The 128,795-nt window shown below is 40.1% G+C and overlaps 2 protein-coding genes across 2 annotated transcripts in view; both read right to left on the bottom strand.

Annotated features, from left to right (window-relative positions):
• Positions 1-20,135: 20,135 nt before the first annotated feature.
• spon1a (spondin 1a) lies at positions 20,136-82,308 on the bottom strand. Its single transcript, XM_062386864.1, has 16 exons — positions 81,806-82,308; positions 80,798-80,904; positions 76,295-76,428; positions 68,657-68,730; positions 68,060-68,182; positions 63,633-63,781; positions 37,885-37,949; positions 31,862-32,063; positions 29,246-29,386; positions 27,455-27,530; positions 27,019-27,201; positions 22,869-23,039; positions 22,613-22,780; positions 22,175-22,339; positions 21,164-21,430; positions 20,136-21,037 (listed from the first exon to the last, which is right to left on the bottom strand). Exons 1-16 carry the CDS (start codon positions 82,035-82,037, stop codon positions 20,874-20,876), a joined length of 2,421 nt encoding a protein of 806 aa, XP_062242848.1. The 5' UTR covers positions 82,038-82,308; the 3' UTR covers positions 20,136-20,873.
• A 35,088-nt stretch (positions 82,309-117,396) lies between these two features.
• Positions 117,397-128,795, bottom strand: part of kiaa1549lb (KIAA1549-like b) — a 58,139-nt gene continuing 46,740 nt past the window's right edge. Inside the window, exons 14-22 of the mRNA XM_062386865.1 lie at positions 128,473-128,603; positions 127,490-127,614; positions 126,321-126,550; positions 125,247-125,379; positions 122,265-122,648; positions 122,079-122,173; positions 121,609-121,757; positions 121,279-121,430; positions 117,397-119,863 (exon numbers count right to left, since the gene is read on the bottom strand). Of these exons, the coding sequence (XP_062242849.1) occupies positions 119,600-119,863; positions 121,279-121,430; positions 121,609-121,757; positions 122,079-122,173; positions 122,265-122,648; positions 125,247-125,379; positions 126,321-126,550; positions 127,490-127,614; positions 128,473-128,603 (1,663 nt within the window). The 3' untranslated portion in view covers positions 117,397-119,599. The remainder of the gene's footprint in view (positions 119,864-121,278; positions 121,431-121,608; positions 121,758-122,078; positions 122,174-122,264; positions 122,649-125,246; positions 125,380-126,320; positions 126,551-127,489; positions 127,615-128,472; positions 128,604-128,795) is intronic.

The following is a 128,795-nucleotide window of genomic DNA, read 5'->3' on the forward strand; positions in this document are numbered from 1 at the left end:
GCACAAAGCAAAGCCAATTCAAGATATTTATGTGTGTCTACGTGTGTGTGTGTGTGTGTGTGTGTGTGTGTGTGTGTGTGTGTGTGTGAAAGGAGATAGACTGCGGGAGATGCTGTGAATATAAAGAACAGAATAACGTAGGGTGTTAGGGGGGGAAGGGAAAAGAAGGAAAACTGTAAGTAAGAGAAAAAAAAACACTTGCAATAGACATCCTAACCATAAGACCACTAGAGGTTTTTCACGCTGGGATTTGTGTGCCATACATTTATCATCCATTGACGACATGGAGTTAAGTGGCAGAGTTTCCTTCATGAAATCACCCCTTAAACCTCAAAGACTGAAAGAATTTTTGTTTTTAGTACATCACAAACTTTGCAATACCTGATAATAATGTTTACCAGGTGTACTGAATGGGACATGGGAAGTTTCTAAGGGCCTGGAACTAGCAGGCAGGGATTGACTGATCATAATTATCAACTATAACCTATCATCATTAATAGAATTTTCAATTTGCTAATAAGACTTTCACTTGTTGTTTTAAGCAAAAGTTAAATGTCCAGAGAGTCTGTGTAGGCCTGACAGATGCAGCTTCAGACGCAGCAGGCTCCCTGTCTCACTCCATACACCTGTGAACCAGTTGCATAATCTCATGGGCACAATGGGAATACATTTTTTCTATTATGTAAACAGAAATAATGATACATTTATTCACAGTGATAATAATTCAAGCCAGTCATTATTTTCAACATATTGCTCACTATATTAACATAGTCTGTATTGGATGTTGGAGATGGAGACCACTTGATCTTGCACGTCTAGCATCAGGACGTTTTATTTCCATTTAAATTTCTAATATTGCTTACATTTTAAATGTTTCTATTATTATAATGTTGTCCCTCATAACATTCCATAGATTATAATGTTAATTTATTTTTAATTAAAGGGATGATATGTTTTTCCATGATACCAGATCGTTTGAGCTTATTTATATATGTTGAGAGAATTTGTCATCGTCTTTAAACTGTAAAAGATTGGCATTAGCATGTTTCTTTTAGAGGGTTTTAGTTCAGGATTGGAATAGCTTTGTTATCGGGAGACGGGACCCAATGTGATTGATAGCTCACACAATTTATATGAGGAAATCTGATTTATAAGACCATATGTAATGAAGGAAGACCATCATTAAAGGAGAACCATTGTTGTCTTATTAAAAAACGTAGGGCTGTATAGTAACAGTTATAAAAGCTGCCGTCTCTCTATATCTAGATGCAGTCTCACAGAAGAGGTTTGTTAACTTTAAGTTATGTTAGAGCTTCTAAAGTGCTAGGGTCAGAACACAGGAATGTCTATCCACACAGGAAGGAAGCAATTGCATCATCCAAAATCAGATTTACGAGACATGACAGATATAGAGCACTTTGCTTGACTGATAGTCACGCTCGTAGTTGGAAGGTTTCCAATCGATGGGGGGGGCGGCATGAGACAAACAAATCTCATGAAAGCTGGACATGGACAACATGCAATCACATTCAGTGATTACACATGAGGTGATGACAATGGCTCAGCAACATCTTAGATGATGCGACACGTCCCTGCAGACGGCGATGCCTATATATGGGCACAGGTGACATAATGAGCAGGAAGGGAGCGGGTCACATGGGGAATCAGTGAAGGGAAAGCAGGTGGGCAGGTGGCGGAAAAAACGGTCCAGAGGGACCCAGCGGTCAGATGAGACGTAGCCCCGATAACACGAAACAACACACATCATCACAGACCTCAGCAAAGCCAGTGTGTGCACAGGTGTTGTCAGGACAGGGTGCTATTTTGAACCTCAGCTAAATGGCAAGTGTCATTTTTCCTTTGTAACACAAGGAGTTCACAAATCAAGAGAAGCTGCGTAGTATTTGTCAACCTACAGTAAATGTGATCATCCCCAACCTAACTTTATTCCTATAGAGTTGTTTCCAGAAGTAAAAATCCCATTCATTTACTCACTAGAGATGTTGATAATTGACTAGGATATTTTAACCATCCGAGGTAGATTTACCATAAGCTACAAGATTGTGAAACAGTGTTATATGCTACTGTTGAAGCCAAAAGTCGGTATGACATCAACTGCGTTTTTAAAAAATATATATTTTATTTGTGATGGGATGGAGAAGTACCTCACACCATCATCTGTCGTCAATCAGATGTCTTGATTCATCTCCTAGCTGGTTGTCTGAATTTTCTCTGCAACGTCAATTGAGTATTGGGAAATTTACTTCTGGCTGTTCTGAAAGTGAGCGACACTTCTACCCTGTATAGCATTTCAATACTTTAGATACATTTTGCACGGACAATATTCCCATCACTGATCTGCTTGGGTTAGTTCATATGCTACAGTTATTTTTTCTCTATCATTCGTTCTTTTTAATAGTTTGCGAGAATAAAAAAGTCACAGCAAGAGAAGTCCGATCTTACCTCTGCAACTGTAGTGAGGACAGGACAGGGACATGTGTTCATTAGTGAGCTTTAGTAGCAGGCACAGTTTTTTACCTTGAGTCATAGCCATGCTAGCTGTGCTAAGTCAACTAACCTGCTGGTTAGCTGGTGGCCTCATATTCACCATACAGTCATGACTGATGGACAGAGTTTTTAACATCCTTTGTGTCTTCCCTTTTTAGTGTGACTGAGACCAGCCGATTTAAGCATTTTGGCTTGAACATATATTTTCTGTGCAGTTCAGACAAACAAGTTCTGCAAATGCTATTAAATTCAGTCACACTTCAGCAGGAGCATGTAGAAAAGCCCTGAACCATTTGTCTTTGTTAGAGAACAATTCACTCCATATCACTGGTTTATCTTCCTTTAACTCCAATTGTAACTCTAGGCTTTGGAAAGAGAGGGGAAGAAGAAAGCTTGAGGATATTGTCAGTCAGCATTCAGTATTGATTATTAACTGGTTTTATTTAGCATTCTTTAAGTTCTGTGTTTAGCATGTGACATGCACACGTTTCATTGCTTTTGACCCCGTGTAAAATATAAACCAGGCAAAGGAACATGTTAAAAAAGGTAATACAAGAATTGAATTGTTCACCCTGATTATCTTGTTTGTAAGAAACTGATCGACATGTAATAGTGTGATATCTCTCAATGGTATGTCGTGGCTGTTTTGCTATTTGCTTTGCAAATATACAGTATAACCCAACTTAAACTGTATTCTTAACAAGCCATCCATGCTGCTGTTAAATGATATGATCCCCCTGCACTCAGCCGCCAGGTATGACTTACTATCCCGTGGCTTTGTTGCTGAGGTAAGTCTAAAAGTCTGTGTTTCGCTCGGTATGTTTAGTGCTTCTCTCCTCCTGCAGCGAAAAAGAAAGAAATATAATGCTGAGCTCAGCCTCTTCCAGATACTAACCCACTGTTAGTTGGTAATTATGCAGCTTACTTGTAAAGGTCAGAACACAAAGCCATACAGTTCTCTTTGAGGATTAAGTGTTAAAGCAGAGCACACTGTGCTGTGCCATATTAAAGTGACTCCTGTCAGGCAGGAGATCATTATGCTGCAGTGTTTGCCAAGTAAAATGAAGTGAGTTTCAACCCATTTCCTATCACTTATTCAGAGTCAGGTCACGGTGGCAGCAGGTTAAGCAGTGGGGTCCAGATGTCTTCTCTCTACAGCATCAAACACACCCTCCAGTTCCCCTTTTTTTAATATGGGAACCACAGCCCTGTTGTGCCGCTCCACAGGCACTGATCCCTACCCACATGAGGCACTGAAAAAGCATGTCAGCAAAGAGAGAGAGAGAGAGAGAGAGAGAGAGAGAGAGAGAGAGAGAGAGAGCGAGACAGAGAGAGATCCTGAGCCTTCAGCATCTCAGGGCAAATCCTAAACATGGCCCACTCTGAATCCATGTCCTCCACATTCTAGGACAAAGGAGATCCTCCGCCTCATGCACCCAATACAGCTCCCTTGCCCAAAAAGGTTCTTGAAGATGTGTCAATACCAGAAAATGCCAGACACAAGTCCCTCTCCTTGCCTTTTCATGTTGTCAGGGTTGTATATGAACCGCTGTTGGTCCAGTCCCCCCCCTTGACCAGTTTGCCTAGGGAGACCCTACTGAGCACACAGCTCCATGCAGGTTCATGAGGACACACTAAGCTCTCCACCAAGTTAAGATGGCAACTCTCAAAGGGAAAGTACAATGATTTAAATTTGGATAATTATGAGCAATAAATACAAATTTCAGCTGTGAGTTGTAGACAACTTCTGTTTATTCTCATGAGCCAGGTAGATTTTTTCAAGTGATTTGTCTCTAGTTTATGAAAAGGATCAAAATAAATCGGAAAAAATAAGAATGGAAAAGAAGAAGACCTTCTAGGAATTTGAATAAGCGAATACAACAGCAGTACAACTGATAGTTGAAAACGCAGAGTAATCAAAATGGCACCTACCACACCATCGATTCACGTCCCACCATTTCCACAGCTCTGAGCCATTATGTGAACAGCTATCAGACCTGTGTATTCCCAAGCGTGCAGCAAATTGCCCTTTAAAAATTTTAAAAGAACAATCCAATTATCTGATCTGAGGATAAGTGGGGTCGGAGGGTGGAAGAATGTACAAAACAACTGCTTATTAAAAATATAGGCAATTAATATTGGCTATAAAGGCATTGAATATGAAACGTTAAATGTCACGAAACCTCTCTGCTGGGAATGAATATAAAATGATGTGTGACTGAAAAAAGCAACACATGCTAGACTCAGTAACTACATTGGATTTAATGGAATTAGATATTATTCTCACTCCATCTATATCAGTTCTTCTTCTGCAGCTGCTAGTAGTCATTTAAACTGTTGGTTCCACATCCGAGCAGTGAAGCTGTTTTAATGCACAATAAACAAAGCTTATCAATTGCTTCAAATGTATAGTCCCACCCACTGAAACACATTCGAACTGTGTATTCCTCATAAGCCCCAGCTTCTCAAACCTAAAGTGCTGTTGTGTGACACACATGCCAAATTCTGTTTGATCAATTTGATCAATTAAAGACACATACAGTGTTGTTTGCTTCCCGGTTTGGCCAGGCTCTTTCTTATTGTCTGTTCTCCCTGTGTTTGAGTTGATTTTCTCTGGGTATGTCAGCTTTCCAGCACAGTCCAAAGCCATGCAGTCTTCAATTGTCTGTAGATCTTAATGTGAATAGTTGTGTGTCTCTGTATCGACTGGCGACCTGCTCAGGGTGCACCCCACCTCTCCTCTTATGTCAGCTGGGATCGGCTCCACCTCCCCTGGGACCCTAAAAAGAATAAAGCGGTTTAGATAATGGATGGATATATGAAAGATTTCCTTCTAAACACATTTGGTTTTTAATAACTTAACATCTGGGGCACAGACAAGGATTTAAACACACCTTTCTCCCTACCTAATACAAGTCAGTGTGTCATTAAATGACTGTAACTTAAAGGTATAGTAGTCGTATAATGCTTTAACTGCTTGTGATCCATTCTATCCATGAACACTAAGATTTTTTCTTGTTCTTTACTTACAGTTGGTTAATAATGTGACATTCACTAAGTTCAACAATATGTTGGCCCATGGTTTATGTCATCCACGTCAACAATATAGCGGATAATGAACACACATTTATATGGCTCATGATATAAATATCAACCACTGTAAATGTCTCACTGCATCGAGACCGAAGACATTCAGAAAGACGAATTGTATCTCAGGGACAGGCTGACTTCCCCTGGCTCTAGAATCTGAACTTCTTCCTCTAGTTCACATCTACTGCAGCCATTTTGATTCGTTCTTTATTACACTAAGGTATCACAGCAGCATGTATAGTACGTGGGATGGGACATGCCTTGGGGCTACAAATTCTGCTCTCCAGCTCCCAAAGCAAATATTCAGCACATGCATGTTATCTGTACACAATGCCCTAAACATATTTTTCCCTGTATGATGAAATGATATCAGCTCATACACTGAGAGAAAATGATTTTTTGGCTCTCCAGCGATGCTTCACAACAGAAAACAACATAGCACAATGTCCCTTTAGTAAACTCATCAAACCCTAAGAGACAAACAATTAAACATTCCATCAACACAGTAAATTATGGCCTTAAATATGAATCTTGTCTTATAAATATTTGGCCGAGAAGTTACAGCTTGTTTGAATAAAAAGCATCTCAAATAAAATGTTCCTCAATGGACCACACAGTTGCCTCTTTAGTACAGCTGCAGAAATATGCATGTACTGATTATAAGGCAATCTTCATGGGTCCGAAATTTGGAAACAAAATTAAACTGGCAATTAAATGTTTCAATGATTACAAAAACCTTTTTATATGTTAATCAAGCTTTTCAAGTTCTGAATGTGTGAGAGAAGAGAAAAGAATCAAAAGCACGTCTGCAAATGAATTATCTTCTGAAAAAGTCAAGCTGTCGAGTAAAGTGAATGTGCTTTTGCTTCCTGATTGGGAGCAGGAAGTGATATTACTTAGGGACTGAGGGACCCTCATCTGCCTGTCCATCATCTCCACCTGTGAGATTGGCAGACTGCAAACTGCTGCGCCACAAGACAGTGTTGCCTCAGGAGGGAGCCTCCCAGAGAGAGGTTAACACCTGGTAAACCCGCTGTGACTCGTGGGAAGATGCTCCTATAAAAAAGATCCAGTTGCCAGAGAGAAAGATCAACACAGTAACACTCAGCTCCAGTTGGTGTGTCGTCCGTGTGGGAATGAAAATCTGGACAAAGTTGTGTTTTGTGCCATAAGGTGTCTTTATTATTAATGGTATTTGAGTTACTAAGCCGATCACAGGGGTAAATAGTAAAAGATAAGTCTGGAAACCAGAACGCATTGTTGTTTTAGTGGATCTCTTGGCCTTAGTCTACAACATGTCTCTGTGTCACAGACTGTATATAAAGATGGACAACGGGATGGCTCCCCAAAAGTGAAGCCAAAGTATCTTGTTCACCACCTGGTGGCTGGCTGCAGTATAGGTCATATATCCCACCCACTCTGTATTAGAAGCAAAGTCAAAAGTCAAAATACACATCAAAGACATTTTTTTCTCAAAGATAGATTCTTTAATTTTAGGTAGTTGTTAATTACCTATGGTCAAGCACATCTTTCAGTGGAAGTGCACTTCTGAGGTTCAACCCCCGGACCACCACTGCGCAGACTCTTGCTCCAAATGCAGAAGATGGCGGCGTTGGTGTAATCATTGTTTTGGTTTCCTTTCTGGATAGTGTGAAGAAGCGGAGCTGCATCATTCATAAACAGTCTCTCAGTCTTTCACCTTGTTTTTCTGTGTGACAGCTGTTGATTATAGAACAGAAAAAATGTCATTGCTCTGTCATCACCACAGTGTATGATGCACACTCTGGCAAACAGTGTGTGCTGCTGATGCTTCCACAGCTGCGCAGTAAAACAACTTGTAGACAACCCTTTGAATTAACATTTGAAAGGGGCCGTTTTGCAGAGTTCAGCTGCTCTCGGTTTCATTCAGCCACGAGGCGCTGGGGAACGTCGGTGCTCTGCTTATAATTATTGCAATTTGAATCACTTGAAAAACACTAGTCACAACAGTCTGTGGACGACTCCCCGATGTCCCATATTTGGTCATGGCACATTATAGCAAAAAATTATTACTATTATTAACACAAGAAACAATGGAGCTGTCATGACCATGGTTGGATGAAACAACCGCGGGATGAATAAAAGCTTCTCTCAATATTTGAGAGAGAAGATGCTTGACAGCTGTCATTTTGTCTTGTTAATACCTAATAAAACACACGATAATAATATACAAGATATTACAAATGCTGTAAAATGCAATAAAGGTGTAACACTCTGTAGAAGGATGGCTGCACATCTCACTAGTGAGTAAGGGCACTTGTTAACCACACATAATCATTTTGAAATGTTGTGTTTGTAGCAGCCTTCCACTGATTGTCCCTGAGTGATATCGTTACCCTGAGGGCAGTTACCGGCCTGAACGATGTAACAACAATCTTTTCTGTTAGTCCGACAGATTCCCAGAGTGTCGGCAGGTTAACTAAATCCTAGTGAGACAGTACTGCAAGTAGTCTTAGGGGAGCAGAGACCAGTTAAGGTCCACTGTTGTGTGTCTGTGTCTGTGTGTGTGTTTGTGTGTATAATGCATGTTTTTCTGGAATCAAATTATACAGAACATACAGTGCCCCCCTTGGGGACATTAAGACATCTCATTTTTGTGACTGTGTTACCGTGTCAGTAATAATTTATCAGATGGAATCTGTGAGGCAGGAGGAGTGTAATTGCACATGTGTCCCCGGGATCCAGTGCGATGAGGGATACACGACAAACTGCCTGAATGCTCCAGACACGACACTGGTGCAAATAAGGGACACACAATTCTCTGGAAGATGTGATAGTAATAAATATTTGATGTGTTCATCATCAAAAAAGATGAACTCAATCAGCTTTTCATGGGAACTTTACGCCAGAATGTGTTATTGTGTACTAAATGAACAAGATGCTTCTTTAATAGTATATTTTGACACGGCTGTTGTGTAATGTTTTTATCTTTTCAGGCTCAGTGTGATTATCCCAGGATTTCAGTTGTCAGATCGACGTACTCCTCCATCTTCCTTCCATCAATCTGCTGCGGCTTCCACCAGATCAAGGTAGGGCTGAACTGCACCAAACCACCAACTACCAATCTCAGGGAGTCAGTGATGATGCCCCCACCCCCAACTCTCTGCCTCCCCTCCACCCCACCCTCCCCCCTAAGATGGTTTGTTGCCTTGGTAACAGTGCAAGTACCTCCACAGCTCTTGTGTCTCCCGTTATGGCTGTCGGCTTCCATTCTTGGGTGGAGGGATTGATCACGATTCTGCTCACCAAGTGTCGAATCAGAGTGGCACTGGTGCAGAACAGCCGGTGATGGCCTGAACTGAGAGCGACTACCTGCTTCTGCCCTCGACACGACCGCATGTGAGGCAAAGCCTGAGGAATCCACGGACTCACAGGGTGGAAAATGTGTTCCATCCACATGGAAATGGGTCGAGTGGACACGAGGGATACAGCTGACTGGTCTCTTTTAATGTTAAGTTAAAAATTCATGTTTTATTTTCTGTTTTAACATTAAGATACAAATTTTCCAGACGGAGACAAACAGCATATCAAATGAGCATGCTCCAGTGAGTTGATCTTTTGGAAAGGCTGCTGTCTTCTGGCGCCAAAAACTGTGCATGACTGAGGATCTACTGATTAACAGTGATTATTTTTTGGCTCCTGTAACTGCTGGATTGCTTAGCAACACAGTAGTAAGCTAATTAAGAAAGGCTGTGTTTGGGGGATGTCAATGAAACACAATGTTCTCATATGATAACAGTGCCAGTAAAAGCTTAAAGATGCAAATAACCATAGCAAACAGCAGATCTGTGTTCACCAACAGGAAAATAAAAGCATAAAAAAAAGCATCTCATCACTGTGCTACTTGGATAACATGATGTAAATTAATCATGTCTCTCATCTTTCTCTGTTCCTTAAAGGGATAGTTCACCCAAAAATGAATATTCACTCATTATACTCACCACTATGGAGGGGTGGGTGACACTTTTGTAATTTTCAGGGGTAACAGCATTGCAGCCAAATCCTATACAATTAGTGTAAATGGCACAAAACAACAGAAAACAACCACCATGAAATGCCTCCATACTGCTCCTGTGGTGTCATCCAAGTTTCTGTAAGCACCGACATTCAACTTCAACTTGAAACTGCGTCATTTACACCGTCTTTCTTGCCTAAATGTCTGCTGTGATCCTCCTTGGAGCGTTTGGATCACAGCAGACATTTAGGCTAGAAAAACCGGGGGTTTTGTGGACTCTTCACCCCAGACCCTTCCACGGCATAGTGGTGAGTAGATAATGAGTGAATTTTCATTTTTGGGTGAACTATCCCTTTAAGGTGGGCATATACTCACACCTCACGCTGTTGAGAAAATCGTCTGAGATGGAAGACGAAAGTTAACAACATGTGTGCTCACAGACACACGTTGCCGCTGGCTCCTCTGGACCAGCTCTTTACTGTTCTTGTCTAAGAAGAAGTCAACATTTGTTTGCTAACAAGGGAGAAATATGCTGCCTTGATCATTGGTGTCATTCTGTGTTGAAACCCCTAAAATGCTTCGGTGGTTTCGAAGATGAGGACATTTTGGTTTTCACAGAAAAAAGCAAACTACTGTCTGATTGCAGCACTGTAAGAACCCCAATTCTCTTCCTCTTCCTCTTTCCTTCAGGCCAATTGCTTCCAGCCATAAAGTACATTGACTACCTTTGTGTTTTGCCATTTCATGCATTTCGGAAAATCTGCTCTCCAGCTTTACAGCTTTATTTCGCTCAATACTCCTGCTTAACTGACTGCACACCAGCAACGAGGTGTTATACATGCCTCATCATGGAAGCCTCACTGTGGTGGTGATGATATTCAGGGGCCACTCGCTGCTTCTGGTGATTACACTTGTAAAAGCAGCTTTCAACACTATTTGTCATAAAGACAGAACGCTCAGTTGTTGGGATTGAGCCGCACGTTTCCAGCGCGCTCAGAAGATGCTACGAGTCTGAATAATTCATTCCATCAATTCTATGGAAACCTCCGGATCTGACACTGTGGTCTGTGCCTACATTAAGTTTCCCTCACGCCTCATTTACATCTGCACACTCTAATTATCATCACAAAATACTTCCACGAGACAGACAATTCAAAGCTTCCCTTTGCGTGTGTGATATTTAACATAAAATGAACTTGCATCCTTCTGTTTTTTTCTGCCACTGCATCGCCAAAGATTCGTCTGCACATCATCGTACTGTTCATTGAAAACGGTGCGGCCATCAATAATGCACTAACATTTTGTGACATTTCTCAAATTGTTCCTCTTTAATGAATAGTGTGAATTTGTGGTAATGTATTCAATGCATCTAGATTTACAGTTTTTTCTTCACCCAGTTGCTGTATCTTTGAAGCTGCTTATTCTGAATATGAAAAACATAACAAACACTTGCTGCATAAACATGCATTTGTTATGCAAGTCGACAATATCAAATAAAAATAGCCTGGATCTATTTGGTGAAAGGGAATACAACTAGAGACAAATAAATAAGGAATAAACAGGATTTAAAGAAGTGAGAGTGGTGCTGCCTGCAATAATGAAATCCTTTGGGGCGAGAGAGAGAGCGAGAGAGAGCGAGAGAGAGAGAGAGAGACAGAGAGAGAGAGAGAGAGAGAGAGAGAGCGACAGCGAGAGAGAGAGATTGAATGGTGTGATAAAACATTAGCAGGAACCATTACAGGCTCTACCGTTGCTCAGGGAGCCGTTAGCTTGTATAAACAGGTCATTCCTCCACTGAGCTTTGCTCATTGATTCACAGATATTCTTTCTCTGCTCCCACTGTTCCCACTAACTGAGCACACAGTCCTGCCGGCTCTAAAGTGCACATCGACACTGCCAAAAATATTGTGGCTGACCCTCTGTCGAATGATTTCAATCTTTGCATTGAATTCTTTGTGCTCAAGCATTGAGTGTGTTTTTATTAGCGCATGTTATAGCTATTGAAGACGATCAGTTCGTAAAATAAGTATCCCCTGGTGAGGATGATGTAAGTTGTTAAGAGCTTCCTTACTGCTGCAACCATAAAACCATCACAACACACTTCTATATCTGAGGCCATTTCCTGAATGTTTCTTTAAACCTCCAGCGCAGTAAAGCAAACAGGAAGGTTAGATGATTTAAACATATTGCAAGATACAGGTTATTGCAGGTGCTGGTTTAAAAACCATGAATTGAGGTGATCCCATCCCCCCCCATACACACACATATGTTAGTGTGTTATGTTCCTTTTACCGAGTGTAACCACAGATGGGAGCTTGAATTGTTGAATGCCTGCGAGAAAGGAAGTGGGTTAGTGAGACAGCGAAAATTCACTTTGCCGCTATTTACAATACAATACAATAATGCATGAAAGGAGTACAGCGTCTTAAGATGCAGTTTCTGTACTAAGTACACCTGTGTAAGTATGTACTTTATTTATATTGCACTTTTACAAAACAATAATGTCACAAGGAGTATAAAAAATGTAAGAAATAAAAATAATTAAATTGAAATATTCAATAACAAGCCTAAATAAGCAGTTTCAACACAAAAGCTCAGTCTCATATTGTTTTAAATCTAAGTCACCGTAAAACCAAGAAGACTCTAGAGACTTGAAGGTAAGTGGGTCTGGGCTAGAGCTCTAATGTCGGCAGGACCCTGACCATATAGGGCTCTATGGGTAAACACAATGGCTTTGAACTGGATTCTGATGAGCAATTACAAACTGTAGCTGTGTCCTAATTCAGAGGCCGCCACCTTCACAGGCTGCATTTGAAGACTGATTGAATCACAGAAGCACAATTAGACCGTCTCATTTCTGGGGCACCTTCAGATGCCTCCGACAAACGCATCCTTTTATGTTTGAGCAACAAAGGCTCCAACAGGTGGATCCTTCTGACACCGCTCCCATCCCAGCAACCATTGCGCTTCAGTTGAGAATTTTTATTTCAAGCAGATAAAAGCCAAGCGATGAGACCAAAAACGTTAAAATGCTAACACTTTTAAATGTATCAGACTTCAACTCAATCGAACACTTTACTGTTCACATGTACAAAGTGTGCTCATCAAGTCCAACTGCAGCCCTGTTGCTAGGCGACAGTGGTAAGGGCGTGACAAGCTAGTGATGCCAATCACAGAAATCCTCCGTAGACCTGACCTTCTTATTTCAATTCGTACTTCACAGGATATCTTAGTTAGGGTTAGCATGCTAGCTTTTTTTTAATTTTCAAGATAATTTCGTATTTTCACATTTCGCATCACCTCGCCACCTCTCAGAAGAATTAGATTGAACCCGGGTATAGCAGCGATGCTACTGAACTTTATTGCTCCTCTAACAACAAAGCATCCTGGCAGGGTTTCCTACGGACCCTGCTAGCAAACTGAAGCTGTGTGCTTTTGATTCATACGTGAAATAACGCAGAGCCGCCAACCTTTTAGATTTCAAATGTCATTGATTCACCTGCATTAGCATAGATGCTATTCGGATATTATGGGTTATTCACTTTGGTAACTGCAACAATAGCATTGGTCTGTATAAGATCTCAATAATGTTATTATAATAACTACCCCGGGGAAACGTTTTGTCTCGTCTGTTTTCATCGACGACTACTGATGACGTGTCAGGTTTTTGCGACGACTACTGCTGATGTAACAGGTTCTTGAAGGGCTGTTCCAATTCGTAGGGGGAGATTTCAACCACCACCTCTTGTGTCTCCGTTTCAAGGGGCAAGATAATCCTCGAAAACAAGGGGCCAAGGGGTGAAATGGGATTGGGCCTTCGAACCTTCAAACAGACAACATGGAATAAATCCATTTGGTCTATGCCAGTTTTTGCATTGTCCTTTATAACTATCATTTCAGGGGTGTTCAAAGTGAACACAATCTTGACTAGATACATATTGTCCAAATACAGTATTTAAATAAAATAACATTAGCATTGACAGATTATATTTGGTAGTGGCTAGATGTTGTTGTATTCGAGAGCAGGTGTTTCTACATTATTTGTAATATGTGTGCATGTCAGCACCATTTTGACTAAAATGTGATGCAATTCTGTGTTTTTCTGTTTTTAGCAGTTTGGAAGTACAGAAGTGACAGCAGCCTCACAGACATGCCAGAGTGATACATCCTGAAGTGGTGCACACAGGGAGTGTGAACTGGATTTTTGGAGCATGTCGGTCTGGCATGTGCCAACATCTTTAGAAGAGGGAAGCAGAGCAGCTCTGACATCACCTTCGGGTCTCAGCTCTTGGCAACACTGAATCGAATACCAGAGGATTACCGGCAGAATAAATTAGCTCACAATCAACCTTATATCTTCAGATATCCTTTTGTATCGCACTCACCCACGGAAATAATTAACTCTGCCGAGGAGGTCATGCTTTGTGTCTGATAGTCCGCGGAGTATCTCGAAAGTTGTGTACAGACTTCCATGAAATTCAGTAGACAGACAGTCCTTGGGCAAAAGAATAATTGATTCCATTTTGGTGTCGATCTGGATCTGGGATTTCTGTCTTAAGACAATAACCCTCTTTTAGCCATGACTATCAAATCTGTTGTTTTCAGCCCCAAATCGAACAGATAAACGGACATTAATCCAAATCCTGAGGGCACGTGTCCAGGTTTAGCAAACTTTTAAGGCCAATATTAAAAAAATCTGAATGCAGTCTTAAAGGGATAGTTCAAAGAAAATGCCCTCATTATCTACTCACCACTATGCTGATGGAGGACTGGGTGAAGTGTTTGGGTCAACAAACCACTTCTGGAGTCTCAGGGGTAAAAAGTGTTGCAGCCAAATCCAATAGAACAACAGAAAAAAACACAACCTGCCTCCATACTGCTTGTTTGGTGTCATCCAAGTGTCCGTAAGCCCTGACATTCATATAAGACAAGAAACGGCCTCATTTACATGTTTTTAGCTTAAATGTCCGCTGATATCTTCCTACAAGGTGCATTCACAGACCCTCAGACGCACCATCGTGTGGCTACGGCCGCTAGCTTAGGAATTTCCAATGTACTTTTACGCTTAAAAAACTGTATTAATTACCTAACTTTGAGTATTATTTGAACGTCGGGGATTACAGACACTTGGATGACACCACAAAGCAGTATGGAGGCAGGTTATGTTTTTCTGTTATTTTAGTAAGTCTGAAGAAGAGGTCGCCGGGTTCTTCAATTGTATCGAATTTGGCAGCAACCCCTGAAACTCCAGAAGTGTTTTGTAGACTCAAACACTTCACCCAACCTTCCATCAGCAAAGTGGTGACTATCCCTTTGAGTTAGACAATTTTCCAGTGTTGGCGGAGCTCTTTTACTCTTGTTGTGTCTCGTAATTACCCAATTTTATGTTTTTAATACTTTGGCTAACAGCGATGAGAAAAGAGACGAGAACAAATGGGAGTGTGATGCTGGGTTTCTCTGTGATTCACTGCGAGACAGAGCAATCTGGATGGAGAAATTGAAGGAATCAAACTATCCTGTGGGAGCAGAGGGTTCACATTCTCTCAGAGTGTAGCCATACAAATACTGTGTACGCACAGACATATGGATATATATATATATATATATATATATAATATAATATATAACAGTGAGCTGCAGTGAGGATAAAGTCAAAACAAATATGGTCTGTTTAATTAGAAACCACAGTGGATCACAGAGAGTCATCTCTAAAGAAAACAGCAGAGCTTTAATTACTGTAATGTAACACACAGCAGCAGTATATTTTAATGAACATTATACTGCACCATGATCTGCTGCTCAATATATTCAGGGCTGATATTGCACATTTTTTTATAACCATAATAGAAATCCTGGTATCTTTTAGAGTCAATATATACAAGACTTTCAACATTCTTAATGTGGCTTGAGGCTACAGGTCCAAATGCTTGGGAGCTTAATTTGAATTTGGAGTTGAAACTACACGGTTTGTTGTCAACCCCTCTACATCCTCTAGAAGATGACGAACAGCAACACTAGACCCGACATTAAGCCCCCCCGCAGAGAACACTGATCTTATTTTGAGGATGATTATCGACACTCAGCAGAGAAAATCCAGTGTTTGGCTCGAGGTGGACTCCGACTCTGTACATGAGAGGATTGTCTGAACGGCAGAGGAGTCATTGAGAAATGTGCGAGCTATGCCTTTAAAGATCATATGGTAATTTACAAGTTTGAACTATTGGGATGGCTGTGTTGTCATGGTAACAATGAGATCCTAAAGCAGGATTGTAACACTGCAACGCGCTCACAGTTGCTATCTTGTGTGGCACGGGAGTACAAGCCCCATGTAGCCCCTTAAACATGTTATGAATATTCAATATATTGATTAATTTGTTTTAAACAGATATAAAAGTAATTGGATGAGTGTGCATTTGCTAACTTCTATTTATTCTGGCAGTGAACTTAAATATAATGTTCTACATAGTTTTATAGGGTGTGTTTCTGTGTCAGTGCAGAAGAAATCTCAACATCTCACCACACTGAACCCGTAAGCTAATAAAGATTCTCACACGCAAAGTGTGAAAAACCATCTGCTTACATGTGTTTTCAACCTGGATGAATTTAGGATCTCACAAAGGCAAAGGTATTAGAGTAAATCCAGAGGAGCTGCAGGGATAAGTAATGTGGGATTAAAAGCCTCAACTATTTAGCATACTGTATATGACGGCAATTTTACATAATTCAATGCTGTGTCTAGTCATTTGTTCTGTCACCAACTGCAGCTTTAATTCACAATGATAATTAGGCTCTGCAGAAGCCACATAGTGAGACATAGCCTTACCGTACAATACCAGGCAATTTCAGATTACTGCTCGGCAAATCCCTGCAAAATGTGTTTCCCCAGCAACAGCAAGATAACATGACAGGACAATCGTCGAGTGCCATCACTGTGAAGAGGTTTTACCACTGTTTTACCGTCACTTGACAGAGAGGGTTAAATTAGATAAAGAGAGAGAAATATGAGCAGGACAATGCAGAATGGCCATTTCAGTTTGAAAATTAAACATACACATAATGTAGGAGCCGGATAATGAGCTATACCCTCAGGGAGGCTGCCTCCACACAGAAAAACCCAGGGGCTGCTGTACACACTATAATTGTTTAGTCAACGAAATATTCAGAATTTGCTTTAAAGCTAACTGTCGCTTCATAAATTCCTCCTATTCCAAAGCGGAACAGGTAAAAATGCAAGGACATTGATTGCTGCAGTGGTGTATAAATTTGTGGAAAAGAGCCTTTGCTGGTCTGACCACTGTATTGATTTCCCCTCTGAGGTTTATTAGTTTATGAAATCCTATATTTCCTCTGTTTCTCTGTCCAGGCTGCAGAAGTGCCTGTGAGGCCAATAAAAAAGGAAGCTATTCTGTATTGTATATGTATGTTAAGAAAATAAACAATAAAAACCTGGATGGCTGTCCAAATGGTTTTTATTTGTCCCTTCTTTTTGTACGTTTGGTCAATTATACAGACTGACCCTCTCCCATTCAGACAGCCCCCAGAGGAAAATCAAACCAGAGCAGCAAGGATTTTCCACCTCTATTACCCACCATCCTACTTTTATTGTGCGTTTCCCTCTCACGCCTCACCGCCTTCACAAAGCTAAACAAAAAGTCAGCTGTCAAAATAACAGGTAGCACCAATTGTCCACCTCTACATAACCAAAACCCCCACGTTCTTATCCACAATCATCAAATGTGACAGACGATTGTTTAAACCAAGAATTACAGCTCGTCACATCATGAGACAGATGTCAAAGCAGTGTGGGACCTGTCATCAACAATAGAGACACTTTGTTTTAATAGACAAGGATTCAGCAGAAAAGTTGAGTGTCATTTACATGTATATTATCATGTAGATTACCAAGGCGGGAAAGGGGCAATTATGTTAAACCAAATTCCTGAATTGCTTCGTGATGATATTAGGTAATAGTTGTATAATCGTGCTGATCATTGGACTTCATGTAACAGTGCTTGCGTTAAACGAAGAAATGGTGGACAGGTTAATACACTGATATAAATTTGCAGAGGATAAGGTCATCTGAAAAAACTAAAAGTTAAATATATCAAATATCACCTCTGCCCATTAAGTTAAAAATCCCACAAATATTCTTGTATGCGATATAAACACATTAATATTAAATTTTGTTATTTTTCAGATTTAGATTCAAAACTATCACAGAGTTCCTTCCCCCTCCATTTTGTCACGTGAAGTGAAAACCCAACAGCAAATTCTATGTAAGGGATTGCTGTTAAATACCATCTCAACATCTGATCAATGTATTTCCCTTATGTAACCTTCACATTAGATAATGAACACTTCACATATTTTGAAATAAAATGAAGGTTTGTAGCTCCTGTAAAGGGTTAACACATTCAGAAATTAGGAACAGTGTATTGGGGTGGGGGTGTTACAACGTGAGGTGGGGTACACCCTGTACAGGTCGCTAGTCTGTCACAAGCTAAAACCCCAGTATGTTTCAGTGACAACATACAATGTGTTTCCTTGTGGGTTCACCTCAAGCATCTCTGAGGACACAATGAAGCTTGAATCACCGCCTTGTGGTTTTAAACCTCTCAAATCTCTCCTTCTGGTCCTGAGTTATGGCGTCAAATGGCAGTCGCAGGAATATTTCTGCTGAACATTATGATGCCATAGTGAAGTTGATCTGAAACAGTTTGGATATAATGTGTAATCACGTCACTATTTGTATCTATCTGAGTTAGAGTAATGAATTAAATGTAAATAAAGATGGTTGGCGAGGCTCCACTTACTCTCACTGTACAAAATGAAGGCATATTGAAAGACTATCAACGTGACAAGGGCCAGAAAACAAAAACGTGGGAGAAATTGTCTCAGTGTGATCCTTAATTATAATGTGTTAAAGAAGTCAGTGAGAGACACGACAGCCGGACGGTACACAGACGCCAAACAGCCCAAAACATAATGGCGCCAGCCAAGGCTTTCACCAGCATGGAGTTCTTATCATGGTCTTCAAAATGGAGTCGTCTTTCCTCCTCCTGGTATAGTTGGTTTTGCACTCGCTACTACGCCGATGGAGGGATGGGTGAAGTGTTTGAGTCCACAACACACCTTTGGAGTTTCAGGGGTAAACAGCGTTGCTGCCAAACCCACAACACTTGAAGTAAATGGCGACTGATTCTTCGAACATAAAAGAAAAAGTGTGGTGTCATCCAAGTGTCCGTTATCCCCGACATTCAATTCAACTCAAAATGGCTTCATTTACACATCCTCTGGAACCACATTCCTGAGTGGATCACAGTGGACATTTAGGCCAAAAATATTTAAGGTGTGTATATCATTTATGTATTTTATATATTATTGGAGGGTTGTAGTTGCCTAATAGCCTGTATTCGATTTATTACTCTGAGTAACCGAAACCTTGATGAGAAACAGGTTCAATGAGGAATCTTAGGGTTCGGCACAGTGCCCCCCCCAAAAAAAATATAAATATTCATCACCGTGGCCACAGACAGAGGAAGCTCATTATAATATCAGAGAGACGTGGAGGGTCTACTTGCATAACTGCATCTCTGAGATGTTTTTTCCAGTCTGATCTTTAGAGCTGCAGCTGGTCTACACAACTGCTCTGCACTCGACTGGATGAGGTCCAGAGGGGTTTCCAGTGAGATTACACCAGCAGATAAACAAACACACGTCCTTCGTCCATTCCTTTTTTATTTTAAACCCAGGCAGCTCGCATCACGGTCTCCACAGGTACTTTGAGTTTGAACTGCCCAGTCGAGTCTGTAATAACCGCCCTCTCGTCATGTTTCCATATCCTGTGAGCGTGTTGTCAGCTTCCCCCATGTGTACTTGTGTTGGCATGGAAACAAAAATGGCATTGTGACAAAAGTATTGGATTTTTCACCCTTGTCCCCTGAGCTCCACGGTGAGGAGAGAGTGACACTGACCCCTCCCCCACGTTTTACACCAGAGAGGAGGGTGGGTGGGGGTCAGTTAGATCCTTTCATGCTTTCAGTCAGCGCATTAATAAAACCCTCAATGATCTGTAGACTGTGTGAATTCGAAGTGTGTTAATCACCTCTGGCAGTTTTCCAGTATCATTAAAATCCCAGATCATCACGAATCAATCTCATATTTCGGGAATGTCTCTTCCATTGGGCACACTGCCCCCTTGTGGCTGTTGTCTATCAATGCAGAGAGATACAGGAGCAAGTGGAACGAGAAGGCAAAGGTTTGAAGGCCGTTACTGCCATCTAGTGGCAGTGAGAGTGAAAACCATCAAATTTTACTTTATTCATTCTTTCATTTTTTCTCATCTTAACACTTTTTTATTCCTGCATCTCCATAGCTGTGTGATCTTTTCAAATGTTTCCTATACGGTCAACTTTTCATTTTTAACTTATAAAGCACCTTGTAACTGTGTTATGAAGGGAGCTATTTAAATAAATGGTTGTATTTGATTATCATTTTTACCCCCCCCCCCCCCCCCCGGAATAAGAACGACATATCCAGGTAACAAGTTGTCACATTTACTTTTATTGTAAAGGTGATATTATTCCAAAATATTAATATGTTAGAGGAACAGAGATAAAGAAAAGGAAGAAAAGACATCTATAAAACATCGACACGAGACTTTGGTAAGAATCTTGGGGCACATTCTTATCAAAAGATTCCACGTGAAAAAAATCAAAAAAGAACTAATAGTGCTCGAAATCATATATCGTACAATTTGATCACGGTGAGTGTACTTGTACAACAGTATAGCTGGGTATAAAGTCAACTGGGCGTTTTGTGTCCTAGAAACAACTGAACGATTGAAGGCATAGAAAACACTGGAATGGTCGGGCATCTGTGCTTTAAAGTCTGGAAAATACTGTACTACTGAGGGATACAACACGCTTTATATTATCATTAAATCAATTTATAGTTCTTTATCATATTGTTCAAGATATATTCATTTTACCACAACAAGTTTACAGTAATCTTGCAAAAGAGTTGTATGTGTATCAGAGCTCCTTTGAAAGCACAGAACAATCAGCAGAGTGAAAACCCAGAGGGATCTTTAAACTCATTTCTCTTGACGAGGACTTATCTCAGCTCTGGATTTAACCGATACAGATTGGAGTACGTGAGTTTCAGCCCTAAACAAAGTGCATTGGATCATTGTATAATGGTGTGCCATGCCTCGCCCTGTAGCCAGCCCCCCCCCACATCAGGCCCACCGTCCACACCAACCCTGATCCCCTACTCCTTCCTAGCAGGGGTGCACGTTACAAGCCCTGATCTCCTTCCTGTCCTTGCAGCTGGTCAGCTGGGCCGTCTTAAACCTCTGCTTCACTGTCATGAGCCGTTCCTGAATACCGCCGCCGCACAGCTTGGTGCATTCTGTCCAACTCGACCACGGCCTCATTTTACAACCTACACATGAATATCAGCAAAAAGGAAAGAAGAAAATGTCAGATTAATGTGTGCTTCTCTCTGATTTAAAATGAAAATAATGTCTGTGGTGTTTAAGTTCTGACTGAAATGAGAGTGGATACGGACCTGGATGATCAGAGGTGGTCTCGACTCGGCCCTGTTTGCTCCTCCTCTTCTCACGCTGTTCCTTGCGTTGCTTCTTCTCGTCGCTGTTAGCTTGTCCTCGGCTGCACTTCCTGATCTTACACTTCTTCCTCTGGATAGTTTCCTGACACGAGTCTCCTCCAAACTGTGGCTCCAGCTTCAAGATGCGTGTGCGGATGGTATGACCCTTCCCACAGGACTTGTTGCACTCGGACCAGTCGGTCCACTCCGACATGACGCAGTCTATGGCTGGGGAGGCAGACACGGACAGGAAGAGATTGTGGCAGAGTAGAAACTGACATAGGGGCTGTAATTGATGATATGGTTGGAGACGAAGTGAAGACAAAGTAATTTGTAAAATATTATGTATTATTATGATATATTAGAATTGTTATATAACATTATATATGAATCCATGTGTAGGGAATATGTGTATTATCTTGTAGTGTATTGTAGCACCACAGAGAAAACTCCTTTTGTCAGCTCCACATAGTGCGACTTATTTACACATAACCACGAGCTTCACCAACTCAAACACTGACATGAAGAAAACCTTATATTCAGATTCTACGGATTGACACAGTTTATCATATAATATCCATTCTAGAGATGATAACAGTCTATCCAAACCAAAACTGGACTGATTCTGAGATGCAGGTAAAAAAATCAAAACAATTTTATTTTAACAAAAGCATACAGAATGAGTTTTTTTTATTTAGATTTGATAAAAAGTAGTTGAATGCTACAGGAATTTTTAATTCGATCCAAAGACGTTAATTCTGCACATGGACTCACTGGTCATCTTCACCAGCCATATCTGCATCACTGTCATTTAGCTACACAGCACAGTGGCCGTGTCTCCCTTTCCCTTACCTATATGTGTGTGTGCATCAAGACACCACTTTGCATAATAACGCTGAGATTACCATTCATTTACATGCATTTACATACATTCAGCATGAGGTCGTGTTGATTGGGCCGTTTACTACTTACGACACTCTGGCAGCATGCACTTCTCCACCTGTTCTAGATCCTCCGTGCACTCGCCCAGTTCCACGGGGGACTTGAGCACGCGCAGTCTCGTCCTCAGCCCCTTGCCACACGTCACACTGCAGTCGCTCCAGTCAGACCATGGAGTCAGCATGCAGGGGATTGTGTCTGTAGAGCAGGAGTCGCTCAGTGAAACACACATACAGCCAATTACAGGTAACATGATGGGGTCATATCAGTGTAACACATCTAGATTAACAGGAAATGGATCAGGTCAAGTGTGTGCCTAAATTTACCGGCGGTAAGAAGAATATGCATGTTCTCCTTGACTTCGGAGAGTTTACAATAACACAACTTTGTCTCGACTTTACTACTTTGCTTTACAGGACTGTTGTCAGTAGTGTCAGGAGAGTTGTGCTCCTGAAAAATGCTCCTACTCACGACATTCTGGCATCATGCAGTTCTCCACCTCGAGCACCTCTGCCCCACAGATGGAACCATCTTGAGGAGGCATCTTCACCCTGCGCTCTCTCCTCTTCTTGCCGAGACCACAAGTGGCACTGCAGACGTCCCACTCGCCCCACTCTGTGACCAGGCAACTGCTGGGAGCTGAGGTCAAAAGAGGGAGGCATGGGTCAATGCCGTCTACATTAGATCTATAGCATTAAACTGTGTCCCTGCAGAGGAGACAACCTACAGCATTCCTCATTGACCACGCAGTTGTCAGTTTCGTCTGTGGGCAGCGTGCAGAGTGAGCCGTCATCGGGAAACTGTTTGACGTAACGCTCCCTGGAATGTGTGCCCATTCCGCAGGACAAGCTGCACGGGGACCAGCTGAGCCACTCGGACATCATGCAGGTGGACGAATCTAAAGAGGCAAAGGTCAAAGGGAACGATGTCAGCAAACAAGAAACATTCGGTTGACTGACGAAGGGATTTAAAGGCACAGGAAACTCCTCATTGATCTGAATTTGTGTGAATTACCTCCAACAAGGAAGTCATGTTTATGTCTGCGTTAGTTGTAGAGTAGGATTACGTCCAAACGACTCGACTGATTTCTACGATGTTTTTTTGCAGATGAGGGGGCAGGTCAACGTGATTATTGTCACTTTCTTTAGTTTTGCAAGATGTGGACTGATATTTATTTGGAGTAGATCTCCCAAATATAGTACATTTGGTTAGTTATTACGATGAGGTCAATCCAGCTGCATTGGACTGATTTCAGTTCAGTTTGTTCAGAACTAACCCGAGTGTAATTTTAAGTCAATGACTGTGAGACTTCTCTGTTACCTTTATAAAATGTGCCCATGTTGTGTTTTACCATAGCAGCTTACAAAATGAAATGTTGCTCATAACTATTTATGTTTTTAGTCGTTTTTTGATGGTTTTCTGAAACGTGACATGATTGCCACAGTAAACCACATGAATATGAATCAAGAAACTATAAAATTTAAGATCCATATGATAATGAATTACCTTTTGATTTATCGTTTTACACCTACGACATTCTTTTCTCTTCCAGAACTATAAAGGATGCTCCGCTTAATGTTATAGATGTAGGTTTAGGCTTAAACACACACCTCAGTGACTAAGGTTTCTTGTGTCATTATATGGACCTCTGCGTTTTATTTGACTGTATAATAAAATGTAGAGGCTCATTTGAAAAAGAACAAAAGGTCAAGTAGGGACGCAGGTTCTGCTCAATAAATTAAACTGAAAACAGTGGCTGTAGTGTTTGATCTGAGGGCACAAGGAACCAAACGTTATAATTAACAGTAAAATGAATTGTCTCAGCGAATTTTCTGGAAAGAAATCTGGTTTCTGTTATGCTGTTGATGCTGAGAAAGCTTTTCTAGCTGCGCGTTAGCCATGTACATAAAAAAACACAGTGTCAGTTTGAAAAATACAATGGATTTGTCGAATGACTGCATCAGATCTTTCCTTGCACAGATCAGTATAGTAAACAACATTGTCATTCCAATCCACTGCTTTAATTATTCCACTACATTCAAAGTGAATTAGCACTTCCTTTATGCTCGTATGAGCATAAAGGAAGTGTATATATATATATATATATATATATACTATGGACTGTTTAAGTTGTCTGTGATGCCTTATTGCAAATCTTTATTTGTTACTATTAACATGTTTCTTATCACCATATGTTTGATCTTGATCAAAACCACTCTCACAGCTACAAGACGGCAGGAATGCAGTTAATGTAGGCTCATTAAAAATGCCCAGGTTCCGGGGCACAAACACAAACAGATTTTCTTTCTTGTCAGCATAAATGTAGGGAACAGACGGGGAAGGGGGAAAAAAGAAAAAGTCTTAGATGTTGGGGGATTATCTGATTTCATTTACGCCTGTTATCTTAGATAAGGGAACACATGCAACTGATGAATCGCTGCCAGCTCTTCTCCACATTCCTCTCTAGCTCAACCTGCACGAATGATGATAGTGTAGTCATACATTTTTATCCAAGCTTAGACAACGAAACAGATTAAGTGATTTCTCTTTGAAAAGAAAGTTTTATTGGTAATGCAGGAAGTTGCTGCTGCTTTATCGAACCAATAATCAGTAGTTGATTGAGGCTCAACATTTACAGTTTAACAATAAATTTAATCATAAATAATCCCAAACAAAACACAGATATATGGAAAGTGAATTTAACAAATAAACATGAAGGCTGAAATTGATATGAATGTAAAAGGCTCATATTGAGTGACTTTATGAGCCGACTGATTTACGGTCAGGCACTAATATTATCATTAAAATGGTATGGCTTTGGTTCAGGAGCTACAGTGGTTGCTTACCTAAGTGTAAGGTCGTACCTCAAAGTGCCTCTGATGGTTTGACAATCATTGAGTGAGTGATCGTGACTTTGAGCACAAAGCCCTTTGAGTGGTCGATTAGAGTGAAGTGCTGCATAATTGCAGTCCATTTATCATTTTGAGACAAAATGGGATCCAACAGCACATCCAAAACTATGTCATGATTTTACCATTATTGAAACGGTCTAACAACATTCTGCAGACAGCAGTCGAACAAATCAAATCAAACTTTCAAATGATTGTTGTAACCATCAACAGCAAACAACAACAAATTGTGATAATGTGAGTATATAAACATCATTGTGTTCAAATGATGTTCCTAATCCACTGACAGTGCTTACTGGTTTCTGAGTTATAAAGATCCATAAGCACAATTTTTTGAGAATGTTTTTTTAATGGTCTTGTCTGATTTGAGCCTGAGATGTAGCTCATAAATACGAAGACAATGGCATTTATTTTTTGTTGGCTCTTCACTCCAGCTCACTGAACTCAAAATGAAACCGTTAGAGACTGTTATGGTGAAGTTCAAATGCAAACTATCCTCTTTATTCTGACCCTTTTTCTGAGCATTTTTGAATTAATTGACAGGACAGTTAAAGCGTAAAATGGGGAGAGAGACTCGAGGAAGACCTGCAACAAAGAGCCGGGTCAGAACGGAACCCGTGCTCGCTGCAGGAGGACTCCAGCCTCTGATCATCATCTTTAATTTGAGGACATTAAGAGATCAGATCAAATGTGTGCTGGGTTTCGGGCGGTTTCCTTTTTTAGAAATGATTTTGCCTGCTTTAGAAACGATCCGTTCACAGGGCACAGATGAAGCTGGGGTACAAGAAAAGATACCGCAAGTTTGTACAAGTTAAGAAATAAATTACCCCCCCCCCCCCCCAATATCCATTGCGTTTCGCGGCCCCTTATATCTTGAATCGCATACCAAAACCGCGAACCATTTCCTGAATCAGTGACGTGCTCAGCCGGCTCACGAGGCTTAGAACGTCATCACATACGTCATCAACACAAGTCTCGATACGCGCTTCACAAAAATCATCCTCGATTACTCGACACACACTTCGAAGCCTCGACACGGGAGGACACATCACCAGCTTTTAGTGCTGTTGATATGTGAGGGCAGTCTGCCAAACTACAAAGACACCAGTGTGCATGTGTTCTGCTCAGTTACTTTCTCAGCTGGTGTAATTGGAATCAATGAGCATTAGACTTTGCAAATAGACAAATACATTGATCAATGAGACTGAATCTTAGGCCACTGAAGAAATGTTTTCCCCTGATTTTAAAGATGCTGTATGGGCAAAAAAGTGATCATATGACTATATAAAGTTTATATGATTGTATTAATATTCCCGCATGATCAGCATTCAAAGTATAAACATGACACCATAATAATAACATAATTAACCTCCAGGAAAAACAATCTGTGAGCCATTAAAGGCGATACAATTATTCTTTCACTGACAGGATCATTTAATTTAATCATCTATTTTAAACGATTCCTATAAAACATTTATATTTGAGTCACAGGCTGACTAGCCCACATGAACGCCCAACATGCTGCCTCTGGCAAATATGTACGAGGCAAAACATAAAAGAAATTAAAAAAAAATCTTGAACAAGTAATAGACAGCATTTCCTGAGTGGGTAACTCTCAGCATTTCCAAAAATATAATTAACACACTCAGGTTATTATACTTGACCTGCTGTAATATTCCAAATGCTTCCATACACTCAGACCATCTTCTTTACCTCTATTCTGCTCCAGTTAAATTTGTGAAGGTGAACAGCACATTTAACGTTATCGATGCAAATAAGGCTGTCATATTATGGACCTTATAACCCTAAAACTTTAAATAAAATATGAAAGAGATTTGAAATTCTGATACAGGGCCTTCAGTTGATGCTGAGTCTTTAGGAAACTAAACTTATTGAGATCGTTTTTTATAGAAGTTTACTGTTTTCATGGTGAACCCGGCGACCATCAGTCTTTGGAGAGATACTCACCCTCATCACTGCATCCAGGACCCATGCAAGGCTCAAAATCCTGAGTGTGTGGACAGGAAACACTGAGGTCCAATTGGGCCTTCAGCATCCTCTGCCTCATCCGCTTGCCCTTTTCACAAGTAGCCGAGCTGCAGGCAGACCATGGAGACCAGTTGGAGTAGATGCATGTCTCAGGGGTATCATCTGCAGGATGGTAAAGGGTAAAACAAGGTTATTAATACTCAGACTGGAGGCTATTTTGATGCGCTGAGTAAGTATGGAAATACATAAACAATCAGACTTAGAAAGACATCAAAATATAATTTAAGTCAATAAAAACACTAAAATAATAGATGGAATGATAAATGATATAAATACAATTTGGCTCTGTTAAATATGTCTAAATGTTGTGAAAAGGGAGCGAGAGAGAGAAAGAGAAGTAAAACAAAATCCTGACCTTCCTCTTTCTCCTCCTGGGCAATATCTGCTACAATGTCGTCCACATTGTCCGGCACAATGTTGCACTGTTCACCCTGTGACACACATACACACACAGACAGTGATATTGCTGCAAAACTCCACCACTCTGCAGTTGTTTCAGTTTGCTCTGTCTGAATCCCTCTTCTGTGAAACAGACACAATGTGCAGGTAAACGGGAGTTCAGCACAGAATTGAACTGAAAGTGTAAACTGAGTGTGTTAGTGCGTGTATATAAGGTAGGTGTGTACGCATATGTGGGTTATGTATAGTCCTAGAACATGTTATAAATTAATAAAAAAAAAGAAAGCACCTAGCCCCCACATCTGCCTCTAGATGTCACTGAAGTACTGCTGACCTTTCATCCTTCTCAGCCAGATTCCCCAGACAACATGTCTAACTTCCCATTAAGATGGATAAGGAGAAAGAAATGAAAAAAAAGATAATTTTTTCAACTAACATATTCAGTTTTTTCTTATTGCTTAGGAGTGAAATCGCATGACTTTTGAGGTTTTAAAACACGATTTCCGTGATATTTGATCAAAATATTGCCTTTAAATAGTGCTATAACATGAATATATCTATCTGTCTGTCTGTCTGTCTATCTGCCTGTCTGTCTCTCTGTCTGTCTGTCTGCCTGTCTGTCGCTCTGTCTGTCTGTCTGCGTGTCTGTCGCTCTGTCTGTCTGCCTGTCTGTTGCTCTGTCTGTCTGTCTGCGTGTCTGTCGCTCTGTCTGTCTGCCTGTCTGTCGCTCTGTCTGTCTGCCTCTCTGTCTCTCTGTCTGTCTGCCTGTCTGTCTGTCGCGCTGTCTGTCTGCCTGTCTGCGTGTCTGTCGCTCTGTCTGTCTGCCTGTCTGTCGCTCTGTCTGTCTGTCTGCGTGTCTGTCGCTCTGTCTGTCTGCCTGTCTGTCGCTCTGTCTGTCTGCCTCTCTGTCTCTCTGTCTGTCTGCCTGTCTGTCTGTCGCGCTGTCTGTCTGCCTGTCTGTCGCTCTGTCTGTCTGCCTGTCTGTCTCTCTGTCTGTCTGTCTGTCTGCCTGTCTGTCTCTCTGTCGGTCTGTCTGCCTGTCCGTCTTTCTGTCCTCAAAACTGGACATAATATTTTAATAGTTTGGAAATCGTCATAATTGTTTAGAGTTCCCAAAGGGTGAGATCAGCAGTTTCTCTGTTGATGGAAAGGATTGAACTGATCGTGGTATCTGCTGAGCTTTAACAAAGTGATGAAGATGTAGAGAATGTCTCACTCTCTCTGTTTCTACTTCTGAAAACATGTAAAGGCATCTATACTTCACAGTAACACTGTGTGAAATACTAAAAGATCTAGTACCTCTAAATGTATTCCGATTTTTTATGTCAGTCAAACTTGGCTTGTTCATCAGTGCAGCAGAGAATCAATAAAGAATGAGAGTGAATGCATACACAGGAGGCTCAGAGCTGAGATGAAAGTAGACGGAGATAATTTCAAAATACAAATAAAGCCAGGGAATCTGTGACTGGTGCTAGACAGAAAGAAAAAAAATACAGTAATTGAAAAAAAAAAAATGAAATAGAAAGTCCTATCTCGTTTTAAGGAATAGTTACAGGTCTGTGCTGTAATGTGCACATTACATGCAAAATCACATACAAGGGTTATACATTGTAAATACTGTACAGTCTGAAGATCGACCTCATCTGATGTAATTTGCTGCCATAACATCATTGCCTGCTTTTCAATCCTTATCCAATCAAATCTACCAAGTATTTTTATTTTCGGCAAAAGCTGACAACAGTCTGACCTTTCTTGCAATGCGTTCGATCACCACCCTGGCCACAGGAGTGATAGCGCCCCCCTCAGGATCATAAAACGGGCTCTGTGGATGATCCAGACTGGTCAGCGGACGGATCTTATTCGGAGGCACAGTGAGCTTGTTGGGAGACTGAAAGAAGAACACAAAAACACAAAACAAGAGATTAAAGCATGTGGGCCACAAAGCCGCGGATCTTTGGGCTCTGGATTTATTTGAAAAAGTACAATGAGCACAAAGTCGCTCAAAGTTACGCAAGTCACACAGAGGACAAGACTCAAAGTCGGAAAGTAGCTGTGGAGAAGTACTATTGTTTATATGGGAGACGCTCTTATTAGTCAACAGTAAAGGTCTGCCAGCATGTGGTTGATAGAGGCTGAACCGCCAGAGGCTGTCTGGAGGCAGAAGAACAGATCATCCTTCACCCCCCCACTGCGGCCACCCAGGAAACACAGAGAGAGAGGGACAGCAGTGCTGCTTGTTTTTGTGAGAGCCAGAGGGAAATGGGGAGAGGAGTAATGAGTGGCCACTAATTAAAAGATACAGTAAAAGTAATGATACAAAGGATGGATCTCATTACTCTGTCACAGGCCTGTGCCTTTAACAACTTTGTAACAGGGAGCCAAAGTCCCACTCCACCACCAGAATAGCCACGGCTTCACCATCCTCTGCTGCACCATGTTTTTTTTTCTTTCACTGATCTTTCTCCAAAGCTTTAACGTGCAACTTGTGTTCTCAGCTGGTTTGTGTCATTTGAGGGACTCCTTCCAACATCTATACCGCCTATCATTTGAGGCTAATTGGGCTCCACGTAAACTGCACAGCAACTGATCGTGCACAGAAAAAATCGTGCATTTGGGAAAACTGAGCAATTAAGGAAAAATACTTGCTATGAAAGAGATCATTCTCAGACCGTTATAAGTTTATAAGTGTGTTCAGATTTGACTCTTTCTTGAATCAAATAAGAGGTACAATTATTAATGTGCGTTTCAAAGTGCTTCAATTGCTAGCTGCGTCATGGCGACGGCTCCAACTGCTCACTGTGTTGATGAATGAGACAGATTAATGTGTCAAAGTACAATAATGAACTTCCCGTGGATCACTTTCACCTCACGCAGTGTCTTTGCTTTACGTGACTTCTAGCGACTTGCCTCACAAACAACAGCTGTATACTGAACTTTCAATTACTTAGACTACCTGTAGTACATTATTTCGGTTGTTAAAGATTAGGGAGTTATCCAAAAGTAAATGCATCAGACTGAACAATTGATGGGTTGAGAATGATACACAAAATTGGAGTTGGCTCTAATTGGCTGGCAGAAGTAAGAGCAGACACCAAGTAGTTCTTAACAGTTTCATTTAGGCTTCTATCAGAAGACATAGTCACTCTATACTTAATAGTCAGAGTTAAGGAGAACCAAATACATATTCTAAATAACCCTGCTGCCCTTACAGCACAGCTTGATTTAATCCATGTAGGCCTCAAAGTGTCTGTAAGCAAAGACAGGTGTGCTGTGTGAAAGAGATCCCAAAAAAAAGAGGGAGAGAGGAAGAAGAAGAAGGAGAGTGAAATTATTCCTGGAGCCAGCCAAACCAAGCAAGAGAGCACAGTTCATTGGGTTCATCTGGGAGCTCTGAGGGATCAGGGAGAGGTTCCACACATGAAGTCGACAGAGTTTGGTCAAAAGCACGCACACACACACACACAAACACACGCGCCCACACACAGGCACAGCCTAATCTATTTGAGGCGACTGGAGACTCTTAGCACGCAGCAGACACCACCTCAGGGTGAGGGCGGGAGGGGACGAAGTTCGAGGCCTTTAAGGGAGAATTGGATGGGTGATGACACTTGAATTGCTGCAGACCGCCAGTGTGTGAAGAGGTGAGACAGGGAGCAATGGAGAATGTAAGCAGACAGGCAGATGAAGATGTAGAGGTCGGTAAAATGACAAGATGAAAATGTGAGCGTGAAGAGTACACTCAGTTGAAGATGGGAGTGAAAAGAAAGGTTCTCCAGGGGTAAGAAGGAGAAGAGAATAACAATTTGCAAAAGTCTGTGATTGCTACGGGACTGTGGGGTTGGGCACTGAGTCATGTTTCATGTTCCTAACATGAGGGACACTGACGTGGTTTCTGCAGGATAAAGACAGAGTTCCTTTAACCCACCAAAATAATGATTTATGAAAATTGTTGACTTAATAGTTTTAAGTCGGTTGATAATTGTCAAGTCATGTGTACAATCTACACTTCAGTTATTGAAGAACGAGTTTATAGTTTACAGTTTCCTGTTTACATTAAATGGTAAAGGGATATTTCAGTGTTTGGTTTGTTGGATTATTATACCTTATTCACTAAGATGCATATTTAAGTCATTCCTTGTTTACTTGCAAAGCCACAAATTATTTAATATATTCGTGAAAATAGTTTATTGTGCCCATTGTGTTGTCTATTGTTTGTATAGGTAAAAGATAATGTAAATGCATTACAATGCATGTTCATTTGTATTGTCAGTATTCATGCTAAGGAGCAAAAAAAACTAAAAAGAGGTGACATGAAGCTTTCATTTAGTAATATCGTTAAAATGTGTGATGTCCTTATACTGACCTCATATGTCACACCACTGTCAGTGCCTGCATCCCAGGGGATCAGGTCCTGGACCACCTTCTGGGACCAACCACACTCCTTGGTGCAAAGGTCCTCAGCAGACAGACCCACATTCCAGTCCGGACTGGGCCCCAGCATGGTCAGGAAGGACATGAGGTGACGGGTCCGGTCCACTGAGAATTCAGCTGAAGGAGCGGCCCGTCTGGGGGGGGGGGGAGCAAGCAGTTCATAAGTGTGAGTGAAGAGGAGAAAACGGTGATCGATGAGTAGAAAGCATCTCAAGCATGTGACCCAAAAAATGCAACACAGCGGCCGCTAATCCTTAAATGAGACATCCAGCCTGAATCTAACTCATATTGATGCATCTGGTCATTAGTCACATTAGTTATCACAGATCGATTTTTTTTCATTTATGAATGCCAACACCAAGTCCAGCCCAGGAGTTGTGGTAAGTACTGTCCCCTCAGGTTCCTGGTTTGAATCCCTGTATGGCTGGGGTCTTTTTGTGTGTAAATGTTCTCTCTGTGTTTGTGTGGGTTTTCTCTGGGCACTCTGGCCTCCTCCCACAGTTCAAACACATGCAGACTGGGTTTAGATTAATTAGAGACTCTCAAATGATCACTGTTAGTCTCTGTATGTTGGCCCTGCGATGCCCTCGTGACCTGTCTGCAGTGCACCTGCCTCGTTCCCAATGTCAGCTGGGACTGGCTCCCGCCTCCCCTGCGACTGTTAAGTTGCATAGAAAATGAATGGATGGGCGGATGGAAAGCCAGTCAAGTAATAACTCTATAAGTACTGTTAAAAATACATTAAAAAAAAATCTGCTTTTTAGCCAATTTCATCCATTAAAACAGTCACGGTCCAGCCCAGGTATTGATCCTTGTTATTTTTAACAAAGATATAAGTGGTACTCAAGTTAACGTCCAGCAACTATATTATAGGCTTAGACAGAGCAGCTGTGTCCCAGACTCAAGGGACCTGCAGTTGTTTAGTTGACGTTCAGTACTGAAGACCACTTCATACTTGCTCAGTTCCAGCACATGAGACAAACACACCTCTGACCACCATCTGTCTCGACCAGTGACTGACAGCTTAACCAATTACTCGAGTTTTCCCAGCCAGTACGAGATTAATTGGGGGAGGAAAGATTGTTGTCGATGCGCCGACAATTAGCCAGTGATTCCTTTTCAGCTGTCATCATGCTCTTATGAATCCATTTGACTCCAGTCAACTCGGCCCCTCCACTAATGAAAGACTCTGAGGATGTCAAAATGGCCCTTATCCACTGGGAACACACAACTGGACTCTCACACACAACTCTCCTGGGCCTCTGCAGGTCTTGGGTTTATCTCAAACAGCCACCTGGACACTACACACAAGGAAAGCATAACTGACAGAAAAGGAGACACAAGCTAGACTGGTTAAAAAAAAAGAAAATTGGAAATTAAAAACTTTTAATACATTAACCCCATTTAATATGTTTGTTATTCCAAAATGTCTCTGATTTAGAAACGCGTGCAGGTCTTTTTTTTAAGGCAATGAAATGAATATGAGCAGGTGTCAGGATATTTGTCATTTATCATTCCTTCATTACATTTGACTGTTCCAAAAATAATTTGTGTGGGTGAAAAGATGACAGTGCTTGATTAACGTAAGTGCAAGGTCATCTTAAATATACATATATTCAAGAATAACATAATAACAATAATATAATTCAAGAAAAAATTCAAATGAAGTGTCTGTGGAGTGTCCATCCATTACCTAGACCATGTTTTAATTTAAAATGATTTGTTTTAATTAATTGCCCAGAGGCAGAATTGCTAAGCAGTGCTTGGGATTGTTTGAGTGTATCATTATTGCAGAACTCAACAGTTACACACTTTGTTTCTAGTATGCACAATACCTGGCTGCACAGTTGCTACTAGAACACAGGTTAGTCAAGATGAAGCAAGCCTGGTTGCCACAATGTTAACTAATGTAAATCACTGCTATCGACCTTAAAACTAGTCGTGGGGAATAATAAAGATGGCAGCTTATTAACAGTATTGTTGTCTTCACACCACTTGTTTTATTTTATCTCATCATATTTCTCTGGAAATGGGAAGACAACAAGGAGTGCGCTGAGCGTTGTTGAAGCAACCATTTTAATCTGGTGTAAAGTGGGATGCAGAGGGGGGGAACTAATGAAGAGACATTTAGTGAGAGAGCTAAACAAGGAAGACACAGCAGTGTGGTATACATAGGGGGATCTGGTTGAGAGAGAAACAGAGTCAGAGGTAGAATCTGTGTGAATGCTAATGTATGAAAGAGATTGAGTTTTGTTTGTTTTTTTGCACTGTTGTTTGATGGAGAGAGGATGTTATATGTATGTTAGAATAATGAGCAGCAGAGCAGAGTCTCTCTATTCGAGACAATGTAAAAAAAAAAAATGATTGCAGTATGCAGCTGCATTATTAGTCCGTACCTGCTGCCTCAGTGGCTTCCTGCTAAAACTCTCATTCAGTCACAACTGTCGGGTTCTGAATAAAAAATTCCGTCCCACTGTTATTCCCTGCACGTCCTCTGTGTTCAGAGGATGAAGGAATGAATCCATGCCAGCCTCTCTTCTTCTCCACAGATTCTAATTTAGACGGACTTCATAACACACGTGTGTTGTGTCCAATTAAGTGCAGGTTGTGTTGAGCTAAAGCTGAGTAACTGCACCGCCCTGACTTTCAATGAGGCTCCGACTGAGTCTGGTCAAAAAAAGGATGTATAATGTAATTCATCTGTGGTTCATTCATCCGCAGTTTTCCAGTATTAATTACTTCTTAGTTGACATTTGTTTTCAGACACTTGTCTGTGGCATGATAAGTCAGTCCTTGTGCCTTAAAGGCTGAAATGCCCCGGGAATAGTTACTTTCAGTGATAGATTCTATGAAAAGATGGACAACACCTCCACTTCCTCCCTCTATCCAGAATTAAGGACAAAATATCTCAGATACAAACACCGGCATCTCACGCAGTCTGCACAGTTATCAGGGGATAGAGTCGTGGTAGAAAGGTCCAATCAGGAATCAGTCTCAGCTGTCAACCATGACATTTCACCCATGTTTTTAGGGATCAAATAACTTATTAGAATGAAACTTACTCGAATAATTAACATTCAAACAACAGTTTGATAAGAGTTATATCTAAAATGACAGAAACCATCTTTGAGAAAAATAACTACTTGACATGTCCTTGCCCCTTACTCTAACATGGAGGAGGCAGGATTTAATGCAGCCAGTCACGAGATGGTGTTCGAGACGCTTTGCCTTTACTTTTCATGTTGTCCATCTTTATAATATCAATAGAAATATTTTTTGAGTTTGCATTATTTTCAGCCCATGAGGAGATGTAAAGGAGCATGGAGCTTCATAAGACCAAAGGTTGAGCATTTGCGTGGGACCGATATCAAACAGACTATTGCATCGTTTAAAAAATATTCTGGGCATCTTTGCTGCCAATGTAGTAAAAAAAGAGTTCAAAAGATAGTGAGAGGTCTATTAAGTCATGAACATGAAATTGATTTAGGTTTGTTGACAACTGGTCCGGTACAACTACACACTGTGCAACGGGATTGCCTGAGAATAATAATAACAACAATAGTTTTGTCAATACGCAGCCTCATGCAAAAGTGGTATTTTGGTAAATAGTTTTAATGCACTATATGAATCGTGACAGTTTGGGATGAAATAAGTGAAATGTTAATTAAAATGTACACAAAACCTCTTAAATGTAGCATTTTGTCATTCAGTTGTTAAGATTGACTACAGACCATATATTCAGATCTATTTATATTTGCAGGAAAAAAAAACGAATCTGAGGACTCAAGCCTTCATATGTGGGGCGCCCCATAGGTGAGCAAGCAGATGCTAAAGTATAATATTTCCGTTATTTTCTGGAAAATACATTCTTCCTCTTTCCTTGATCACAGCATGTAAGGGGCCGTGATAATGAACATCAGCCCTTCAGCTTCATTCTTCTCTCTATCAAGCACAAGCTGCAGTTCATATACCTGCTCAATGCCCTATAGTCGACCTAGAAATAGGCATCACAGATGTAATTGCACCCCAGTCCTTTGACTATTAAAGTGAGGGGTATGGAAACACACAAACATGCACATTTACATTGCATCTGTGACAAACAAACACACATCTAGCTATGAAACATGCTGAAACTGCATTTATCATGATGCTCTTATGTAAAGCTAATGAGCTCTCTGCAGACTCTTAGAGCTTAACAAGGTGCATCTTTCATTTGGTTGACTAAAACCTATTTGATTCTAGATTTCCACAGTGAGGACACTTCTATGTTGCTACTTGCTATAAACACAAAACCTCCCCTTCCGTTTCTGCTGCAAAACGGTGTTGTTGCTGTGACACACCCGTGCATGTGCTGTACACAATCGGCATGTGAAACAATTAACTGGTTGGATCTACAGCACAGAAAAAGCTAATTGGCCCTGGTAGATATCACAACCTTTTTCCCTGGCCGTGTTCTCCCTCTTGATCGAGGCCTGTGGTAGAGAAAACAACACAGAACAGGACTTTACGACTGAATTTCTGCTGTACAAACTTGTTGTTGTCATGAATAAGAGATGAGGTGGCCCTCGTGAGTTTAGCGGCAACTGAGCGTTCACACTGTAAGCACGGTGTAGCTGGCAGTTTCAGGGCACCTTTGAGCTGAGTTTTCACTAATCAGCAGATTCTGAAACCCAACTTTAGATATTAACATCCTGCTGCAGGTTCTGACATCGTAAGCTTTAAACTTAAAGCTTTAAAGCTTTAGAGCCTGTGGTATCATATATATATATATGTGAGTTAATTCCTTTTACGTGGTCCTACTGGTGGCTGAAGATGTTTCAACACCTTCACTACAATTTGTGGAGGCTTTACATGAACCACTTTTAAAGGCCATAGTATTGATTTCCCGCCTGGCAGGGAAAGGTTCCTTCACCATTATTTTAATTCGTTATAAAAATCAGCTTGCAGAGAAAATTTCTCGGAAGAGGTAATCCATCACAGTAGACATGTGGTATAGTGTGTTGCAATTAGAAGAGCACATCATCTTGATGATAAGTGACAGTGGAGACATGTATATACCAGTGATCCATTACAGACCCTACAGTGATCTTTAGAATTATCAAAGTTATCCTCATACAAAATCTGCTGCAGGGGTTATTAAATTGCGGCTAGTACATTTTCTGGTACAGCCAGGTGATGGAGGAGAAGAGGTTGTAATCAACTCATGTACTTATACTTTATTATTCACATTATGCTTCTACAAATATGATTTTTTTACCTTTAAGAAGCTATTAATGCATTTGGAGCTATAGAGTCTGCAAAGTATTGATAGTTAGATGACACCATGGTATCAAAGTCCCACTGATTGGTTCTTTCCATACTCAATTGCGATGCAAAATCAGAAAATGAAAAAAATGATATGTTAATTTGTTAATTGTTGATTAATCCAACACCAAAAAACAAATACCCGTTTGTGACTTTGTGACTCCTGGGTCACACAAGTCAAACAAATTCAATCAAATTAATTAAAATTGTGTTCTGCCTGTGGCTCTTTTTAAAATGTTTTGTTTCGAGAATAAAACATATGAAAGAATTAACAGTTATTTGTTTTTTGCCTTTAGATTCATAAACAAATAACAAACCAATGGAGTCAGCCTCTGCATCATATAACTATTGTCCACTATAGGGAAATCTTCATTTAGAACTTCAGTGATATTTAACATGTAATATTTTGGTTTGGTCGATGTCGAATCAACTATATAGATGAGGCCGGCAGCCGGCTCTCAGGGGGAGAACAAGATGATTTGCTCTAAGTTATGGGGGGAGCTGACATGTTGTCCATCATCACAGTCTTCACAGTGGTGTACACACTATACAAAGCTGGAACATTCTCATTATATCTCAAAATCCTTGAACAGATGGTGAGATGAACTATTTCTTAGACATTTATTCAGATTTCTGTTTTATATTACTTACATATTTAAGGGTTGCCAGGCCGGCCACTGTGCTTTCATTTTAATGACTGTCAGGACATCATCACCCTACAGGACAGAGAGAGACAAAAAGACAAACACTCAATCTCAGTCCCAAGTAATAATCAACACTTCACTACTGTTCCATCATGCATCACAGGTCAGTGATGAAAAAAAAGATTAAACAGTTTTTCTTCCATTTCCACACATATTTAATGCATTAAATCGTTTTTGTCAGTGAAGAGGCTGTGTTTCGTCAACGGAGAGGGAAAAAAAACATCTCCAACAGGAGCTGTAGGAAAAAGAAAACACATAAATTGAAATATGGCCGAGAGGATTACAGTGAACTTGATAATTAATGTTCTCAAAAGAAGATGAGTGAAGACTTTACAAAAGAATCCAAACATAAATGTCAGAGTTATGTCATGGAACTAGAGAAAGGCATTTGGTTTCTGCCACACCTCAAGATACAAATTCTAATTAACAAACTTTTTTTACTACAAGACCACAAATATACTTCACTTAAGATGCATAACACTGATCTAAAAACAGGAAAAATTACTCCGGATGCTGTAAAGTTAACAAATCAATGACTGCCCTGATGTAGATGGGGATCATGGCCCCTAAACAAAGAATTCCAAATGTATGTATTCTAGTCTTAAGAACTCATCAATTCATACTTTCGTGGGACAGGCATCCGGGGCAGATATGAGGTCAGTGTCTTGCCCAAGGACACATTTGGTGTAGTCTGGGGTCGAACCACCGACCTCAGCTTCCAGCAAAGCGGAATAATCCTGTGTCTATTTCAATGATGTTACTGATGGGCTGTGCCTGCAGGGGCGGTGCATGAATTAAAATGTTATAAACTTATCCGCTTTGTGGGTGTTTCCACAACCTGAGTCAGAACTGAATGCATCTGTAAGCTTTACATCTTCACGCGAAGACTTCGGTAAAAAGTATGCGGACCAGTGAGAAAATAAAGTCAAGGTGATATGTTTGGTTCAGGGTCTCACGTGAATTAAAGTATTAAAAAAATAAATATGTTTGTTCTCATATCCTTTTATTTTTATGATAGACTATAAAAGTATAGTTTGTATTAAAAAAGCTTACTCAAGGTTAATATATATTTACTTGTATTGATTTTTTGTTAAACCATCTTCCTTAAATGTGATGAATGCTCCAGAGGTTTTCAATCTCCGAGCTTCCCGACAGCAGGTGAGGACAGAGGAGAGAGGATGAACAGGTCTGACGAGGAATAGAGCCAGCAAATATTACTGCAAGACCTTTAAAAACAGATATATCACAACCAGCAATGTCCAAGACGGTGAACAGGATCGCTTTAGCAAGTGAGCCAAAAAAAGACCATCTCGCACAAGTTAGTCTTTTGGCAGGACTCTGCAGAACAAATTGAACTGTCAAATTGCGACTCATAACTACTGAAAAGGGCACATTTCATGTTCTACACCTGCAAACCCAGAAAATAAGTGTCTTCTCAGTCTTTCTCTCCTTTTTGATACCTATTTTTCTCTTGAACATATAAAAGTAAATATACCAGAATACATACAACGGACATATTTCCTGGGAAAAGGCTTCCTATAAATCAACCTAGCCTTCTGAAACTTTGCATGATTCTGCTTTGAAGGTGAGGATAATGTGTTACTCCACCATAACGTGATTATAACATATCAAAGTAGGGAGCAGTATGTGGATGTTAAAGTGGTGCAACTCTGTCCCTCTCTGATAAGAAGGTGTGTTTCTTCTCAGGTCTGGACTTTGCACTCCTTTTCCCAGTGTCAGTAAGTCATGCCGCTGAGGGCACCGCTTTTAACAGGATCATAGGAGCTGATATGATTGGATGTAATTGAAGCCAGTTTTTTTTCATACGCTGTCAGTTTGCACACAGTGTGCATCTTCTCATGAAAATATCAAGAGAGCCCTGCAAAATATACAGCCCAAAAACTTTCTAAAGTTACATTTCAAATCACTAGGAATTGTAAAAGGATTATTTTAGCAATATCAGTAAAATAATAGGAAATAGAGTTCTGTTCGAGTCTTCAGAAAGTCTCTGCAGTATTATTTCTCATTATCACTTTATAATTACCACAGACTCAACACTTAGTAACTCCCCAGACATTTTTTAATGAAGTGAAAAGGTTTAATAATTAAATGCTAACTTCTCAAAATGGTGTCCGCAAGCCATGGAGTAGCCGGAGGCACAACCGCCCCCCGGTAGAATACTCTTTATTTTTAATTTCCTTATAATAGACATAATCTATGACTTCCTCCTCTGTCGAAGATGAATTTAAAGAATTAAAGGTCCATGTTCAGGCACAGTTGTATATTTGTTCACATAGACACAAGCTAACTTCTGATAAATGAAGTTCAGTTACACAACGTTTATGTTTCAAGGGCAATTTGCATTTATTCACTTCAAATGTTTCATACCTCTCTTGCTTTAGCACAGAGTTTTCATCTTAGTCACTGCAAATTCATGCAAATGGAGAGCATTACACAAGCAAATAGCCTCATTCCTCACCAAAAGCACAACTTGCAAGCTTCAGCTGGAATATTCATCTGCCAAGTGGGGGACCCTCACACCCTAATGGACTCCCTCTGACACACATATGAATTGCTTGGTGTGTCGTAAAAATCATTCAACATTCCCCCAGCTTTCGTTCCACTGTCCTGATAGAAAACTTTTCATGTTATTGTCATATTGGTCCCATTTGAAACAAATTATTCGCATGAGCTAAAACAAAATGGAAACAAATTTCCTGGGATTAATTTAGCATCCCTGATATCCATCGATAATATATTCCTACAAATAAAAACACAGTTCAGGTATGGTTATTCCTCCTGCCCTCCTTGAAGGCCTGAAGATGTGCACAAAGCCAGGCTAAAGCTGAGCTGAAATGATATCATTAATAACAACACAAGTAGCAAATAATAATAACAGAGATGGGAAAAGACGATGCCCTCTGCCCCTCGTGCTACACCAGCATCCAAATATTGTTGATTTTGTGTAAGGAATCTGAGTCTTCTGTAATTGTAGAAATAATTACCAACGCAAGGTGCAACTTTTAACATTAAGAAGCGAAACATGTGACTGGTTAAGTCCAAGTGAGAGAGAGTTACAGTATAAAAGAACAATGACAGTAACAGTGTTATAAAGAGAGAAAGATGCAGTGGACAATGATCCACCATTCTTAAAGCTATATTGAACTCAGGTATATAGTAGGAAATTAATAAAACAAAACATAAATATATTTCAAACTATTTACGCTATTCAGCTACTTTCTGAATCAGGAGAGAAAGCAGCCTACTTTGGTTTTGTCCTTCCATTAGAGACCATTGTTGAAGTATGGAGCCAAAATTAACTCTCCTTTCTCGCTTCGCACAACTTTGCCCTCAGGTTTGATGACGTAAAGCACAACGATTAATTGGCCTAATGAAAAAATGTGCAACACATCATTACCATGGCACAGAATCCCCAAACTCTGACTTTTCTCAATTAACAAATATAACTGTGTCTGCATCCATTTATCCACTACACACCGTCAGTATGCTGACCTGAAATGTCAAATTAATGTCAACTAATGTCACTCACAACTGAAACTTTATTGCAATTTTTTAAGGGTTTTGTAGAGGTGAACACTATAGCAGCAGATGAGTGTCTTTCTGTTATCTTAACACTAACTGGAGGATATACCTCTTAGCTGTTACCTGAACAACTCACACCACTTATTAAAGTCATTACAGTGGCAGAATGCACTCCTACCTCTCTACATGTGAATGTGAAAGGCAGGCAGGAGAGGGACAGTATTTCAAAGCTGATGTCTAAGCACAAGTTCTGCTGCTCCACCGGTGACAAGGATGTCTAAAGCCGAACCCTATTAGCGATGTAACGTGTCCCCTGCTTATCCGCTGAACACATACAGTCGTTAGCTTCTCAGAGAGCCTGTTATCCTCCTCTGCTAATTTAATATTGAGGAGAAGCAAATCTATGATTCGGTTGAATCCTGTACGATGGCAGCTCAGGGACAGCCTTGCAGGAACTCATTAGAAAGGGCTCAAGAAGTGTCTTTTCAATTTATACGCTTTAGTAAAGAAAGGCATTAGTTACCCATAAACCCACCCTGTTCGTACATTTCCAGTTTTATTGTTTTTTCGTTTTAATTGAATTATCCATTTATATTATTGTTTCCGAGTTTCATGACCCATCACGCTCCATCAGAACCCCCTCTGCTTCAAAATAATATTGCAATCAGTCGAAGAATAATGCTGATTTATTGCATTGATGAATAGATGCATTATGGAAATGCTGTGTTTTTCTTTCACTTGTGCAGCACCATTAGGACTGCATACATGGAAACTGGCGCATTACATTTTAGTCTCGTGATTTGTTGTTTTTCTCGGTGCACTTTGAAGTTACTGTTGACAAAAGCTCATTAACTTGGCATTTCCACAGCAACTTTGAAAAGATCATACAAATAGGTTTTGCTCATTGTATCTAAAAGGTTTTTGACTCTTTTGTCATTTCACAGAGATTCCCCATCACTCTTACAGTTTCCCTGAGCGTATCCAACAGGAATGCAAATCTGTTTGTGTTATCAATCATATTGTGTTGGATTATGATGTTGTACATCTCATTCCTCTTGTCATCGATCACTGTCGGACCACGGCAGACAGGCACATCTGCCCAGCTGGACAAACACTGTGGTATACATCAAAGTGTGGCTTATTAAAGAAAATTATCTAATTGATTAAATATTTACAATAATTAAACATCTGTTTCAAGACAATTATCTCACCATAGGCCAGTGAAGGAGGGCGAATTAATCATCATAACGTGCATCATGCCAGATGGTTTCAATCCAAATATGAATGGAGAAAGCTGCCTATTGTAGATAAAGATGGACGAGGTATCACCACTTCGTCCCACTGTCCAGAAATGAAGCCAAAATATACTGGAAATTAACGCTGCCATCCTGAACATTTGGAGTGAGAGTTAGGGAAGCAGTTGCAGTCTCCAGGTCCTAATACAAGAGCTCACAATGATGAGTCAGTCTCAGCTGTAAAATCAAATGTACCTGAAAAGTTGGCATTTGAGGAAAGATCAATGTGATAAGAACCACTGATGACAGAAACAATCTTAGAGATGAGATTATTGAATGTGTCATTACTGTCCACTAACATGGAGGAGGCTTGGTTTACGATCTATGTTGCAGCCAGCCACCAAGGGGGAATCGAGAAGCTTTGGCTTCACTTTTTATCATAATACGCATTTTATGAGTTATACATGTAATACCTTGTTTAGCAGCCATATTAAAAGAAATACTTTTTTTGCACATTTTCTAAATTCATGACCCACAGGTGACAAAAATGGTAAATGTCACAGCCGTCTTTGACTTTGAATTAGAATCGACTCAAACTTTAACAAGCCCAACCTGTCTGCTGTCTTCTAGGATAAAAACACATTTTCAATGTTTCACTGTCATTTCTATTCAGTCACAAGTGAAGTTGGAAATCCAGTTGAATGGCTAGAGACAACATTACATTACATTACATGTCATTAAGCTGACGCTTTTGTCCAAAGCGACTTACATTTTTAGAACACTCAGCATTTATAAGGGGCCATTTTAGGGGTTCAGTATCTTGCCAAGCTACTTAGGCATGCAGATGGGAAAGAGTGGGATTCAAACCGGCAACCTTCTTGTTGCAGAACACCCGCTCTATACCCTAGGGCCTAGGCCACGCTCTCCCCAGCGTGGCCACATCAAAGACAAGACATTGATGTGAAATATTTATGATAATAATGGCATTTTAAAGGGTTCATTTTCAATTTGTTTGTTTCCTTATTAATTTGTCTTACACATTTTTATTTTGTGTTGTATGAAAAGGGATGGACACTCACTGAGCATTTGAATACATTAATAATATCAGCCAAAGCCTCTACTTTATTTGTGGAATTCTACAAAATGGCTCTGGTCCATGTTGACATGACCGTATGAAATCATTTCTGCAGATTTATCAGCTGCACATTAACGCTGCAGATTATTTGTTCCATCCAAACTCGGATAGGATGTAGCGTCCAGACAAAGATTGATTGGTATTAACGTCCAAGAATGTGTCAAGAAAACACTTCCCACAAAACCACTCCACCACCAGCAGCAGCAGGCTGGACTGTTTACACAAGAAATGCTGGATCGCTGGATTCACACTGTTGACGCCAAATTCTGACACCACCATCTGCATGTCTTCACTGAAATTTGGAAAATCAGACCAGGCTACATTTCTTCAGTCCTCTGTCATCCAGTGTCGATGAGTGTTTGCCCACTGCAGCCTCAGATTCCTGTTGAAGGCTGACAGGAGTCGAACCTGATATGGTTTTCTGATGTTGTATCTCATTTGCCTCAAGGTGCTCTGACCACTTTAACATGTTCACCGAGCTGCCACTCACCATGTTTTGTTTTCGTGGTTTGAGACAGAAAAAGCTGACTGACATCAGAAACTGACTTATGTCTTCAGTGGGAGGAGTCAGATGAAGAAGATACAGGTGAGGTAAACGTAGATGCTCTTAAGGGATTTAGATTTACCCTGAGTCATTTTCATAGACACTATATTAAATTAATTTCATCTGAACACCAAACACAAATTGGATACCTGCTTATTTACATTTCAGAATATTTAAAAGCAGCATCCTGATGGTTCGTTGTGGTCGACTGCCATTTGCTTTAGAATTTGATCAATTGATGAAATCATTATCAAACCACAAAGTCAGTTGTTTTGCAGTTTCTTGGAAATATAAGATATTATGAAAGTATGGTGAGTTATGATTCCAAACCTTGAAAGTAATGGTTTAATCTAAACTTCAAGTGGTTTTCATATTCAAGGTTTAATTATACTTAATATTTAGGATTTTCTTTTTCTTATTCAATCTTTAAGACTGCAGTTCTGGAATTAATATATGGCTCTCAATTATGCAGACAACTCACCAGGAAACTAATTAATATTTAAATGGATGTAAACAGTGTATTAATGCATAATTAGCTTTTTACTTAAATTGTATATGATTTTGCTCTTGCCCCGTTAAATAGCAACACATTTAGGTGGAAGTGAGATCATTGTCAGAGGGCGCAGATCCTCACCGGCCGAGTCTATCGTGTTGCGGTGGAATTGACCTGTCAGAGTTCCTCACACAAAGGAGATCAGCCATAAAATTGGCTCAAGGCAGGCTGAGGGTACATGCTTCAAAAACAGCATAAGCAAGGTAATACGAAGCAAGCAACGTGAGCGGTTCTCACATTGGCATAAAAAATCTTAGCAAAACCGATTGTCTTTTCCTTCTTTTCCATTAACAGGACAACTGGCCGTTCTTCATGCCCACAGGGGTTTTTTTGTGCTTGTCAAGCAATTCATTGCTTCAGTGATGAGGTGGAACATCTTAATGTAGGGTTTAATACAGGGTTTAATACCGGGTCATCTATGGTGTTATCTCTTAATTCACTTCTGAGTGCTGGAATACACGTTTAATTGAATTTACACAGATAGCCTACCCAAAAATATTTCTTTATACTATTTAATTATTCGAGTTTGTCCTTTCCCCAAACTTTGCAATAATGTCCTCAGGTGACATATTTCACAGCTTCAACCTTTGAGGGCACGCTGTTACACATGTTGTGTCTGGGAAGAGCAGAAGGCTTTGTGGCTTCTTGTCTGTTTCTGTAATCCGGGTGCAGGCAGACACAAGGACCCAAAGGGCAGATGTCCAGACAGATTCAGTTTTTAGTTATGTAATAAAACATTAAGGATGAGGCTTATGGAGGGCTGGGGCAAGCGAGAATAGAAAACTAGGCAGAAAAGTCCAAACAAGTAAAAATAATCCACAAGGGGTGCACACGGAAATCTGAAATCCAGAGAATACACTTTGAAAGTCCAAATGCAGGTAAGAAGGGAAGGCACAGTTAACTCAGACATGATGCACTGGATTAGCAAACAAACAAATTATAACTAAGAACTGAAAGAGGAAAAACAAGAAGTATAAATAGACTAAGGTCTGATATGCCTGAAACAGAAAATAGATCAAAATACAACCGGAAGTCCACGCAAAAAGTTCAGAAGGGCAGCAGATCATGACCATGTAAGGCAAAGTGAGTTTATGATTTATATATGATATGTTTATTAACAGGCCGGAGTCATTACACGCCTGCTTAATCGTTGATTGGCATATTGCCAGGCTGGCTGTACACTGTAAGTGATTCTGAACATCTGTGCATGTCTATGTTTGCATGTGCTGCGTGTGTGTGTCAAGAGAAACACTAAGGCAAGCTCTCTGTGCCGTGTCAATTACTGTCGTGGATCACAGAAGACTGGCAGCTGTTGTCAGGCTAATAGTCTCATCATAATCTCACTTTCAGGATGAAGAGTAGCCACTGAAGTCTTAACCTCATTGTCTGGCACCACATTAACTCACGAGCAAAAGCTGATCATCTAAATTCAAGAGCAAAATACTTTTAGTTGTTCTAAAATCTTTGGTTTATCTATTAAACTTGTTTAGCCTTGTCGGCAACAGCCCTGTATTCAATCTTATCTTTGAGAAGTTTATGAGGTTCAAATGTAGCTAAATGGCTTGTTCACCTGTTGACGCCACCACTTTTCTAGGGTAATGAATCAGCAGTTGTTAATGCATGTTTTAAGTTATTTTATTCCTTTAACTTTTCACTACAAAATTCAACAATATATGTGATTTGCCCACAAGGTCCCGAACTTTTGCATAAAACTACATAAGAGGGACAAAACAATTGTCATAGCTCTTGTGCAGTTTTTTGTAACTTCTGCATTGGAGGTGCAGCATCCTGTAAAGGCTGCTCATCCAGGCCTCTAGCTCGAAGTGAAAAGGATTCAGTCTTCTTGTAAAGAATATAAAGTGAAAGGTTCATAAAGCTCATACGTGTACATAAAGCTGTTATTTTACACATTCTATCAATCATCTATGAAAGTAGATCAGCATTAAGAACGATCAGTTATTGGTTGTTCATGTCTTTCTGCTTCTCTGTAAACCTTTGTTACTGTATCGATTTGAAAATACTGCACACTCGCTTTTCACAGATCTTCAGCACATTCCTGAGAAGGGTTAGGGTTTGATGTCATGTTCCAGTCACCATAAAGGTTGATGTGAATTCAAACTTTCTGGGGTTTGGCATCTTTCCATTGGATGATTATCTTATATAAACAACAGAGGTCCAATCATGGGTGAACATGCTTTTGCTATAATACAATAAATATTGAAATATGCATCATTAAAAGTAGACATGAAGAAGTGACAATTGCTTTCAACAGTTTTTTTGTTGACACTCAGAATGGCTTTAGCAGATCTATGAGGGGAAATCATTACTGACTGTCAAGACAGGTCCCCTTTGTGGATTAATTTTCTATGTGTGAATTTACAGGGACTTCAAATAGAGTGAATATGCCATTAATGAAAGAGAACATTATGTAAAAGTACACGCTGCCATGATATCACAGCTCCATGTTAAAAGAAGCATTATTCTCAGTCTCTTCATGAGGTGGAGGGTGTCACAGGCTCGTGTTTAATTACATGTTGGCTTTAGAAGAAGAAGAAGAAAGGTTATTGTTAACGCACATTTATTATCACTTATCTGCGTTCGGTTTAATATTAATCCTTAGCACGGTTTTCACTTTTCTTTACTCAGGTAATCAACTGTTAAAAAAGCAAATGAGATAAAATAACTATTTGTGATGAGCACTATAGAATATGAAAAGCCAAACTAAAGAATTTATTTGAAAGCTTAGAATTTCTTAAACAAACTCCTCTCATACATCAACACTTGCCCGAGCTTTGGACCAGACAGACCAATAGAAAGATGAATATTTATGGCAGATAAACCTAAGAAACTCAAAATATAATTAAAAATTATTCTCTTTCTTCCTTCAGGTTGACTTCAAATTAAATGCACTTGTAAAAATGCAATATGAAAATGCAATTAAAGTGAGGATTCATTACCCATCTAAAGTCAATGTCACATTTTATATATAATGTGACAATAGTAAACTTTTCTACTCTTCAAAAACCCTCTTCAAAACCTCTCTCCTTCAATAACTAACCCTACGGACTGTCAGTCAAATTCTCAGCAAATAGATTTCTCAGTGTCTCTGAATGTGATGGTGAATGACAATGAGGTGAAGGGTGGACTATTAAAGAAGAGAGTGACCCGGCAAAAGGCAATAGTATCACCAGTGTGGACGATCACTGGAATTAATGATATTACATTTCACCCTCCTGAAAAATAGAATCTGTAGAGTCATATTGAGTTCCACTCTGACGCCTCGCTTTTCTATTCCCAAAAAAATACATTTTCAGTTCAGTGCATTGGATGAGTTGAGCACAGACCAGTGGAGCAGAGGAAAATGAAGATTGTAAGTTTTATTTACCAATACTAATTACTGGTGAGAGAAAACACAGACCTGCCGAGAGACCGATGGCTGTAGGCAGAAATCGATTAGATAAAGTCAGACATAGATCATAGGGATTATCAACAATACAGCCGCCTACACTACATGCATATTTAACAAGGCCATGCTTCAGTTGACAGGTCTCAGATTAATTGTACGTCATAGTCATGTGCATTTTTACAGACAATAGTATAAACAGAGCACCTCCATCAGAACCTATATTGATTGTAGATCTATTAGGAGTCATAATGTCAATGCTGTATAAAAATGTTGTACATACTTAATACGAATATAAATATGAATTCAGTTTTACTAGGAAACAGTTTCTGTTTTCTAGGAAACACCCGTCTTTGACATAAATTACTGTTACAAGTTGCACCACAACATTACCACACTGTTTCTTTTCAAGTTCAACGGAGAGACTCCACTCCGTCCCTAAGCAGCCCTTTACATGGTTTTATACGGCTAATAAGACTTGTTAAGTGCGTTACAAATGAGCAGACATTAGAACAGGAGATAAAGCGTGAACATTAAAGCAGAAATGAAGGCGTAAGGTTGAAAACTGAACAATAAAAGTTATATTCAAGAGCAATACCCTGCATTTCAGACACTGAACATCGAATGAAAAAGTGGACTCTTCAAGGCTATTTTTAAAAATGGAAAAAAGAAAGGAAAAAAAGTGCAGCCACAGCAAAAGCTTAATCATACATCTTAAACTCTGCCGTTTCAGTATCTCAGGGAGCTTATGGTAAATTACTGAGGGGGATTTGGAGTTCAGAAATGTACCTGGAAACACTCTGCATACACTTCATCTGTAAAAATTAAGGCTTTACAAGAAGAGACTGCAGAGAAAGTGATCTCTGTGTGCAACCAAATTATTCCCTACTTATAAAATCACTTCATACACTATGTGGAGGAAAAACTGATTCGTGAGTCACTTATTCATACAGCTTCACATCTCACAAATCAGATTTTTACGACGGGTAATACTTTAGTTTTATAGATGTAAAAAATATTTGTACATTGCTTTGTATAACCGCAAGTATGTAAAGTTTTGGGGCATTTTCTTTCCTAAATAATCAAACATTTTCTAAAGGGAAGTCCAGACGTTGGACAAATGTATTTGCAGGCATGTAAACATTTAGAAATGTGTTGCTCGCTGTTATTGTGCATTAGCTATGATCCTCTCTCCGCCCTTTACACAAAGCACAGACTAAAATCACAACACATCAGTTCCAGTGATGAAGGATCTAACAGGTGTGCACTGATGACAAACGTGCATGAATTTACAATCTGTTAATGAATGTTAAAGTCAATCACTAAGTGTAACGGAACAATACGTTAGTATTTCAGCATACAGTGCACAAATACAGACATTTTCGAATCTAAACATAACATACTGTCATGTCTCACATGACATCTTAAATTTATTTAATTGTATATGAATGTTGGAAAAATATACACATTTAAATCTAAGCTCCATGGAGATATTCATGGAGCTTACCTAAAACCATAGTTAAATTAAGTCTAAGGCCTAAAATCTCTTTGTAGGAAAATGTGAACATGATATTCATACTTGAAACCTATTCAAGTATGAATAGGTTTCTTTCCCAAGTGTTAATCTTGGAAGCCGGCAAATTCAGGCGTCTCAGCATCAATACATAAACATTTGTATTTACGGCTCATGTGGAGTCCAGCTTCCTTTTTAAAGATGTGTGCTCACTCTGATAAACCTGCTCATGGTGTAAAAAGCTCAGTGGAGTAGTTTTCCGGAACAGAAGACCGTTTCTATCCATTAGAGAAGACACATCACGCAGTGTAGATGACACAGTCTCTTGTCTTGGAGGGAAAATATTCATACTGCTTGAATAATTTCCATCTAGTTCTGACAAGCGCACTGAACCTTCATTTGCAATGCTTGATTTAGCATTTGTAATTCCCTGTTAGGCAATAAACGACATTTAAACTGGCATCATTGCAAATGCGATGGTTAGAGAAAGAGTCACAGTGTTAATATGGTTTAATATTGCCTGCTTGCTACAGTGACTTTGGGGACGGTGAATATGAATACGGGTCGGGAGGCAGTCATATAGATGTCTCTGTGCCCTCTCACTGCAGAATGAACAAAATCTGTCAAAAGCCAGCCTCAGACATATCAGCATCGTTTTAGAGGTCCCATTCCGGAGTAAAGGGACTGTCATGTTCTTTTTGATTATAAAGTAGGTCTCTGTGCTATATTAATACTATTAACGTCTTGAAACTCTAAATCCAAATGTATTGAAACACAAAACCCAGTTGACCTTTTTGTGAGATATTAAGCTACAAAACAAGGCAATATACAATTTTACTGTCTTCCAATGGATTGTCATTTTAGTGACAAGTGGCTACAATTCATTCTTTGTGAAATATTGGAGCATTTCAGTCTGAGTTTAACCATGAGCATGGCTCATCATCAGTGCTGGCGGACCATCGCCATTTACATTCACCAGTGAGCTTTACCAGTTCAAAGAAGGTTATAATCTGTACTGTGTATGTTAGAGAACTGTCAGCCAATCATAACAGCAAAAAAATGCTCTGTTCTTACATCCAGCTACACAGAGACAATGAGAGGGATTTAATGAGATCCCCATGAGTATTATGTCCACTACAAGGTCTGTTTACATACAGTATGTCCTTTTAAGGGCACTTGGTGAGACAACAGATTCTGTTTTTCTAGGGATCATGGTTATCACAGCACTCCAGATAGGTGTTTGTTCATTACAAAGCAAAATAAAACCAGCAAATAGCTTCCCGACACGCCAACGTCCAGCATAGACTGTTTTATGAGAATCCTAAAGAACTTTGATGTGGATATAACATCATAATGATGCTTGTAAGACCTTCTTATTTAGAAAATCCCGTGCTGGAGACCACCTCAAAGGAAAGAACAAACGGGAAAACTGCCAAAAGCCAATATCACACAGTCTCCAGTCTCCATCTCTAGTTGAGGAAAAAATTGCTGATCCATCTGTGAACCCTCGAAGACTAAATGCAGCATGTTACTGTCAGGACACAGATGAAAGCAGGAAGAAGTGTCACATCATTTGACATTTACAAGTACTGCACTTCGGATAATTACTCGTGGAAGGGATTGTTGTGAGTTCTGCTTTTTGCATGATTATATGTTTGATGTTTTACTGTTTCACACCGTGTCTTTTGTTTGCATTTTAAATATTTACTGTTTGATGCAACTGGTATACTGTGTACAGCCAATTGTATAAAATCAGGATGCATAACAGCCATAACTAAAGACAATCTGACAGCCCATCATGTGTAAAGTATCCCCCAGCTGTGTACCAAAAGCAAAACTGAGCTACTATCAATTTCTGTGTGCACGTGTGGGCCTGTGTGGGGATTTAGAAATTTTGCATCTAAATTTTGATCAGTGTTAACAAGGTTCCTGGAATGCATCTGCTAGCTATGAAATATTTATTTTACACAGAGACTCTTTGGGGTTGAGCTTTTATTAAACAGTGATGATGATAAAATCCCTTTGCTTTGCTTCAGAAAACAGACGAGGTAGCGCAGACAACCGTGTTCCCAGTACAAATAAAACTGTTTAAGCATCCTTCATGCCAAGAAAGCTGCAGCCTGGCACAGACACAAAACCAGAGGGGAGACTGCTATGGAAACGACCTATATCATTCAGTTCCTGGTGAAAAATTATAGTAATGGCTATTACGAGCCTCTGGTGGCTCTGCTTACAACATGAGGGAGATAACATCCCCCCTCACTCAATGCAACCGCAAGAAGACCTGCTAGTGACGCAGAGCTTCTGTCTCTTCAGAGCCCTTTGTAATAACTGCCACGGCACATCCTCGTATAATCATCCTGCTAAAAAGATCATTAGAGCTAATTATCATGCAAATACCTGTTTTTTTCTCATTATTATCATCAGGAAAGGCCCTCCGAGCACAGAGCTATGCAGATAACTCATTCAAATGTTCCATCGAAGCCACAAGATATCAAAACAAGCCGACACTGAAGGTTGTGGCACGGGAACATGCAAAATGCAGAAGAAGGACAATAAGAATTCCTGCTTTATGTATCTGGTAACTTTAAGGTAGGGTTGATAAGTACTTTCTAAAACACTCTTTATCTTGTTTCTTGAAATCCTCATCCTGATACCCATCAATAAATAAGTCCTAAGGAAATAATAAAGCTAAAAAACCGTGTGTGTAGTGAACAAACCCAGAATGAAATGATTAGTTGGTGCACCCATTCTGTCACTAACCGGCCTGCCTGAAGCTGAGATGAGCAAGAGGTTAGCGAGTAAGTTACGGAAAAGTTGGCTTCTAGCAGTTGCTTCCTGCTAGCTTTTCCCAGGATTAGCAGGGTATATTGTTAAAAACAGAATGTGAGATGCTTGCAAAACTTTTTATACCAAATAGTCCCTTGCTTATGTTATAATTCCATAAATTTGTTAGTGTTTAGTTATGTGCTAGAGAGAATCTACTCTACCCTAATGAAGCTGGTATACTCAAAAGGATCAAGTTATTCCCCAGCACATGAGCATTATGTGAAAATATGAGCTGTTTTCTACCCTGCAAGCCAGAGCCCCGCTTGTCTGAAGGACCCTGTACCCCGGAGTGAGATAGGAGCTCCTCTGATGTTGTAATCAAAGGTACGCTCAGGAATCTCTGATCTTTCTGTCCCAGCACAAACTACAATCTATTAATAGACACAAAAAAATTGCTTCAAAATTCCAATGGGATGCAAGCTGGCTGTTATCAGCACATAGCGTAAAAGCTTACACAGCCTTCAGGTATTAATTAAATCTCCACTGACATTCCCATATCCTGCCCTGCAGAATAAGCCACAGTTTAGATACTGCATAGGTTGAAGTCGCCCAAGTCAAACCAATCTTGCTCGGAAACGGGACAGGAGAACATCTCGTCAGCGAGCGGAGGAAACATGGTGACAAGAGAACCTTCCGCGCTTATGGCAGACGGGTTTGTAAGCGTCGACTGATCCTCCAGAGAGTTGTGAATTGATTTGCTGACCGTGGCTCTCCGCGGTGGCAATCTCTGCGCCTTGCAGTGCAGCCTGACAGTGTGCATAGCGCGGGCCCGGCACACTCATTCATCAAGCAGCCCGAGCCATCATCATACAGGCAACTCCGGCAGACCTGGGCCCAGGGTGAGGGGATATTATTAGAGATGAATTGAGGTAAGTGCTTTTGATGACCCAGTTCAGGCGGCCTGTCGCTTTCTAGGCTCTTACACTTGACCAACTTGCATTCTTACTTCCAGAATACATGCACTGTAAGAAGGTCAGTGGTGATTGAGGCTACGACGTACCGCATTGCGGAGCGTGTCATAATCCTGAATCTGACACGACCACTACGAAAACTCAACTCTACCGACCCGGGTTGAGGCTTGCTGTTTCAAATTAAATCCAGATATAGTGCACATATATATGACAGCATCCTTGAAGCACTGCATCACACGGTTAGGCACAAGAATACATAATTCAGTCCAAAACTCACAGGAGACGTTAACTCAGTGTTACCTCCAGGGGGGAAAAGAAACAAAAAACAAAAACATGATTAGGGCAAAATATCAATTTGCATAGATAAACAGTATGGCAATAATAAAGAAACCCGCAGAGCTATATCTGTATGCAGAATGTGTATTCAGTTGCCCTAACAGACATTACATAAGGGATTAATCATGATTAATAATCATATGATCCTCTACCACAGATATCCTAAAAGTTAAATAAGGAACACCACAATGAGCAGTGTATAGAAGCATTACATATTTACCACTGCAACACCATGGTTGCAGCTGAATTTGAAATACGCTGCTACAGGGGCCAGACAGTTTCACTGCACTGTGAGTCCACCATCCAATTTGAAGGCAGCCTAAGCTGATAAGAAATGTTAAGTCTTTGTTAGTTCTCTCTTCAGGCAGAGAAGAATCATACCCACAGAGTATCTATGATTACTGTTTGTGTACAGAACAACCCCCCCCCCCCCAACACACACACACACACACACGCACACACAAAGTAATTCGATTCTTAATAAGTTTGAGTGAAAATAATGCAACATTAGAAATGAAAGACGCTGCACTAAAAGTAATGGAATAAGCAACAACCTTAGCAAGCAGTACAAAAACTTATTCTGGATAATAAATCACTGCATCCTCCCCAACACTTATGAAAAGCTATTGTGGACTAATAATGATGATGGGAACAGATGATTATAGTGTTTACCATGGACAAGCGTAATGTGGGTGAGAATATGCTTACACACTGCATCAGGCTACAATATTGAGGAAAAAAATCTCATAAGGTATTGAACCTTGCTGCTCTTGTGTTTGATTTGTGTGTCAGGCTCTGAGTCTGGGAAGACGGACATTAGGTCCCCAACCCACCAAATGATATGGAGATTGCAGTGAATGAGGAACCCTCAGAGCCATGGTCTCATTAACATAGGCCAGCACAACAGGTAAGTGTCAATGCTGGAAACTGCTTTGCCAAAGCAACCTCATGAATAAAAGATCCCACAGATAACGAGGGGTTATTATATTTAGCTGGCCTTGGTTGTATGATGATCTATAAAAGAATAAGTCTCTATTTCATATCAGCGAAGTTCATACAGAAGAATCTGCTCTAAAAAATTGGACGACTCTATGCTGGTTCTGTTAAGGGGAGTAAATCCTCCTGTAATTTGCAATGACCCCACCAAATGTTAATGTTAATGTGCAGTAAACCATACATGCTGCAGATGCTTACAGATGAGATGTAAAATAAATACTTGGCTTCAGCTTACACTGATTTACAGCCGAGTCTGCATTTTAGAGGCATGTATGCTCTCAGCCAAATTACTCTTTAACCATGGCTGCACAATTATGCTACTCAGTTATAACCTCCACCAAGTAGGGTATGTTTTTACACCTATCCATTGTATGGGATTGTGAGCACGGAAACACAAAAACTGCGGGATGGATGACCATGAAACTTGGTGGAAAGATGCGGCATGGGTCAGGAAAGAACCCATTAAATAATGATGCCGATCTGGGTAGGTTGGCAAATTCAAAGGCGGAGAAAGTCTGCAGATAATCCGGAGGCTCTTGTGTCAACACATGCCCCTCAAATGTGCAGCTTCAGAGAAAGAAAAAAACAATCGGACATGTTTAGGGGACAGATATTGATTGTTTGCAATTTGGTAGAGACCAAAACTTAAAATCTGGATCTGTTTAATTTAAATGTTGTTTTATATGGAGACTGGTGGAGTGCCATTCTAGATGTTATAAGTGTTCAGCAAAAACTGGTTCTCTCATTGTATTTAACCAATCTCTCTCTCCACATATTCACTTCTGACTTCAAGCAGTAGCAATTTTTGGCAACAAACATATTCGCAAACCAGCAACACACACAAACCAACCGATAGAAACACATAGATTTGAACTCTGATGTTAACTAAAAAGCACATGCAGCTTAACACATCAAACACAGCATGAAAGGTATTAATAGCCTTGATTCATAACTGATCCAAAACGATAAAGAATTTTCTAAGAGACCACAGATACGACACCAATAAATTAAATTTTCAATTTCCATAAACCGTGTCATCTCGCACTTCGGGAACACTCAAATAGTATAAGTAAAGTTATGGCATATTCAAACAAGACAAATAAAGGAAATATTTAATCTCTGATTGCTATGAAACAAGATGGACTGTAGCAGTAGTTTCTGTGCCCCTCTGCTTTGCACACTACCACTCTCTTATTCCAGTCAGCTCTCTGGACACTATGATGGCTTTATCAAAGCCGCCTCCGGCCAAGATGTCTGAGATTCCAGAATAATCCGGCTTTTATCCCTGTGATTGTGTTTGTAGCTCTAAATTGGCTGCACCAAGGTCTGGTTGAGTCAACATTAAGGCATGAACGCACACACGCAAACACACACACGCACACACACAAGACACATGTAATATATGTGCATGAAAATGCACGTAATCATATAGCAGCCAGAGACACATGACATATACATGAAAACACCTGAATGGGAGGCATTTGTGCTTTGTGTCGTCTTTATGATAAAGTCACACATTCCTCTGACTTGCTCATTACGAGGCGGAAAAAAAGGACCCCCTCATATGCCCACGGTGCTTGCAAATGCACACTCAGAAAAACACACAGACACACAAAGCACATATTGGCTAACCCCCACTGCATTTCAAAATGTGCTTGCCTCTGGCTGTACTGCTCGATTTTGGCAATCATAATAACAGTCCTGGGAACCAAGGCAGACATTAAGGTTTTTAAGAGCTTTGTTTTCCCAAACAGGAATATCTCTGCTATAGCCTCACAAAGCTGACTTGACAGGCCATGAGTGGACTGCCAGCCAAAATTTGAGAATTATCCCCTCCTAAACACTGGTGTTTGCTTTTTGTTAAACAGGGAACAGAGAAGACACATAGAAAACAAAACAGGAAAGCGGTCCAACAAGGGAGAAGTGGCCATGGGGGGTTGGTGGCGAGCGCGGAGAATGTCTGCATGCTCTTACATTCACTGGGGTTTGGCATGGTCCACCGTGGCTTGGCAAGGTTGGATGCAAACACATCGGTCAAGACTTCTTCCCTCTGGGAGGTCTCTTTATAGCTAATTACTATACCACTGTGGCAAATTTGAACTCATGCTCCAGCACGCACAAAGAACAATACACAAGGAATAAGAGGAACATGATAAATGGTGTGCTGAGGGAAATGAGAATGAAGACAATACAACTCCGAAGTGTCCTGAGGGCTAAAGTTGCCTGCATGAGTTGTGTAGAAAGAGTTCCCTTGTGGAATTCGTCATTGAATGCTGACAAATGACACACATAGTTTTACCTCTGCGATGTATCATTTATAACAACAGTAGCTTTAGGCATTTTGTTGGCGAGTGGACTCCAGTTTGAGGTAGGTACAAGCTAACCGTGGGCTAACGTTGCATACTGCCAGAGCCATGTGTCTGTCAGAGTTTTAATGTAATGTTAACTAAACATGTGTGGTAATGTTTATGTTGTGAAGAAAGGTAACTATCTCAGCAAAAAGCCTGCAACAAAATCTGCCTCGTGATTTGGTCCACTGGTTACTAGCTGAGTAGGAACCAGTGTCTGGGTTTCGTTAGCAATCCTAATCATGTGCACGCCCGAAAGAAAAATCTAAAAGGAAATATCAACATATATATGTTTTTTTTAACTTAAAAAACGCTTTCAGGGTTTGTGAAGTAAAGATAATACATCACAGCTTCAGCATGTTTAAAATTTCTTTATCTACATTCAATTTTAAAATTGGCCACTCCTCTGGCAAATACTAAGTACATGGCTTCCTTCAGGACTGCATGATGAATTTCCTCTCTGCGTGCTTCATTATACTGTAACATGGCTGAAACAGGATTTGAGGCACTCAAGCGGAAAAGCCTGAATCATTGTGAATCCAATCAGCCTTTAACCCCCCCAGCTCAGAAACAACTGGACCCCCACTTCTCCTACAGTGCCAGTGACGTCACACGGAGCAGAAAATTACAGTGCATTATCACATAATCAAATTTCCACAATCAGGATCATGTCAGTTACAGATGCCATTAAAACAGAGGGCTGTATTTTCAGTAAGCATGAATGAGATCCTCTCATGGAACATAGAACATAAAAGTTTCATTCATTCAATTGATGTAGCATATGCACGTGCACGCTGCTGAGACCACCTGATAGTCTTGTATAAACCCAGGCTGGAGATAATTAGCTGACCGAGGAATTAATCAAATGAGGGGGTTGAAGCACCAATTGTGAATGACGTCGAGGTGAAGAACAGTGTGATCTCTCGCTGTTTGATGAAAGATGGGTTCTTAAAAAGACATTACGAAACTTAATGGTGCAAGAAAAATAACTTAGCCGGTTGTGCAGTCCTCTGATCTGCAGGCCCTTACACAGGTCTGATAGGAGGCATGTGCAGTGGGATGAAAAGGAAGATTTACACTGCCTCATTATGAAAATGTCAACTATTACTTAGTCAGGAGACTGTGTACTTTTGAAAAGTTGAAAGAAGAGTTGTTCTCAGGAAAATGTTTTCTCATTTGAGCACAGATTGGAGCAAAGGAGGTAAATGTGTGCATGCATCACATGAGCACACTTCTGAGGAATAGCCACTTCTCTCCAAGACTTGTGTTAAGTGTGTCATTGTGATTTTATGAAAAACAACTACGACAAATAGATGGTTGCAAAGCCATCACAAAAACAAAAAATGATCTGGTGTAACTAAATAATATTGATTTATTTGAAAATCTCGTCCACTCTAAATCAAATTAGATCAATGCAACACACAGAGACTCTTGTCCCCGATGCCACAAACTCTGGTGAGGATTTTGACTAGTCAATGTTGCCTCAGGAATACGGATTTTCGGCGCCATGAATGTAAATGTGAATTCATTCTCTCAGTACAAAGAGAAACACACATAAGCACCTGCTCATTCAGAGAGTCAAGGATCCAAAGGAATCTGCATAACCATTATTCTCAAGCCATGCTCCGGACTGCAGGCCTCCCACTTACGGATGGCAGACTTTGCTGTTCTCATGACAACTGAACTACCTACTAAATAACTGTTTGAATTTCTGCAAGGTGCACAGAAAGAACAGCAGCGGGAGGAACACCAACAACAAACTGAAACCTTTATTCCATCACACCTGTTGTTCATGCGCTCATCTCGCAAACTAAATGTGCAAGTCAGCCCTGAAGCTCCTTGTAAAGGCTTTCATCAACGTGCCAGTCTGACTGTGACAAAATATCTACCACACAGCTTCAGAAAATGTGAATCCTGCACAGGAAAATCCTGTATTGATTTTTGGCAATCAAAACGGAATCTAGAGGCATCCCATGAGGCACTGAGATGCTCCATGAAAGTATCACCTGCACTTGTATCCCTGTATAAACGATACAAGGACCGCAGCTGTATCAATTGACACGGGTCGGTATTTCCTGTCACTAATCTGTGATGTCTCTTTTTGACTCCATCCTTGGAGGTGTTGTCTCTGCTCGGTGGCACAGCTGTGGAGCTGAGTTTAATAAAGGAGTCGGAAAGCGTCCGTACTGTGCAATAATGAAAAACGCCCCGTGCTGCTAAAGGAAATGGCAGATTTCATAATCCGTCTGAGGCCTTGGCCCCGGTCGCTGGTCCACAGAGACAGTCTCATTAAACTTCTCATTAGTGACACGCTGAGCTTCTGTAATGACTGAATGCATATACAAATCACCTCAGACATGAAAAGAGGGACAGCAACGGACTGCGGATGAATCCCTGTGCTGAGAAGTCCTCTGATAGGAGCATTTGTTCTCGGCAAATGAGACAGTATTGTACATCTGTTTACTGTCTGTCGGGACAATTTGTAAAAAAAAAAAAAAGACTCCTTATTTACTTTCTTTCACTTACCTTCTCACACTGTATCCACTGAAATGCACACTTCCAACCATGAGGTAAACAAACACAAATTTGATATGCATCTTTGGTGGCAAGCAATCATAAATCATATCAAAGCACCCTCTCCTGTGAGCGAGAATTGCAAACTGATGCCGTTCATTTCCATACATGAATTCTTAAAAGGGTAGTAATGGTCACACTTATAATCTCGGGCCATTTCACTGTGATGATTGCTTGAGTGCGGTGCACAGGTCCTGACTCTGTGTGGGTTGAAGCAGTTTTTGAGGCGGCTCTGACATGCAATCATGTTTTTTTATTCCCAGTCAGATAAGTAGGCAGGCAGAGCAGCATTTTTACATGGGATAGACAATTTGTGCATGGTCATATACATACTCCTCATTTTAATCTACGTTAATTGTCTTTTAAGAGGCCTAAGAAAGATACAAAGTACTACTAATGTTGTTTTTAAGTTCTGCGGTGTCATATATGGTTTCTTCAGGTTTTAACATGATAAATGTTTGACTTTTTAAGACCAAAATGAACAAAATGTAAGATCTATGTCAAGTACGAAAACTATGAAAGAATATTGGAGTCCCACAATTAGGATACCTACATTTCCCCATGAATTAAGATGAGATAGAGTGGCCTAATAGAGAATACCCCTCAAATGCTTTGTCTGTGCTGTGCTGTTTTGTTGAGACTTTACAAAGCATATGTGCTGCTAAAACACAGCAGAAAAAAATCAAATATCAAAGCTAACATATTGTGGAGATTTTAAGAATTTGGAATATTGAAGAAATCCCTTTTCACTCATGCCAATGCCTTTATTCCCAGAGGAAAAGTAGTTTTTTTTAACCTTTACACCTGAAAAGCAATCGCAGCAAGACAAAGGGTACATACACCCATGTCCCAACTCTTAAAGGTTGACAAATTCTGAAATAAAACAAAGCCATCACACTGTGACTTGACAGCAAGATAAAGAGGGGCTCTGGGTGTCGGTGTGCGCCCACATGCCTGTGCGGCCTGCATACCTGCTTGGCTCTGCAAATTGAACCTTGTATGAACACTCTGATCGGCGAGCCTCTTGGCCGGAGTGGAGCCTGGCTATGAATATCAATTTTTGCATTCATCGGTAGTTGCTCCCCTCGATGCCCCACCTGACATAAAAGCGAATCAGCTTTCTGTTTGTGTCAGCGTTTACCGAGAAGCCCTGCATGGCTGAAAAGAGGGGGCCTCCTCACCCCAAGGGCGTCGACAGACTCTCGGTGCTGCTCGAGTTGTAGAAAAGTGGATACAAAGAGAATGTGCCAAAGTTGTCGAAGGCCATAAAACATTGTTTAGCTTCTAGTTATCAAAGCAGCTGTGAATGTCAACACACAAATAACCCATGAAAGGAGAAATTACATTATGAAAGCACAGTGCGATCACCTCATTAGTGCACCATCACACACAAGCAACAAACACGCTAAGGGCCGCTGTAATCTTATGAATGCAACACTGGACAATTTGGCCAGAACGTCAGACCATGCACTTGCTGGTTGTAGGAAAAGATTTAACATTGGGGATTGCAGAGTCTTGAAATCTCACAATCTTCTTCGATATCGTCTTCTTCAGTTGTTTATGGCTAAACAACTTTGAGGTACATTACCGCCACCTTCTGACCTGGAGTGTGGGTCATTGCTGAGAAGGCTTACAGAATTGGGTATGTATTGTAAATCCAGTTGGTGATGCTTCTCGGTCAGCCCCGACTAAATTGGTAGCATTAAGAATATTTTGTAAACGCCTCACACGGTCAGGATTGTTTGGGCACATAGTCTGCACTGAGTGACCCCCAGTCGGGAACGCCCCTACGATTGTCCGAAGGGGAAAATCAGATCTCAAATTGGCCTGATTATCCTCTAGTGTGCAGCCGCCTTAAAACAAACATAAATGGCACCGCTTTGGCCATGTACTGCGTATTGAAAAATGCTGATTATCCATTGGCTTTTTCCAGGCAGTGAATAATTCCATGCAGATCTGTATCGGACCAATCAAGGTTTATATTGATCACTTGTGTAATCACCACCCTGTATTACTCTGTCAGCCGATCTCACCTCACGATTGAGCAATTATTCTCGACACCCACAGCTTGAGCCACACCACACCGCAGAAGAAATCTCTCATTTATTCCTGCTCAGCGATTTCACACTGATTCTGCTGATTTGAGGGGGAACTTATATGGTTCAATCCAACTATTTTCTTTCCTGATAATCATGTACAGTTCTCAACCTTCCTAGGTTTATATCTCTATGTTCATGATCTCCAGGAAGGCATTTTCACCAATCAGCAACTGATAGGTTTATGATTGTGTCAGTAAATGTATTATTGTATCATGTGCTCTGGGAATAATCGCAACCAAAATGAAAACTCCATTAACTGGCAAAATTGGTACAGACTTTTTTCAGTGGGCAATCAAACCTCCTACCCTTTCACTGTCTCTTCAAAGCTTAAGAGCAACTCATCTAGTGATTCAAGCAGAGAGATGTATGAAAAGAAAAATAAAAAGCGTGTGCTGTAATAGCAGTGAGAAAGCAGCAATGACACAGAGACCCCATTGTTCACGCCATGCTCTCATTATCTGCTGCGACTCCAGGTCCTATATTAACCAACAATAAGCAACACTCTGCAAGAACATCTGCTCTGCCAGCATGGGTTATTTTGAGGCTGAGAGAGACAGCAAAGACAAAAGATACACCAAGTTATTTGTGGAATAAATGAAGAGAGGACGGGCATAGGAGAGAGAAAGATCATGAGAAATCGAGGACAACAATTTCTCCAAAACTACAATTTAATTTGTGAGAGAAAGTTTGAAACTAAGAAATTGTCCCTAAGGCACAACAGGTAAGACAACTCATCCAAGGTGGAGTCAATTACAATTTAAACAAGTTACTGAGGAAAATAACGGCTGCCTCCTGTATGCAACTAGAGCTGCACGATTAATCGTAATGAAATCATGATCACGATTCACACGTTTATTCGAGCCGCAATTAATTAGGGACATCAGCTGAATCAAAACAAGCGCTCCTACTTTCTCCCAAAGAATTGACTGTGCCCCATGGCGCTGCATTAACTTGGTTTACTCCCTCAATCAATGACAGCGTGACGTTCCCCCCACATGATGCAAAGTCACAGAAAATAAACAGTGAATAGGAGCGATTGAGAGACGGCGCAAATGAGTGAAAAGAGATGACAAAATGAGAAAAAAAAATTGTAATGTTGAAGAAACCCCTGTTTATAATGGGAGAGAATAAAGATATAAATTCTCAGCAAGAAAATCTCATCTTCTCCCGAGCACTAAGTCGATCGTTTCAAGACCCACATAAAGATGATCAAAGATGATCGAAGATGAACTGATTTGTGCGAATTTAATGCTGAATTTTTTACTGATACAAGGCCCAGCAAAAGCTCCTTCTTTCCACTTCTTTCAACATCTAAACCAGGTCCTAGAGACGTACGTCTCACAGATCTTTTATTTTGCTGAAGTGCACACAGCAAGTGAAGAAAAGGCTAAGAATAGCATTGATGCTTGAAAGCACTAATCAAGCCGGACAACAATGTCAAAGCAATTCATCCCTTGCTGAACTTAGGTGTGCAAACCCTGGAACACCCTCAGAGGCCCCTGTGGTGTTATACAACTCACCTCTTACCACTTTTATTCAAGGCAATGAAGGAAGCTGAACGTTTGTGAATTTTGCAAATATCATGACCACGTTTCTTGCTAAATCAGACGCATCACTGACTCTGTGGCCCTCTACTTCATACAAAGCGTGAGTCAGTCGGCGGGGGACAATCTTACCTTCTGTCGGATCTCCTCCTCCATTTTGACGGGGGAGCCCAGCTCAGCTATCTGCTTAACTCCACCACTGGCGAGGCCACCGTACTCCCACAGCACATAATTCTTAGAGTGGGACGAACCGATTATGGCTGACCAGTGATTGGCACGACCTGATGAAGTCAGACAACAAAACAATCAATTATTTCCACACTCTCAGCCTGTACCTTGAGGTTACAGTTTCTTAACATCATTCAACTTTCAAATGTTTTCCCCCTCTGGCAGCTCTAGAGAGCGAAATGATTATACATCAGTTGACTGGTCCATCAGTCATAATAACTAATGGAGTACAGCTGTCCTTCTAGCACGAATGGACTCCCTGTTGGTGTTTGCAGGTGAGAGAGAGAGTTTAGACGTCTTTATTACCCTCCTTCACTTTCATATTATCCCCCTGCCCAGTGTGTTATAAATGTACATGGGCTGGAATCACTTCCAGCTTCACCACCCTAAAAGCACCATGATGATTTTATAGCTACAATCAACGACAAATTTATGGTTGCCCTTCGAGTCTACCATGCCTGGTTTCCGAAGACATAAAGTGTACGCACCAAGTGGAAAGATTATTGCTGTTGTACGTAATTAATCCTTTACATAAACAACTTCTCCATTATACACTGCTACACCACCTATTTAGTCAATGTGAGGCTCAATCAAATAGGCCATAGGGCTGAGAGGTCAGAGGGGGTTGATTAATTACACTCGCTGCTGTGTGCTACTTTTGCAATAGGCTTGACTGTAAACTCGTATAATAGGGCCAGCAAAGAGACATACAGGGCCAATAAAATCTTCGACACTAAATTGGCCCACTGATTGTCCCAGCAAGCCCAGAGCTGGTCGTGCCATCCTCCACAGAGTTCTGACCCTCGAGCCTTGAAACCATTTCCAGTGCATACACTCCCACCTGATACCACAGAGCTCCTACTACAGTCTTCTCTCCTTTTGATGGCTCTCTCTCTCTCTGTCGGTCTGAGATATAAGCAGACCTTTACAGGACAGTGTTAAAATCAAGTTTATCCTTGAGTGTGGATTGTTGTGTATAATAATAATTTTATTATTAAATTGTATTATTAGCTGCATCAGGCCCATTTACTAAATACTCTTTATACTGTGGCTTGGCTGAATTCTTGGCTGTTATCTGGGCATATTGTCCAGAAGCAATATTTTAAATTCAATATCTACTCAATAGCTAATATCAGTCTATTTCTAACTGTTGCTCAACAACTATATATCATCCCATATATTTTCTGAACTAGTGTACACAGAGGCTGCCGCTCATTCGGTAACCGGGTATGCAAGACACTGGTGCTTTTCCAAGTTTAAGTTTCTAAACTTTGTTTCCTGTTCACAGTTTAGTTGTACTCGAGCTGTTCAGATGATCTTTAAAGAAAGTGAAACAGCAGGGCTGAGAGGAGAACCTTGGAAACACCCTCTCCAGCTTGGTGGGTTGGGATAAATGGCCCTTTATCTTTATTCATCCTGTGGGGGATGTGTGTATTGATCTAATGAATTGTGCTGATTTCTCATTGAAACCTAATTGCTTTACTCCAACTGAATCAAATGGCTTTCCTACCACCATACTGGTATTTTTCTCACTCACATAGTCAACCACATGGAGTGATCGCCTATATACGCCTATTATTTGCCAATATTTGCCTATTATTATATTATTTACATATATTACGTGCTGGTTTTTCATGTACTGGGTCTACTAATTCAGAGACAATGTTAAATTGTTATATGATAATCAAAAAAATATTGATAGTCTGTATTTAAAATAGATATTGTCAGTCTCTATTGTTTTTGTCCTCTTTATGGTTTGTTGATATTACTGTTTATTTATTTATTTATTTCATGACTGAGGCCTCTGTCCCTACTCTAGGGTGTAGTTAAAGCTTCACTTTAGGCTTGAAGGTTTTGTATCATTCAGTGATGACACCATCTGATCCAAGTGCTTTGTTTGCTTTCAGTCAGGAGATAGCATTGTCTGGTTCTGTGATGGCTACCCCCCTTCAGTAAGAGCCTGTTTCTTGTTGTCTAGTCCTGAGGGAAGATTCAGAGATTTCCAGAATTTATCAATTATTGAGATATCAGCTGTATCAAGGTTGGTCATTATAGTTATCGTCGGCCTGGAGGATTGCTGAATTTCTTATAATCTGGGACACATTACTTTCTTGGATGTCTTATTTTGTAAATATTCCTCTTTGTTTTTTGTCAGTCTCCATTACAGAAGCTTCATGGTCTGAGGACCAGTTTCATGGTGTTTTTATTTAGTGAAATGTAGTTACATTTCTTTTTGTTTATCATTGAATGCATTTGTTCCTACTAGATGAATTTTATTTAGATTAAGTTTTAATTGGTGAGTTTCTTGGTTCCTCCTTCTGGTCTGCAGGTTATTGAGTGCAGTTGGACCTTGAGTCATTGTTTTTCTTTTTAATATAAACAGGGAAAGCTATGAGTCTGGTAAACTGGTATTGAGTTGCCATAGAATATCCTTTTGTTACACAAAAACAAAAAACATGCATGTTTCCTATTTCCTTATCCAACTTTGTGGTTGGATAATGCAATCCATTCACACTGAGTGTAATTACCCCAGATTCCTGCTCGCACATTTACTTTACTCTTCTCTGATGACCCATTGAAACATTAAACACATCATGTATATATAGTTTGGAAAAGTATGGCTCTCCAAGGATTTCAAGAATTTAAATTGTCCTTGATAGGAAAAGGATTCCCCCCGCATCTCTTAGGGCCTGGTCTGATTGTGTTTTAGCATCAAATGTGATCTTTTCTTATTGCTGTCAATGGTAAATGGTTAAATTATTCTGTGCCATAGGTGAACTTATTTGCTAATTTGGATCTGCCTCTCTCTCTCTCTCTTTCAATCTCTCCCTCTCTCTCTCTCTCTCTCTCTCTCTCTCTCTCTCTCTCTCTCTCTCTCTCTCTCTCTCTCTCTCTCTCCCTGTCTCTCACTAATCTCATTAAATAGAAGTTCAGGTTGAATAGCCATGCACTGCATGAAATACAATAGGGACAAAAGAGAGAAAGAAAAAAAACTGTCAAGGTTATCATATCAGCAGTGTAAAAAAAAAGTTCCTGTTGGCTTGTTTCACAGTGACATTTTGGTCTGTGAATGTGTGTCACCTAATTGGTCTATGGCTCCTGCTCATGAAGGGCACATGTTAAAAATAGAATGATGAGCTAAAAACCCTAAAAACTACCAACGCAAAGTCAGGCTAAAGGTAAGAACAGACTTAATATTGTCCAGTTCAATATGTGCAGTGTCATAACAACTAGTTACCTAGGATATGACTGCAAGGAGACTGTGGTCTCCTAAGAGTCGGGATGAACGAGATAGCACATGGCTTGCCCTTCTCTTTTAAGTTGATCCACTGTGTGTGTTTGTGTGTGTGTGTGTGTGTGTGTGTGTGTGTGTGTGTGTGTGTGTGTGTGTGTTTGTGTGTGTGTGTGTGTGTGTGTGTGTGTGTGTGTATGTGTGTCAGTTTATAGGAGTGTGTGAGTGTGTCACAAACCAACTGCTCCCTACATAACACACTATTTCAGGGCTCTGTTCGATTTCAGGGTTTATCTTACTCCACTCTAATCAGTATATTGATCTGACCGCGAGAGCCTGATTTAGACAAGAGAGCTTGTGTAATCCTTGAGTCTATTCAGATCTTGATAGTGCATCTCAAGGTTATATGCACATCACACCCAAGTGTAGTATCGTAGCTCACCACCCACATGATCACCAAGAGCCACATAACAGGTCTACACCGCCCACATGTGGGAAACATATCCAGGAGTTTCTTTGGGTACAAGATTAATGCAAAAGAGTGTTAATATCAAGATGGCATTATTTATATCTTGAATATTTTGGCCTTCTTTCTGGATAGTTAGAGGAAGTGGACACGACTCACAGCCAACTTGTTCATTCTCACCTATATATATTTAAATGCTTCAAAAATATGTCATTAAATGTATTTATGGGCATAAGTTAATAATAAAGATGATGCATCCTGTAGTTTCTGGCAAAGGTTACTCAAACTAGTAGGCTGCTAATTGCAACTGCTGTTGTGGCCAGTTAGTTTTTAAAGCAGCAATGTGCATGTTCATTATTATATAAATTTAACGACAACATGTTTAAAAACCATTGTCATGTGTGTGATTTATTGGTATTTGGAAATTAGTGGTGGCCAATGGGATGATTCACTTTGGAATTAACTACAACAGCTTTGCTTTGCTTAGGCAAGACTTGTTAGTGAGACCAATTCACTGATGGTGATTGGATTGGATTTTATGACAAAAAAGAAAACAGATTTTTCCAGACTCATCCCCAACATGTGTGATAAATCTAAGGTGACGTGAAGGACAGCAGAGGAGTTTGTGCTCACGGGGATAGTCTTTGGGATGAATCTTCTCCGACCAGTTCCCAAAGAAGGTGACTCTGTACTTTGCTGTTCCGCAGGCACAGCAGTCGAGCAGAGGTCTATCTGTGGAATCTCCGTACTGGGATTCTGTTCGGAAATGAGGGAGGGGAGAGGGGTGAAAAACATAAGAGGCCGGGGAGAGAAATACAGAACACAATGAGATAGGCATTGAGAGATTGCTCGTTAGTTTAAGGAGTAGATGAAAGTGGTATCCATTATACAGGAGATGGGAGGTTGAAAAAAGTTGGGAGCCGAAAAGAGGGAGGGCATCAGGAAAAGCGAGGATGCGCAGCCCGCTTCTTTTGATCTGTTTCTCAGCGTGGCATCCAATGTCATGCACAGCCAGGGGGTCACACTCATTTACAATCATTCACATGATGTCAGAGTCAAATAGCAGAGGGGAATGTCCCTGCATCAAAATCAAGAATGAGAGAATATAGAAAAAATATGTGGACAAACAAAAAGAGACAGTGGGGAGAGGAATAGATTACCAGCAAGGAGATTTAAGGAGCAGGAAATTTATTGTAAATTATTTATTCAAAGTCAATTATGGACACCTACCTTTCACACACATCCGCTTGGTTAGTGGGCCTTCATCCTGGAAGTTGATTATCCTCTTCTGCACAATGCTGGCCCTGCACAGAGTGAACAAGAGGAGAGGGAGGCAGTGAGAAGGGATAAGTGAGGGTTCAGATGTAGGCATAATGGGGAAATGTGAAAGTGAACGTCACAAATGGAAAATACTTTAAAATATGGATCTGGAGAAGCTAATTGGTTTTAAAAGGAAGAAAACAACAGAACGGACAGGAGGAAATACTTTGCTTTTAAGATCTGATGGACATCTGAGGAGTACGTGTCTTGTGGCAGATGGAACAGGTACAGATCTTTTCAAAATCATCCTCCTGCTTTTTTTCCTCACGAGACCCCTAAAAGTAGGTAACAGAGCCCACAGGGAATCTGCTAAATCAGGCTGTCATTCAATCAGACTGTGGCATTCAATGTCTCATACCATCCCCACCAAAGGTGTGCATTGGTATTACCATGCACACCTGCATAAAGATGTTGGAATGCTGAGGGGGAACTGAACGAGAGAAAGACTAAAAGAGTAATTTATTATTGAAGAAATCCCCTCGAGCACTCTGAAAGCATACACAGAAATCAACAGACCCACCATAGACTAAGCTATATGTACTGAATCGATATCAACTGATTAGGGTTAGGGTTAGGGTTAGCTCCAAAGTTTTTGGAGCTAACCCTTAAAACTCCAGAGTTTGGGCTTATGCTGTATTTTCAGATGCGATGGAATAATTAGAGATTATTTATGGTAAAATGTTCATGTAGACAGAAATCATTTTCACTACCCAACAAAAACACAACATGCTTCTGGGTGGTGGGACCGCAGGGGCCTTGACATGTAAATCACTTACACATAAACCTTTTCAGAGGCCAGCAGACTCAAGAAAACAACAACAGAAAAAAAGCCCCCAGGCTCCAAACACACATACACCAGCTTTTTTACACCAGCTATGGTTGTAGGAGGGTTTCCATGAGAATAAAACCAACAAAGAGGGGCTGGATGGAGGATTGGACTGTCTGGATACCATTTATTCTGGAATATCAAATTTAGCTAAGCCGATTTTTCGTCACACAGTAAGACCGTGGTTTGATCACACGCCATCAAAACACGAGGTTCTGCATCTGGGACATACATGGAATTGTGTGAAAAACTCAAGATGTTTTGGTCTAAGTTTTTCGGTGAATGTCGTAGAGACTTTGGAGTAGGCTCTACCCTAGGAGATATTTCTCTGGCGAGTATTCAAGTCAGATTCACTCAGTGTGTCATACTGTTCATTTCAGCTTATGAAAGCCACCTGTTCATGAGCTGCCACCTGAAAGTCAAACATTAAAACTCCCAGTCTCCGCAGTCGACTGGGAGTTTTCAAGTTGAGCAGTAATTCATCTTTTGTCAGTCACACTGCTCTCTGGGGCAAAATCATTACAGTGAGTTGTCCTATCAGCTTGTTAAGGATGTCTGTGACAGGGACAGGCAGCTGTGGAGTCTGACCCTGGGTGAGACTGAGGTGGCTGCCCAGAAAAGGTAGTGCTACTTGTACGTGGCACAATGAATGTGCTTGTATGAATGGTACTCGCATGAGGCCAATTATGAATGATGATTAATTGGTTTGGTTAAAGTTATTTTTGCACCATGGTAACAGTGAATGACACACCACACCACTCTTCTCTTTGTACCTCTCGGCATCATTTGGCCTTTAAAGGAAAGAGGTGTGTGAGAGATGGACAGACAGGGAAATAACAAAAGATCAGAGGAAACAAACAGGAGGTTATCATCGCAAATGTCCTGTTTCTCAAAGAGCTGCTTAGGGCAGGTAATATCCTGTACAATGAGCCAAAGAACAGGATGGACTTAAATCCCAGTCCACAGAGGTGATTCTCTCTCAATAATGAGGCCATTTAGGTCATAAATCATGTTGACAGTTTGCAATCTTGTAAAATCACCACCAACATCACTACATTGCCCTCTACCAAAACACAAATCCCTAACCTAATATAAAGTAAATACATTATCCCATTGTAGCATACCACATGTGCGATAAAACAACATGAAATTATAAAATACAGAATAAAAGTACAAAATATCGGCATGATTTACAGATACATGATTTTAAGTTCAACGCACTATCTTGCGATAAATGCTCCTCCATTTAACTTTTCAACATATTATCATCACTGTCATAGAGCAAACTTTAATTCCAAGAGGCCAAAATTGCCTTCTTTTTAAGTTGAACACTCTGACTTAAAGTTCAACCCTCATACGTGTCACTATTCTCCAGCACATGAAAATTATTCTCACGGTGGAACACACATTATACTTTATACTCTCCATCATACATCATCTATCTTAATTGGACACACCATAATTTCAATTCCACTCAAAATACCTTTTTTTTTCTATTTCACTCACAAATGACTCACAAATTCTCATGCATATCACTATTGTGTGTCACATTTGTTCATGTAACATTATGATGGTGGCGTGGGAGCAAGTCTGATTTATGTCCTAAAGGGCCTCTCGTAACATGGATGAAATGATTCAAGGTAAGCGGTACCACCCGCACATCTCTAATTGTTCACGCTTTAATTCAATCTCACCCCAATTTCACATATCTCTCTGCAAGAGCGGAGCACACTGCCTCGCTGCTTGCCCACTTTCCTGGGCTGGCCAGACAATCAAGTAGAGTAATGCTTATTTAACATCCAATTTAAATTCTATCTCACTTCGCCGGATCCACGCCACCGTCGATCCCAATCAGCCCAAGAGTGCACTGATTTGAGAGTGTGTGTGTGTGTGTGCGTGCGTGTTTGTGTGGTGTGAAAGTAAAACATTTTTTTATAAAAGAGTGAGATAGATTTTCTCCAACACTTTTTGTTTCTATGTTACAGATGTGTTAACGAAGACGATCAATCTCATTTGGTTCTACCTGCTCTTAATACAACCAAAGATTCAATCATTTCCATTTCCTTCTATCAGCTCCTGCGAAAACCAGAGATTAAATTAATTCATTTTGTTACATCTGCTCCTGCTGCAGACAGAATTGACAAAGGGACAGCACATAAAACAAATCACTGCACAAAAGCAAATGTGTTTACATTTAATATCTATGGACCGGCTTGTCTATAGTCTCCTGAAGTCCTCCTTGATCTGTCCTATCATTATTCTGACAGAAATAAACAGGTTCTGACAGCGACGCAAGGTTGTGACATTCATCTGATCACTGATACACTGTGTCACTCAGACAGCCTATCAAAACACATTGCACTACCCTCCGTATCGCAAGCCAGAGGGAGACAACAAATAAATTGCTTCCCACCTACAAATGGAAAGATAAAAGATAGAGGCAGCGATGGTGACCGCAATATATGGATTACATTCTGATATGACTTACTCTGTGGGGAACAACCGGGATGTGGCCGGCCTCAATGATTCATTCTGTGACAATAGCCCCTGACTTTCCTCATTTTCGTCATTGCACAGCTGCAAATCTAGCAAGATTTTATCATTAAGTGGCCCCTGGTGAGCAGAAAGGAAGCCAATTGTTTGAGTTTATTTTCAAATAAAGCTCAACATCTGATTAAGAATGGAAGCCAGTGAAAACATCTAAGAAAAGTCCATCATTGTTAACCTGGAACCTTGGAAGTTCTGCTTTGACTGTGAAACAAATTTGTGAAACAAAGACAGGGAGAACAAATTAGCAAGGTCGTAATTTTAAAGACATTTTTGTGGTAGGTCATTTACTATTTTGAATCGAATAACAAAAGCATTGTTACATGCCACAGCAACAAGTTGTATAACAAGTAAAAAGGCTGGGGACTGTATTGACCAGGGTACTCATACCATTATAAGTGCCATCATAAGTGCAGAGCAATAATGCTTAGGCCACAGTTTTACAGCTTATGTGTCTAAACCGACCAGAAAAGTATTGGCCTGAACATAAGAGCTCATACACACCCGGTGTTAACATGTGATTTGTGTGTTCCAATCTCAAGTGGACAGCTCTAAGTACAGATGTGATCTTTCCTTAGATTGGTAAAATCTAAAAACGGGATTCATTCAGACATTGAACACTATGCAGCTGCAGCCACATATCAACATGGGAGGGGGAGAGGGGAGGAGGAGAATATGACAGACGAGCCAGAAAGGTAGATTTAACCAGGTTACTTTCACTAAACTTTAGCTTAGTTGTTGCATATGAGAAAGCTGAAAATAACTGGATTGGACTTTCACAGTCAGTGCTCCGAGTTCAGGAGTTTATACAAGCATCCTTGACTGACCCTGTCATCACAGACCAACCTTTCATGGAACCAAACCACAGAGCTCAGTCTTTCCATCTAAAAGACAGCAACTGCCCATCAATTATACTGTAGCTAACCACTTGGGAAGAGCACGATTCCTGGGACAAAATGTGAGTCACAAGAGCTTTCTAACAGGAGCACACGTCCGTCTGATTTCAAGGACAGATGTAGTGTTATATTAAATTACCATGATCGTTCAGAGGAGGGCAGACTAAAGGGTAGCGATCGAGCGTTTCTAAAACATGAAATGAAAATATAAAAACAACATATACCTGTGTTAGTGTGTGTGTGTGTGTGTTTACTGCCACCATGGACTATATAACAGAGAAGTAGTGCACAAGTCTGTTTCTGCCTCTGAACAATTTTCATATAACAGGAGTCACATTCCCCACGGCACCAACAAAACTTGAAAGAGCAGATCATTCGGTGCTATCACAGTTACCTGAAGACGGAATATTTCCCTCTGTCATACAGAACAGAAAACACACATACACACACAAGAAGAAAGGTACACATTGAAGGCGCATAACATTTTGACATCATTTTAAATGAGAATAAATCATTAATACAAGAAGGCATGGCTAATAAAAAACTCAGAGCTGCCCACAAGATTTTATGGTCAGTCCAATACACTTCACGGCTGCCACAGTGATTTGGGTCAAGAGGTAAATTGCTGTACACATGATCTATAACTGGTTTACTCAGGAAGGAGAGACAAAGGACTCTTCTGTTTAAGGATAATTATGAGTTAATATCAGCAATAACAAGGGCATATGAAGTGTTGATAGAGTTCAACACCCTATTCAACTGTTCTGACATTGTTAGTTCACAGGTGTCAAGTACTGACTCATCCTGTAATTCAGTGCCAGAGATAACAAGTTAATCCCTTCATACCCCTTTAAACAGAACTCCGCTGGGTGGTATCTTCAAGGCAGCATTTCACTGCATCATTAATATAAATGTAAAGTTTGCTTCAATATTATTTTTTTTAAACCCAAAATATCAAATAGAATGCAGTTCTGCTTGGGAAACTAAATGATTAGAGATGGACGGCCACACAGATGAACAGACATATTGATCAGTGTATCTCCACATTATAAGCCGGGGGGGGAAAAGAGCCCTGAACCTATCAAGTAGTTACAAGAGTTCCATCTCTTTAATCAATAAGACTTTATTAAAAGTGTTGTGTCGCAGCTCTGAGGCATATAAAAACCATGTCATCTTTATGACTGCCGGGTACAGGGAAGAGTGGAACCCACTCCCTGTCTGTTATCCTGATTTTCAGAGGCATCGCTTCTGAACTTCAGGCTCCTTGTTCTCTCCCTCCACCATTCATTGTCTGTGCACCATTGTCATTACAGCCACATCTCTGCTCTTTCAAGTATCTCTTTCTAGACCGTGCACTCTGTCGTGCTTTCAACTTTCTCCTCTACCCATGCGTTTGTAGCTGAATACGTTCCTGCCGCCATACCACTGGTCTCTATGGAGGAGAGCAGATGTGAAGTAAGACATTATCTGCTGTGCAAAAAAACTGCAGCGCCCCGGTGAAAACAAAGAGGAGGGGGATAAAAACGAGGGGAGGAGAAAGCGAGAAGCAGAGAGAGAGAATGACAGACAGAGTGAATGGAAGCTCAGAGGTTACCGAAAGGGCAGGTCAGCGAAGATGCTCCAGACAGAAAGGGACAAGGGAGATGGAAAGTGCACGGATTAAGAATAGGGAAAACGTATGTCACTCTGGAACAGTCACTTAATAACATGCATTTCTGAAATAAATGCAACCTTTTTAGTCCTTGCTTTGCAGAGATGTTGTCCATGCAAGAGAGAAACCGACTGGGTACTCAAACTGTCAAATAGACCATTGATCAGAAGGCCTTGTGAGTCACAGGTCCTCAGTATCTCTCCACCTGCTCTCCTTTCATCATGTCCCAGAGCAGGACAAACCAACAGATTTGGTCCATGATCTGTCTTCAGCTGAACATGACTAAACCTCTGTATGAGCAAGCCCTGAGGACACATGCCATAAGAATTGATCGCTGTCAGTCAGTTGGATAACTAATAAAGGTAATGAATAGTTTATGAAGCCAAGTGGGAATGAAAAATCGATAATACATTCTGAGTTTAACTGTGCGTAGCTTCAGGGGAGTGGTGTAATGAAACAGAGCTCCTGTACACATGGATTTCATATATAATGGTAGAATAGCTCACAACTCCGGAGTGATGCAGCACTATACATTAAATGATTAACACTCGGGATAAGCCAGAGTCCTTGGAAAACGTTTAATTAAAAAGGATTTAATTAAAATGTAAAAAACCAAACGCTTAGAAACATCCTACTTCGTCAACCTCTCCCATTTATATTGAAACTGACTGATAGCAGCAACAATGTTCTAAAACTTCAGCATAAATGTAATAACTGTATAAAATCCATGATTTCAATGACCATCAACCAACACCCAAATTAATTGAATTATGTGAAGGCTCAAGGACTTTAAATCGAGATAGGACAACTTGCAACAAAAAATTAAATATTATCAGAACATAGTTATTAAGTTGATCACATCGCTACAATAATAATCAGTACCCTGCTATGAACAGACAGCTACACATATTGTAATGACTTCATCTATCACGTTTCTTTGCTTGGCAATTGTTATTTTTTTCTTCTGCTTGAGAAGAACTACATGGAAATTTAAAGCCAGCTTCCTCTATTTGTGACCATTTGATTTATTTGGATTACACAAAAATCATCCCCTCATTGCTCATCGAAGTCAAATCAACTTCATTGTTGGTCTGAAGGTTACAGCGGTTGGAGCAGGACACTGGAAAACCGGCATGATGTTTCCCGGAGAATACCATGTATGTGAATGAAACGTTTTCTTTACTGCAGCACCAAAAGAAACTTATATCAATGCTTAACTCAAACAAAAGTCCCCTATGAAATATTTTAATACGCAATACTGAATTTAGAAGGCATGCTCTTTGCTACTAGAAAGGTAGAAAAAAGTAAATGTATTGTTCAGGAGTCAATCACAAATCTAATCTGTGGTAAGAAATTTTAAGATTTAGCTTGTATCCTCCATTGATCTGAAGGCAGTGGTGTAAGATATAAAAATGTAATCCAAGAGTTTGACAGAAAGGTTCAGCCCTTCTCTACACATTACCAGACCTCTTGTCAAACAACGACTTAAAGTTCAGAGAGTTCAAGGACCCATTTATCGAAAAATAAAAAGTATACTTTATGAATTAACCCTCCGTCAAAAGGGATATAGTGCATTATAGCCACTGCTGGCACAGGCTCAGAATCAATTTGTGTTTACAGTTACATACTTGAGGAGGACACAGCCGGAGCCACTCGAGGGAGCCGTCCAAAACACCTGGATGCTGGTGCGTCTGCGAGGAGTGCTCTCTGTCACTGCAGGGGGGCAGTTGGTCATGAATTGTGTTTCCTCCTCATCAATTATCTGTAAAGCATGAACACACAAACACACACACAGCCACACACACATATTAGAGAGAGCACTTGAAAGATCGGCACATGATTGTTCTCGTTACGTGTTCATCGCCATCGCCTTTAAACATAATAAACAGCTGACACTGACAATTATTACACATTTTCAGGACACATCAAGGACGAAGAAAAAATTAAAAAAGCTCTGGATGAAGTAATTATTGCATATTACAGTTATGATAGTTATAAATCATATTAAAGTCTTGATCCATGTGTGGCTATCAGCAGTTTAACACTGTTACAACCCTGATAGCTATTGTCTTGACATGAACAGACGTGTCACGTATCGGTGATTCCAACATGTGCAATTTGTGTGAATGTTAAAGTGGAAGTTCCCGTCCTCTGGGTTGGAAGCCCTGCAGTTGGGTCTGTAAATAAATCTGATAGGTATTGAGATGAATAACGGGATAAAAGATGAATAATCAGTTCAGCTGAATAAAAGTTAATTGACTCTTTTTGCTATATGCAAAGATTTCTTATGAAACTATATTAAAGTGCTGTGGTTTTATAATTTATTGTCTTGTTAAAATAAAACAGAATGAAAGTATATGGAGAAAAAGGACTCAGATTCATACAGCTTCTGACAAGATGTCACAGTGGGTTCATGAGCCAAAATGGTTGTGAACCACAGTGAGAGAAATAGAAAGAAGTCAGTCGTCGGATGGTTGTTGCTGGAAGTCCTAATGAATCACTGTCATTGTCATTGTATTGGAAACACAGGCACAGGCTTCTTCAGACCTTCCAGCACAGTGTAATTGACATGGTTCAGACATTTCACAGCAGGGCGATAAACCCAGTGCAGTGAATGGATGACACATAGCCCTCTTTGGACACTTTCCATATTGTCAGCCTAGTGAGCACAACTAGGTATCTAACTGCAGCTGGAAGACACATGAACCAATCTCTGGAGAGAGCAAAACCGTTGAAATAAAGTCAATTAAAAATAAAATCAACAATACTGAGATCAATTAGAAAGTTAGCACCCACATTTTTAAATATCCTACTAGTGCTGTAAACAACATAGAGAAAGGCTTTGGATACTTTGGGTCAAACTCTAGCATCCAGATGCTGCCCTCTCCACCCAGGTGCCCAGCTGAGATACTGAGCGACTCATCGATAGGAACTGGACAGAGAGTTAGTGGAGTAGGTGGCTGCCAGGGAGAGAATATTCACTGCCCAGAAACCAAGGATCTGTTTGATAGGAAGTGACACAGTAAAGACAAGGAATTTTCTCACTCCATAAAGCTGTCAGCAGAGAATTTCCTTTGTCATACAATGATATGAATGAGTTCCCTCTGACGTTGGATTGTGTGTGGTTGTGCGTGTTTCTGTATGTGTGTCCATGTGTTAGTCAGTGAAAAGTAAGGCGGATGTGTGTGTGTGTGTGTGTGTGTGTGTGTGTGTGTGTGTGTGTGTGTGTGTGTTGGTGTGTGTGTGTGTGTGTGTGTGTGTGTGTGTGTGTGTGTGTGTGTTTGTGTGTGTGTGCATTAAACCTATCTCTGTTTGACGGATTATACCCACCCCCTCTTCCGTGTTCCCACGGTTTCTAACAGCCTGGCCTGACTGGACTGCGACACATGTTAAAACCAGTGACGTCTCGTGGGAACGCACTAAGGTCCATAGACAGATTGGCTGTAAGAAAAATTTGAGAAAAGGTGACTAAACAATAACTTGTTTAGTGCTGACCGGAGAACCAGACAATAAATTGTGTCAGACTTCTTGGTTGTCCCAGTATCAGATCATCATTGTGGGAGGACACTACACTCATGATGTCTGCTGAGTCTGCGATTATGTAGTATTTTGCTCTCAAGTGGATTTCTCCCCTCACATATGACGCAACAATTTGGCTTTTCTGGTTCCACCGCCGCACCCTGCTGAGAGGTAATGTCTCATCAGACATCACCGGCACAGGTTTAGCGTCCTGCCAACAAACGCACGCACACACACACAAACACAGAGGCAGCTGACCTCCCCAGAGAGCTCAATAAAAGTGCTTTTCATCAAGTGGGAGCTGTCCTGAGACGGCTGAGATGTAGCACACCAGCAGATTTCAAATGAGCTGTATGTTAAATAAAGCCAGACGTCTTCTGTTGCAGCTTCGTTTCTCTTTCTATTCTCTCAATGCCTGGGGGCCGGCCCACCCAGAGCTCTTTCAGAATGGAGAAATGGTGTGTGTGTGTGTTTGTGTGCGTGTGTGCGTGTGTGCGTGTGTGTGTGCCCATGCATGCGTGCATGTGTTTATGTGTCCGTATGTGTTTGGATTTAAAAGAAAACTGAAATATGAAAGATTAACGGAACAGGTGATGATAGAGGGATATCTCCATGGACAGCAGATTATTTTTACTACACAATAGCATGCTGCTTAAAACTAGACAGGTGACCATCTGCAGCTGCAAAAGAGATCTTCAACTTCTTCAAACCAGGCAGGAGACTGGCAAAGGCAAAACCCTGGTGATGACAAATCCATTCTTTTCACTTTCGATACTAGCATCTAAAGGCTCACGCATCTATCCATCACAACTTTTTGTGTGCACCTCACACTCGTTCGCATCGTTTTTCATCCATGTTTGGAGCAAAGTGACTTAACGTGACTAAATGATGTAGGTTCTCCCCCCTCTGCCTCCGGACGTTTAGCGCCCTGTCACACCAAACCAAGCACCGCCGTATGGCTGGGGATCACGCTCAAGGCTGGCACTAAATTACAACAGCATGAAATCAATTGCAAGGACAAATAAAATAGAGAAAGCCTTGCCGGTGCTAACACTGGGTAATGAGATGTGAGGTGCACGCAGGACAAAATAAAGTGTTCCTGTTTTTTATGTCCTCCCATATTCAAGGCTCAGGTTCACAGAGAGTGCCAGCATGGCAATAACTGTGATCAGGGTAGCCTGAGGGGTGCTCGTCGTCAAACCTCCCCATCTACTGTACACTAGAGGTTCAATCAAATAATGGGTTTATGTGGGAGGCAACTGAAACCCACAGGTTCACAAGATTCTGAAAAAGAGAACTACACACATAAACCCATATAACCACTGGTCTTTTACCGGGTCTACTCTAGGAAACATATGATTTCAAGTCCTGGGAAGGTACAGCCATTTGGCTCATGAGCTAAAACCAGCTGCCTATATGTGTTCCTTTCTTTTTCCTGTTTGGAATACACTGTCTTTACTGTTGTTCACTACATTCGAGTATATCAATAGATGCTCCTCAGTTTGTCAGTTCTTTCAAAATTCTATTGAAAACAGGATTTCCTCATGTTCACTGTAAGCTCTATAAATTTTCTGGGAAACTGCAGCTTTGACTAGGATGGAAGAAGCATTGGCAGGACACAGTGAGCTAAAAGGCATGAGAGCAGAACGAGAATCAGTGGAGAGGAATGAATTTAAAGGTTATGAATATAAAATAAAGTTTAGGGTTCATAGATTTATTTTTCACATTACATTGTAGTTCTACTGTCACTTTGTTCTAATGGAATATACGGACACTAACTTGTACTGTATACTTAATAAGATCAGTAAATTGCATTTATGTTTGTATTATATGATTGTTATCCCTCCTCTCTCTGCGCTCACACACATACACACGCATCGACAAAGCTTCTCCTTCTCTCCACCAGTCAGCTCCTCACACTGCATAACAATTACAAAAGACCTCACATATTTGGCTGCGATCACATGTGCGTAACAGCACCAGTTTCCTTGCCTTCTCTCTATCTCTCTCTTCCTTCCGCACTCTCAGCCTTGCTCCCCTCTCTCTCTCTCGCCCCTGAGAACTCCAGTTGGACCTCTCTCTATACAATGCAAATTAGACCCTAACCACCAACTGTACACTGCCTTCATCCACGAACAGCACGTCTGCCTGTGAGAGCACAACTCCTCAAGTACTTTCGCAGCCCGGCCGAGCACACACAGCATGGAGCTGAGCTGAGAGTATGCTCTTTACACATGCTATATCAAGCTCATTAGAGGAGGTGAGGTGAGAAAAACGACACCTTAACACGTGAACACTGGAAGGCTGTGCACATAAAAGAAAAGTGCCCACCCTCCCCCAAGCTACTGTAAGATCTGTCTCTATTTTTTGTTTTGGCACACTTCTTCTTGCACAGTGCTGGAGTCCAGAGGAAGGATGGTATTGAAATGAACTGTGCTAAGTCATAAATTCAAATGTATCATATCACCCGATATAAAGGATGGATATAAAATACCAGGGTTCGACTACAGGTGTGTCAAACTGCAATAATTCATTTCCATCTACGGGAACTGTGTTAATTGGGGGTTTTCTTCCGGACAATATCAGTATTGATGTCTTCAGCACTGCCTCACCTGGAAATTTCCAACGTAGTCCTCGTCCCTGTCTCCTACTGTGCCCTCCTTCAGGGCTATAAGGATGAACCCTCTGAAGTAGGAGGGGCTGGATGCGCTCACAGTCACTAGATGGGAGCAAACAAAAGAGACAGCCACCATCAACACAGATACAACCTCAACTGCAATTACAATTCCAAACAGGAGTCAAAAAATGGGTCTCGCTACCCGCCTGCCCGAGAAGTGTTTGCATTTAGAAATGACTCTGTCATGGATACAAGTGTAAAATGTTCTGATAAAGACCAGTTTTTAAATCTCAAACATTTCACCTATTCTTGAGGATGTAGCTTAGATAACAGCAATTAGAATGATTCATTCTCAGCTTTGCAGTTTTTTCTCACCTACAAGATGCTTAAGTTTTTTTTATTCACTCTACAATCCAGCAGACCATAAAAAATGACTGTTCATTCTACTTTAGACAAAATTGAATTCGCACTTGACAACTTTCTCAGGATCTTGAGATGATTTAACAAAATTACTCATTCCTGTAGTAGTAGTAATAGGTTTTCATTAAGACATTTTTCTTCTCCCCAGTTCAAGTTAACACTGTTTTACTATTTTGATAATATCAAATATAGCTTTACATGTGATTATAAAGAATCAGAAAGAAAAAACCTAGGTAGGAACCAGAAGACTTTGACATTCACTGAGCAACCTGCACAAGTGCAAGCTGTGGTATAAAGGTTTAGCTAAATAAAAAAAAAAAATGCCATAAAGGATTGACCCTTTTAAAAGACTAAATTTGGGTTGTGACATTTCAAGATTAGACATTACTGTCCCATTTGACTTCAATTGTTAAAAAGCGATTACTCTGAACTAAAATCCGATTTCGTATGGGTCAAAAGCAGTCTCTGTTGAAACTTATTTGGAGTTTGCACAGCCTGGTTTCCCCGGACTAGTGCGTATTTGACAATGCGCACCAAGTGCCAGCCAAGGCACTGCGCGTAAATCTGCCAGACAAACACCAACCTCCGTATGTGCTCCCCGGCTGGTAGCTCTCGGGGTCTCCTTCAACGCGCAGGCGAAACTCGTTGTTGTCCTCTTTCCGATTGCCCTGAGCCCGTAATATCCGACTGCAGTAGCCGTCCGCCTTCCCGACTCTGTCAGAGGGCTCCTCGGTGAACGAAAACATATTGCCCGCTGTGCCGGAGACGAAGCAGAGCAGGAGCAGAACGCGTGGATGGAGCCCGGTTGGTGTCATCGCTGTAGGTCTCCAGACAGCCGGGGCTGATGCGCGGAGGTGGAAAACAAATCCTTGTCAGATCTAGAGGTGGAGGAGAAACGTGTGTTTCAGCTCCTGCTTCACTTCTGAAAGAGGAAACAACTTGCCAACTGCTGAAGTAGACTTGTGCTATGAGGGTAGATCCATCCTGGTGGGAATGAAATAGAGAGAGAGAGAGAGGGAGAGGGGGAGAGAGAGAAGAGGAAGAAGAGGACTGGCTGACCGGGATGTGCTGCTGTGCAGTCACTCTCCGACAACTGCACCGTGCGCGCAGCTGGTCACACTGAACAGGGGAGAGAGGACTGAGCGGTGTGGCTCCGTCTCCAGGGACACTGCTATTCACTAAGCCACAAAGTGAACGGGACTCTGAACCAACAGACTGAGAACACACACACACACACACACACACACACACACATCAACATTCCTAGGAGGGGGGCCCGTGTGACAGACAGGGACTGAAATCAGTGTGCGTGTCATCATTCAAGTGCCCTAAGAAAGACAAACACACACACACACAGACATTCTTGTACTTCTATCTTGTGAGCACACCAGTTGGCATAGTGCATTCCCGAGCCCCTTACCCTGACTTTAACAATCACATCCCGAATTTCTGAACCCTAAACCTGATGCTAACGCTAGCATCTGTCAAAATGTCCTCATTAAAGTGTCAAGTCTATATGCTAAAAATGGCCAAGATATATATACATACACACACACACAAATAAATGAATTAAGCTTGCTAAATGGTTGTCTTGGTGACTAACACGACTGACACATGACAGTGTTGAACTCATTTGCTGCCAGGGGAATGACTTGCTCAATGTTTTCCGGGTGCACAAACGTCAACTGATGAAATGTCAACATATGCACAGGGATTTGATGTCAGTTTGTGAACTTCCACCTGATTCAACACATCAGTAGCATCTTTCAGATAACAAGATATATGCAATTTATCTGCATTCATAAACGAGTTGGAAAGAAATAGAAAATGCTGATATTTCACATAAATTTAGTTCACTAAAATAAAATCGATTTATCTCAGTATATTTTACCATGGACCAGAAGCCCCCTTCAATTTAACCAAGTTCCATATATTTTTCCATTAGAAATCAGTGAAAAGGTCAGAAAAGAGGGAACTGTTGGGTTTCTCTACAATGTGAAGGTCTCAACCTCACAATGTAAAGTACAAATAAAATTGAATTGCTTGAACAGCAATAAAAACACGTTTGTCCATCTCTATCATGCTGTGCATGAAACTAATGAAGCTGTTGTGTAAGCAATATAACTGTATAATGGCCTGACACTCTACTGTGCTATTGCATTTGACCATGTGGTCATTACAACTGCATGTTTCTAGAAGGTAATGAAAGTCATTCCAGCCCTTTGTTCCAGACTAAACAAGCAGCTACAGAATGGATGTCCATAATACTCTATAGAAACCTTTATGCTCCCCAGAGGATGGATCCCTCTGATGGCTGATCCTAATAAAATCTCTTCCTGTAGCGCCACCATGAGGTTCACCTCTGTAGTTTTCAGTGGAATGCACATTGGACAATGATGAAGGTTGGTGCATGCATTCATGTCCTCCCTTAGAATGAAGCCTACAGACTTTGGTGATTCACTGACTTTTTATGTAGCGCCATCATCAGGTCATAGGTTAAACCAGTACGGAATCATATACTTGGCTTGTGATAATAAAATTTTAAATGTTAGAAACAGACAACAACATTGAAACATCATTACTTATATATTTCTCAGTATCAACTGTTTTACAACAATGTTACATGATTTCTATAGACTACATTATATAGAGTTGTGATCCATACATTTAGCAGTACATTTAGTCCAAAGATCAGTCAATACTCTCTAATGCTCTAATTGACCTGACTATCCCTTAATGCTTGATAGGGATAGACTTCAGACCAGACATTAATAACATCTAATGCTTGGTATTAACGTAAGATAATCTGTGGGACATCTTTGGAGTGCCAAGATTAAAGTAAAAACAGAAAGTGTATATTAGTTTTATTTAGGATGGAACTGGTTCTTAATTTAAGCAGAACATTTAATTGGACGAAATTATCCTCCCTTAAAGTAGCACGATACTCGTATAATACATTGGGTTCATAGTATATCAGTGTTACCATTATTATCCAACTACATGAAGACCTTGAGTCGTCTGTTAGCCTAAAGGCTCACATTGTGTCACCCAAACAGTTCCACAGAGGTTTCATTAACTGTACTTCCATATGATTGCCATTCATATGGTTTCCATTTCACAAGCTGAAATAAACTGCATGAATATCCTCCACTTTGTTGGTGGAGTATTGAGGAAAACACTGATTTCCCTAAGCACCTGATCTGAAACCCATTGGTGACTGATCCCTCATTCAGTTTCTTTCTGGATGATTGGATGTTGAGGTTTTTGGAAGAGGGCTGGGGTTTTTAAGGTGTTTATTCTATGAACACAATTTTAACTGTTTAATTAGTTTTAACATCATTTTTTCAGATGAATTTGAATTATTGTTTTAATCAAATACCTGGAAATTAACAAATGCATACTCCACTTGAATAGGTTGTCTGTGAATTTTGGATCAAATGTTGTTTCTTCTGAGTTTCACTACTCATTATCACCTTTCAGTAACATACTAGTTCACACATACTGAACACATCCATCATCTTTATACTTCAGAAATTGGTCAATCAGAATGAGCAATCAGAGTTCAACTTCATGACCAAGTGCTCTCCATCACAGGAAGTGTCCGGAGTCTTAAAGTATAAATTATGAAGTGGTTCAGAGTACATCCGGCTGTGCTTTCTCATTATATATTATCCAGGACTGATTTACTGTTTGTTTCAGAAATGTGCAGATCCTTCAATCAGCCATTTATTGTGAAGCCCTGTAGTAACAAAATGGTTATTTAGTGCGGAGTTGAAAAGCTGGACTTCACCCAACTTTGTCCATTTAAAGCCTCACAATTTAAATTATAACTATTCTGAAAGTAACAATAGGGTGTAAGAAAAAAATTAACAACAATAGAGGAGAGCAATGATTTCTTCATGTGTCTCGTGGTTTGCTTTAGTTATAGTTTCCATGCCTAATTGACAGGCTGAGAATTACTGTCATACTTACCAAATCACTTACCACTCTCCCTTTTCCTTCCTCCTCACCTTCTCTCTACAACCGTCTGTTCGCCACGAGTTCTCCATTCAATTTAAAAATCAAAATCAAGACACAGTACACTACAAAGAAAGAATACTGGGGATGAAGTGCATGATGCACAGTAACACATTGATGTAATCCCTCTCAAATATTCTTAATCATGCTCAGGTGGTAGGCTGCATTTGATCCTTTGTGTCGTTTTCTCGCCACAGCCCGAGTTTATTTCAGTCTTCAAAAGCGTCAGCAGGCCCATAATGAGAATGTAACCACTTCAGATGGGCACTGACAAATGGAGAGTGGCTGTGCTTTGTGCACCTACCGCTGGGATGATGGATGGATGATGCAGGTGAAAAGGAACAGAGTCTGGCTAGCAGAACATTACACCAGCAGGTGTCATGAAAGCATTTTATCTCACTGCCCTGCTGAGATGAATCTCCTCACATCCTTGCTTCGGACCTCAGGTTACTCCCTGCCTCTTGCAGAGTATGTGTCGGTATACATCAAAACAATATCAGCAAGAGCTTCACATCCCCTGGTAGCAAGGGAAGTGAAGTATCAGAGAAACATAAGATAATTTTCAAAGACATTTATTTGAAATAATTATTTAAGATAGGTACAATCACATCCACACCCAATTACACCGTTTTTTCCCCATGCGGCTTTAGACCAGTAGATTTCTGCCTTGAATTTCCAAGCCAGTCAATAAGATCTGAGTGGTGACAGAGATATGGACGATCTCTCCCTCAGCAACTATTCTCAAGCCTCCTTTGAGTGATGCACTTAGCCCCCAACAACCCCAGGGGAGCTACTCAGAGGAAACAGTCAGAGACTGGGTGAGCGTACTGCTTAAGTATGTCAAAGACAGAAATAGTGAAAAAGGAATTCACTTTAAAAAGACCTCTGACCATTTTAAATCTTCTCCATTTGATGACACAAAGGTAACTATGGAACGTAAAAAGATGAGAGAATTTAACTAAAATGCTTTGACCTCACTCACTAAATTGCCCACAGAATGAAATCTTTTACAGCTTCAAACTATGACAGTTTGTCATTGGGTAAAACGGATGGATAGGGAGAGTTGAGTTATAAATAAGTGGCGATATTGGATTTTTGTGATCAAAGTTGATTATGATTCTAGAGAGAAAATACGTATGATATTGATAAAACACTATTTGAAAATTTCCCAAAGCATCTCAAAGCATTTCCTGTCTGTGTTAAAAGACGGACGTCTTTCAGATGGACACAACACATGCTTTTTTGATGTGGTGGTATCTGCACATGATGTTATTACTGTTGGTCTAGACACCCGCTGTGTGTGTTCCTCTGCAGTGACGTCATGGTTTCCTCTGAAGTGTTCATTTTTAACTGCCACATGTCAAATCAAAAGACGGGCTTCAATTATGAGCTCTGCTAGAGAGTACTCTTTTTAATCCCTACCACACTACCTGCTTCCTTCCAGCCGTCAAGTAATACAAGAGTTGTGACTTATCTGATTTGTTTTTTAGTACTGAGCACAACAACATGAAATACATGTTATAGTTCACACAAAAGTCCCACAAACATAGGGTTGTAAAATAGGCTTGTCACAGGGTCCACTCGTGCCCTGTAAAGTATACATGGCACTGAAGCCACTTTCATTAGTAATGAAAATTGAACCTGTTCTATGGTGTCGGCGTTGTAGGATAAGCATTATGGGATTTCACATTTTCATCTGTTAATGTCAAGAGGTCTGCCAACAAAGCTTTTTTTTTTTCTTGTTAGGTAAGTGTGTAACACAATTCAAAATGTATTTCAAAATAAGAAATGGACTGGAAACATCTTAACTTGGCAAAAAGTGTTAAATAAAAAGAGAATGAAGTGTATGTTACCTATGTTTTCTCTGCTGTGCTTATGCTCCTCTGTTTAAACTCAGAACTGAAGAAAGGTAGAATTGTAAGGGTAATGATTTGTTTCACAATAAGGTAATAACTTCGTAATAGACATTGTATGAAGCACAAGCTAAAAACATTTTTTTGTAAGTTATATAATGCAAAATACAATTCGAACAAAGAAAAGTCTGCAGGTAAAAACTGAGGGGTATCAACATTTTCATGGGGTATTTATTTATTTACAAATATGTGTCTTGTCGCAAATTTTAATTTTTACTTAAGAGTTATATAAAAAGATTGATACAACTCGGATGTCTGTCTGTTGGTTTACCTTAGTGCAAACACTGGAAACAGGGGAAGACCTAGCTTGGCTCTTTCCAAAGGCTGTAAAATATTCCAATAACAACATTATTGTTTCCTTAAACCCATCATTCTTCAATTCTTTAAAAGTCTGAGTGGAAAATTAATATTTCACCCTCATAAAAGGATTAAGTATTTCTTGGTGCTTATCAGTCACCATGTCTCCTCCATATAGAAACTGTGTCTGGCAAGTAAGTGGTCCTGTAAATAAACCACTACACTCTAAAAACAAAACCACATACAAATATATATTATGTATATATATGGACAAATATCATGGTAATTCTATTATTTCATATAATTATTTGCCAACGCGAATAAGCATACCTTCTTTCCCAACATGTCAATCTATTCCTTCCAACATGCTGCTTGATACTAATTTTGCACTTGAAACCTGTCAGCGGATGCATGTGATGCATAATCTGATAATGATCCTCCCTTTCTCCACCCCCCTTTAGATTCTCAACTCCTGCACGAGCCTTTGAAAACTACCTTGAGCTCTGTTGCTTTCTTAGAGGAATAGAGGTCAAGCAGGAAAATCAAATTAGGTTCCCATTTGATCGTGGTGCAGCAGGAAAGCCTGCTCATTAGACAGTCAAGCCCCCTGCTGCTGAGTCATTAATGCCATATTTACCATGCAAATCCTATCTACTATTCTGTTTCCACTTGATTTGAAGTAAAAAAAAATAATAGTTAAAGGGAACAGACAGGAAAAAAGGGGAATAAAACGTATTTGACTACTGTCAGACTGAGCATTAATCCCAATGTAAGGTCTTCTCATCATATGCAGTTATTCATATCAGCCAGGATGTCCACAAAATAAGGCATGCATTGGTATATCTATAGTGTTTCACCTGTGCATAGCATTGTGAATTAGTGTCATCTTTAATATCATGTATAACCCAAAAAGCTCCAGTTCAGGGAGGATTAGACAACATGGTGATCGAGTATAATACTTCTAATAGCTGAAAAGTGCTGTTGACAGTACTATATGTCATTTCTCATCATGGATGTTATGGAGAATTATTAAAAAATATATAAACAAATATCACAATGTTTGAAGTAAAAAAGTAAAAAACGTACTTCACACCATTAAGGTGCTTGGCACTTGGCAGGTTAGAACAACAGCCCGTCAAGATGTCTGAGCACATGCGTGTTTTTCAAATGGGCCTATATTTTTCAGATCAGCAGATTAAAAGCCAAAAGGAAGAATAAATGACACATGCTGAGCTTTAGTGTGTTAAAGATCCTTGATGTATCTACCCTGATGTCAGTCAGCATAGATCAGCTACGTTGGTCTGCAGACAGAGCTAATGTCTTTTTTTGCACCTTGGCTTCACACATCAAGCCCCCATCTAGTGCTTTGGAGGAAATGCATTTTGATGTCCATCTAAAAGCCTGAGTGAAACGTGCTGTTGGGAGGCCAGCAAGCGTATGGGTGCTATCACAAATGATTACAGTCAGCCAGAGGGTGACGGGATTGCCAGGTGCTGGGGCTTGCTGAGCCATTACTTACTGAATCTTGTCTTTAGCTCTTAGGAGACCTGGGCCATATCTAAAGGGCTTTGAGGAAATCACACACCCTGTCAGAAACTATTAAGTTTCTGTCTCAGAAAAAGACTACCTCAGCCATGGATGGCCAATGGTCTTTGTGAGGCAAAATCTAGTCTAGCTTAGTAAGGCCTCTGCGTAATGTTTTAAGACAATGATACATAAATGTGGGCACTGAAAGTTCCACATGTCTATTATTAGTGTATTCACAAGTGAGTCAAAGAAATACTAAAGGCATCATGTGGTGTAATAGTTTCATTATATCGATTACCTATAAAAGGTAACGTTTATTCTGTAAATGTGCCCAGTCATGTTACCTGGGAACAGGTAAAAGTACATTTCCATTTTATATTTTCAATTATTGCATTTACATCTTACTGAATAATTAAGTGACAACTGTGAATTTAATTAAACTCACTCCAAGAGATCCTTATTAAAAATATATATGCTGGATGTCTAACTGAATATTAATCATTAATATGCAAATATTGATCATGGGATGTAATGCTTGTGACAGCATACTGTACATTTTGTTGTCCATGTCCACATTCGGAGTTAAAGGCCAAGGCATCACACTGTGTTGTCTAGTTTAAGTGTTACATTAACATCTATAATGTCTGTGACATAAATGCTTTAACCTTCTCCAACACTGGTCTGGGCAACAGCCTCTCATCATGATTCATTACACAGTCCAATGTGTCTGTCAAGAGGTCACCTCAATTGCCTATCTGTGATGTTTTTTTAAATAAAACTAATGGTACTCCACTTATTTATTATTCTTATTGTTTTGTTTGCAGCATTTTCAAAAAGGCTTTGACCTTTTCTCAATCTCAGCCCTGCACTTACATATGACCTTTAGCTAGTCAACGGCACGCATTGGCTAAGGATGCTCTTATGCTATCTCTTCTTGAATGTCATGCCCGCAAGCACAATAGGTCCTGTATCTCACATCTAAACACATTCCACTCTATTACCTCTCAAAACCCTGTCAGAACACCAGCACATTTAGAAGCCCATATAACCGCCTGGTAAAATTAACTTTTTATAGAATTAATCCATTTTACTTTGTGAGACGTAAACACTGAAGCCATGTTTGACCCCCAAAAAACAGACCATAACAAGCATAATATACACTAGATACTATGCTGGAAAAAAACTCTGCACAGGTACCAGTCCTTGTAACTATTTATAGAAAGTCTATGTTAGCAGTTACAAACACCATTAAAAAAGTGTTATTGAAGCTTAAACATGTTTTATAATTTTCCCTACACTTGATATAAAACTGGCCATGACAAATATAGAATATCATTATGAGCAACAGGCATCATAATTATTATTTCTAAGTACAATATAGCTGTGGTTATTAGCATTGTCGCTTCACAGCAGAAAGGTTTCCAGTTCAAATCCAAGCTAGTCGCCTGGAGCTAGCATGTTTTTCCAGTGTCTGTGTAGGTTTTCTCAGAGTACACCGGCTTCCTCACACAGTTTAAAGACAGTTTAGAAAGGTAAGGCTAAATGGAGACTGTAATTTGACAATGGGTATGAATTGTTTTTTCGTCTGTCAATGCGATGTGCTGGCGACCTGTCCAGGGTGCACCCCACGTCCGCTCAGTGTCATCTCAGGTCTCAAAATCTGTTAATTTTTTTATTCTGCAGATTCAGGGCCGAGGCTGCAGCCACATCGTGGATTATGATGGTGGATTTCGTATCACAGATCGTTATCGTGATGGTGGTTCCTGTATGGCGGATTTTGTATTGTGCTGGTTGATTGTGATAATAATGGCGGATCCTGTATCGTGTTGCATCAGTCTTGACAATCACTGAAAGCGCTTTATATTTCAAGTCAAATGTATCAATTTACACAAAGATTCATACAGCACACTCAACCTTTAGGCCAATTTAGGGTTCAAAACTACCAACTGAAATCTTGTTTGACCATTTATTGCAGAACCTTTGTACCCGACATATTACATCATGACAGGGTTGTGTATATGGCTTTGAGGGATACTTTGGGGATGAATTATAAATCGTATTTTTCAAGGCTAACTAAAAGTAAATGGTACATGGTGCTCCAGCTCAGAATGAAATTAAGATTAAGATTAAGATTAAAGATTAAGATTAAGATTAAGATTAAGAAAGAAGAAATTGTACTTGTGGATGTTTAAATGCATGAATTCAATAAAGGAAACCTGTTCACAGATATATATGGGCACTGCCTGCACTGAAGGATATAATGTTTGTAGATAGATCATTCCTAAGAGTTTCCAGAAATAGTATGTGTTATGTATTAAGCACTTAATCAGGTTAGAATTGCTCCTATATAGGAGGAAAGGTTTCATTCAATACATTTTCACCTGGGAAAAACAGTAAGTTCACTGCAGGAATTGTCCATTGATCACTATCATACACTGATTTTGCATATGCTTACATGTTGAGGCTATGAATATGCATCAAAAATGCAATTTTTTCCCAACCACTCTGCCACTCACTTAGCATATTTTACATTTTAGCAAAACCCTAAAAGGATTTGAGATCTTACTGTATATGCACTTTACTGCACATATAAAAGTCTTCCTAAACATTGACGTCCAGGTTTTAAATATTAATTTTGTATAGAAATGTGACACGTCGTATCGTCTCCACTTCAAAAGATATCAAACCCTCTTGCGGAACTGAGCATTTTGCAGAATACAGAGAAAAAGAAACAGAGCTAAAAGCCAAATTATTGCACCTTACAAGGTGAAGTGCCTTTGAAAAAGACTTGCCTCTGACAAGACAGTTTCCTCTGGGGCTAGAAAATATCCAATACTCATACATCATGTCAGCACATGCTGATACTGTTTCAATCACAGCACACTGTAGTTTAGAAAAAAAGTTGTGTGTGAAAAAGAAAGAGGTTCTCATTTAAAACTAGGGCAGTGGTGACTGCAGCGTTTCCGTATTTTGTTGTTTTTTCTTCTTACCTTGAATCATTGTCATCATATAATCATTGGGCATTAACTTAGATAACATCAAATTTAAGTTTATGTCAACAGTGCTATTAAAAATTAAAAATAACTATAATACATCTTCCGTCAAAAGATTACCTCATTTTCTCTGCCCTCCCCTAATCATGATATCTACCACACCTGTACAACTCCTATTCCCTGATGTGTCATGATATGTAGCTATATGTATAGTATTCAAAATTTAAAAGGCAACCTCTTTATTCCCTCATGATCCCTCAACGTAAAACTAACTTTAAATCATCTGATAATGTAAACCTAACGCGGTTGTCTGCTGATGCTATTGTGTACATCATCATCTATCCACCTCCTTCCCCAATCCACCATCTTGACTACATCCATTTTGATAGCGGGGGCGTGTGTTGCTGGCATAAACCACTGAGCGAGTCTGCTTCAAACTGTAATCTCTTTTTTGTATTGCTTCAATCTGTAAAATGTCCTAAAAGTCGACCTAAAAAATTATTGAATGGGTTTCAAAACTTTCCAGAAAACTAAAACATGCCAGTGTTGCCATAGAGAAATTAAAGATAGAGAAATATCTTCACCTCTTTTCCTGCTGGCAACAATGAGGATGAAAATGTAATCCTTGTGGAAGCCAGCAGTCAGTTTCCAATACGGAATACATTGTTGGACACAGAAAAGCTATCAGGCTTTGTGCACTTTCTGCTCTGAGCATACACCCATCTATCCAACACATCTTCCCACACATACACATTTCATAGGCTTTCACACCAGCCTCCAGGCAATAAACTCATGTTTTTCTCTCTAACATGTAAGTTCTATTATCCGTGGGGGATAGCTCCTATTCTCAGAGATCATCATGACAGCAGGGCACTATCTCCCTCTGTCTCTCCATCACACCATCCGCTCCCTCAAATACCAATATCTGCACAAGATACTATTCTTCCCTTCCCTCTTTCCTGATATAATCTCTGCTGGGGGCATTACTCATTTCTTTCCAGCACGTTGGGAGGTGTGTTTCCATTGACTATGGACATAAGAAGCACAAGGCGTGTGCGTGAATCTCAACAGTGTGTCGACAGCCCTGTAGCTTTTCACTTTACCTTTACTTCAAAAACAGACTCTCCGTGATTATAATTGATGACTCACAAGAGGGAGTGTGGTAAAGCCCAGAAGGTTATAGACAGAACAACCCACTATAAACTGAGATACTCTGTGTCTATCAATTAGCAAAAAGCCGGAAATGTACACAGCGAGTTCCCCTGAGACATGAAAAAAAATGTAATTTTGAAGGAAGGAAGGCGGTAACAGAAAAACCTGGCCTGAGCTTATCGCCTGCATAAAAACAACATTACAGGTTAACTTATTAGTCAGAAAATGAGACAATAAAAGGCAGACTCTTTTAAGTCACTTCACATTAATTGCCTTCAGTGGCTGAAATTTATCAGAGCAGAAATATGCATTTTGTTGCTCATGAGGATAAGACTGGAAGCAAGAAAACAAAGTCCATATCTTTATTTATTTTTCCAACTATTTCCATTGCCGGAGGTCAGTTTTACTCAGGGTGAGAGAGATTACTCTTAAGATCTCTTGTTGTTTATTTTCTGATGTAGAAAGAGAGTGATAAGAAAGGAAAGTATAGAAGGATGGACTTAGGAGGACATTTCTATTCAAGGCATCATTAGTTTGAAATGACTGTCCTGGGTAAAGATGTTTTAGAGAGCCTGTAGAGGAAATCAGGGTGTCTGGGAAGAAGGGGAATAAAAGGAAAGTAGTGGAGGAGAATCTCAGAGATGGCAGAAGATGTAAGCGTCGCCTCACAAGGATTTATTTGTTAATACAATGTGGCTCTACTGGCTCTCTCAGCCCCTGACTGCTATACCATATAGGGATAGGGGACAAGGGAGTGCTAAGAAAAATTACATACAATAAAGCAGAGAATGAAAACCTACTATGTGCCCCAGATCAAGATGAAATGAAGGCAATGAAACCAAATGTGAGTGAGCTTATGGAGAAAGAAACACAGATATGGATATACTGTGCGTTTCCTTTGCACGTCTATTAACCTGACCAAATATGGATTTTTTCTTCCTAGCAATTTCACTTCTATACTCTCTCATTTTGTCTATTTTTTTTAACATTGCCCTACAAGTATGATAATACAATATATATATATATATATATATAGTGTGAGGCATGGATTGAATCTGTCCTTGTGTTGCTTTTACAAGGATCAGTTTACCACTTTTCAACTTATTGGTAATTTGAGTGATGCAAAATAGTTCTGCGATAGAGATAGACCTCTATGAGCTTTCACCATCAACAGGGTGTGAATGAAATAACATTTGTGTTCCTATAAGCATGGAAAACGACTATCCACATATTTATCCATGGAGTGAGGGAGAAGCAATTCATGTATATATATATATATATATATATATATTGTGAGGGAGCGCAAAAGTTATACTCAAAAACATTCTCGCTGTGACCCTTCCGAGACTCCGTATGATCTGGCGATTTAAATGGTAAGAGAAGCATTTTATTTGGAACTAAAATAATGCTCTGCTTCTTTGAGGGGGTTTGGGGGGGTGGGCATAAAGTATGGTGATTATGTCAAATTGTGCACTGGCCCTAAGGCATACTGCAGGGTTAACAAGGGCTGCAAGAATTTATGACAGACTGCCACCCAGGTGAGTAATGTATTGGGATGCTTGTTGCTTCCCTCTTCAATAGCTTTTTGTTTGTGTCACAAGTTGAGGCCCACTAAGCTCCACAGAACTCCCCTACACCTGAATACTAATGAAGAGCTTATGATCTTAACCTGACTTTGGCACAGCGAGGAGGAGACAATGTCAAGCACTCTGCTGGTTTGAGACAGAGACACGCAGAGGTGTTTCACTGAGCTGTCCAGGAACAACAGGAGAAATAATGTGAGGGCAGAGTGAGGTGATGGGAGCAGGTAGAGAATGTCAATGTGCCATGTTCCCTTGTGTATTAACACATCTGTTTTCTGGTCAGTTTACCCAGCATTTTATCATTCTGAACAGTCTTGTGTTCACTTTCATTATCTTTATCTCAATGCACTCGCTGATGAACGTCCTCAATCCTCCTCTATGTATTCGAACAGCAACAAAGGTAAGTGGAAGGGAGGGGAGTTTGGAAAGTGCTAGATACAGAAGTTAAAGTGTGGACTGATTCCCCTGAGAGTGGAGGCGTAGGGTTCTGTGGGGAGCATTAGAGATGTTTTTTTGTAGCTGGAAACAGAGAAATGGAGGCTGATCAGGGATCAGAGGATGAGATACACTGTGAGAAAAAAAACATCTCCCACTCTTGGTTGGACCTGTGTATGTGTGTGTTGCTTAGAAACATGCAGGCAACTCTTTCAGCAGTCTTTTGACGAGGATGCCATGTCGATCACACTGACTCCCACTCACTCTCACTGCAGTGTAAAGTTGCGTTTTTATATACTCATTTGAATATGCAGATATTATCTCAATTAAAGATTATACCTGGTATTTCCCAAAGTATCCAATATTTTACAACTCATTCTTATTTTAGTATGTCAATACAAATTTTGCTTGAAATCATGGTGCATAAAGAAATGCACAGAGCATCTTGATGTGTGGTTGTTTAGCTGCAGTAATGTGTGGATATAAAACCGTATAACTGTGTCCGAACCATGGAATGCATAGATGGACAACACTTCTCCACAACGCTACCATATTGTGATGTTTAAGTAATCTGGAGCCAGAGACTTCATATTAATGATCAGGGGATGGAGTTGTGGGGTCTGCCGATACATTCTCTCGACTGGTTATGTCGGTGCCAAAATTATAGAAACAGTTCTCTTTTCTCTAATGTGTATTACCCTGCCGCATGTCCTCACTCCCCCGCTGCCCTGTGCTCTCTTTGCACGTTGATGGTGGACACCGTCACAGGTCAGAGGTTATTGCCAAACCCCAAACACTGCAGCTTGGGGTTTTCATTATGTTGGTTTGGTTCGCTCTGGAGATTTGAGACACATATTTGAACAGCTAGACAGAGACGAGCAGACACACACACAGGAGAGAAGTTCTTCCTGCAGACTGTGACGCAATTGTTGCAGAAGAGGTGACACCCCCTTTATCCAGGGACATGGATCCAGGTTCAGCAGTTCTGCATGTGGGTGACTGGAGAGGAGCAGAGGAACAGAATCACTTGTTGACTTGCACTAGTGGAGGCGGGGGGGTTCCACTGTTGCTAGAAAATAATCCTAGAGGGTGTTTGAATAAATTGTCACTACTGTAATAACCTACTGTTTGCAGTATTGTGTGTGTAAGTAGATTCATTCTGCAGCCCCATGCTGTTTTCTTAGTCATTGAGGTATACCTGATAACTGATATCTCATATTTTTCCTACATGTTACTTTTCCATTTTATTATTTGAATAGTCCTTTTTTATTATTTATTAGCAGAAGGCTACATAGCCACTGTTAGTTTTTGTATGTTGAAGTGTTTTCATAAAGGAGTGTGTGTTCATGTAAATGGAATTTATTGTTTTGGTTTTTGCCCTGGTATCGAGAATCATGGTAATTGTATGATATTGGTATCGCCTCCAACATTTTGGTATCGTAATACCTCCTCTCGACCAATTTGCGAAATACTTTTTGTTGTCGATCACGATCTTTCATTTCTGTTTTATAGCATCAAAGATATTTCAAACCAGAGAATTGTAATTGGACCATTAATTTCCTCTGCAACCCCTTTTTGAGATCATAAACTAAGGAGAAGTCTATTTTTGTAGAGTGGTTCATACTGTTTAATGACACATAAGCCAATGAAAATTTGCTTGAAAAGGAAATTTCTTAAGGCCAAATGGTGTGTCTTTGAGTACAGACACTGCAGTCTGAGACATGCACAGGTTCCTTTAGATGACCAATAACAATGATTAACATATCAGTGCATGTTTGTGTTTCATTTTTGCTGCACAGTGCTGTTGGTGTGAAAGTGAGTTTAGAGCTGCCATTGTATCATCATTATACAACCACAACTTGATTTCTTCCATACAAACAAATCCAACAGCGTTACACATCTACATCTTGCATGAACGCAAGTTGGACCCTACAAAAGGCAGTACCTTGGCGAAGTGAGTCAAGCCACTCTACACCATAATAAATCATGCATTTATGCCACAATATGTTTAATTGCAGTCAAACAGATATTTGAGAGTGACTGATAAACCTTACACAAAGAAGCAGGGCAAGAGGTAGAACAGCAAATCAATTTATGGAAGTGTCTTCCCTGCTGAAGAGAAGCCATCCTCTTCAATTTTAAGGAGGTTGAATATTTTAAGAGAACGTGTCACAATGTCACAAAGTGACACTGACTGCTATGTTTACCATTTAAATAACAAATAAGGTTCTAAAAGCACCTAAACCACATTTCACATTCAGAAAATATACAAGGTTCTTAATGTTCCTGTAGGCAAACAGAGAAACAAAAATCCATATGAATATTTACTGCAGTTGAACCAGGTAGGATGAACAACAACATTTCTAGCTCCACTCTATGCTGTATATAAAAAGCTCTGCACTCGTCCAGCATGCAAACAACAAACAAAGTGACAGTATATCGTAGATCTATTTGATGAGGCTTCACTAATAATAAGGAATGATTCTGAAGTAGGCTCCAGAGCATTAACACAGGCCAAGCAAACAGACATGTGTAGTCACTAACAGGCACTTAACTAGTTCCCTTCATGAGCTCTTCAGAGCCCATCTTATATGATAAATATTTATTTGTTTACATTTATTCAATCCCATCTGATGGACTCTAACCCTCTCTAGAAAGCAGTGGTATACACTCGAACTGTGGAATGAGGGATGGGTCAGTTTCTTTCCATTAGGCCTGCCTTGGGCTTGTCTGTTCATGAGCAGACTGAGAGGGCGTTTGCTGTTGAACCCCCACAATCTTACATTGAGTCTACAGTTAGACCCGTTTGGAGTTCAGCTGCACAGAAAGGTTACCAAAACAATCACGACCAAGGAGGCAATGAATAAAATCCACCAACTGGTTATGGGAATGTAACAACTCAAAAAGGGAGTAAAGGTCAAAACTGTGAGATATTGCTGGTATTCAGGGGAAGCAATTCATGCCTGAATGCAAACTTCCATCCTCAAAATATCAGGAATTATTATCACATTGTGATTTTACAGGAATTTTTATTATTTATAACTAGTAATGATTCATAGGTTGCACCTTTTTTTTTTCCAGATAGAAAATGTAAATTTGTACATGTGGGATTAAAATCTCATCTACATTTTGTTCCTGCCTACATGTGATTAAGTACAACAAGAGCAGTAATTTAAAATGAATACTTTGCCAAATGCAAAGAATATAAAATATAATACCCTTACATATACATTACATTCCATTTTCTTTTCTCCAAACCAACTTACAATACGTGCATTCAACATAACATTAATTATATAGACCAAGATAACCAGACCCACAAGCAGTTAGAATAAGAATCGAACAAATAAACTGTCTGGCAGCTTGACAAAGCTGTAAATTGTGAGAGCAACTGAACACCCTGAGGGTTTAACATGGAGGAGCTTTAGTAAGCTATAAATTACCCTGTAGCTACATTGCCTATACCACACGGACAGCAACAGTAAATCATCAATCATTAGGAAACCTAAGTTCCAGAAAGTGCCAGAAATCTCAACTCGTAAGACAAAATACAATCAAATTCTAAAGAAAATAGTAATTATACAAATTATACAAAACAGAGCAGTTTGATCAAGTCAAGAAAATACATCATTATAAAAAAAACAAGTTACAATGTCCAAACGGTTTTTTAAATGACCTTAATTTACATTTTAAACTACTGGCACAGAAATACTGGAGGACATACACCCTCTTTGTCCAAGTCAGGTCATTTACTCTTATATAACTGTATGTGTAAAATGTTGTCATCAGTGATTAACAAAGCCGATATGCAGCAATTCAATTAACTGGCTGACAGACTGTGCATTTGACCACTTGATCCACCATTAAGTGTTTTCTATAAAACAACTGCTGTTGTAGCTCTTAGCTCCTGATGTGACATTTGAATTCAAGGCTCAGAGTTGGGTGCTAACCGCGCACGAGGGGGCGTAACCGACCAGCCCATTCAGGGATGTGTCGTTCTGCAGAAAACCATGTGAACTATGTCTAATGAGGCCCCACATTGCAGAAGAAACCTCACAGGTTTTAGTTTCTCGTTAAAAACATCCTACTAAGACAATTAGTAGATCATTCTAGGTGATGGTTTGGTTTGTGTTTCCTAAGTGTGGAAGAGTTTGTATCAAAGCTTGTGGTCACAATGCGTTCTTCTTTTTATGACCCTACTCTTAGCTGTTGCCATCCCAATTATAGAATATTAAAATGTTCTTTACGTCCTCATTTATTTTACCTTTACTTATTGTATTCAAATCGGAATAAAGTTTCAAGCAATCTGTCATTAGCATATTAGCATTAGCAAAGATGAATATTTTAGCATTAGCAAACAATAGCCAATGTCATTCTATCTACATGTTGCTGTTATATCAGTATTATATAAACTGTTTATAGCACACAAATTGCTTTCCATAAATCCAGGATCATAACGCATTACAGGCAGGGTACATCTTCAAGGTCCAAGAACACACTCTCCTTTACTTGTGATGGATTTTGGTGAATAATTTAAGGCAGAACTAATTACTTTGAACAAATTCAGTGAGGTTACCATGCAATGCATTTAAGAGCACTAATGAGTTTCAGAGCATGCCTTACAAGGCATTCATCAAGGCCCTAACACATAGCTTCACATCCGTGCTCTCCTTTAACCACTGCACTGACTCCAATGAGTTTTATAAATGTTCCACCTGTGATTTCATTAAAGGCAAAGCCAATAACTGTGAAAAATGTATTAACATTAAACTCTATTGTGGAGTTGAAATGAAATATTTGATTGTGGAATGAATTTTTGCCTTTTGGCGGGCCAGCTATTTCAGAAGAATAGGACTTTAACAATCTCTGGTTACAAACTGATATAATTTCCCTTTTATCTTCAAGCTATCTGCTATGCAACATCCATCAATAACATTTTGTGCTTTCCTCTAATTTAAAAAACATTGAAATACACATTCATTATTGCCAGCATATTCTATTTTCCATAAATACGACTGATGGCTGAAGGGCACAAATGTTAGAAAAGCAGAACTTGCAGAGTCAAGGAAGTGGCCAATGGTCACATGTGACCTATGGTGCTAATATGACTCTTTGTTTGTATTAATTACTAATGTCATTGTGATTGCATTAGTCAAATGGTAACAGCTACATATTACCTACACCAAATTTTGATTTACTTAGAATTTCCTTATAAATGACAGACAACATTACAAAATATGATCCACATTTGTGTTGCAGGTTTTCCTTGAAAAATAAAGCTTATTTCAGCTTTGTCACAAAATTTGAAAACACAAATTCAAGCATCCTATGATAAAAATACTTTTTTCCTTCAATCAACAAAAGTAGATGAAAATGGGGATGGTGTCTGCAAAGTGCAGCTATCGCAACCCATCACATTACTTACACTACATGAAGTAACAATCCCCGATGCTACTAATTCTCATCAGCATCTTCTTCATTATCGCTGGGAGCAGGAGGAGAGAAAGTAGGGGAACTCGGTGTGTCTACATCTCTGGACTCCCCCGAAGGAAGTTTGCGTCCTTAGGTTCACCTTTGTTAGTTAATCTGAAAGTGTTTTTTCTTCAAAGGCACGTCCCTGACACTTTCAGAGAATGGATCACCTCTTTGTTGTGGAGGAGAGTATATTAATGAGGTGCAGGGGACCATATTCAGTAAAGACACGCTTGGCTTCAACCACATATTCAGACATTTTGTAATCAGTCTGTAATGATTCAGGTTTTTTCTGATGTGAATTTCAGACTCAATTGACTGTACGATTATGCTGTATAACTGTATGTGTAGTTTTTTTTTAATAGATGTATTCTTAAATAATTATCCATCACATTTATAAAAGTATGGATCTGTCAGCTAAATGAAAACTGAATGTTATTTAACTGTCTGCACTTTCTGCATAGGTTGATGGACACTGTCCTCCCACAGTAAGCATTTTCTCTGTCTTGTCTTGCTCGACTTAGTTCATTATCATAATAGATACCTTCATCCACATTCATTCGGAACAATACTTCCTTGTAATGGCACTGATACATTAAGAAGTGATTTTAGATTATCATGGGATGTCGCAGTGGGGAGTCGTATTCTTCATGTGTGTTGGAAAATAAATTAAATCCAGAAAATGTTTCATTCAGCATGGCAGTAGGGTTATTGGGACTATTACAATAAATTATGCTCTAGCTGATCAGTAAATCATGTTTCAATTTAGGATGGAAATACTACTCAGTGTTAACATCACAGGCAAACTTTTCCTGACTTGTCTTAAGTAAGTGTTGAACAATCTGCCACAGGTACTCAGACACACTGCCCCAGTTGAATATTTACAAGCACAAAGAAATCACACAGGGAGACGTTACAGAGGAGGATGACTTGAAACACAGTACAGTTACGAATACGGCATTTGTGAATTTGATTGTGAAGGCAAGAGTTAAAAGTAAAGACAGAAGAGTGTAATGAAAAGCTACCTCATAGTTCACTTTAATGATCTGTGCCTTATTTTCTCATGTGTATGTTCTACAACTTCTATCTATCAGAGCAGAAGCTGAAGTTGGTTTGAACCGAGCTTGAGTTTATGTTGCCTCCTTAACTCTGACCTTATCTCACTTTAACTTATAAAGACTCATCACTAGTTATCAGAACCTGATCAGTACACAAGGTAACTTAGTGTTTGTGTGTGTGTTTGCATGCATGTGTGTTCTACAGCAGAAACATAACATTACCAGACTTATTTAGCATCTACCCTCTCTGGTTGAACATACACAGTTCATAATAAGCGCATACAGATAGGCCAGCACGATAATGACTCCATGAATAAACATAGTCTTTCACATTTGTTTGCAGATGTTTGGGTTAAAAACAGTCACCCTGTGTTTAATTTCACAGACACAAATAGTTTATTTTAAATTATTTGTGAATGCATTTGGCTAACTGCAGTAGCAGCAGCAGATTAACTAAGGGTTTCTTTGGAGTTCTAAGTGGTCATTAGAAACCCTTATTTTAATGCAAGGCTTGGTGTTCCTGCTGGGTTTGCAGTTGGCATAGCTCGTTCAAACATCAGGGAGGCTGCAGTCAGACGGAGTGAAATGTAATGACCTGTTTGGTTTACGTGAGACCATGGGAACAAGTTGGCAAGATTTTTTTTTTTTGCTGGAATCATATGCACAACTTTGAGTACTTTTTGCTTTTTGTTTCGTTAAAATCCTTTCAGAAAGTAACCATTCTTCACATACTTGGGCATGGCTTTAGGGAGGAACACAGATTTGGGCTACATATCTACACAGTGATTGTGATAATAAATCCAATCAATGTAAATATTTTCAGTAACCAGCCATACATCAATTCACACAAGTCACTATAGGTATACAATTAATAAACTGGCTTTGTTGCTGCAACACTTTAAATGTATCATAGATTATAAAGAACATTCCTAGTCTTTGCACATACAAAGCTCAACATGGAATAACTTTTTTAATTGAATGAAGCAACACATAAACATAAGGAGTTGGTGAAAAGTAGTGGTCTGAGTACACAATTGGACAGATATCCTTATATTCCATAAATTGCATGTCAAATCTGGCACCAAATGCTAATTCATTGGACAGAAAACGTGCTGCAGAATTCTCCAGATTCAGATTCGTCCAACAGTTTTTCCCACGGATTCTGGGATGGTATTCAAAACGAAAAATAATTTAGGGGAGAATTCCATAATCTGTTACTTGCTCCAGTTGATTACAGGCAATGGTGAGTATACATTCTGAAAGAAAACTGCACTGAAAACTAGTTTAACTTGTTGTCAATCACGACATGACACAGGGTCACAGAAGCCCATCATTTTCTGTCAACAGAAAGAGCTGGGGGCTGTCACTGTTGTCAACAAAAGCAGTGATGGAAAAGCAAAAGGAGAGGCACTTCATTCCGCTACTGCCATGGGGCAATATTCATTGGTGATTGTCATCAGGAGACAGAGAGTGTGTGTAAGTAAGCCTAGAACCAGCATTGTGTTTGTCTGTTGGGTCTTCAAACCAGACACCCAAAGTCTGGGGTGTTGACGAAGAGCACAAATGTCAGTTTAGCCATCATGTCATCAATAACCCCCTTACGTTTGAGTTATGTTTCTTTGAACTTACAATGCAAAAAGATACAGTCAGTGATGAGAAAGAGAAGCTGCTCATGAAAGCAACACAGATGTTCTCTCTATCCATCTCTCTACTTTTTTCAAAGCTCATAAAAAGCATATTCACCTCAATGGACCTATTACTGTGAACTGTCATCCACAACCTCCTCCTCACCTCTGAGATACTAAATTAGATTCATGAGAAAATGAGCACAGAGGACAAAGCAATCAAAGACACCAGCTGTTCCATACTAAAAAGGGGATCTATGTACTGTATGTCTCGAGTAAATTTGTGGATCACAGCTCGGTCATATTGAAAGAAGATGATTGGAATGCCAATCATGCAATGACCTTGATTAAAGTCAAGTTCATTTAAAAAGTTTTCTCCGTGGCGCAGAGCAAGTTTTCAATAACTGCAGTATTTCAGGACGATCAAATGCAGCGTTTTAGTCAAAATGGAACAAAGATTCTGAAGATTATTTCCCCCCCTTGGTTCAACAGAGATGGGACAGAGAAGGAATGACCACTCAGCCCTGTATGCTTTTGTCAATATTTTATATTTACACTTAGGTGACGTTTCAATGGCAGAATCACAAACAGCTCCATACACACTGAAAACGGACATTATCGGACTGGTTGAAGGTAAACTGGTTAAATTTGGTCTTTAAAAGCAGCAAGAATCAGCTTATTAATTTGTATGTAGAGCAGAAAAGTGAGATCATATCTTAAGTGATCATTCGCAGGGTACATGTTAATGCCAGGTATTAACAGGGCCCGAGACTGAAGAGTAATTATGCAATTACAATTTCATGACTATTAGAAATTGACATTTCTAACAGAAAATTGATTTTTTAAACAAGTAAAATGCAAGATTTATGAAAGGAAATAAAAGGAGTAAATGTCAAAAAGAAAAACAACCACCCACATACTGCATTGAAAAAATGCAATAGGTTTTGACAGGTTGTTAGTATACAACATGAGCGAACAGGCCATAGGTCAGGCTGGTCCCTGTTCTCATATGTGGAAATAAATATAGGTAGTTCAGGCAGCCACCTCGACCTGCACTGCTCCAATCATGTGACATACATCATGTGACATACCTCACCCTCCACAAACATCTTTATACTCACCCACCTTATCAAGTGGTCTATTTAAGCAGAGAGAAATTTCCCATCATCCCCTTTGCTCGCACTGCTGCTGCAGTATAACCACCAGTTGCTTCGGCCCCTCCACCACCCCAGCAGCAACCTGTAGGCTCCAACGGGGGGGTTAAAAGTATTTGCACATCATTCCCTTCATTCCTGTGTTATCATATGAGGGAGTGATTAAGTTGGAGCCTATAGATGCCAAACACTCAACCTGTTCTACCGATGCAGTAAACGTTTGAACGTTTGAACGTGTGTGACTGAATTGTAGTTGTGTGTTCGACTGATCATCGACAAATCTCTTTGAAAGGGCAGTGTGATTTATGGGATGCCTTGAATCATTAAAATGTCTATGAAAAAAACAGTGTCACAGCATCAAACACAAGGTCCTGCACACTGACCATGTAAATCTAGCTCAAATGTACCAAAGTGTAGACAGTGAGATTTATTTTTGAGTGTCTTTTTAAAGCAGGTCTAGGTGCTTGATGAATACTGTGAAAGTAACTAAGTGCTCAATCCATGCAGAATGCAAACCGATTTTATTCAGAAACTGTGCCTTAAAATGAGCGATCTGGACTTGCATGAATTTGTGATATAATGAATGTAACTGTCACCTTGAAGGATTTGGTTTCTCTGAACATGTACCTGAAATCTTTGTGTGTGGGTGTTTTTTTAATATTTTTAAAGAATGTTATTAGTGCTTTGTTTGGCCTCTTCAATCAATCAAATTTGATTTGTATAGCCCATATTTGAAAATCACAATTAGTCTCTTAGGGCTTAACAAGGTGCGAAACCCTTTATCATTAACCCTCCACAAAAGTAAGGGAAATAAATTAAGCTCAGTTTAACTTTTCAGCTTTTAATGTATTCAGAGTCATTTTTTAACGGATTGCTGATTACTTTTATTTTGTTGTTTTAAGTCACCCATTTTTATCAATCCTGTTGTTTCACTTGTTCTAAACACACCCGTAATCAGAGTGTGTGGACTGCGACCTGTGTACTCTGTGTTAAGAGATGATATCCACTGCTAGGAGTCAGAGCTCAGAAACAAGAATAAGGGTTAGGGTTAGGGTGAGGGTTTGGTCTCCTTAGCTCCTGCCCAGGCAAAGCATATTTCCCCCATAATCCCCCTCACAGTCCCTCCATGCACTCACCTTAACATCACCACCAGTCCCTCGTCTGCAGTAAGTAAATCCCATTCTAAACTCTACATGGTCCAGTGGCAGCGGAAAGGTACACTGCTCCTTCTCATGCTAATCCTGTTGCTATATTCCAATCTGGCTGTATAAGTTTCGCAATTACCCGCCTCCCGGATGTTCCTTCAGGTATTGGATTCAATCGCCTGGCTGGCCTCAATGCACACTGGTCGGGGCAGCAAATTCTACTCTGATATTGGAAAGTCAACACCATGGAACAGCTGGTCAAGGATATTAAAACTCCAGAATAAAACAACAGATGTGTTAAATATTGGACCTTATAAAACATAACAATTGAAATGTAAAGGGGAATCATTTTGTTTTGGTTGTTTTTTGTAGTTAACTATATTAAAATGTACCAAACTGAGACTTGAATTTCTAACTAAAACAGAACATTTACACTAGATTTCAATGTGCCAATGCATTTGAGCATCAATAAAAATGGTATCATGCTCCTGACTTTAGGTACTCCAAGTGCAGGAGTTTAGGCCTAATCTGACATCTAGCTATTTAGGACAATATGCTCATTTAGTAGCTGAAGGGGACTTTAAAACTTTGATAAAAAGTGGCAGCATATAAGGAGCCAGCATCTGGGGGGGGGGGGGGGGGGGGGTGGATGAGTAAGGGGCAATGATAACTAATATGTAGTCCTTCGGCGCTCCACAAGTACACAGCCGTGTCCTCCCATTCCTTTTATACAACAGTGTACAACAAATCTTTCACATCTACATCCCCCTTTCTCCACACAATTCTGCAATTCTACAAACTGCAATTTCCAAGCTGTAGGCTCTATGGGAAGTTAGAAATAATTTCTCCCCATATGGAAAGAGGCCACCGATTGTACAAATCATTCAACAAACCTGGGCTGGCTGAAAAGCTTTTGTACAAAGACAGGATGGATATTTTAAAAGCATTGAGACAGGAACACAGAATCCCTGCTGCTAAAAAAGCTATCTCTACCTTGGTTCAGTTTAGATGGAGGGCAAGCATGAAAGAGAGGCAGCAGCCATGCATAGAATTGCTTCTTATATCGCATCCCTTACATGGCAAACTTACATTACCATAATGATAAAAACATTTACACATATGGCAATCAATAGAATGCCATAACGACACTACGAGGAGGATACAGCGCGTCAGCTAGAAATGTTGACCCCAGTAATTTATTGTTTTACTAAAAGACCACAACGACACAATAAAGATTGATACAACATATACGATTTAAATGTATAAGAACAACAAATTTTACCATCAAGTCCACCGACTTAACAAGATGCTGTAACTTTTTAAAAGGTCCATGTATCAAAATATATTGATTTATTGCTCTCTTTTTTGTTAAACATCACAGTGATGGATAACCTGAGCCCTTCACTTGACTATATAATCAAACAGCTCAAATCAGAATCAGAATCAGAAAGTATTTATTGCCAAATAGATTTAAACCTACAAGGAATTTGCTTTGGTTATTGGTGCATACAATGTACATAGAAACATAAAACATAAAAACACAATAAATACAACACACATAAGAAAAGCAATAAAAAGAAACAATCAGAATCAGAATCAGAATTATTTTATTGCCATGTATATTTGCACATAAAGGAAATTGCCTGGGTGTGGTTGGTGCACTTTACAAACAACAAATTAAAAACAACAATATCGAACAATATAACAATATAAAAAAACAACAATATATACAGTAGAAGACTTAATATATATTTACTCACTATTTACTCCTTATTTACACCCTTTTTCTAATATTAATACAAAGTAACATTTATATAGACATAAACATATCTAAATAAAATATATATAATAGATAAAAGATATAAAAAAGCAAAAAGTGAAATGCAAGATGCAAGACAGTGAACAGTCAGATTACAATATGCAATGTAATGCAGTATAATATAATATAATATAATGTGTTAATCTATCACATCCTTGAGGTGTGGGGGCGGAATAAAAGTCAGAGTCAGAGACAGGTGGGGGTCCCGGGCCTTGTTGATAAGACCAACTGCAGCCGGTAAGAAGCTGGTCTTGTGGTGGGTGATTTTGGTCCTGATGGACAACAGCCTCCCGCCCGAGGGAAGAACCTCAAAGAGTTTGTGACCCCGATGTTTTGCTAATGTTAGATACACATTCTTCCTGTTCCCATACATGACTTTGGTTGCAAAGTTATTAAATGTTTTCTACTTGAGGGGTTGGCAAAATACAATGTTGTCAAAGAATCTTAGTAGTGAAAGTAGCATTAGTAACCTTCTAAGCCTCCATTTACTTCATTACTCTATGACAACCTTCTATATAGTCAGCTCCCACTTAAATTGCATGTTTGTGGCTTGCTTGACCAAGCAGTTTATCCTTGGATATGTCTGAGTAAGGTAAATAACAGCCTCAGTTAACACTAGAACAACTCATTTTGCAAATCACAAGGTTTGATAGTTTTTCACTCCTTGTGAGAACTGCTTGCACATTAATCGCCTCAGCGCTACAACACAGCTGCTGACTGACTGGGTAAGCCTCAACATTATGTGACTTCAGTTTCCACTACACAGCAACAACAGTACAAGTTGGAGGTAATTAAGTCCTTAAAAAAATTACTAATGCAAGTTATTTTACGTATTCTTGCAAGCTAAAAATTAATCATTTATCAGCACAAGGTATAAAACATTTCACTCCAATAACTGCCAGGCTCAGTAGGGAAAACAAAGGAAATAGCATGCACAGAATAACCTGACATTTCTACCACATTTAAAACATCTCACAAAAACAAACGTTATTACAGTAGGACTCTGCATAAGGCTTTCAGGATATCTCCTTTTATAAATCCTTGATAGTTGCATACCTTGCAGCTAAGGACCACAATTTCCTTTCACATTCTCCTTTCTTCTAACAGAGAAAAGTCTCAATGGCATCCGAAAGTGTCCCTTCTTATGTAACCATGACCCACAGGAGGAGTAGGAAGAGTGATGCCCAAGGTGAAGAGAGTTGAAGGGTTGGTAAGTAGTGTAAATTAGGAGTGAAGGCACCACGCCAGATGTGGACGTCGGGTGAGAGTTCGTTAACTCTCTCCTCCTTCTAATTAAGCTTTTTTTCGGCTGAGGGATTCTCTGAATAGCTGCAGTAAGGTTGGTGAAGCATGAGGAGTCAGGAGCACAAAGCCAAAGTCGCCCCTCACAGAGAGCAGACAGATTGGGTCAGTATAAATGTCAACCTTTAGAAAGGAGCAGGCAGGGTCTGCGAACATCTGATTGAATCGGACTCATTATTTTAAAACCGTTATTGCAGTGACAACCATGAGCTAATTAAACTAAAAAATGTTGGTCATTTCGAAAAGGATATGAAAATGACTTTTCAGTTTAGTCCAAAAGAGGTGTGAAAGGTGCTTCGGACCATGGTGCAGAGAAACAGACAAAAACAGTATCTGACCAAAAGAGGTCTTCAAACTAATCAATGTCTAGTACAGAATAAACACAACACATGTAGGTTATGACAACAGGATGTACACATGACATACAAAATGCACTCGCCTTATTCCAGTGAACATGGACCCTGGTTCGGACCTCATTTTATTTAAACATTCCTATATTCTGTGATATCTACTTGTGTTCCTTAATCCAACAGAGTAAATGGCCCCCAAAAAAGAATGTTCAAATTACAGCTCACTATTGATTCAAACGAAATGCAAACAGTAAATTAAATACAAAAAAAAGAATTGTCAGTGATGTTATATTGTGTTTTTATCAACTAAAAAAGATTTTGAATGAGTTGCTTTTATAAGCACAGGAAGAACTTGTAATAGTAAACGCTCGGCATCCGTATATTTAATGCATGATAACATTGCCCTCTTCTGCACAAACATATACACCACTAGGAGCTGATTATGTTCGGTCATGTATAGCTGGTCCCGAGCGCTGTAAGAACAGCTGCCAAAATACCTCAGAAAACCAACTTACTCTTTGGGTCCTCATCATTAAGTATTCAGCTCCTTTGGTTCAAATAGAGGCCGACTGAATGTGCTGCCGTTCTTCTCACCAGCCCTGCAGTGCCGCCCACAACCATGTGCAATTGTTTTTACATGATGTTTTGAAGCCCTTGTTATTTTATCACAATGCCACCTTGATTACATTAACATACAAAAGAAACACCCTTGTGGCACCTGCACTTCAATCATAAAAAACCGAGAGGCCTTGTAGTGTTTTTAGTGATGAAATTTGCTGCCTGAGCTAAACACTCATTTGGAAAATAACGTAAGTTCGATGTGGTTTCCCAGATCTTTAAGAAATATTACACAAGGACAGTCTGGACTTTATGTCTGCCTGGTCAGGTATGAACTTTTGGTGACCTTGCTCAGCGCAGGGATTAATGCCACTCCCACATCCCTACTGAGCTGACTAAGTGCCCCTTTGCCCGGAGAGAGGAAGGAGGGGTGAGAGCATAACCTAAATACTGCTTGTATTGCAATTCTGTGAGAACCCCAATCCCTGCAAGAGAAGAACGGGAGGAAAGGGAAAAAAAACTAAATAGAAAGCTTTATCTTTTCCGACATTGGAGTCCTGCCTCCGAGTGGTACTACATCTGGTCGTGTGTATGGTGATTTACGGAGCAGTGGCAGAGATCCATTAGCAATGAAACAACATACCCTCTATCCAGGAAGTGATTTATGTATTCAATAAGCCTCTGCGACTCTCTCTCGCTCCTTCCCCTTTCACAGACTTATTCTTGATAGCGGCAGTAAGAAAAGCCACAGCCTAGAAAGTAGAATCTGCCAAGCAAGGAGTGCTACATAGGTAAGTATACAACTGCACCATGTACCACTGAAATGGAAGGTTTCCCTATAACAGGCTGCATCCTTGCAAAAAGCTCCAACAAAGTCGTTGTTGATTTAAAAAGGGCACAAGGCAGCAATGCTTCAATGTGACAGAGCTGAACTAAAAACAGAACACATCAGGAAAAGGATGGTGCAACGTCTATAATTGTGGCAACATACAAAGACTATATCGAACTCTTCAGACTGCTGTGGGCTACGTGAGGCTTTGTTAAAGGTTTAGCATTCAAGCATTCTTCACAAAGGCTGTTTACAGGAACAAAAGCTGCAAAGAATACATTTACATGGTCTGACGTGCAACTCGTAAATTGTTGAAAGTTTTCACAACAAATTCAGGTGACCAGTGGTAAGTCATGCAGCACTTCATTAAACCTGAAAAACGATGCATAGGTAATAACAGGACAAAAGACAGGTGTCAATATTACAGAAGAATAATATCTGTTTGGTCCAAACTTCACACTTACAAAACACATGATATATCTTATTTAATTTGCTGCCATATTGAGCGATGCAAAAGTAAATACATGATCTGTATTTGACTGCACTTTCATGATGGATCACAGGTCAGGTATTGACTTTAGAAATCCTGCTACAAAAACAAGTTTCCCATCAGAAAATTCTATTGTTGGTCCACTTTGTTTTTCATACCATCAGGGTGCGATTGACGGCTTCCACACGAGGCTGAAGGTGACCAACCAAATAAAAAATGCTTCAGTGACTACATCCACACTGCGATCTTTCAGTTTGAAAAAGCATCATGCTGCTCTGTTTACACCTCCTTAAGAGGTGGCAAGTGAGGAGTCAAATCCTGCTGACTGCTCCGTTTTCAAACAGCTGGGTAGGGAAAGTCGCCGCAGTCTTTAACATACAGTATCACTGAGCAATTAATCTACAGAGGGAAGGTATGGGAAGGAGTACAGCGAGAGGGAGAAAAAGAGCTGGCAGATGGGGTCAGGAAAGTAAAAAATCAGCACAAAAAAAAGGTTGGAGGAAGAAAGAAAGCTGCTTACAGTAACACCCATTAATTTCCCCAAAGACAGGTGTTGGGGATATTAATTCAAATGAGAGAGCTAAGCTTTGCCAGCTTCCCTGCTCCTTCTCCAGCCAAAGCCTTCCAGATGCTTTCAATTACTAAGACAGAGTTGTAATTTAATGGCCATGTTACAAGGGAGGAACCCAGCCTGCTATTCACCACAAAAAAGCTTCCGACCTTGCTCTATGATTAAAACCATAATCTAACCTCGCTGTCTATGGCGTATAGATCTATGCCTAATTATAACTATAAGCAGAGACACTAATTATGGTCATTAATTTTCAAAAGATATATAAAATAGTCTTCTGTCATTGTTTGCAGGCCAGCCAGACGGTTAAAAACCCAAGGGAGGAAGAAATCATAAAGACAGGAGTCGAATGATGGAGAGTTCTGAGACAAGACCATTTCGTTTTAGTCTCACCAGGGGGAGCTTTACACCCAAGCTCATCTGTCTCACTCTCTGCTGAGCCAAATCAGACACTAGACATATTCATTCAGCAGTCATCATTGGAGAGAGGGTTGAACTGGTTCCATAGAATCCGTGGAAAGACAGAATTTGAGATTCTCTGGCTTTGCCTCATCGTCTATTTAGAAGAGCAGACTGGTTTAGTTCTGCCGACGTGAAGCGGTAACACGCCCTCAAGCTTTTACATCTGAAACAGTGCATACTTAATGGTTAATCAGCTTCCTCCCACTTGAGGCTTAAAGCACAATAAGCTCACAATTTGACTACACACTTGAGGAACTTGATTTTTAGAACATTAACAGGAGAAGTTTTTTACAAATATACCTGATATTAGACTAAATGATTCATTCACATGAAAATGTGCAAGGTTTGACTAACAGTGATCTATTTACTGGAAGACACACACAATGGACAGGCCATTGTGCCATACAGCTCAGAGGCTGAAGATTTCCCAGCCCTAATCCAAATTGTATTTTGTCAAATTATGGTAAAATGATCTGCTTCAGAAGTATTGTGAGTTAGCCAAAAGGGATGGCCCCAAATAATGTCTTTTATGCTTGTGTATTGAATGATTACATGTGTTTTCCCATATATCCACAAATCAACTTGCATAATGCACAGGTAAACATGATTGAGATTTGATGGGGGGGTCCTCAGTCTGTCAGCTCCTCAGTGAGCCTCCATGAGTTAACATAGGTGTTAGGTTAGGGTTTTCTTTTAAGATGCCAGAGCCACAGAGTAAACATACCAGATTTTCTTAGGCACGTAAGACAACCATGTGGGTTGAAAAAAATCTGATATCAAAATATTATTTCATAATGAATTAAAAAGGTGGACAGGTGAAGTATACATTTATGAACCAATTCCAAAATGTTGTCTTCAGACAGTTGGGTTTTCTACAGGCAGGAGATTTATGGGGAAGAATTCATATTTGTTGTCAAGGAATTCCATCTGCAACAACTACTTCAGAGCATAATATCAGACTTTGTGAGGTACACCAAACACGTCTGTGTTGATTTGCATTTACTGGGGAGAATGACTCCAACTGACTTGTCTTTATTCAGCAGTAACTTGTCACTGAGGTGATGTTACAGGGACATGCTGTTCTCCTGCTGTGACGCTGTACTGGCAATCTGCATCTGCAGTTTACACTTATAGTAACCAGGTCATGGAAGCAGTCTGATAATATTTTGAGGTGGAAAACGTTTTGGTCTGGAATGTGCTCTGACACAATGACAAGAGTTTAGGCTAAAAAAATAAGCACTTACTTGAAAACTACAGGCCAAACCACACAGAGCTGTGGTTATGAAAACCCCACAGATTTGTCCATTCACAGTTCAACTGCACTGACACAAAAAAGTTGCAAAGAATGATATACTGTATATTAGATTCAATTGAAACTTGAGCATCTGTTGCAGAAACACAAAAGGCAGTGGTATCATTTCCATGTTTATATCTCAGTGAATAGTTCAGAGGAGCCTCAATCTGTGAGAATCTGTGTAGTTTTGTGTCTGACTTTCAATCAACCACCCACACATTCATCCCCGGATGTTGCAGTTGAATTTTTTGAGGTTGAATTTTTGAGGTTGAATTTTTTGAGGTTGAATTTTTTGCGGTTGAATTTTAAACATTGAAAAACATTCAAATACATAATTTCCATGCATAAATATTCAGTGCTAGAAATTCAATGTCTTTTTTGTTTCAAATCCCGATGACACAGATTTACTTCCATATTACATACAGGGTTTTCTGATGGCTTGGTGGCGATGGTCGGAGAATTTGAAATGATTGTAAATTTTTTGAGAAGTTTGAACCTTGAATGGCAGCTTATGATTCAAATTCATTCAGTGGGCTGCAATATAATAAATTCAGAACATGAATAGATTTGATACATTTTTGAGATATATCAAAATGTTGTTTCTGGAACTGCAACTGTTAAGTTTCCTACAGCAAGGTCACTATAAACGCAAAATATCTAACAGGAAATACATTTTTAATGTCAGTAAAATAAAAGGGAGAACGACATCAGCCAGTAGACATTCCTCTTGGCATCCTTTCTTCAACCTCTGCTGCTGCCATGAAGCTAATTAATTGGCCACATTTTAAGATTAATTGCAGACGTATATTGTAAACAGAGTGTAACAGTAGGAGCTAATTGCCACCATTATCAAAAACAGCAACAACATTGTCACAGAACGTCATCAAACTTAAACGTTGTTTAGTTTCAAAAAGGTGAGATTCCATTGAAGGCTGACCTACATCATCAGTGTGCACAAGTTTAGTTTGATGTTTTTTCCATGTCATCTAATGCTTCTTGCAACACTTTACAGCACAGGTCACTTTCTGAACCATGTTCTGACTTGCCAAATTTGCCATTTTGATAAGGACATGCCTCTCTATCTGAATGAGAACCTTTGTTAACATGGCTTTAGGCTGAACCCTGGTGGGAAAATGCTGAACTACAAATCCACTGCACAATTGTACACAGAAAGAATAACACACAAGAGGCTCTGTTCAGACCTGGTGATTTGATCACAGCTCTAAGTATGGGTGTGAACATACCCAAGACACATTGAGGACGCAGTTAAGATCCAATCACTCAGACAGGACAACGCCGCGGCAGTCCACCACCAGTCTCAGTTATTAATGGATAAAACTGACTCACCTTTGAGACCTTTAAGGATGACCCAGACAAGGAGTCAAGTTATTTTTTCCTATAAGAAGTCCAAGAAAAAGGCAGAAAATACATTTTAAGTGAGAGGTTAAATAAAATCAAACCTAGACGAACTCTGAATATATTCAAATTTTCACATTGATTACAACTGTTAACTGTAAGAAAATGTATCTAGATTATGACTTCATATGGATAACCTTGGCTCAACAGCAGAATAAATAACATGTTAGCATATAAAACCAACAGGAGTGTCTTCTGAAGTTGAAATGATTCAGTAGGTTACCTGTCAGCATGTATGGCACTACCAGCCACTTGATGATGGTATCTTGAGTCATCATCCTGCATGTCTTCTCCAGATATGCTTTATAACGCCCTGATGGCTGCGTCTGTCCTTGTGTTATAGCTGACACTTTTATGTGGGGGCCTGAGTTGTACAGGAAACACAAAGCGCAAAGTGAGAGTGTTTCTGTCATATGCTTTAATGCCATGCAGCTAAGTTACTTGTCAACACAGTCTCTCTGACTCTCGGAGTACACACACATTGCTCGTTCTTGCCTGGGTTGACCGGTGTCACAGACCAAACAGGGCAGTTAACAGTTTGAACAATGAAGCTCTCATTTTCAACCAGATGTCAAGCAATTGTATTTACAGATGACATAACATTCAAGCTACAACAATAACTGAAGACCAACACATCAGCCACTGAACTCAACTGTCTGAAATGCATCAGTGACCCTATAGTATAATCAGCAAACTCTATACAATGTACACACCGATTCAGTTTCACTGTGGAAACTGAATCAGTCAGAGAAAAAGGACTGGAAAATGTCCAATAAGACCAACTAAAACCTGAATACTGAACATTTGAACACCTCAAATTGTAAGTACATTTGTTTGCTCTTTGTTTCTTCTTTTCTTGACTTAAACTAACATGTAAAACAAATTCAGTATGTAGGTAGTCAGAGAGGTCCTGAACACAGACATAACAGTCTCTCTCTGAACTTATTGAGCAAAGTATTTTTTCAGTACTTTGAAATATCCAGAAAGGAACTGATTTGATTGTACACATGTTGGACTTTACTTTAAAAAATATCCAAATCTATACAGTAAAACTGTTTAATATTCAGTAAGTAGGTAGTCAGAGGGTTTCTGAACCCAGGCAGATCAGTCTCACTGTGAAATTATTGAACAAATGTTTTTATAGAACTTTGAAATATCCAGAAATTAACTGATTTGATTGTACACATGATGGACTTTACTTTGAAAAATCTCCAAATCTATGTGTGATGTTCTCAATGTTTAATGTTCAGTAAGTAGGTATTCAGAGAGGTCCTTGACACAGGCATATCAGTCTCACTGTGAACTTATTGAGCAAAGTATTTTTACAGTACTTCGAATTATCCTGAAATGATCCATTCTTAAGTGAAAATGTTAGACTTTACTTTGAAAAATCTCCAAATCTATACTGTAAAAATGTTTGATATTCAGTATGTAGGTAGTCAGAGAGGTCCTGAACACAGTCATATCAGTCTCACTCTCTAACCCTTATTGAAGTGTTTTTATAGAACTTTTAAATATCCAGAAATTAGCTACTTCAAGCTAAAAATGTGTGACTTTTATTTTGTAATATCTCTAAACTGATACAATAAAAATGCTGTTCATAAAAATTACACGTGAGAAGATTGGACTCCTTGTTAAAATAATCAAATCGATTTCCTTTTCAATTATGATTTTTGAATATGCTCCATGTCAACATCCAAAAACGCTTTGGATGCATTTACCATAAATATCAGTATACGCGCGCAATAAAATTGCTGTGTCAGCCGATTTGACCATAGAGACACGAGTGTCGGCTGGCTTGACCATGATGCCACCTCTGGTTGGAGAGTGAACAGCCAGAGCTCCTGAAGATGTATTGGTCAGAGCTGAGTTTCAGCCAAAGTGTAAATTGTAAAAATCCCATACTAGAATGGGACAAATTACCTCCTCCGCCAAGGCTCAACAGTCCCCTTATGAAACCACATTTAAATTCACGAGAAACATGTTTTCTTTGAATTGCACACACTTAATATTATTCTCTGAGAAATCAGCAGAGATTTGGAAAAAACTCCCTATCTCGGATCTCTCGGATTTCATTAAATTCGATTGAGTAGTTAACTTCTCAAGTGCAGACAAAAATATACACTCCTTGGTCGAGTTATTAATAGTTGACAGAAATGTGTTATTTTTAATCTGAAAATCAGAATACACTAAATCAGCAACATAAATTCAATGCAATAGATGTATTTATAACATAAACATAGTATATATACATAATATGTTTATATCATAGTATAGGCTGAGTAGCATTGAAATACAATAAATAGTTTACTCATGAAATTAAATTCCCCCCCCCACACACACACACACACTATTGATTACAGTACAACAAAAGACATCTGTGTATTCAATGCTTCAGCTGTCTCTGTGTTGATGTCACTATTAGCAAACGGCTCCAGCATCATGGCTGACGAAAGTCATTCAATGCTACTTTAACCTTTATTCCTGGAGAAAGGGTGTCTTCATTTCATGATGTGACACTTTCCCCTCCCTTTGTTATAAATAGGTGGTAATAATAATTAATTTACCTATACCACAAATACCAGTAGAGTCGATAGTAGTTTATGGCATCATCACAACAACAGCTTAAATTTTTCTATTGTTCTGCAGCACTAAATAGCATGCAGACAGGTAAAAGGGAAATTAAAGACACACATTTACTCTGTTCCTCTATTAAAATCTTTTATTGAATTATAATCATGTATAGGCTAATATTTCTTTCATCCTCCAGCTGTCCCAAGGTATCTCCGTCAGATCAACCTCAGAGGGACATCACATATTACAATTTCAGACAGATGAATAAGAAATGAAAAAAAAAAACAGTCAGGAAGATAAAAAGAACAATGAAGTTTAAAGCTTTAGCTTACCTCAAATTTCATTTTATAGAATAAATAAACCCATAAACCCATTTGATTTATCATTTTTTCTCCATTATCCAGCATGAGAGTGTGGAAAGGTGTTCACTTCTGGTATACACAAAAATGGTTTTAATGTATTTCGTACACTTCTTAAGACAATCAGTGCTCATCAGAATGAGTGAGAGGAATCTTGGGAAAACAAGTTTGACTGAAGATTTTGTTGTTCGAAAGAATTTTTTAAACCCTTAAAAGAATCATTTAAGGGTTTGTCCAAAAATCAAAATGAAAAAAAAAAGTAATTGCCACTCATAGTTCTCTTTCCCAAGTCACAGCTGACAGAAATCCAACAACATAATTAATTTTTAACAATTAGCATAGCATTCCATGTGATTTGCAATTATATAGTAAAAGTAGGCATCTCACTGTTTATTGCAGCACCCTGTCTGTTGGCCACCGTGCCAGCATCTGCAGTCGATTCACAACTTTCCATTTCCCAAAGCAAACCACTTGCTGTAATGACTAAATAACCTTTCTTTTATTGGATAGTTCATCATCTTATGTTGTGCACTGCCCTTCTATAGGGGCCTTAGTCTTGTTTTAAAAAAAAATTAGGTTAACAGGTAATTCATGTGCAATACGTTCAGCTTTCAGTTAAAAAAAGTACATTTTAACCTCCCTCCTTTATGAGAAGCCTCACTCTCCCTTATACAAGTGGCTGCCTCTATCTGAAGAAATAACTTCATTCACGGCAGCAAAATAAAAAATGTAAAATTGACTAAATGGTGTAAGTTCAATTTATGTTAAAAATATATTTTAAGCCTCAGCATATATGCATTTCAGCTTGAGTCAGTTCTCAGGCAGGCATTCACAATGTTTACTCAAAGCTGGACCAGGACCTCTCATTAGCTCAGAGACCCACAGGAACAGGAAGGTAGGTGCACTCATTAAGATCGTTAAGATGACTCGAGGCGGAGTAAACAAACGATGAACCCACCTTTATAAGAAGCTGTGGCACTGTTACCAGCAGCAAAGGGAATCATATTTTGGACAAAGATGTTGGAGTTGAATGTCTAATCATTATAATCACTTCCAAGTCATTAAGAAATTGTTCTTTGTCTTTAAGTATTTTAACAATAGTAATTCATTAATAACCAGCCATTACTTTTAATCGGACATGCCTGTGTCAACCATGTCAATGAACAACGTGCACACCCAATCATATATATCAAGGACAAAAGCTTCAATCTGTTTCAGATACATAAACGCACACATTTCCAGCTACATGTCACATCATCATTGATGCAGTTTAAAATTTGATTTTCATGTTGGTTAAACTAAAAAAGCAGATTCAAACAAACTAGATTGATCCCATTGATCATTAACTAGGAACTAAGGAAGGATAGTTTAAATCAATATGATCAATTAAAAAACAGATCATTAAAGTCAGTGTTTGTTAATTTTATGGTGTGATATAAAAGTGAACTAAAGATAAAAAAAAGTGAATAGTAGTTTGGTTTGGTATGAACTGATTTTCATATCGTCCTAGTTGATCTTAATGGTCTATAAAAAGAGATAAGATACATGATGTCCTTATACTTTATATACACTGCGGTTTACACTTAAACATCTGACAGGAAGTATTTGGTCCTCTCAGTTCCGACAGCAATGCTACTTTCCTCTTCTCAGCCGATGCTGATTCACAAAAAAAGTCTGAAACTGGAAAAATGCATTACTGATATTTAGCATATCCTATTAAGAGATGCATGATGCAGTTATCTGGGACATCATTGTTGGAGGATTTTTTAAAACAAAAAACAAACAACAACATTCTTCTGTTCCTTGAAGTCCGCATAGTTGAAAAACACTAATAGAGAGTGAAAAGAAACCAATCAGTGGGCGATAAGTGAGTAAAGAAGTTCAGTTGTTTTACAGTACAAACATCAAAAATCAGTCTGAAGGAGTACCGCCTCTGCCGCTGAAGACACAGTTCATCCACTCCTGCTCACGAGGGGGCAGGATTAAAACTCAAACATCTCGTTTTGTTTCTTGGCCAGCTTGGCCACCTCCTGCCGGATGGCTTGCACGAGTGCAGAGGTGGAGAGGCTGCTCAGGGGCATGCTGTCCACGTCCTTCGCCACCTGGGGAAGGCTTTGCTGGGATGCTGTGCTTGGGGCAACAGACGGCTGCTCCAGTGCCTGGTTGTACTCCAGCGGCAGCCTGGTGGGGCTCCCCTGTGGGTAGCGAGGATGAGGAAAAGCCTCGACATACCCAGGCAGGGGCACCTGGAAAAAAGTTCAGCAGTCAGTAATCAGTAATACAGCAATTTTATATCATTGCCTCCCACAAATTGAATGGCTGCCAATATTAAAATAAGCAGGATACAGTGTATGTGAGGGTTCATTTTGTTGAGTGAACATTTTCTCATCCACTGCTTTTCTAGAAATAAATAAACGGGTGATGAGGGGAAATATACACAGTTGTATGTAGGAGAAAATAATTATAAATCATCCAAAACAACAGGGAATAGAATGAGTGAGGAAAGTAATGAGATTTAGATGTGCAAAACTTGTAGACTAATTTATTCCTTCCTTCCTTCATTAGTGTCATATTCATATGACTAGAAATGACGGGGGAAAGGTGTTCGTTTATAGGAATTATGCTGAACTACCCCGGTATTTTGTTGTGTCCACTCAAAGGCAGCCATACATTTACTTCAGCAAATGGTCTCTAAATGACACTGGTTCTGCAAAAAGACACTATGTGAAATCATCTGGTTGAAACGGGCGAAAGAGAGGGTAATAAGGGAGGGGAGGGTTATAACAAAAAATCAGACAAGACAATTGAAAGCTGTGCTATCTTCATTAAAAACAGAGAAGAAAAGGGGGGGGGGGGGGGGCTCAGAGCTGGAAATAGTATAATGAGGCCCAATCCTGATCAAGGGTAGATAGTAGCAATTTTAATCAATGTCAGTGCCATAATGAGAATCTATGCAAACGACAACACAGAAGTGAGAGATTTCTATTATTATGATCATATTCTTTGTGTTTTAAGAGTCTATTCCTGCTGTATCCCAGATACAAACGCTGTCATCTTGTGCATTTAGAGCCAGAGACTGCACAGCAGAGAACAGGGGTCGGAGCCGCAGTATTCAGGGCCTGTCTACACTTGTGTTTGACCAAACTTGAGCAGTCTCAAATGTCAATCATAAACTTTCATCCTGTCTTGACATATGGAAATATTTACATATGAACAAACATCAGTGTGATAAGAACTACCTTAAATGACAGGAACCATCTTTGAGAAAACTATATTTGGTGATTTTTTTTGTTTGGTCCATGTTTGGTCCCAACAACAAACATGGAAGAGTTGGGACTTAAGACTTACATTGCAGCTAGCCACCAGGTGGCGATGGAGACCCTTTGGCTTCAGTTTTGTGAGCACACATGTTGTCGATCATTATCTACAGTCTATTTTATCAAGAGGCTTCTTTTGTTTTCGTAGCACTTTGCTAACCTGTTCGAGATCTGGATGAAGAGCTTTTGGGGTCAGTGGGACTAATGCTTGAAAACTGGGACCGCCACAATTTATTCAAAACATCTCTTCAGATTATTGTACCAAAATATGAATTGCTTATCTTATACTTTATTGATGTATTAGGACTGGCTGCTTCCAAAACAAGACAAATGGGCTTCCTTACAGAGTCTGCCCACTGTGGTGGTACATCCTCAGGTTCAGGTGGATAGGACATCCAGGATGGACTGTGGTAGGAGGTGGGCGGTGTGGACAGAAAGTATTCTGAGTAGGCAGACCTGGAGGCTGGGATGGCATAGACGGCTGTTATTGGGTTTCCTGGAGAAACGAGAGGAAAGAGCGATAAATGTATTACTTCCACATTTACTAGGGAAGGTAGATTAGAGTAAAATGTTTTTCCATTTCAAGAGTTTATTTGGTCAAATGATTACTGTCCTCTAGCTAAGCCCGTCATGAGTTACATTTAAAATACAAAGTCAGCTCCTCATATTCTTACCTGAGTAGTTGGACAGAGGCTGCTCTGCAGTGATAGATGGAAGTGCTGCTCTGGTTGTTAGCCCATATGGGTTGTTGTCGTGTCGACTCTGCATTTCAGTGACAGATGTCTCTGAGCTCCGTCCCTTGGGCCCCAAGTCAGAAGTGGAACTGAGTTGGACAGAGATGGAAGAGGGCAAAATATGGAGTTTCTGTAATGCTGCACCAGTGTCACTAGATGGCAGCCGTGTTCCATATGGAAAGAGTCAGTTGCTCATTAACATTCCTGACATCTCTCAATGCACTATTTCAAGATTAAAATTTATAGATGGCCTCAAATCACCTGTGCCACAGCGCAATACCAGGGGAATATGTGGTCCCTGAATATGAATTTGAATGTGAATAAATGTGGAATATCGGATGGGCTGCATCTGTGTGTGCGTGTGCCTGTGTGTGTGTGTGTGTGTGTGTGTGTGTGTGTGTGTGTGTTACCGTCTTAAGGCGGCCCCAGGCGGAGGTCCAGTGCGAGGTGGTAAAGGGGGAGGAGAACCCATGGCCATCTCAGGAAGCTGGGTGAAGCGAAAGGCCTAAGACAGACAGTGAAAGGCATTTAAGACACATCAGACTCGACCACACGTCACTTCTTGAGAGAAGTGGAAATAATGTCGTCCCACTCACTGGTTTAGGCAGGCTGCACTGATACACGTCTGCACCATATGAAGGTACCCACTGCAGACCCCCTCGCCCACAGTTCATCGTGCCTGGAGCACTGGTCACAACATCTACGTAGGGGAGGGGAGGTGGGGTAGAGTTGTAGTGGTCAGGAGGGGGCTGGTGATGGTTGTGGTGGTGGGACTGCCTTCCGGACGTGGACTGTCCCCCTGAAGCCAGGCTGAACGCCTCCTCCAGCAGCAGGTGCATCTGCTGCCGCACTTCATCGATGGACGGCTGTGAGCTCAGAGTAGACGTCTCTGAGTGGCCTTTCAGGCCCCGGCCGTACATGTATCCCCGCGGACCCATTAGACGGTCAACATTCGTCTCTTCAATCAACTCAGGCTCAGTCTGAAACATGTACGAACAGGGAAACGCCGCTGTGACCTCAGAATCTACACATATTTTCAAACTTGGACTTGCTAGTACACATCTACAGTGTGAGATGTTTTATAGAAGATGTGAAGGTGATGCAATCTTTATAACATGAGCTGGACTGGCACTCAGCCAACTGGTCTGTATTTTTATTTGGATCTGCACCAAATTTCTCATAAATACCAGTCTCTCAAAAATGATTTAAAAAAAAAAAAAATCAAGATACATGAAACATTCCTTGAGAAATCAAGGGATATGTTGTAAGACGCTGTATTTCACAATGTTAAAGAAAGTGAAAAAGAATCCTGGATCCACCAAAATGCAATGGTTCCTCCTTGATCTATGCCACATCCTTCCACCTAGCTTTGTGTTAATCCGTCAAGTAGTTTTTGCATAATCCTGCTAGCTAAACGTCAAACAAGTGCTTATCTTCCTTTGCAGAAGCAATCTAAAGATATGAAACTCCGATACAGTTGTTATATGTATAAAAATAGAGCACTCAGGTAGAAGGTAGTGTTATGGGAATGGCTAGTCACACTTCAGCCACAACCCAAGGTAGATGTTTAACTGGGTGATAATCTGCACTTCTCTGCCCTTTTTAAACAGCTTCTGGAAGCCATTCGCTGATATTATTTTATATCTTCCTCTTCTGTGTCTGTTCTCTTATCTTCAATATATTCAGTGCAGCCATTATCCTCTCTCCCTTGCATATTCATTGCCTCCAATCATTTACTTGCAACTTTGCTCTATCTTTCCCATCTTTTTCTCACATTTTCAAAAGTCCCTGCGATTTTATTCTTAATTTTTATCATATCTTCTTCTCCTCCTCCGCCCTCTTTCAACCTCTGTTTCCATTTATCCAGCCCTTATACTCGTGGTGATGAATTAATATGAGTTCAGGGCTGCCCTACTTCCAGTGCGAATAAGACTGTGGCCACATGAGACCCAGCGTATAGTGCACCTCATAAATCAGCCCTCCCTGCTACATGAAGCGACGGAGACTTGCATCTGCAGAGCCGGGGCCTGCAGCTACACACAGCTCACAGTGATCAACAGGGCCAAGAGTTCTGAAAGTGGACCGTGAAGCTTGGACTGACTACTGTGCAGAGAGTGAACACATGCCGAACACATGGCTGCACCGAGTTTAGTCCAAGCAAATACACAACAAGAAGAGAGTCATTGGAATGTTGGAATCAGAGCGCATTATATGTCAAAACATTTCCAATTTGTGGAGCTTGTTGAGTGCATTTGTTACAGAATTTATCAGGTTTGTCAAATTAAGAGGTCATTCTTCAGACCTCTGAAGAAGCCATTTTTCCATGCCAAAGTAGAAAAAGCACATGGTTATACTCTCGTATAGATCTTTCTAACATGGTTCTGGACACAGGATTCTGAAATTCTCAGGCTTTTCAAGTACTATTCCATATGTTTAAGTTAGCTCTCTCCCTTCTTGGAATGATCTATGACCTAGGGAATAATCTCTGACCTGCTAACCGATGGGTGAAGATGTAGCAGGCACCTTCAACTTAAGACATGTCCATGTTTAGTCAGAGACCCTATGGGTGACATCATTTTATCTCTAGTTTTGGGATAAACACCTCCCCTATAAGAATCTTTGCCTGGCAGAGGCAAGGCAGACTTTCACTATCTGGCTTGTGATTGTCTCCGGGTATACCATGGTGCCCGTCTGACCTGTGATTCTTCTGTGTAATAAACATATTATACAAACAAGAACGAAGTCCGCTGAGATTCCTTCATCAACACAAAACGTCTACAACATCATCGAACTCTCGGCTGAATAGAATATACCATAGTACAAAATTAGGTTCTGTGTTGTTATACGTCATTATGCCAGTGAGCCAGGACGCACGATACCAGAGCTAGTTACACCCGAGTTTTTAATGCTGTGATACGTCAAATAATTAGCACAGCAGTTATTTCTTAACCAGCGCAAACCAGAATGCAAACCCTCTTCCTGCCTGACTCCACATCAGATCAGTAAGGAAACAATAACAAGGTGTACATAAACCTGCCATCCTGAATTATATATCTAAATGACAGGACCTCATAATTGTTAAATTATGAAAGAACCACTTCTCCTGTGCTGTGGCAGGCTAATAAAAGACCAATGATCTCCGATTGATTATTATCTTTTCTATTTTTAATTTCCATCTTATTGATGTAAATACAGTGACGTCCGTGTATTTTTTATTATCATCTGAATTTGCACACAAGCATTTAAACACATAATGTTAACAAACATATGTTTGCATTAGAACAGACTCTCCTCAGCACATCAATAATACATAAAATAAGATGAAAAGTTTATATGCAACTCAGAGGTAAAAGCTTCTATTCCTTATGCATCACTTGGGCAAGAGCCTTCTAAATGTGTAATGCATATAGCCTACTACAATTTAAAAAGTAACGACACAATGTTGCCCTGTCCATTATTTGTATATATTTGTATACATATTTGTATTTTGAGTATGAGGGGGGCCATTTTCCAGAATGACAAACTTTCACTGCATCATTCTGAGAGACGGGGTCAGTGGATGATGAAATGCGACTCACATCATAGCCGCTGTTGCGGATGCCTCTCCTGGGTCGCTCCCTCATAACGAGCAGGTCCATCTCCGTCCCTCCAGGACTCGGACTGCTCAGACTCTGCCGGCTGCGATAGGCCGTCTGCCCTACCTGGGAGTGCCTGCCAATTAGAGTGAGGAGTGGAGGCAGTTAGACCTGGGGTAGTTATTAGATTAATGCATTTCAAAGGGATTTTGTCCGTTGTTTTCGTATGCCTGCTGTGGAAGGGACTTAGGGAAGATGATGAACAATGTTGGGAAAGATTTTACTTTTCAGAGAGTTATATAAATCGAGACACATGACAAATAGCATAGATATACAATAAGATGACTTTGTGTATTCAAAATGATATTTTCAAAATGTTAAACCACAGGCAAAAGTGAGACCAGCCAAGTGTTTTCTACAGTAGGATACAATATTAATAAGTGTACCAAAGTATATATACACCATCAGTGACTGAGGGTAAGCGGAATGCAAATGACACTTCAGCTGGGGGAAGGTGTGTTGTTGGTGAAGCTGATCGGCTACAAGCAAATTTCGTCTTTAAATTACTGCAAGAAAATAACATCACTTAAACATCAGCCACAATTCACGAGCAGCTTTGTGTTCTGAGTGCAGCTAGTACATGGCTGGTGTGGAAAAGACTGTTTGCATATTTGACCTAAATTTGTAATATCCAAACACGGCGCATCTCTATGTGCATCTGTGTGAATCAGAGCAAGAACCGAACCAACACACCGGACCAGCCAACACACTGCCAATCCTCTTATCTCCATTACCGCAGCTCAGGACTTGGATACGACTAATCACACAGACCTGATGGGTCTCTCACTGCCGAGTAAGACAGGGTAATGACAAAATTAGAGGGGGCCTGATTCACTTATCTATAAGCTAATTAGACAAGGCAGGGGTCAGTGGTTACAGATATCTGGGCATGGTGAGGAGCCCAATCAGCCAATACTGTGTCTGTTAAAACTGTGACCTCGTCCCCTCACACACTTATGTAAGCACGGATTTCACTTTCTGTTTACACCCAGGTTCCACTTGCTTTTCCACTCTCACCTCCTGTGAGACTTGACATAAGTGGAACCTCGCTCATCATCAGGCTCCAGTGGTCTGCCATGCTCACCGGCTGCCCTCTCATGGCCGTGCCGCTGTCTCTGCGCCGGGACTCGACTGCCGCTGCTGCCGTCGGTGGAGGGGAAGTCATAGTAGCCCTTCCTCTTGGCCTTCAGCCTCAGCTTGTTCCTGTAGTGCTCGATGTCGGACTTCTGCTTCAGAGCCAAGTTCACCTGCAGAGAAGAAAAGAGCGCGGGACGCGATGGAACACGGGAGATCAGGATGGAAACAGGACACAGAAGGTTCTTCTTGCTGTGCCTGGTTTTGTTCTGCTCTGTCTAAGAAATGTGTGAGGATACAAGGTCAGATGGTTCATGAGAACATGAAGCTGTTATACAATAATCAGTCAGAAAGAAACCGCACATGTTTCTTATTTTTCATGGGTAATATATGGCTTCAAAACTGTTTGCAGTTAGTTTAAAACAGACTTATCTTGTACTAAACCATTTTCTGGAGAATAATCACACTATATTTATATATATATATATATATATCTTCCCTAATGTTATCTTCTCTAATGTTACCTTAACCAAATCTTATCACTAATTTAAAACTGTGCTGTAACATTCTCTTCTATGTTTAATTTTACATTACTGCTACATCTTTTAAAGCCCCTGAAATTTTTTTCCTCTATACTGCACTAAATATTCACAGCTAAGTAAGAGCAAAATCCAAGTTTAAAGTTTGGGAAAACGCAAACTTAGTGTGAATAAATTAATTCAGCACTAAAATGCTCATTATTTTCTGCATTGCTTCATCAGTGTGATCAGGATTCGATGGACAAGGGGGTTTCAACACAAACAGACAAACCCATAACAACAACTTGATGGTCATGCTTAACTATGATTTGTGTGAAGTAATGTGATCGTTTTTCAATCTGAACCTTAAGACCAGTGAGAAACGCAAGGACAAAAACTTTGACATATACTTAGACTACAACATTTTCTAACTTTGGCAGAAAGTGGTTCACGGATTTCGATGAAAATTATCATGTGTTCATAAAAATCTGGATCTAGTCAATTTAATTGTGGTCTGTATGCACTCATTAGTCATTCTAGTTAGTGATTTGTATATCAGTCTGCGTATCTCTACTAACGGCTGTGGTGCTTCACCTCTCCATTGACAATGGCTGATTCGTAGCTGCGGACAGACGATGCAGGGTGGGAGTAGCTGGACTGAGCCACCACAGGCTTTATGGAAATGAGCTGCAGGGAGCCAGAGGAGGAGTCGTACGGATCTGAAGAACAGAGAGGGAGTTCACTCACACAGAGACTACAAATACCTCTAATCGTTTACATTGTCAGTCAGGGAGGAACAAACTGTCACGCTGCCTCCTCACCCTCCACCTCTCTCTCTCTCTCTCACCACCTTGTCCCTCTGCGGTCGGCACAGCGGGATTATGTCAAACATCAAGTCGCCTGCATCAGCAAATGAAGAGGCGGACAGAGACAATAGATCACACAGATATGGCTCGGGGCTCCGAGGTTGTGCCAATGCATCTCTTTGATAGATGGAAGCGACTGACTTTGCACTTTTGATTCCTTATCTGACATCAGACAAGCTCGACTCAATTCTAGGTTCCCCTCGACTCAGCTGATGAATTATTCAAATCCGTCCATTAAGAGAATCATAATCTTGAGAGCGCAGTCCAATTTACAAAGCAGAGTTTTTTGAAATATGATTAATTTAACTCGCACCCGCGGCACGAGGAAGAGTTTGCATCTTGAGACGTGAGACTTTATATGCGTCTTTTATTATTTGCAGTGCTGATTGTGCGAATGTGTGTGCGTTGTATGTCACAGCATCCAGTTCTCTGACACACTGTATCATATCAGCAGAGTGTCTGTCTCATGCATATTCACTGGGTCCGTCTTTGCTTGCGGCAGGCAGGCTACATATCTGGATGTACATGAAAAGAAATGATACAGTGGCAGTGCCTCTCTCTTGGGGAACCTGTGTGCATGAGACACCGAGATGTTTGGAGAAGTTTCCCCGTGCAGGAGGGAACTGGAAAAAGACACACCTGACCTCTCGCCTGCAGTAGAAGCTGTAAAGAAAGAAATCATTTGCATTTGCATCGGCCTGTGACTCTCACCGTCCCTCTTGCGCGTCTCCTCCTTTGTCAGTTTCTGCTGAGCTGTGACTTTCGGCGCCGTCAAGCCCCTGCCGGAATTCAGCTTCTCTGATTCGTCGCTGATGACGGAACCGTCCTCGCTCGGCAACTTGCTGCAAGTAACCATAGCAACAGGAAAGGCGGTGAGCTCTCGGGGGGGGGGGGGCTGGGCACGCAGCCAGGTTATGTCATTCCTCCCTTTAACAACCTCACCTTCCTCCCCCCCCCCCCCATCGCTCAAGCCCGGAGTCCAGCAAACATAATAAATCATTATTGTATTTTTATGTATGTGTGCTCATACTAGA

The sequence above is a fragment of the Platichthys flesus genome, chromosome 1, assembly GCF_949316205.1.
Source record: "Platichthys flesus chromosome 1, fPlaFle2.1, whole genome shotgun sequence".
In the NCBI taxonomy this organism is placed as follows: Eukaryota; Metazoa; Chordata; class Actinopteri; order Pleuronectiformes; family Pleuronectidae; genus Platichthys; species Platichthys flesus.

Excerpts from the sequence above, each read along its gene's own strand:
- spon1a (XM_062386864.1), bottom strand. The coding sequence starts at position 82,037 with ATGACACCAACCGGGCTCCATCCACGCGTTCTGCTCCTGCTCTGCTTC. Across the intron at positions 37,950-63,632 it reads AGGAGGAGATCCGACAGAAG|GGTGATGATGTCCTGACAGT; the intron begins GTAAGATTGTCC and ends TCTGTCCTGTAG. Across the intron at positions 23,040-27,018 it reads TCCTGGATGCAGTGATGAGG|ATTCGTCCACCTGCATGATG; the intron begins GTGAGTATCTCT and ends TTGCCTCTTTAG.